General features: G+C 41.0%; 1 protein-coding gene and 2 long non-coding RNA genes across 3 annotated transcripts; 1 reads left to right on the forward strand and 2 right to left on the reverse strand.

The window, feature by feature from the left end:
* Positions 1-1310: 1310 nt before the first annotated feature.
* Positions 1311-3057, forward strand: LOC128523786 (uncharacterized). The gene is made up of 3 exons (XR_008360452.1): positions 1311-1419; positions 2631-2726; positions 2916-3057. It is a non-coding gene; the product is annotated as an uncharacterized LOC128523786 (long non-coding RNA).
* A 1867-nt stretch (positions 3058-4924) lies between these two features.
* Positions 4925-5650, reverse strand: LOC128523785 (uncharacterized). Its single transcript, XR_008360451.1, has 2 exons — positions 5404-5650; positions 4925-5310 (listed from the first exon to the last, which is right to left on the reverse strand). It is a non-coding gene; the product is annotated as an uncharacterized LOC128523785 (long non-coding RNA).
* A 2850-nt stretch (positions 5651-8500) lies between these two features.
* On the reverse strand, positions 8501-61384 carry LOC128523784 (NXPE family member 3-like). The gene is made up of 5 exons (XM_053495914.1): positions 61275-61384; positions 26635-27404; positions 24108-24178; positions 9209-9406; positions 8501-9101 (listed from the first exon to the last, which is right to left on the reverse strand). The coding sequence occupies exons 1-5, from the start codon at positions 61365-61367 to the stop codon at positions 8548-8550; spliced, it is 1686 nt and encodes a 561-aa protein (XP_053351889.1). The 5' UTR covers positions 61368-61384; the 3' UTR covers positions 8501-8547.
* Positions 61385-144179: the final 82795 nt, after the last annotated feature.

A 144179-nucleotide genomic window follows, 5' to 3' on the forward strand; every position in this document is an offset into this window, starting at 1 on the left:
CAAACTAACAGAATCACTGCTGTAAAGTAAAACAAACAAACAAATGACCCAGCACTTTACCTCTGAAAAGATTTGCGACAGAGTTTCTCCGGAGAGCAGAGTGTGTGTCTCTTGCCTTCATTTCTGTGCGCGCATGTGTTTGAATGAGGGTTTTACACACACACACACACACAACCGGGGGGTATTCCAGAAAGCTTGGTTAACTTACCATTTGGTTAATCTTAACCTCTGGGTTGATTAACCCCAAACCCGCATACCGCGAGTATGTCGGTTCCAAAACACCTGATAAGAGTAAGTTTAATCAACCCTCTACTGGTTACCCAAAGTTAATGCGCGTGCAATGTGAATTTATAAAGACATTTTCAATAGATCACCGATATCACGAGTCAAAATGGAAAATCAAAGTGAAAAAAAGAGAGCGGCGTATTTCACAGAGGTTTTAATGCACGCATATGAGGAGTTCAAGCCAATAATAATGATAAAAAGCAATACGGCTGCATCGGCTAAAGAAAGAGAGCCGGCATGGCAATAAATAAAAAACAGAGTAAATGCGTGAGTGTATTAAATTGAAACTTTAACATCGCCTCCCCTTTTATTATAATACAAAAAAAAAAAAAAAAAAATTAACATCCCTTCCGCATCCTTTTCCTGCCATTCATTTCTTTAGGTTGAACTACCAATGTATATTGACTAGGAATTTATGGTTTCTTATTTAATAAGGTGTAATCCTTCTGGAGCCAGAAGCCAAGTGAAAATGAAACACAAAAACGTTCTGCAAAAAGGTAATATTTGATTACACGATCACTGAACTATTTATTTAACATGATTTAGTATATTCTTTCTGTCATGAAGCTAATAGAAAGAAGGCTGAAGCCCGTCTAACCTTTTTACATTGGAGTAACAAACTGTCATTGTGCTTTCACAGTATATACCTGCACTGTAAAAAAGCCAACTTCTAAAAAGTTCTCTAAATAAAGTTTAAAAAGTAAACTGAACTAAGATGATTTTATTTGAAATGTTCAGAAATAATACTTTGTTCATTCAACAAATATGTTGTGTCAATGTTAAAAACTGTATAATACTAAAAATGTTTTGTTGAACTTACATTAAAATGTAAGTTGTGCGTTAAAGCGTGCGTTTCTTGTTTGGCGCATGCGCATGAGCGCATGGTAGTTTGAAACTTCAACTGCCAGTGTTACTGAAAGGGCAGCATCGCGCCAACAATTCACTTGTTGCTGCCAAGTTACAGGTAAGTGCAATCAGTTTCATGATCGAATATCTTTATTTTTATTTTTATTTTTTTTCCATTTCAAATGTGATGTCCTACCAAGCTAAATGCCTAATCTGTTTTACTAGTGTAGTGTTGATTTGAAAAAGCATGCCGGTTCAAAGCAGTCCAGCATTTCTGCCAAATCATAGGTAAGTTATGTATTAATTTTTTATTTATTTTATCATCTAACTTAATGTTATATTATTTGATGTGTAAGATTGGATGTTGGTTCCCCAAAATGACTATCTATTCGAATGTAGCTGCTTGCTAACGATTTCGCAGGGTTAGCTTTTTAACAAATTTAGAGTTTTGAATGATTGTGTTTAAAGAGAAAATTCAAACGAGCCATTTGTTTATTGAAAAAAAAATACACAAATATTGCAATAAGTTCAACGTGACATTTGCTAGTCATATGCATTTGCAAAACAAGGAATATAACGTTAACTTTAGGTCCTGTCTATTCGGATGCCTGTTGGCACCATTTAAACATTGCGCATATTCTTAACGGTTTTGATAATCAAGAACATCGTGTGACATTCAGGCAATGTGCGTCACTTGAGACGTTTGTTAATTGGTTACCTCGACTAAACAGCCAATAAATTGTATTGTGGCACTGGCTAGCCAGGCCAACTTAACTTACCTCAAGACAGCTCACTAGCTGGAAATTACATTTTAACAGTTTAATTTTTTATGGCAAATTAGTAGTCCAGAAACAAAGACACTTTTGGATAAGGAGGTACTATTTAAGATTCTTTAATATTGTAGTGTTTTACCACTGGGAAGAATGTTGTAGAAACAAGTGAGCTTACTTGCTGCTCAATGCAATGGCTGGGAGTACTTTATTAACACACGCAGTCATACAAAAGCATGAACAGCACATTCACACGATAAACACATCCAATTTAGCCTAAGCAAAAACCAGAGCACATTCAACATGTCTCACACACACCATATACAAACATGGCCGAAGCCACATACCCAAACACCCTTCCCCAACATGGTGAACACATTGCAAAGCCCCCCGCAATGCATGATGGTCGTCAGCCACTGCCCCGCCCCGCCCACGCCACAATGTAATACAATACATATATTTAAAATACTGAAGTACTTACTTGAATAGGGTAATTAAAGCAAGTTTGCATATCTTTCGTCTGTGTTGTGCGAGAATCCAACTGAACTGGTGAATTTTAGGAATAATTGTATAATAATTATAAACTATATAATTGTTTCCCACTGTGGAAGCATTGTGCATTTAATCACAAATTATCCTTTTTACTTTCAATTTGAGATCCATTTAATCCATAAGATTTATAAGGTGGTAAAGCATCTGCACCCTTTGTAAACTTTTTTTTTTTTTCAGGCCAGTGATATTGTCATTTACCGAAAAAGAGCAGCTCTTGAGGGACTGTCACTCGTTCTGCATGAAAATTCGGTTTTCTTGCTCAAGGTGTATCTGGTAGGTTGCCTTTTTCAAAACTTATTTGTAATTTGTTAGCAAGCTTAGTATTAAATTTTTTCATTTTGTTTGCACATTATAAAAATAATAATTAAAGCTGCAAGCACCACCATTGCTCAAGCCCTAATAACAATAAGTAAATATGTTTACATGTCAATTAATGCCCCTTCCTATCACTTAATCTTCTAGGACGTTGACCCTGAGGACCGCAGCACCAGATGTGTAAAGATCGGAATCTTTACTGTAGTTGAGGATGATGTTGGCACTCCTGCTTCACTGGCCACTGTGATTAACCGTGTAATCCTGAATGAGGCCATTGTTCTTCAGGATATGCCGGATCGGCCTGAAGCCTTTGCAGCCAAAAATACTGAATCTTTGATCTTTGTTTTTTTTTATCTGGTACAAGCTAACTATTTTCTTTTCTGATACACTGTTACATGCAGTAAAATAGTTCATGTTATATATGAATCATACTGTACTTTACTAAGGTTTGAGGTTTATTCAGATGCAATGTTAATGTATTCTTAAGTTGATCTGTCGAAATAATACAAAATTCATCATGCAGTGTTTGAATCTAGTATATTTTGTCATATACTCATTTTCTTTTTTTCATGTTTTCGGATGCTTTTACTTATGTTTGTTCTGGGTTTTTGGGCAAAATATAACTTTTTTTTGGATCTCATCTTTCAATTCATGTTGAAAAAAGTGGTAGTTTATAATTTACAAATTTTCCAATTATTAACATTTCTGTACTATTTTTCTATAAACATGCTTAATGCAGAAGACATGTACGGCATATCGTAGACTGTATTTTAATGTGTTCAGACAAACTATTAAAAAAGAGAGAGAAATTTGTTTTGTGGTTTATTAAATTTTAATTATAAAAAATAATCATGAACACATAATAGATCAATCTGTAGTAATTGCCTTCAGCAAACAAAAAATATTTTGTTTTGTTATTTGTTAGGTCAACAAATATATTTATGTTGTGAGAACTAAGGATTTTAACAAAATACTTTGAGTTGCTTTGTTTTCAGACCCTGTTTGTTCAGTTAACTCATAAAAGTGCTTGTGATAGGTTGCCTTATTATTTTAACTTTTTTTTTTTTACAGTGTGGGGATTTACCCATGGATGAAGGTCCTTTAACCTCAATGCACAATCTAATCAATGTAAGAATTTGTGTGCAGTTGTCCATATTTTAATTTTATTGTCTGACAGAATTTTATTTATTTAATTATTTTTAATAATAAATCCTAGTTTCCTTCCTAGTTGCCAGCAAAGGAGCTGTATAAGGTCCATCCTCAAAAACAAATAAGAAAAAGTGACATGGAGATGGACCTTAAATGGAAGAGAAAAAGCTATACATTAAAAAAGCAACACTAGAAATTGAATTACTGGAGCGTCACCTTAAAGGGGTCATACAGCACTACATGCACTATTTTAAGCTGTTTGGACTAAACTGTGTGTTAGGAGAGTGTGTACACAACCACTCTACGATGATAAAGAGCCGCCCAGTGGTTTTCTTTTCGTTTATTACAGTAACATCCCCCTTCTGAAATCAGGCCAATCGCAAAAGCCTGTCGATGTGACGCCAAACCAACAGAGGACGCTCCTACACAAGTTGATTGACACTGGTGTTTTAGCAAAGACCCGCCCCGAGTGAGAAGACGCTGTCGGCCATTGTTTTTTCGCCGCTGGAGCAAAATGTTGCCTAAGCGAGTGTTGTGTACAGTTGTTGGGTGTAATAGCGAACACAGCAGTCGTCATTCACTACCTAGGGTTAGTGACCTAGGGTACCTACCTAGGGTTAGGTATCTGAGCCACTGAGGAGGCAGTGGCTGAATTCAGGGGGGCGGTCTCAGCAGAGGTCATGAGCATTTAAATTAGCATGTACTGAAACAGGTTGCTGAGAACAGAGCTAGTTTTTACCAGGTAAAAGTAGTGTTTTTTTTACACAATCCTTTTGAATTTTTAATTAACGTATAATACAAACTTTTCATTAGGACCCTAAAGATCATATTAAAATTTAATGAAAAATATAATGTGTAGGACCTTTAAGGAGAGAACTTTTGCGCATATTAATCTGTTGCATGTTAAAAGTGTTGTGTATATAAAGCATTGTCATTAAAAAAAACACATTTTATTTCATTTTACTTTCATTGTTTTTCAGGAAATAAAGAAATGAACTGAGCAGCAGACCAGTGCAAACAATTTAATAAAAGTAATTTTGACAAATCCTGTCTTTTATCACTTTCATGTTGTGTGCAAAAATCTGTAGTGGTTCCTCTGGGCCATCTTCTTCAATACAAGGAAGGTGGCTCTCTCCTCTTATAGTGGCAATGTTGTGAAGCACAACACAAGCCACTATGATGTTGCATGCCCTCTCTGGACTGACCCGGAGCCCACGCAGACACTGAAACCTAGACTTGAGGATCCCTATGGTCATCTCCACCTTGACCCGTGTTCGGCTGTGAGCCAGGTTAAAGCATGTCTGTGGTCCAGGATCAGGTTCAGGGTAGGGGGTCATTAAATAGGGCAGACAAGGTTGTCCTCTGTTCCCCAGCAAGTAACCATTGTACTGTCCTGCAATGATCCAAGTGTACAATACTAATATATATACATATATAAAAATAATAATAAATAAATAAAAAAATCATTGAATACAGCAAAACATACCCTGCTGAAATGTCTGGCATAATGATGACTTGTGGAGAATTCTGGCATCATGCACAGATCCTGGCCATTTTGCATCATCATCAGTAATGATGTGAGTTGCCTCACATATTAAAAAAGTAATGAGTTTAATGATTTTAACAAGGCAAAAAATTAAGCACACAAAATTAGGTTGTTACCTGTACATTGCTACTATGAATAAATTTCCTATTAACATCGTCTCCCTCATTTATTGAAGGAGCTTTAATAGAAATGTTTAATAGAAATTACATTTGGAAACCCTGAAAAATAGAAAGTCATATATGGAAGGATTAAGTGTGTGTGTGTGTGTGCAGGATGAATACATGTATACAGTAGATATAAATAGTATGACCACATATTAAACATGCGTCATCGATTTTACTACAGTATGAAGGACAAACCTGCCACTCTGTGGAATTCATCTTTAATAACATGCAGAGGTTTATGGCCAGGGAACTGTACACACGTGTGTAAGAAATGTTTAAGTGTCAGACATACAGTTGCCTTTCCCATATGCTCTGCATCGCCCACTGTACAAAAATGCCGTTATAAATATAATAAATATGCGGTTTCAAGAGATGTGTTAAGAAAATTAACGATTCCATTGAACACCAATAACGCTCTTTCAAATAATCATTAGCAAAATGAAAAAACATCAATACGCGGTCTTATAACTCTCTCCCGGCGAAAAAAAACTCGTATAATTTGTGCCTCCGCGTCCACGGGATCATCATCAAAAGTGTGCGCCGTGCTGAATAACCTTCTGAAACAAACTTACCCTGGAACATAACCTGCTAGCGAGCAGGTTATCTTCAGAGAGTAAGTTGCTATGGTTACATACATACCCAGAAAGTTACCTCCGTTTTTGGAACCGAAAGTTGAGGTTATCCACTAACTTATCCTCAAACTTATCCGGGTAAGTCACTAGGGCTGCAACTAACGATTATTTTGATAATCGATTAGTTGGGCGATTATGTTTTCGATTAATCGATTAATCGGATAAAACCTAACCGCTTCTTTAATTTGATATTTCGCTTATAACTATTTAATAAAAAAATCAGGGTATTATTTATGTATAAAAATAAACTTTTAACAATGCAAAAACCACATAAAGAGTTTAATAATCTTTAATTTTGACATTTTAAACCTTAAATGAAATGTAGTATATAATATATACAGTATATACAGTGTATATATATATATATATATATATATATATATATATATATACACTCAACAAAAATATAAACGCAACACCTTTGTTTCTGCTCCAATTTTTCATGAGATGGACTTAAAAATCTAAAATTCATTCCAGATACACAATATTACCATTTCTCTCAAACATTGTTTACAAATCAGTCTAAATGTGTGATAGTGAGCACTTGTGCTTCGCTGTGATAATCCATCCCACCTCACAGGTGTGCCACATCAAGATGCTGATCTGACATCATGAGTAGTGCACAGGTGTACCTTATACTGCCCACAATAAAAGGCCACCCTGGAATGTTTGAGAGAAATGGTAATATTGTGTAACTGGAATGAATTTTAGATCTTTTAGAATTTTAGTCCATCTCATGAAAAATCGGAGCAGAAACAAAGGTGTTGCGTTTATATTTTTCTTGAGTGTATATAGTTTAAAAAATACACTGATATATTCAGTTGATAAGATATAAACAGCTAAAATAATGTAATTCTGTATAATAAAATGATGTATGCATAAGTAAAACCACTATAAAAAAAACTGTAGAAATGCAAAAATCTAATAGTCACAAATATACTGTTATTTGCATTCGCTGAAAACCACAACAATCACTAAATGTAATATTCTACTGTTATTCGCACCGTTTAAATTAAGCTAATCTAAAATAGCCGCCATTTAACTAATCACTATTGCTCATGAGGTGATTGCGCAATGTGATGCTAGCGAGTAGCACGTGAACAGATCTAGCGCGACTGTCCCGAAGTTAGCAAATAGTTTAAATTAAAACCACTTAAACTTTTAGACGATAAGAAGATACAGTTTTTACTGACCCTGCTGACGTTTCGCCATCCGTAACACCAACATGTTTTCTTTTTAAGTGTTCGTGCATGACATGCCGTGAAAGCTCGGTCTTGCATAGCGTGCAGGTTACCGTCTTCTTAGAGGCGTTTAATGTAAATCACTCCCATACCTTGGAGGACTCGAGGCGCATGCTTTTTCCTGCAGATGCTTCTGAAAGCTCCATTGCGCGAGCGGCTGTGTATCTGTGTGTATTTGTGCATCTTGTGGTCGCGCGCCTCAGTGACGTGAGCAGCCCAATTAATCGATAACGGCATTCGTTGACAACAAATTTCATTATCGATAATTATCGATTTTATTGATTAGTTCTTGCAGCCCTATATGTCACATAACCTGCTTTCTGGAATATCCCCTGGCACAGTGTCTAATTACGCTCGCGCGCACACACACACACACACAGCGATGAGGAAGAAAATAGATTTTTAACCTCTGTATTAAGAATTTCTTTTGCCTTACTCGCGCGCACACACATGTGTTATAAGAAACAGTACACGCACTGTACACACGCGCTTCTGAACACATAATAAAATATGTTTCACACACGTAGTCACAGTGTTATAGTAAACAGTTGTGATTATACCAGTAAGAGACGAGCACTAAGACCGAGCAGGGGAGATGAATAAACAAGAAGCGCATGCATTATACATGATACTCAGAGCTCGTAAACCACGACAACGCTCATTTTTTAAGTCAAAATTTTATTAAAAATCTTTGCTCGTCTTCCGGAACACTCGTAAACCGCATTACTCGTAATCCAAGGTTCCACTGTACTTGTCTCTTATTTTTTTTTATTATTGTTATGCTAACTTTAATGATTACAGTAATGTTGACTAAAGGCAAAACACCTACCTAATCTGCATTTTGTAGGTTGCAAATATTTGTACAAAATCTTAGTTTCTGCTAAATAAAATACAGTACGTGCTCATTTAACTGACTGAATGCTCCTATTTAAAGCAGGACCAATTTTTAAGCACTTGAATTTAACTTAAACTGTATAATGTTGAAATTTACTTTCCAAATAATATGTTAATTTACTGACATCTAATACAAAATATTTTTATACATTTTTATATTTTTTTAACTGGACAGATACGTGAAAGGACCATGTCCATCATATGTCTGATAATGGCACGAGGTGGGTGTAAATCATGGGGGAGATGGTGGGCAAGAGTCATCTCCCAGGCATCTAGCAGCTGCACATGGAGTCCTTTGAACATGGCACGTAACAAAGCATCCTTTTGCAGAGAGAACCAGTCACTATTATACAGGCTAATCTTTGGGTCAATCTTTTGCAGGTTGGCAGTGCGGATCACCACCAGTGTATCTGGTCTACGGTTCAGCAGCCGCACTACGGCCCTGCGGATATGCCGCAGGCGCCGTATATATATTTCATCAGAGAAAGTGCTAAAGTGAGACCACACACTTATGAGAACCACCATGTGAGGCCCACCCTTGAGCCTGTCTAGCTCATTTGCTATGTAGTGCAGTTCAGAAGAAAACACTGTGTTGAAGCGGATTGGGGGCCCATGACAACGGTAGTGCACCAGAATGTTGTTATTGCTGTCCACAGCCATGAGTGGTCCCACCTGCTGAAGGCTGTAAAGATTTAACTGTTTCAAGCCTGCAGAGAAGAGAATGTGACTATCATGGAAGTATTTGGATAAACATAAAAAACGAGAGTAATGCAAAAGAAATGGACATAAGACAAAGAAAAAAACATGCTCTTACCAGGAACCATGGCAGTGAGGTACTCAAACCATTGACGCATGGTGGAATCGCCAAACATATACACAATCTTCCCTTTAAGGCACTGTGTTATGGCTGATGCGTCATTAAACTGCCGGATGTCTACATCACTCAAAGGCATCCAGGTATTATTAAAGTAGTAGCCAGCAGCATTGTAAATACTTTTAATATTAGTTTTTCCTTTGAGGGGAAACGTAACAATATGTTTATTATAACATTACATACTGTACAGACAAATATGATGAAATATGTGATTCACAGGTTGAATCGATTTTCTGAGCAGGTCAATTAAATGATCCAAAACACTAACATGTATTTCACTCTCAGTAAAGATTTAACTGCACCCTGCTTCAGCATTGCCGTCTTATGTCCTGTTGTTATTGTAAAAGAAAAATACCTAAATTTTCCTGGAAATGTTGCATAAGAGCATAATGGGACAAACTTTTATTACAGCTACATATATTATTTTAGGAACAATTATGAACAAACACAAAAAAGATAATTACTATTAAATCCTAGCAACAAGTAGGTTAATGTTGTGGTTGACCAACCACTCTGGGCGGCCAACTGAATGTGGATAAATTAAAAGATTATCCTATAATTTAACATATTTAATCATAGTGTGTAAGTGTTTTTTTTTTTTTTACGAACTAAATTTATTCTGCACACTGGCACTTGGTTGGCTAGTTAAGGGAGCAGATCAGTTTGTTCAACCTCTTGTGCGTAAGCCGTAACTTTGATTTATTACTGATCTGAGTTTTCTTTTTTGTATTTTTTTATCTTTCGTGCACTTTTTTCTTTGGTTTTTCTCACACCCCTGAGATCATGAAGGTTGGCTCTCGTCGCAGATAAATATGCTATGGATGCTAAAGTCCTACGGCCGCTCTCTCCCATGCGGTTGTCAAACACTGGCCTTTGTTACTCCTTGCCTCAGTTTTATATCTCGCGGCATGAGCACGAGATTCATTTACTCATCCTGCAGCAGCTGTGCCCAATATAGCTGCCCCGCCCCTTCACACACTTGCAGAAGGGGGCTGCCTATGTATGGTGACTTCAAAATGAACGATGGCTAAAATATTTTGGGCGCATGCCCGTCACTCCCGTGAAGTAAAGGGCTTAGAGCGTCAAAAACAAGACAGTCAGGCACAAGAACATTTATTTTCCCTCAGGCAATCTACCTCATGAACAGTTAAATGTTCTCCTAATTGTGAATAAAAATATGTGCAATATTAAGATAAGTAATAGGTGCAATACTGTGCAATAGCACTGATATTTATTTGACCTATTTGTTAAAAACACAAATCCTACTCCATATGTTGTTAACTTTTTTTAATATTTTTTTTTAATGTTGTTTGTGTCGTCTCCGGAAGCTTCTGCCGCTAAAACAAATTCCTTGCATGTGCAAACATACTTGTCAATAAAGATCTTACTGATTCTAAATAGGCAGTATTTGGTCCGAACGCCTATGTGAAGTGAGCACTGACTGGTGAATCAGAAGTGTTCAGTCCACTCGCCTTTGTGAGGAGACAGTATAGAGTGCTCCCCTTTGAAGTCCCTAGGGCTGGATATCGGCCCATTCATATGCTAGTCACGTGTGCATTTTGGTAAAGGTTGGCCGTCTTAGTGCAGCAGGTAGGATTCTCATGGGCAGAGATTCCTACGGGCTTTTCAATACAGCTGCCCAGATAGCAGATAGCCCAAGGTTAGCAAAATTACGGTAACCATTTGGCTCCGATGACGGGCCAAAGTAGGGCAAATGGCAGTGCATACGTTGGGACCATTTTGTCTGTGGGCCCACTGTTGGCCTATTGGTGGGCCAAAGATTGGTTTAGTAGATAATGGCAAGGTTATAAATTGGAAATTAGCTTTAGCTTTGTGCAGTAGGCTCTCTCAATGATGCCATCACATGAGGAGCTCATATAAAGTCAAGTAGGTTTTTATTGTCAATTTGACCATGTACGGTTCAGTATGCTGTGAAACAAAACAACATTCCTCCAGGACCAATATGTGCTACATACAGTACAACATCAATTAACAACATAAATTAACAGAACTAAATAGCTAACTAAGAAACCTTATTAGCTGGCTAGCTAAGACAAGACACATTGACATGACAACATAAACTAACAACATAAATGAACAAAAAACTAACTAGCTAACTTAGAGACCTAAATAGCTGACTAGCTGGAACAAGACAGATTGACATTTTAAGCTAACAGAGAACTATCTACTTTTTTTTTTTTTTTTTTTACAAAAAAGACAACAAAGTGCACATGCAAATGTGCAAATAAGAGTGACAAAAGTGACAATGCAACATGACATTTTAATATTTTGTTGTAATGAGGAAATGGGTTGAGGTAGTGGGAGAAGAAACAGTAACCAGTCCTTGTAAGCAAAGATAAAAATAGTTCAATTTAGCAACTGATGAGTATTGTGCAAAGGAGCATTTACAGGTTTGTGTGTACAATAGTTTGTGTTTGCGTGTGTGTTGAATTATTAGTCCAGTCTCAATGATTTGAGGTAGTTGAGGTAATATCTATATAATAATGTGTGTGTGTGTGTGTTTAGTCCAGGCCCTTTTTGTGGCCCGTCGGCGCCCGTTCCGCGCGCTGATTGGTCGAGCCGGGAACCGGAGTCGCGCGCTGATTGGTCCAGCCGCCTTGGAAAAAGCCCTAAACCGTTTCCCATTCATTTTCAATGGTAGTGCTAAACCACTACGGATGCAATTATACTTTCGGCCGCCGGTGGCGCTGTGTGGCCCGCCGGCGTCGTTCCGCGCGCTGATTGGTCGAGCCGAAAACCTGAGTGAGACAGACGGACGGCGCGACACAAAGACCCCGCTGATCGGTAAGTTTGTTTTCTTATTATTATTAATTTTAACTTGAACAAGACACTAACAGATGAACAGACCTTTTCTTAGCTCTTCCTATACATTTCTCGCCGCCATCGCTGTAATCTTTTAGTTTTTGCAGAGTTTATCGTGTGAGTTAACCTTCATCATTCACTGACCGCTCGTGGTCACGTCTAAACACATTGAACACATCATTCATTAATTTAGTTAAAGGTCATTTAGATGAAGTAGCAACGAGACAAAAACGCTACAGTTAATAAAAAAAAACCCCGCTAAATTTCATTCTGATACATCTAACTCTAATGTGTTTATTCCATAAGAAATGTTATTGTTGTAAACTATAATATATTTATCCACTTTGGGTGAATTTCATGGTACATACTTCAGTTCAGCAGGTACCTAATATGGTATTTTTGTTCATACAGTACCACAGTCGATATGTTTGTACACAATGCTGGTGTGGTAAAGCACAGCCAGTATCATATTAAATACCCACTGAACTTCAGTAGTACCATGGTCTTCACAGAATTATCCTTTGGATGGAAACCATTACTGTTTGTACTGTTTGTGCACAGTGAGTTAAACTGTTTTGTGAAAAATGTATAGTTTTTGTGATAGCTCCTATGTATCTGAGGGATTTTCATGCCAGTGTCAGGCCTTTGCCAGCATTACGGATAATGTGTGTTTGTTTAATTTGTGTAGAAGGAAACCTAGACAATTAGAATTAGATAGTACACACAGTAAAAGTACCAGTGCTGATATTTAATCTTTATAATCCTTGTTCTCCACTGAGCATTTATCGCCATATATTATGAAAACTATGCTTGTCTGTGATGCTTAATTAAACAAAATATTTTTTCTTTGTAACAGGTAAAATGCACAAACAAGTTTGAATCCATGTATTTTAAATTAATAACTGATCAGTATGCCTATTATGAAATGTGCATGCCTATGTAGTCTTTATTTCATTTTAATTTTTCCATGTTTCTTTCAGCTCCTGCTTCTGCTCCTGCTTCTGCTACGCCGCCAACGACATCGACTGCCAGAAAAGGTACAGGCATCGGGAAATGAAAGAGCTGTCTAACCAAAAGTCCTCCTGCGCTGGGACCACAAGTCGTTTTCCCAAACTAAATCTTCAATTAAATCTTTCCTTCTCATCCCAAACAGCCGACTTGTACACACGGGCTACACTGGAATGGCAGGAAAGTAGATTACTGAAAGGTATTTTCTTTGTACAAGGATCTGTAGAATTATGGAGAAGGAAGGATCTGGGCATGGAGAAGGAGATGAAATGGAGAGAATTTCAGGACTATACATTCAATGAGATGAAAAGACAAAGATGGGAAAAGACAGAAATGATAATGTGGGAAAGGGGGAGACTGACAGTGGTTTCTCAAGTGTGTATTTTTTTCTTCTTCTTGTTCTTAATCGTTTTTGTTATTGTTGCCAAGAGTGTTTAAAATACAGTATGATAATTTCTGCATGCTTTATTAAGAAAAGTAAATAATGTATAGTGAGAAGTAAAATAAATTAATTGCAATTTCAATTAAAAGTGTTTCGGCTGAATAAGTGAAGTCAGTCTTTTTATTTAACAGCCACAAACCAAGTTTTGGATATAACCATGCCATTACATTATCAAGTTATGCTTCAGTACTAAATGCATGTTTACAATTGAGATTTTTTTTTCTTAAGCTATGAAACACACTAGCACTCACCTCACTATAATTTAATGATAATCATAAGCAAAAAGTGTAAAACAAAGAATTCACATTTATTACATTTTCACCCAGAGCGGGATTCGAACCAGGGTCTGGGCGATTTTATGCTATTAGTTGAGCAACGCCACACCACGTGCTTCAATTTCATTGGCTGTCACCGAGTGCCAGCTATTCACGACTTGCCCAGCCGTACTTAATGCTTAACTAATAGACTGAAATAATATAAACACAACAACAAATTACAAGAATGAAATATGGCCCTTACACTCATTATCCGCTTTAGGGTCTTGTTGTCCGAGATGGCACAATTTACAAACCAGACAGTGATGCAACTGCTCAGGATGCTCTCAATAGTTCCTCTATAGAAGGTGGTAAGGATCAAAGGTGGAAGGTGGGCCTTCCTCAGCCTTCTCAGGAAGAAAAGACGCTGTTTGGCTTTCTTGTGCAGAGAGCTGGTGCTGAGGGATCAGATGAGGTTTTTCTCAGGATGTTTGTCAACGATTTCCACAGAGAAGCCGTTGATGCTTAGCGGGAAATGGTCGCTCCCTGTCCTCCTAAAGTCAACAACCATCTCCTTTGTCTTATCGACATTTAGAGACAAGTTGTTGTCTTTACACTGGTCAGTTAGCCTCTGCACTTCCTCTCTGTACGTTGACTAGTCATTCTTGCTGATGAGACCCACCACGGTTGTGTCTTCAGCAAAATTGATGATGTGATTCGAACTGTTTGTCACTGCACAGTCATAAATCAGCAGTGTGAACAGCAGGGGACTGAGCACACAGGCCTGGGCAGCCCAAGTACTCAGTGTGGTGGTTCTGGAGGTGCAGTTCCTGATCCATACTGACTGAGACCTTCCGGTCAGAAAGTCCAGGATTCAGTTACAGAGAGAGGTGTTCAGGCCCAACAGGCTAGATAGTGTTGAATGCTGAGCTGAAATAGATGTACAGCATTTAAACGTAGGTGTCCTTATTGTCCAAGTGTGTGAGGGCCAGATGGAGTGTGGTAAAGGCTGATAAAAGGTTGATATGCAAACTGCAGTGGGTTCAGTGTGGGGGCCAGCAGGGTCTTTATGTGTCTCATGACAAACTGCTCAAAGCACTTCATGATGATGGGTGTGAGTGCAACAGGATGGTAGTCATTGAGACAGGACACAGAAGAGTTCTTCGGCACGGGGACAATTGTGGTGGACTTGAAGCAGGTGGAAACAACGGCGCTGCTCAGAGAGATGTTAAAGATGTCGGTGAGAGCATCTGCGAGCCACATCAGATGCGATGGGACACATCACCTGGTTGTTCGGAGAAGAGATGGTCTTTCTCGCCGCCATGATGTTCTGCATATCAAACCGAGCATAGAAGCTGGTCAGTGATGACGTGTACTCCTCCAAGTTGGTAAAGTCGCTAAGTCGTAAGTTGCAGCCTCTCTAAACATGTTCCAGTCAGTGTTCTCAAAACAGTCCTGAAGAACAGAGATGGCTCTTGCTGACCAGGTTTTTTCCCTGCTTTAGAACCAGTTTTGAATGCCTGATGAGTGGTCTGTATGCTGGAATTAGCATAACAGAGATGTGGTCTGAGTAGCTGAGATGGGGGCAGGGCCTGCTCGATATGCGCCAGGGATGTTTGTGTAAACAATATCCTGCGTGTTTTCCGTTTTCCCCTCTCATTGCAAAGTCCACACATACTGATGAAATTTACGGAGCACTGACTTGAGAATTTTATGGTAGAAATGTTCAGCGACAATGAACAGTCCATTGGGGGGGGTGGGGGGGGGGTAGAGAGCGGACGCGTGCGTGTGAGTATCCCGACAACTTAAACAATAGTAATTGTTACTGATAACAGACCATGCAAGCAGTAGTGAACGGCGATACAGGTTTGGCGTTAAAAATGCCTAACTATAAAACGAAAACAGCTGATCAAGACCTAAAGAGAACTTCGATAAGTAGCAAGCTAGCTAAAATGGGGACGGCTGCTTCAGTGGCTAATGAGGAATTCTCTTTAAATATGCTGACTACGGAGCTGGAAAAACAACGCGAACATCTTAAAGAAGATATGAGTGTGCTAATCAAGGCTTCCCTTGCACCAATACAGCTTTCCATAGAATCGTTTCAGGAGACTGTGGATGCGTTTGGTAAACGTCACGCAACCGTGGAAACAACGGAAGCACTGTTAGACCGTCTGGACGACCTCGAAAATCGTTCACGTTGGGCGAACCTCCGGATCATAAATGTTCCCGAAATTGGAACGGACATGGTCAAGTTTACTTCGGATCTGCTGAAAGACGTCATGGGGGTTCAGGTGTTTGAGAAACCGCCAGAGCTGGAAAGAGCGCATCGTGCATTGGCGACTAAACCCAGGGAAGGTCAACCTCCAAGACCCATTATCGTTTGTTTTCATCCATACCAGGAGAAGGAACGAGCTCTGCGCTGGGCCAGGCAACACGAACTGCAGTATCGAGGGAAAACTCTCAGATTCTACCCTGACCTAAGTGCAGCACTCTCCAAGAAGCGCGCTACCTTCAAGAACTCACGATGGGGAGACCTTCACCTTCGAGTTAGCACCCGAAGCCGAAGCCTTCTTTGAACGTCGGATCAACGTGACCGCTGCTGGAGGAAGTAATTCCCGGTAAACTCAAATTGTTTCTGAACGACAAATTTAAAGGTGTACACACATCCATTACAAGATCTGTTCTAATTTTGTATTTTCTTTTTTCTTCTACCGCGACGGTTTACATTTTTGTTTGAGAGGGTGCTGTCAAAATACCAGCGGATGGACTAGTCGTCATGACGACTTACGTCCTTGGAAAGGTACTGTAATAAAGCACTGGAAGATGAACCATAATTAACCCTCCAGATTTCAGTTTTATTATTCTTATTGGTATTATTCTATTCTGTTTTGCTGAATGCCTGTCTGAATGCAGTATGGGTTAGAGTGCAACAGGGTTAGTGGAGTCCTGCAGCTTACCTCATTTGGGGAGGTAAACATAGGAAAGGGTGTTGTAATGTTAATGGCGTGGTTTACTGTCTCAGTGACTATTTTTTTTTTTAGTGACTTTTTTTTTACTTTTATTTTTATTACTTTTATTTTTTCTGGATACTCAATTTGTTTTTGGGCTGTTTTCATTGCCAGAGATATTGAGAAACTTAGCTGGATACCAGGTTTATCTATGCCACAGGTGCAGTGTATATCCTTCTATGCTGTACTATGTCTGATGTATCAAGCAGAGGAATGACAGGAAAGTCATTTGTTAGGTTTACATCATGGAATGTTAAAGGTCTTAATGGTCCTATAAAAAGGTCCAAATTTTTCTCTCATCTTAAACGTCTTAATTCCGATATAATCTTCCTTCAAGAGACACATTTACTTAATTCAGACCATCTTAGATTGAAGAAACCATGGGTTGGGCACATTTACCATTCTAAATTTAATGCAAAGGCAAGAGGAACGGCAATATTAATACATAAAAAAATTCAGTTTTCTGCTTCTAATGTTATTGCTGATCCTCAGGGTTGCTATATTATGGTGACAGGTAGGCTGTTTCAAACCCAGGTCTTGCTGGTGAACATTTATGGCCCCAATTGGGATGATAAATTTTTTATAAGAAAACTAATTGCGTCTTTACCCAGCTTTAATTCATATTATCTGATTTTAGGCGGTGACTTAAACTGTGTAATGAACCCAAATTTGGATCGCTCAAATCCAAAACCACAAGTTCCTTCTAAAATGGCATGCGATATTTCAGCATTTTTGAGCCAGACAGGCTGCGTAGACCCCTGGCGATTCTTTAACCCTCACAGTAAGGCCTTTTCTTATTTTTCTCATGTACATCACTGTTATTCTAGAATTGATTATTTTTTATAGACAAAAGTCTCCTTCCCTCAGTAAAGGAAGTGGAATATTCTGCTATCGTAGAGTCTGATCATGCTCCCTTATTACTAGATCTCTCCGTTCCATCTAATTTTACAAGTTATACATGGCAATTAAATTCATCGCTGTTATCTGATGAATCATTTTGCAAACATGTCTTCCTCAATTGACAATTTTTTAGAATTTAATTCAACGAAGCATGTCTCCCCTTCTCTCCTTTGGGAGACTCTAAAAGTGGTACTTAGAGGAGACATTATATCATATACTGCTTTTATTAATGGAAAGAGGGAAAGGAAAAGGCATCATTTAATTGATGCAATATCCAAAATCGATAGTCAATACTCTACCTCCCCTACACCAGAACTCTATAAGGAAAGGATTGATCTTCAGACTCAGTATAATTTAATTTCATCAAATCAAGCAGAACGGCTTATTTTTCGGTCACGAGGTTTTTTTTTATGAACATGGTGATAAGGCTAGCCGATTCTTAGCCCATCAGCTTAAGTCCAGGTCATCAGCACAACATATCTCCGAAATTGAGAGTGATGCAGGGAACTTAACAATTGATCCCCTCACAATTAATAATATTTTTATGAACTTTTATTCTAACCTTTATATTTCAGAAACATCTAAGGATCGATCTAAACTGGTAGAGTTCTTTGACAAAATAAATGTTCCCACTATCTCTTTGGATCATAAAAAAGACTTGAATCATCCTCTTCAGTTGCAAGAAATATCTGAGGCCATATCAGCTCTGCAGAGTGGCAAGACTCCGAGGCCCGATGGCTTCCCGATTGAATTCTATAAGAAGTTTTTAATTAAATTATCCCCACTCCTTCTTAGTATGTTTGAACATTCTTTATCTCAAGGAACTTTGCCAAAGTCCCTTAGTGAAGCACTGATTACTCTTTTACTGAAGCCCCAAAAAGATCCAACAAAATGCAGCTCATATCGACCAATTTCTCTGTTCAACGCAGATATCAAAATTTTAGCTAAATTATTGGCAATTCGATTGGAGTCTCCTTTAGTTAATATCATCTCAGTTAACCAGACTGGTTTTATAAAAGGTCGGCACATATTTTCTAACATCCGTCGCCTTTTAAATGTTCTTTACACTCCCTCATCCCAAAACACCCCTGAAATTGTAGCATCATTAGATGCCGAAAAGGCATTTGATCGGGTGGAGTGGGATTACCTTTTTTTTTGCTATGGATAGGTTTGGCTTCGGCCCCGAATTTCTAAAGTGGGTTCGTCTGCTTTATACTTCTCCAGTTGCTTCAGTAGTTACGAATAAATGGAGATCAAAAAATTTTCCTTTGTCAAGGGGCACTCGGCAAGGGTGCCCTTTAAGTCCCCTTTTGTTTACAATTGCAATTGAGCCATTATCGCTAGCATTAAAATCTATATCCTCTTTCCATGGCATAGTTAGGTGGGATGTTGAACATAAGCTCTCATTATATGCTGATGACCTGCTTCTTTACATTTCAGATCCTTTATCATGCATCGATGACATTATCAAAGTTTTGCACAATTTTGGGACCTTTTCTGGCTATAAGCTGAATATCTTCAAAAGTGAATGTATGCCTGTTAACTCACTCGCCAGACATATGCCTGACTCCATGCTTCCCTTCTGCATGGCAAGATCTAAGTTTAAATATCTAGGCATTAATATCACTTAGAATTTTAAAGGACTATATGAAAATAACTTCACTTCTCTATTAACTAAACTCAAATCTGATCTTCAAAAGTGGAGGCCTCTCCACTTATCTTTGGTTGGTAGAGTGAACTGTGTTAAGATGACAGTTCTTCCAAGATTCTTATATTTATTTCAGTGCCTCCCTATCTTTCTATCTAAAGCTTTTTTCAATACATTGGATAAACATATTTCCAATTTTATCTGGGATGGGAAAATCCCAAGAATTAGTAAAGAGTTTCTTCAGAAAAATAGAATTGACGGAGGTTTAGCTCTTCCTTACTTCTTATACTATTATTGGGCAGCCAATGTCCAAAAGATAATTTACTGGATGCACTCATCAGGGGGCATTGATTGGCTTGAAACAGAATCTAAATCTTGCGCAGCTACCTCTTTACAAGCTCTTGTAACATGTAGCTTAGGGATGCACCGATATGAAAATTCTGGGCCGAAAACGAAACCGAAATTTTTGGATGCACTTGGCCGAAAAACCGATACAGAAACCGAAAATGGCTTCATTAAAAAACATGTTTAAAATATTTTCTTTTTGTTTGTATTAAAAAAACTACAAATTAATGAATTAAAAAATTAATAAATGTTGCATATTGCAACTTTGCTGTCCTCATCTGAAACTTTGAAGTGCTTCCAAACCGCCGACATACTCCGTGTTTGATGCGTAATGACAGCGCGAACGAGACAGGAGGATGGGAGAGGCGTGGCGACAATTTCGGCTTTTATTTTCGGCGCTTTCTTACGTTTCGGCCGAAACCGATAATGCTATTTCGGCCGAAAATTTTCGGTGGCCGAAATTTCGGTGCATCCCTAATGTAGCTTACCTATTAAAATAGTTAAATATACATCAAATCCAATTGTTCATTTCACTTTTAAAATATGGACTCAACTACGTCAGCATTTGAAGTTAAGACAAGCACTTTTGTTTCAGAGTCCAATATGCAATAATCATGCTTTCCTCCCAGCAAAACTAGACTCTGCTCTTGGACAGTGGCAAGATAAGGAAATTTCTCGGTTTAGTGATCTTTATATTGATGGTATTTTTGCAAGTTTTAATGATTTGCGTTCCAAATTTACTCTTAATTCAGTTGACCTTTTCCGTTATTTTCAGATACGTAATTTCGTTATTGCCCAAAGCTCATCTTTTCCAAACATTCCTTCAAAGTCTCTTGTGGACTCTCTGTTAGAGGTACCCTCCCATCTACAAGGTCTTGTTTCAAGAATATATACAATTCTAATGTCTTTAAAAAATGCAAGAACAGACAAGATCAGAAGTAGGTGGGTGAGCGAGCTCAGTATGCAATTCTCAGAGGAATTTTGGAGGAATGCCCTCTATAGAGTGAACGGTAGTACTACTTGTGCCCGACTGAGTTTAATACAGTTTAAGGTATTGCACCGTATGCACTTAAGCAGAACACGGATTGCCTCCTTTAATCCTGCTTTTGACAAGACCTGTATTAGGTGTCACACAGGTGAAGTAGACTTGACTCACATGTTTTGGGCATGCCCCACACTTACTGCTTACTGGTCAACTATATTTGATACACTTTCCAAAGTGTGTGAAGCACCACTAAAGCCATGTGCAGAATTTGCAATATTTGGTGTTCCAGGTGATAAATCAAATTTGACTAAAAGACAACTAAATATCATTGCCTTTGCATCCTTATTGGCTCGCAGACAAATTTTATTACATTGGAAATCTACAAATCCACCTAAAGTATCACAATGGCTTCGGGATCTGATGTTATACCTACATCTAGAAAAGATTAAATATTCAATCAGAGGTTCCCATAAATTCTCTTATGTCTGGCAACCCTTATTATCATATTTTACTGCCATAAAGGTACTTCCTTGACATTGTAATATTCCTGATTATGGTATCCAGTTAAAGTTATCTATTCATGTGTCTATTCATTTATTTATTTTATTTTAACTTTTTCCATTTGTAATTATTTATATATATATATATTTTTTTTTAATTATTATTATTTTTTTTTTTAATATATTTATTTATTTATTTATTTATTTATTTTTAATTATTATAATATATATATATATATATATATATATATATATATATATATATATATTTATTTTTTTCCCCATTGTTATTTAACTATTGTATATCCATCTTTGTTATATTTTAATCAATGTCATCATTAATATTAGGCAGTATGTTCGGGGTTGGTTGGGGAGGGTTTAAAAATGTAAAAATACAGTCTCTGTACAAATAATAGCATTTGTCTTTGAAATAAAAAAAAAATGTTGGTGAATTCCTGCGGTAAATAAAAAGGTCTACATCTAACAGTCACAAACTCCACCAGCGATGAGCAGCAACTAGAAACTAGCACTTTTTTTTTGCACCATTTCGTGTTGATGTAAACACACAAGCCACCACCCTAAGTCATACTGCACAGAGCTGCATTTCTGTCATCGTAAAACGAGGCTAGCCCATACAGCTGAATGGCCGCGTCCGGTACTCTGTCGCGAATCATGTCTCTGTAAAAACAAAGACACAGCAGTAGCAGTCTCTAAACTCACGCTGTGTAGTCTGCTGTAGTTGTATGTAATCCAGTTTATTTTCTAGCGAGCAGACGTTGGATAAAATGATGGACGGAAGGGATGTCCCCTCCTCTGGCCACTGGCATCAGGCAACGCCAAGGGCTCAAGGCCTGGTTCCCGTAGCTACCTGCGGTTGTATAGCTTTTCACGCAGCTCATTGTGGATGTCATTATCCGGGTTATTTATTTTAGAAGATGTCCTTTCGTCCACATGCAAACGCAGTTTTGGTCATTAAAAACAAGGCATTTTGGAAAAGTGGTGTTGTGTGGACAAGGGAAACGGAGATGTTGGCTTGTTGTAACGTCACCTTGTGTGCCGATGATATAATTCTCTGTGTGCTAGTCCCCTTGATTTGACATCAGCTTTGCTCATGAGGATATTTTGTGCCATAATGGACATTAAAACAAGTTGCCATTTTACGTTGCCTATTGGACTTTTTACATGCGTGTACATAACCGCACAGTTACTTACACATTATGTTAACAAACAGGTGCCTAAATGCACTACGAAGCTCACTGCTGCTATATACAATATTCTGATGACACAGACTTCGCAGACAGCGAGTATGGTTTTGGACGAGTCCCATTGGACTTCTAATAAGCGCAACCGGTAATGACATTTTGTCTAGGCTTCTGATTAGCCCCCAGTTGATTAGGGATGCTCCTAATAGCACTTAACAGTGCATTTTGTGTTTTCATGTGTACAAAGATTTTTAAAATGTAGGTCGTATCCCCTTTTTGAAAAATACTCGGCTACGTGTGGACATGGCCTAAGATATAAAAGTGTTGAGAATTTGTGGTGGTAACATGAAAAGCACACAGTTAGTAGTTTTGCTGTAATGTGGTAAGAAAGATATTTAGCTATGCTGTTCCTAATGAATACAACACCCAGGGAAAACAGCAGCATACAGAGCAATAGCAAGGTTAGAACCATAGGGCTAATATACAGTACATATTATTTTACTTAAGGGCACTGCATTTTTGTATATTTAGCTGTCGAATATATGTACTAAGGTAGTTGGCATGTGAAACATGTATGTTAACAATTTTGCTAGTTTATTTACTGTTTGAAATGCTATGTTGATTTTGTTTTATCTGGAGAAAAATGTGTGCTGTAATACTGAAAATGTTTTAGAATTGAATTGAGCCAAATGTGAAAAATGTTTGTTTTTTCTCCTTATTTCAAAGAACATATTTTAAAGTACATTTTATTGTACAGTGCTCAAATTATTGATGTTTTACACAGACTGGAGTCACAGTTCTCCAAGGGTGCTGTAATGTTGTTGATGAAGATGATGATAAAGAACAGCTGAGCTACAGTGACCAAGCTGATGGGGAAAGTTCCAAGGTGAATGATTATGAGAAAGATGCAGAGCCACCTGATATAAAAAAACAGTCTAAGGCAATGGGTGCTTTGTTTGTACAGTTTGCATTTATTTTCATCCACCTTGGTATGAGGAAAAAGTGTTTGTACTAGGTGTTTATTTTATAGTTTCTCATCATAATGGTTACATACATTTTCTTAGTTTGTAATAATTTTTATCACAAATAGAATTAATAATTACATTTATGTTGATATAATTGCATTTTCTTATTATTTTCAATAATGAAAAAAAGTCTAATTTAATTTCCAATTTCCAACTTTACCATTATCTACTGAACCATCATTGTGCCAACATTGGGCAAACCTCATTATCTACTAAACCATTGTTGTGCCAACATTGGCCCACCTTGCCATTATCTACTGAACCAATGTTGTGGCAAACTATCTTTGGCCCTGCCAGTGAGCCATTGTTGGGCCAATGGACAAAATGGCATTGAGCCAACCACTGATGCCAACATTGGCTCATTGTATACACTGCAGCTGGCCCAGTGTTCCTTGTTCATCAGTGTGCTCTTTTGGAGGGGGGGCATGCCCAGCCATATATTGGTTGCTGTTGTTGTTCCATTAAAAAAAATGCATTAACATTTTAGAAAAGTTTTATGAGTAAAATGAATAAAGAAGCTAATGCATTTGGATTACACAAGGTTACATGTTTTTATAAGGCTTTAACACACTTGATACCTGTTTACTAGGCTGAAGCCCCTATTTTTAGTTTAGTCACAAATAACCTTTTTTCAAAAGTTCATTACAATCTGTTGTCAAATCATTCCTGAAGGAACTTCACATTTAAAGTGAAACTTACCATTTTCTGGAAGTAACACATTGACACAGGCCATCACTGATGCGGGAATAGGAATTTTGATATTTACTTTGCTGAAAAATGAAAATAATAATGTGTTTTTAATTAGTTGTATTAACACTCTTTTATAAACACTTAATATTTTTATTAATGTTGCGGCAGTAGTAAATAACTCCTCCCATGGTCCAAAGACATGCAGATTAGGTTTTGAGTTCCCAAATTGCCCATAGTGTGTAAATGAGTGTGTATGTGTGTATGCTCTTCGATGGATTGGCACTCTGTCCAGGGTGTACCCTGCCTCATGCCCTAAGTCTCCTGGGATAGGCTCCAGGGTCACCCGCGACCCAGAATACAGGATAAAGTGGTATAGATAATAAGTGAGTAAGTGGTAAAAAAGTCATAAATTAATTTATAACTGTGACATCACTGCCTGAATGATAATGTGATTCAGATTCATGAATTCCCAGAATTCAGGATTCATAGTCCCAACACAACTCTACAGAAGATCTTCCTCTACAGAACTTTTCTGAAATTCTGGTTTGACAGGCCTTTTTGTAATTAGCCACATCCTATTCGAGCACACTGTCCACACTGATATTTGTAAAGATAAACATTAAGACTTTTGCACTGGCTTTACCAAACTGAGCTTGTTCTTCTAATTGTGGTTATCCTGATAGGTTTGAGTCTTGCTGTCTTTAGATCTTTAGATGTTACCTGATATTTGCCATTTAGGTTTACATGCCTTTTCTCTTTGTTTTCGATTGTTTGACTTCACTTTACTTCTTTATGTTTGCCTCCTGCTTCAAAGTTAAAAATTCTATTATTCTATATTCTATAGTTCTATTAATACAGTTAAACCTTGGATTATGAGCATAATTCTATGCATGCATGTATATCAAAACACTTGTATATCAAAGCAATCCCCCCTATAATAAACGTAATCTCCAATGATTTGTTCCCCATCCCAAAATATTCATATAAAAATAATTAATACAAAACCAAAATAAAAAGAATTAACCTGTGCTTTACCTTTAAAAAGAATCCCAACAGAGCAGTGTTTTGTGTTTGTTTTGTGTTCTGATTAGACAGAATTTACCTTTACCTGTGTGATTGTGTGTGTGGTTTGGGGGGATGGGGGGCAGGGGTAATACAGGCTACAGCTCTGGGAAAGAAACTGTTTCTAAGTCTGTTAGTGTGTGTCCTGGTTGTTTTGTATCTTTTGCCTAATGGAAATGGCACAAACAGTCCATGTCCTGGATGGGTTGGATCCTTGATAATGTTGCTAGCTCTCTTGTGTAGCTAACATAAACTGTGTCGAGGTTGGGGAGCTTGGTTTCCACAATCCTCTGAGCCAGGCCTCTCAGGTTCTCTGCAGTGTAGCTGGTGTACCACACTGTGATGCAGTAACAGAAAATGCTCTTTATCATGCTACTGTAAAAGTTCATCAAAAGCAGAGAAGGTAGGATGGCCCTTTAAAGCTTTTTTTTTAAAAGCCTCTACTGAACTTCACTAGGTGGGAAGTGCTGATGGTGCATAAAAAGTCCTTTGTTATGTGAAGAAATTTAACATTGTTTGCCCTCTCAACCTCCTCACCATTTATGTAAAACAGAAACAATTCACTATTCACTCAACCAGATGCTGAACTTCCTCTCTTTAATAAGTCTTATTACTTTCTGAAATCAGTCCCACTATTGTCGTGTCATCAGCAAACTTCACTATGGTGTTAGAGGAGTGGGTTTGTAGTCATGTGTGAATAGGGTGAAAAGTAAAAATAAAGCTGAAGTAGAACGAGAGGAGGGAGGTGGCTACTGTGTAGGACAACTTTGTCTCTCCCTCCTCCCTCCCTGCTCTCGTCTTACACAGTACCCCCTCCCCATCCAAATAAATTAGTCCCCTCCCTCCTCTTTTATTTTGGAGGAGGGAGAGGGCTACTGTGTAGAACAACTTTTACACACACATGAACGCATGCATTCATGCGCGCAAACACACAATCTTTAACAAGGAACCTCTCGAATGACACTTGCATGTGTGCGCACACACTAAAGGATTCACTGCCCTTTGACAGTGAGAGTCTCTGGATCTTTAACAAGAAACTGCGCTAATGACATTTGCTTTTGCTTTACGCGCACAGATTTTAACTGTGAGTTAACTATGAGTGATGCACATACACCTAGACTGAGCATGGAAGATGATTACCCATAATCTCAAGCAAAGAGAGCAAGAGAGAACCCTTGGCTCAGTTGCATTTACGTGATGCTCAGCAGACAAAGTGCAGATGTATATCAAGCCTTTGCTCGTTTATTGAGTTAAAATTTATTAAAAATTTTTGCTCATCTTGCAAAACGCTTGCAGACGAAGTTACTCACACTCCAAAAGTTTCACTGTGTCTGTGTCACTGTGAAATATTAGTTCCAAACTAATATTTTTGTAATTTAAGTAATTTAAAAAAAATTCTCAAATAACAGAAAAAACTAAACAAACAAAGAAATCCATGGAAATGTGTACAAATAGACCCCAACTACCACCTCACCTTTGGAAAAACTGTGCTTCATATTTAGTCACGAGGTTCTTTACATAGCCCCCTTTAAAATGATTTATTCGTGTGTCGCATCCCAATTGTTTTGGTTTGTAGCAGTACCAGGGCTCTTCAGTTACAGGATCAGTATAGTTGCAGAGTGGTTGCTCGTTCAGGGGAAGGCACAGATTGCACATAGTGGTCTCGGAAATAGCACCAGAATGGAACAGGCTTTTAAAAAACACTCTGTCTGGGCGCTCCTTCTGCAACCTCTTAAGCACCACCACTGCCTCACTCGGGTGCACCATGGTGATTTCCACCCATGCTACTCCAGCCCACAACAATGGGAATATTACAGTATAGTTCCCATCTTGATGGTCATGCACCTTGCCTGCAACTCCAGCACCCAGCTCTGGTGAATGCAGCCGAGCTATCAAAAAATCTTCCCCATGCTTCTTAGGCATGCCCAAGAAGTTCTGCACATGGACATGAACCACAAGCTGACCACCCATATGCTGCTCTGTTGGCCCCTGAATCACAAAGTAGCTCATGGCAGGGTTGGTGCTGAACTCCACAGGCAAGTCTTGCACCAGGGGACCTGGCCATGCAATGGAATTGAGCAGATTTCTCTCTTCTTTGGCCTCTTCTGCTGTGGGCTTCTGGCCAAACTGTGCACAATATGTGTTGCTTAAAGTCAAGGGCTGCGAGTTTTCAGGTTCCTTAAAGGCTAATTGGATGCTGCTCTGTATTTTGTAGAAGGCTGACATTAGTTGATCATTAAAATCCTGCAACCAATAAAAAGAGTACATTTGAATTAAATACAAAAAGAGATAAAGATGCACATATTTGGGAAAGTCTTAGGAAAAAAAAGCAATTGCAATAGTCACTAATTCTTATTATTTTTTAGTGATGTATCTGGTTTAAAACATTATTGTACTTTCAACTGCATGTTTGGGCCCACTCCGCAATTTAGTTAATCTAAAGTTGTTCAGTCCTAGTCAGGTGATACCCTAAATGTAAATTTTGAGATGCAGTGCCTTGCGAATGTATTCATATCCTTTGAACTTTCCACATTTTGTCACGTTACACCCACAAAAACAAATATATTTTATTGAGGTTTTACGTGACAGACCAAGGTGCAACATAATGGTGGAAGAAAAATTAAGAATTGCCAATTGCCTTCAGAACTTACCTAATTAGAGTCCAGCTGTGTGTAATTTAATATCAGTATAAATACAGCTATTCTGTGAACACCCCAGAGGTTTGTTAGTAAACATTAGTAAACAAACATCATCATGAAACCCAAGGATCACATCTCAAGCTTTGAACCTCATGGAGCAGGGTTCAATCTATCATTTTAAAATAGAAAGAGTATTGCACAACTGCAAACCTACCAAGACATGGCTGTACATCTAAACTGACAGGCCGTGCAAGGAAATCATAAATCATAGAAGCAGCCAAAAGGCCCATGGTAACTTTGGAGCAGCTACAAAGTTCCACAGCTCAGGTGGGAGAATTTGTCCATAGTTTATCTATTAGTTGTGCACTCCACAAATCCGGCCTTTATGGAAGAGTGACAAGAAGAAGGTCCCCAAATAGCACTGCTTTGTTGGCCCAATGTCAGCAAAATTTTGCTAACCTTTTGTCAGTGCTCTGACAGTGTGCAAAAGTTGGGCAAACGGCAGTTCATACTTTGGGCCCATGTTGGCATCAGTGGTCGGCACAGCAGCATATTGTCCTTTGTATCTTTGGCCCTTTGTTGGCCTATTGGTGGGGCCAAAGATAGGTTGACCCAACATTGGTTCAGTAGATAATGGCAAGATTGGAAATTGGAAATTGGAAATAAAATTATATTGCTTAAGCTTTGTGCAACTATAAGTGCAAAGAACTACATTTGTGCAAAGAACTATATCTCTAACTCAGTGGATACCACCACTGATCGGACGTTGGTCCAACAATGTCGCCTGTGTTGCTCCTATTCTCCTTGGTAGGTGGCTACACTTCTCTGCATTCGCTCTACTGGCTGACCAATGCTGTGAGGTGTGGGTACGCATGCCAGGAAGTATCACCACTTTCACGTGTGAACAATTATTTTTTTTGAGGATTGCAAGCTATTTGTGAGTATAATTCTGTTTCCTAAATATTGACTATAAAACTATGATTATTTAGTGATCCACGATGAGTTCAAGTTCGAGTTCAAGTAGGCTTTATTGTCATTACAACCATATACAGTTAGTACACAGTGAAACGAAACAACGTTCCTCCAGGACCAAGGTGCTACATGCAACATAAATTTACAACATAAATTAACATAGACACTAAACTAGCTAACCAAGAGGCCTAGTTAGCTGGCTAGCAGAGACAGGACAGAGAGACCTAACATAAATTACAACATAAATTAACAAAAACTAACTAGCTAAGTATTACATTTTTACAGACAACATAAAGTGCACATGCAAATGTGCAAACAAAAACAACAACAAAGTGACAGTGCGCAACCACGACATAACAGAACATAAAATATGGTGGTGAGGTAGTGGGTAAACAAACATTTTTTAAAAATAGCAGCAAGAATTGAGAAATTAGTGCAAAAATTAGTCCAGTAATGATCATTGTGCAAAAGATAAACAGTGAAGCATTTACAGGTTGGTGTGTACGATAATTTGGTGGTGTAGGTCTGTGTCTGCACTTGTGTCAGTCCAGTCCCAATATTTTGAGGTAGTTGAGTTAAGCTGTGTGATAATGTTTGTGTGTGTGTATTTGTGCGTGTGTGTGTGTTTGTGTTTATCAGTCCAGTCCCTTTTTGTTGAGGAGACGGATGGCTTGTGGAAAAAAACTGTTGCACAGTCTGGATGTGTGTGCCCGAATGCTTCGGTACCTTTTTCCAGATGGCAGGAGTGTGAAGTGTGTGTGAGAGGGGTGTGTCCGATCAGCCACAATGCTGGTGGCTTTGCGGATGCAGCGTGTGGTGTAGATGTCTTCAATAGAGGGGAGAGAGACCCCGATGATCTTTTCCGCTGTCCTTACTATTCGCTGTAGGGTTTTGCGGTCCGATATGGCACAATTCCCAAACCAGACAGTGATGCAGCCGCTCTTCCTCTATAGAAGGTGGTGAGGATCGGTGGTGGAAGCTGGGCCTTCCTCAGTCTTCTCAGAAAGAAGAGACGCTGTTGGGCTTTCTTGTGTAGGGAGCTGGTGTTGAGGGACCAGCTGAGGTACTTCTCTAGGTGGACACCCAGAAATTTGGTGCTTTCGACGATTCCCACAGAGGAGCCGTTGATGCTCAGCGGAGAATGGTCGCCTTGTGTCCTCCTAAAGTCAACAACCATCTCCTTTGTCTTGTCAACATTTGGAGACAGGTTGTTGTCTTTACACCAGTCCGTTAGCCTCTGCACTTCCTCTCTGTACGCTGACTCGTCGTTCTTGCTAATGAGACCCACCACGGTCGTGTCATCAGCGAACTTAATTATGTGGTTCGAACTGTGTGTTGCTACACAGTCGTGAGTCAGCAGTGTGAAAAGCAGGGGACTGAGCACACAGCCTTGTGGGGCCCCAGTGCTCAGTGTGGTGGTGCTGGAGGTGCAGTTCCCGATCCGTACTGACTGAGGCCTACCGGTCAGAAAGTCCAGGATCCAGTTGCAGAGGGAGGTGTTCAGGCCCAACAGATTCAGCTTCCTAATCAGTTGTTGGGGGATGACAGTGTTGAATGCTGAGCTGAAATCTATGTACAGCATTCGAACATATGTGTCCTTCTTGTCCAAGTGTGTGAGGGCAAGATGTAGTGTAGTGGAGATGGCGTCGTCCGTTGAGCGGTTAGGACGGTACGCAAATTGCAGTGGTTCCAGTAAGGAGGGCAGCATCTTGATGTGTCTCATGACGAGCCGCTCAAAGCACTTCATGATGGTGGGTGTGAATGCAACGGGACGGTAGTCATTGAGACAGGACACAGTAGACTTCTTGGGCACGGGGACGATGGTGGTGGCCTTGAAGCATGTGGGAACAACGGCGCTGCTCAGAGAGATGTTGAAGATGTCGGTGAGAACATCTGCCAGCTGTTTAGCACATTCTCTGAGCACTCTGCCTGGGATGTTGTCTGGTCCAGCAGCTTTACGTGGATTGACTCTGCGAAGAGTTTTCCTCACCTCAGCTGTAGTGAGACACAGCACCTGGTCGTTCGGAGGAGGGGTGGTCTTTCTCGCCACCACGCTGTTCTGCCTGTCAAACCAAGCATAGAAGTTGTTCAGCGCACTGTGTGATGGCTCGTAAGCCCTGCCACATGCGCCGTGTGTCGCCGCTGTCCCTGAAGTCACTGTGGATTCTCTGAGCGTGTGCGCGCTTTGCCTCTCTGATGGCCCGAGAAAGTTTGGCCCTTGCTGTTCTGAGGGCCACCTTGTCTCCCGCTTTGAAGGCAGAGTCTCTGGTCCTCAGAAGTGCACGCACTTCCGCAGTAATCCACGGTTTCTGGTTGGGTCGTGAGATGATGCTCTTGGAGACAGTGACGTCATCAGTGCACTTGTTGATGTAGCTGGTCACTGATGACGTGTACTCCTCCAAGTCAGTGAAGTCGCTGTAAGTTGCAGCCTCCCTAAACATGGTACAGTCAGTCCTCTCAAAACAGTCCTGAAGAGCAGAGATGGCTCCTGCTGGCCAGGTTTTCACCTGCTTCAGAACCGGTTTTGAGCGCCTGACGAGTGGTCTGTATGCTGGAATTAGCATAACAGAGATGTGGTCTGAGTAGCCGAGGTGGGGGCGGGGCTCTGCCCGATAGGCGCCGGGAATGTTTGTGTAAACAAGATCCAGCGTGTTTTTCCCTCTCGTTGCAAAGTCCACATACTGATGGAATCTCGGAAGCACTGACTTGAGATTTGCATGGTTAAAATCTCCAGCAACAATAAACAGTCCATCCGAGTGTGTATTTTGCAGTTCACTGATCTTTGTATACAGTTCCCAAAGCGCTTCCTTAGCATTAGCGCTAGGTGGAATGTACACTCCGATAATGAAAACAGTGGCGAATTCCCGTGGTAAATAAAAAGGTCTGCATCTAACAATCACAAACTTCACTAGCAATGAGCAATAACTAGAAACTAGCTCAGAGTTCTTGCACCATTTCGTGTTGATGTAAACACATAAGCCGCCACCGCTAATCTTACTGCAGAGAGCTGCATTTCTGTCGGCGCGAAACGAGGCTAGCCCGTCTAGCTGAATAGCAGCATCCAGTACTCTGTCGCTGAGCCATGTCTCCGTGAAAACAAAGAACAGCAGTCTCTAACCTCGCGCTGTGTAGCCTGCTGGAGTCGGATGTAGTCCAGTTTATTGTCCAGGGAGCAGACGTTAGATAAGATGATGGACGGGAAAGCAGGCTGGCTAGGGTTTGTTTTTAGCCTAGCACAGATTCCCGCCCGCTTGCCGCACTTCCGCTTCCTCGCGCACCGCTTCCGATGACCCTTCCTCCGGCCTCCGGCATCAGGCAACGCCGAGGCTTCGAGGCCTGGTTCACGTAGCAAGCCGAAAAGTGTCCGGCTGTTGTATGTACTGACACCAGTTGCGAAGATATCTATACACATAGAAATATAAACGCACTACACACAAAACTTAAACAACGTAGCACCATTTTGGCTCCGGAGCGGCCGCTGCGTGCTACTGCCACGCCGCCATCTAAAACTTGACTAAATAATTTGTAAGAAAATGCAATGCATTGAGAGAACGAAACAGAAGAACAACAACTTGCCTATTACTGCAAAATTTTGTATGCTGCCAAAAGTTTTTTAAAGTGCTACTATTATGCTTTTTCAAATATTTTCTTTCATGCAGTGTGTCATGTAGCTGTATGTGAACATAAACTATCTGAACTATCAGTGACGCTGACAGTGCATGATAAATAAAGTTTTTGTCTATTAAAAAAAAGAGTTGGCTCACATTCGCCTAAACGAGTCGTTAGCAAATCTTATTTTTCTCTGTTACGGATCCACGTCACTCAGTAACATTTTTGCATAATGTCCGCCCACGTTCTACATCACGAACAACTTGCCCGCCACCTTACAATTAACGTTGCCACACTCTTGTTAATGTGACCGATTATTCTTGCTGGGTTCGCAAAAAACAATAAAAAACGAGAGCACACTAAATCCTTTTTAACTGTTTATTATCCACCATTCACCAAAATTAAACTCTAACACTCGGGAAGTGTAAGGGCACGGAGCATGCGCAGTGCGCATGCCCCATGCCTCGAGAGGAATTGCATGAGTAGTAATGGTGGACCAGCGCTGGCGTTATTTGTTTGGACGATCATTTTTTTTGGGGGGGGGTTCCAATTTTCTCCCGAATATTAGTCATAGCTAATTCCTCCCCGTCACTAGGGGGCTCCCACATTAAGGCTGCTACTACCACTCAGTCGGGAGGCGAAGACTATCCCGTGTTTCCTCTGAACCGTGTGACGTCAGCCGACTGCATCTTTTCGAACTGCTTGCTCACGCACCACCAGTAATACACTCGGAGGTCACGCGAGGTAACACACGCGCGAGGTCACAGACGCCCCTGATTGGCTGTAGAGCCGTAATTAATGTGGGAGCGCAAGTACCCCTCATCCCTACCCCCTGAGAGAGCTCGGCCAATCAGCTCTCTTTGTGCCTCCGGCTGTGAGAGGAAAACAGCATCACCCGGGGTTCGAACCAGCGCTCCCCGAATGATAGGGCGAGCGCTTTACCACTGCGCCACTCGGAGGCAGAACGATTATTTTCTTTCGAAGATTATCTTTGACTGGACATATTCCCCGGACTTCTCACCCTACGTACACCCTATCGGCCTCCCGGACTTCATTAATCCCGGTGAGACAGAACCATACTTGGTATACTCAGATAACACATGGACTTCGGACATTTTTCACTCACTTGTGTTCACATACACAAACCTTTTATTATATATAGTTTGTAAATATTGTTTATATCTTTGTTTGGTTGTGGTGCACCTTTTTCATTTACTTTATTTATTTCTGTATAATACATGTTTGCTTTATCTACTTGTTGGTGTTTGTCTTTTTTTGCTTTTTTTGTTATGTACACACTTACAATAAACACGGACTTCTGACATTTTCCACTCACTTGCGTTCACGCACACATACCGTTTATTATATGTAGTTTGTGAATATTGTATATATCTTTGGTTGTGGTGCACGATTTTTCGTTTACTTTATTTAGTTTTGTATAACACACATTTGCTTTATCTACTTGTTTGTGTTTGTCCTTTTTTCTCACCGGCCTTTTAATGCAACACCGACACAAAGATAAAAGGCCTTTCGATTTTTGTACAGGTAGCCACAGTAAATATAAAATTAGCTGGTCGTTACACGGTAAAACCAACGCCATCTTTTCCATGTATGGACGGGGCTCCAGTTATGGTCATGGGCGTTTTTCGACACCCGCTGTAGCGGTAGACCAATCATAAAGGACTGTGCCATCTGACCAATCACAGCCGTGAGGGCTCACATGAGTTGTTTATGAATCATTTAGAAATAAAATTTTTATGTTTTATACAATAATAAATGATAAATTTATTGTGCTTTGTGATCAACCATCAACTCCAACAGGTTACTAGATGGATCCCTAAATTATCACTAGGGAAGAATCTAAAACCCCACAGAAGCCAGGTGTTGCTGATTTAGTCTTGCAGTCAAGCTAAACAAATAAGGTAATTTTTTGTGCCTTTTTGCTCCTAACTACAGGTGGGTTCATATTCTTTCAAATGAGATGTAAATACCCCCAAGTAAGACATAAGTGTCTTAAGAATCTCTGGTGGTAACATGAAAACATGAATGCAGTTAGTAGTTTTGCTGTACTGTGGTGAAAAAGATGCTTAGCAATGCAGTATTATGCTAGGGTAATCGACCTGTTGCCAGTGAATACAGCAGCATTTAGAGACACAGTGTAGGGTAGAAGAACAGAAACTTAGGAGTAGCTCTGCATTTACTTCTAATTTAATTTTTACTGTGTTTCATAATATTCTGTGTGCGTCAGACTATTAATAAACACATTCTATGGTAGTTTATGTTAAAGGTTGTAAAACTCTTGAACGCTCGTAAATGCAGAGCTACTCCCAAGTTTCTGTTCCCTTATCTTTTATAAACATTTCAGAACATTCCACTCCTGCACCCACCTTTTTTTTGGTTCTTTGTGTGTGTGCATCAGTGGAGGCTGCTCTAAGACTACAATGAAAATAAATGCTCATGGCGTATTTATATTGGTTTTAATAAAAGTGCGCTAGAAAGCGTTCAACTTCATGACTAGCTCGTTCAGAATCAGGTATTTATTGTAGATTGTTTAACGCTATTTTCGTCATCGCACAGCGCGTTAAACCCTCCTGAAGCCCAGCTTCACTGGAGCTCTATGGGCACACAGTGGAGCTTTTTTTTTACTGCAGAAAAGCTGGACTGTAATTGGATGAATGCACCAAATTCCTTAGTTCCAGGGAAGCTCAGCTTTTCTGGGAGTGAATGGAACAGTGGGCGAGCCAGGACGCTGGGCTGCTGTATGATGATTGGAGGAGCTGTTTAAAGGGTGGAACCCCTTTTTTGATTGACAGCATGTCTTAAGTATACATCAGTGCTACAGAGATTTGATTTGCAGGTAAAGTGGTACGATGAACTGCTGCACTCTGTATTGTTTGCTGGTGATATAAAACATTTTTGTTTGTACAAATCATTCTTTAAATGAAAAAAAAAACATTATAGCGTTCTTAACTTTGCTCCTTGTTTCAGCATTGTAAAGTTAGTTGGTTCATATAATTAAAGTAGCTTGTGAAAGGGGAAACTAGCCAGCTAGCAAGCTGTGCATAATGGCAGACGCAGCTAATATTGTTGACCTGCTTCTGTTTCAAAAGCTAGCACCCGCCACTGTGTGCATCTCACACATCTCACTGAGCACTGACTTGTGTGTTTCATTGAGGGGTTCCCTGGTACCAGGCAGGACCAGGCTGAGCACTGGAACACAAAAGGGGAACGCAAAAGGGGCTGAGCACGGGAACACAAAAACAGGCTGAGCACTGGAACACAAAAGGGGAACACAAAAGGGGGGTTACCATTTTGGGGCTTTGTCCGGGATACCTCTAATCAGGTGAGTGCTTCTTTTTTATTTTTCTCTATAAGGATAAAGCAAGCATGCTTCCTGGTTTTATTCTGCCTGTTTAGCACGCGCCCGCTTCTGAAAAGTTCCTTAAACTAAGGCATAGTGTGGAAGCTGTATTCTGTTGCCCGCTCTTTGTTGTTGTCTTGTTAAGCTCTTTGTTGGTGTTTTTTTGACTATGAATATGACTGTCTTTGGGGGATTTCTAATGAGGCTATGAAACTTTTAAAAGATGAGCTAACTACTTATTTCCTTCCATGTCAACAAGCTAGTCAGGATCTGTCACAGGTAACTAATTGTAGACAAGAAAAGAGTGGGACTATGTCCAAGTTTCTTTAGAGGTTTCGAGAGACCTAGACTCACTTGGGTGGTATGCCCCCAACAGGTGGCATGTTTATTTGTGGAGAGTAAAAGATACAGAGGTGGAAAAAAGGGTAGAGGAGGGCGAGGAGGCTGTGGAAGAGGCAGAGGAGGTCTGCAGGGTCAGAGTGCACCCCGTAGATCTGGTAATTGTAATTACTGTCATAAAGAACATCATTGGGCTCGTGAATGTCGCATGAAGGTCTGAGACAAGGGACGTGGTGAACAAAATATGTTCAATTAATTAAATCATGGTCGGTGCCATGATGCTAATAAGGTGTTTTCTCCTGATCCTTCTCAGCAGCCACCACAGCGAGTGCAACAACAACAACAGCGACAGCAATATAGACTCAATCCCTTCTTAGGGATGCAGGTAGGAGAATATGATGCCCAGGGATACCCGCAGAGTTCCAGCCCCGCAATGTTACTTTGTACTTTCGGGTCACTTGAGGCTAATGAGTTGCCCTTTATAGAATTGTGTATAGATGGTCCCTTATTCTGTTTTTTGGTGGATATGGGAGCTACAATGTCATGACTATGAGAGGCCGCTCTCGAATAAAAGTATCAGCTCTGTGGGAATTGAGGGGGTTGCTCAACAAAATTATTTTACTCCTCAGGTAACTGTAACATGTCCTTTAGATAACAGGCCCGTAGCCAGGGGGGGTTCGGGTGGTTCGAACAAACCACCCCCCACTGCCAAAGGTCCAGATTTTTTTGTTATTATTATTATTATTATTATTATTATTATTTATTTATATTTTTTTTTAGACAGATTAAAATTGTTGGGCATTATTTAAAATAACACTTTATTACAAAACAATTTACAAAAAAAAAAAAAAAAACGCGACACGTGACAAGTCTGCGCAGCAACTGACGTTTTTTAAATCTGTGAGGCGGCATCTAGCGGTATAATATGGGTCGAAAAGAGCAGGAGAGACGGAAGAGAAAGCAGGCAGCAGCGTCATTATCGCAGAATATTGAACATATGTTCAAAAAGACTGCCAAACAGAGTAAGTCTGTTACTACCTCAAGATCAAATTGCTAACGCTAGTTAAATGGTAGCTAATCGTCAACCCCACATCACACACAAAATAGTTCTCTTGTGCCTTTTTTTGAGCAGTCTGAATGGCTATGACAAGTCTGTAACATCTTAAATAAACATTAACAGACAGTAGCCAGGCCAGGTCATTTAATAAATAATATACAAGTGTGTTTCAGATAATGATAATTAAACAGTTCATTGCACTACACACTACATCACTGACCAATGGCTATGTATTACAGATGAGTTACAACAACTCAGTGAGAGACAAAGTGATATGCAACAACTCAGGGAAGATCAAAGTGATATACAACAGCTCAGGGAAGGTCAAAGTGGTGTGCAACAGCTCAGGGAAGGTCAAAGTGGTGTGCAACAGCTCAGGGAAGGTCGAAGTGATGTGCAACAGCTCAGGGAAGGTCAAGAAGAGATCTTCAGTGATCTAGGATTTTTTATTCAGGCCACAAAATCAGTAGAAGAAATCTTAAAAGGTGTGCGTAAGATGTCTGATGGCCAGAAATACCATTTACTCAGAAACCACAACAAGCCTTCTAAAAACTTTATTTTTCCGACACAATTTCTTGCTGGATGTAATAGGGCATTCAATCATGGGTGGTTGGAGGAATATGGCTGGTGGTTGGTGTACAGTTCCAAGCTTGATGGTGCCTTCTGTGTGTGCTGTGCCCTGTTTGTCAATGCCAAAGAGAGAAAGCAGATGGGAGTTTTAGTCAATGCTCCATTTACAAAATGGCACAAGAAAAGCATGGTAATAGGCAGCCATTCAACAAAAGCATATCACTTAGCTGCAGTTGAAAATGCTGAGTTATTTCTGCAGTCAGTTGAAAAACCTCAGACCCAAATCTCGATTCTTATGGACAGTAAGAAGGAAGCCAATATCAAAGAAAACAGGCACATACTCAAGTCTGTAGCAGAGAGTGTACTATACTGTGGTCGCCAGTGCATTGCACTAAGAGGTACATCTGATAAGCATCATTCTACTGGCAATCCTGGAAACTTCTTGGCCCTGATGAAACTACTTGCAAACCATGATGAGACACTGAAGCAGCATATGGAACGTCCAAAACTCAGAAATGCCACCTACCTCTCACCCCAAACCCAAAATCAGATGATTGATGTGATAGGAAGGAGAATGATTCAGGCCCAGATTGTGGACGGGATAAAAAAAGCACAGATCTATACAGTCATGGCTGATGAGTTGACATCCCATAATGTAGAGCTGATGCCATTGTGTGTAAGGTTCGTGGATAATGATTTAAATATCAGGGAGGAATTGCTGGATATTTGCTCTCTGCCACGAATCACAGGCAGCCACATTGCAACCGCAATTAAGAATGTGCTGAGTCAACTTAACATTGAGATTGGTGATTGCAGAGGCCAGGGGTACGATGGTGCCAGCAACATGAGCAGCGAAAATGTCGGTGTCCAGGCTCTGATCAAGAAGGATGCACCTAAGGCAGTGTACATGCACTATAATGGGCATATCCTGAACCTTGTCATTGCACGCTCCTGTGCTCTTCCAGTTGTGCGCAACATGATTGACAAGATGAAGTCTACCATCATATTCTTCACCTACAGCCCAAAGAGAGAACACCTACTCGTGGAAATTTTAAATAAAGATGCACACTCTACCGGACAGAGAAACCCTTAATTGACATATGTCGCACAAGATGGGCAGAGAGACATGACGCTTACAGTCACTTTTATAGTGCCTTTATCTTTATTGTTAAGGCTCTAGAAGTCATCGCAGTCGGTCTCCATGCAAATGATTACAGCCAAGATGTAACCACTGGATGGCAGAGCAAGGACAAAACAGAGACCTTTAGTCTCTTGTCCGGGCTCCAAAACTTCGGTTTCATCCTGACCTTCCTCACTGTCTATCAAGTTTTGTCCCACCTTACAGGCATCACAGTGAAGCTTCAGAGATCCTCAGTTGACATCGTCGAGGCATTTGGCATGGTAGATGAGGTCAAGAATATCTACAAGGAGCTACGTGCGAAAATTAAGGATGACTTCAACCAGATCTATGAGCAAGCAATCAGGATGGCTGCTCAGGTCGATGTGCAACCTACCAGTAAACCACGGGCTGCTGGAAGGCAAAAACACAGAGAAAATGTACCTGCTGAAACGGTGAAGGACTACTATCGTCGCAACATGGCGATACCTTTCCTAGACCATGTCATCTTGGAATTTGAATCCAGATTTAATCCACTATCTGTAACTGCATCAAGGCTTCTGGGTCTAATTCCGTCTATACAGTGCAACTCAGATGTGACAGTGGACATCTCTGAAGCGGTCCAACTTTACAAAGATGACTTACCTTTACCAGGGCTGATTGACCAAGAACTAAAACGCTGGAAACTGAAGTGGCAAAACAAGTTATCAGAACAAAGACCAATTTCGTGTGCTGAGACAATCAAAGAATGTGATGTGCTGAGCTATCCAAATGTCTTCAAGCTTCTCAAAATAGCTTGTACTTTGCCAGTTACCTCGTGTGAATGTGAACGTTCAGCCAGCGCTCTCTGGAGACTAAACACATTCATGCGTAGCAGCATGGGAGAGGACCGCTTGGCAGCCCTGGCCCTCATTCATACACACTACAACATGGCAGTGAACCTAGATGAAGCTGTGAACATATTCTCTAAGTTGTATCCAAGAAGACTTGAGCTGACCAGTGTTCTTATTCCATAAGTTCCAAAATGAGAGAGCATGTTGATGAGAAAAGTTGAATTTGTAGTTTAATAATATTTCAGTAAAAATTCCTTAAATGAATTCTGTTGTTAGTGTGGTTTTTAAACTTTTGAACTCTTTTGTGTGTGTGTGTGTGTGTGTGTGGGTGGGGTGGGGGGGTGGTGTGTGGGGGTTGTTTTTGGAGTGAAAAAAGTCGCACATGATCTTGATAAGCAATTTGACAACATTGAAGTAAATATTTTTGGTGCATCAAAAGCATGCACATTATGATATCAGCAGACAAGCTAATCCAGCACATGTCACTAAAATGCGGTATGTAAACATCAAAATGAAATACAAAATGAGTAAATACTCAAATACCAAATGCTGAAAAAAAAAGGTCCACTTTTTTTAAAAAAAAGAACCCCCCCTTGCACTAGGCTGGCTACGGGCCTGGATAAGGGAATTTTGTCTGTATGCCTGATTGTCCTTTTAACCTGCTAGAATTTAATGAGCAGAATACACACGTCCTTGACTTTTTCTGGCATGAAACTCACTGTTGAAGTGCCTGGTTCAGTTCCTTTCTCCAATCTCACAAGTATGCTTGTAAATAATTGTTTCCTTCCTTCACAGTACAGCTCTCTTTCTGCTGCCCTTGAATGTGTTTCCAAGCAGTCTGTGTGTGGATGAGGTGGGGTTAGTACACTGTGTTCCTTATAAAGCTAAATTAAAACACTCGCGACCTGTGTACATCAAACAATATCCACTTTCTGAGGCTAAGGCCTCGGGAATAGATAAATTTTTTTGCTCACTGCTCAAGCAGGGTGTTGTTAAACCATTTGTAAGTTCTTATAACACACCTGTTAATCCAGTACCAAACCTAATGGTACATGGAGATTTACACAAGATCTGAGAAAAATAAATGACATAATTATCCCTGTTGTCCCTCGTCCTTGAGTGCCTCCGACAGCCCAGGTGCAGGATCCTAACAGCCCCTAGGTGTTGACTGTTCTTGGATGAATGAGTGTGTGTGTATCGAGCCGGGAAGGCCGCTGGCGCTGGAAACATGCCGCGAGCGTGGAGCTGGGTCGTAGTCGAGGAAAGAGCGTGTTGGGTCGTGAGCCGTGAAATCCGTCAGCGTGGCAAACAAATCAGAATCGGAAGGCGAGGAGAAGAGAAACGAGAATCAGGAAAAAAACTTGGCAACGTAGAGGCTATCAAAATAAATGCGAGAGAATTGGTTCGAGTTACACAATAATCTGGCAAAGACATGGTGCGCTGCGCTTTCTTATAAGCTCAGGGAAATCAGCGCTGAATGAGAAACCGGTGTGCAGGCGGGGTGGACCGGGGGCGTGGGAAGTGACATGACAGTGTGGGAAAACAAGGGTGCGTGAGGAAGAGCATGACAGCGTGGTAACGGAAATGTCAAATGACAGGTGCGGTCTTGAATCAGCACGAAACGCTAAATGCGTGACAATATTTCATTCCGGAAGTGGACTCATATTCCAAAACACTCATGAATTAAAGAAAATTTTCCCATAAGAAATAATGGAAACTCAAATTATTAGTTCCAGCGCCCAAAAAAAGTATTACATAAAAATAATTAAACAAAATATAAAGTAAAAATAAAACAAATTAACCATCATTTTACCTTTAAAAAAAAAGTAAAAGTTAAATCCTGAAGCTAAGTGTTTCCGTTCATGTGCACAGGCACTGTGTGTGTGTGAAACTAAAGTAAGAAAAAAGGAGAAATCAGCCCCCCTGGTCTCCCCCTTCTTATCTTACACAGTAAACCTTTCTTCTCTCTTATTTGAGTTTCACACACACACACACACACACATATATATTAACGGAAAGACTGTTTTATTGGAAAAATTAGCAAGGAACATAGCTGATGACACTCATGTGAGCGCATACTAACTAGATCACTGCTCTAAAGTAAAACAAACAAACAAAGCACAGAGCAGTGTTTCTGTGTAAAGCAGAGTGTGTGTAAAGCTGAGAGGAGGAGGAAGTGGTGGGGGGGGTGTAAAGGCGAGAGTGTGTGTGTGTGTGTGTGTGTGTGTGTAAAGGGGCATGGTGTCAAATTACACATGCACACACACATAACGACAGGCTAAGAGGGAGAAAATAGATCTTTAATCTCTCTAATAAGACTTTCTTTTGCTTTACACGCGTGCATATTATTGTTATAATAAACAGTACAGGCGCGCTGTACACACCCGCTTACAACCACAAAAATAAAATGTTTTACGCACACACACGTGGTCACAGTGTAAACAATACAGGCGCGCATGGATGTTGATTATACCAGTGACGCGCACTAAGGCCAAGCAGGGGAGACCCACAATTCTACAGCGCAAGAGAGAGAAAAACCATTGGCTAAGTTGTGATCAGGTGACGCTGATCACATGCGTGCTACATGATACTCTGTACTTACTCGTTTTTTGGGTCAAAATTTTATAAAAAAATCTTTGCTCGTCTTGCGGAACACTTACAAACCGCGTTACTCGCAAATTTAAAAATAACTGTTAACTGTTGGGCTGAAGGTAGGTTCTTGATATTCGAACATCGGAGGTTGGAAACTGAAACTAAACAAGGAACGGTTAATTTGAATCTGGATGAAGGAGAATAGGGGCGGTGGTGAATCGGCGGCAAATCGTGGAGTGACCAGAAGACGTAGCTTAGCGGTTAGCCCTTTGTAGCGGAAACAAGCGAGTAGGCAGGATAACCACGCAAATTAGTTTAAGGACTCTTACAAAAGGGGAGCAAGGGAAAAACTCAAATTTAACCCGCGTCCTATAAACAGTCAAATCAGAAAGTAAAACCCAAGAAAGTGAGTACTCACGAATTGGTAGACAAACAGCCTGAACCGACATGGGCGATGACTGAGCGATGTTTCATGATTTGTTTATCTCTTTTATACTTCCTGGTTCGCGACCGCATTACTTCCAGGTCCTAGTGCCGGTCGCGAATTGAGTGTGTATGACAGTGAGCAAGAATAACACAACCAAGACCAATTCAAACAAACGTGTATTATACAAAAAAAAAAAAAAAAAAGGTGCACCAGCCAAGAAAACCAACAAAGAAAACAATATTTACAAAATATATACATTCGAAAACGGAGTGTGTGTAAATGTGTAGAATATACAAAGTCCCTGTTATTGTATGAGTGTGCCATATGAATCGGTCTCACCGGTAATGATGGGATACAACCGGGAGGCCGATGTCAGAGCAAGAGTGCTCTGGCGAAGCAGTTCAGTCGGACTTAAAGTGCTCCTATTGTGCCATTTTGAAGGTTGTTATTATTGCTTTATGAGTCTCTTAAAACAGGTTTACTTGTATGCCACGTCAAAAATAACATTAGTTTTACCCCATTTCTAAATAATTTTGCAAAACGACTCATGTGAAGCAGTTTGAAGAATCAGTCTGTCTAAACCCCTCCTTTCCATGAACCCTCACTGCTGTGATTGGTCAGATGGCGTGGTCCTTTATGATTGGTCTTTCGCTACAGGGTGTGTCAGAAAACGAAACCCCCAATACCATAACTAAATGACAGCTCTGGAGACCTGTGAATACATAGAAAATATGGCCTCGATTCTGACAATGAAATGGTTGAAGTGGCACATCGACAAAAAAATGTTTAGCAAGCACAACTGGAGCAGGACGTTTCTCAGTGGTAAGTGTTATATGTTAACAAGAGTGTGGTAACGTTAATTGTAAGATGGCAGGCAAGTTATTCGTGACATAGAACATGGGCGGACATTATGCAAATATGTTACATATTGACGTGGATCTGTAACAGAAAGATTTGAATAGCTAACGACTCGTTTAGGCGAATGTGAGTCGACTTTTTTTTATAGACAAAAACTTAATTTATCGTGCACTGTCGGCGTCACAATTTTGCAGATAGTTTATGTTTACATACAGCTACATGACATGCTGCATGAAAGATCATATTTGAAAACGCATAATAGGGGCACTTTAATCCAGATGGAAAGGACAATCCGCAAGAAACAGCCTTCGTCAGTTTTGTTTCGTACTTAATGCCAACAATATAACCAGCGCACTGTATCTCCATACTCTCTCTCCCCGATTGCTTTCCAGGGCCGGCTTTTATATTTGGGTCAGGTGCGTCAGCATCTTTCGCAGTCTCGCAAGAGTTCAATCGGGAAGCAATACACCCAAATTACATACAGGCAAATAAAACCTTCTCGGGCACAATTAATAACGTGCTGCAGTTTCATTGTCTTTGCGCCGGCTTACTTTCACCTATATAAAATTGCCTTTTATGTGGCAGTGCTACACACTGATGTCAAAAGGGATTTGCGACTTCCGGTATGTTCTTTTTTGTGGGAAGTGGCTCTTTGAGTGTTTAAGGTTGTCAATCGCTGTACAAGGTGTTTATTTTGTTGTTTATCATCATAATGGTTACATATATTTTTCTAATTTTTAATCATTTTATCACAAACCAAATTAATAAATAAATTTTTGGAGAAATGTATTTTCTTATTATTGTCAATGATGAAAAGAGTCTAATTTCATTTCCAATTTCCAACTTTGCCATTATCTACAGGACCAACATTGTGCCAACATTGTATCACCCTTGCCATTATCTACTGAACCAACATTGGGCCAACCTGTCTTTGGCTCACCAATGAGCCAAAATTGGGCCAATGGACAAAATAACATTGGGCCAACTACTGATGCCAACATTGGCAGTTTGCTTAGGGCCATTGTTAAAAGAAAACCATAAGTCATTCAATTTGTAGTTCACATGGTTGGTGCAAAGTGCAAATGAGACTTCTTTGTGGCTTTCTTTTAACAAGAAAGCCTGTCAGTTTAGGTGGACTGCCATGTCTTGGTAGGTTTGCAGTTCTGTCAAGTAGGCTTTTATTGTCATTTGAACCATATACAGTTCAGTACACAGTGAATCGAATTAACATTCCTCCAGGACCAAGGTGCTACATACAACATAAATTAACGTAACTAACAAGTGTAATAGAAAAATCACATTTTAATTACGTATTCATTTGTAATTGTTCTACGTAGACTACAAAAGCTTTAAACCCATCTGCCGAAACTTAAAAGCACAAGGCAGAAAATAGATCAGAAACAAACTGATTGCAGTTCCCATTGAAATAATGATAAGGCACAGACATCTGGTCTGGGTCAGATATAGTGTCATGAGTTTAAATGTAGAAACTTCATGCACAGTGTTGATTATATTAGCAAAGATGTTTGTGTATAAAATGGATTTCCACCACACTAGCTAACTAAGAAATCTAATTAGCAGACTGACTAACACAAGACTGATTGCTTTTTTTTTTATTAAAAGAAAACTATCCAAGTCCTTTACAAAAGAGACAACATAATGTGCATGTGCAAACAAGAACGACAAAGTGACAACGTGACAAAATGATGCATTTCATGGTGATGAGGCAATGAGTTAGCCCTCTGGGGTCCGAGATGATTTTGGGGCCCTTGATTTGTTTGGACATGCTCTGATATTTGTGCTTTTTTTTTAGCTACTTATAATATATTATTGACCAACCTGTATTTTTCTTGTAATCAGCACAAACTCTTCTACAATAATATGTGACTCATTCAGAACATTTGTTCACAAGACTTTTTGAGAACTAGGCTGGTGGACTAGTGTTTTTGCTTCAAAATGATGTAAAAATGATCTTGTTTACTTGCTCACAGAAAACAATATAGTGATTAACATTTTTTAGGTCACTTTTTAAGTGTAAAGGCCTGCATAGTAAGCTGCATAATAAGCCAGCAGACAGGTATGTGAATGAGAGGAGAGTTAAAAATATATGTTAAAATACATGTTAAAGTATAAACTGTAAGAACAGTGCAAAAAAACACTGATGATGCCAATAAGAACTTAAATTACACTTTCAGTTTTGATCGTACAGACAAGATCTATATATACTCAGCAAAAAAAGAAACGTCCCTTTTTCAGGACTGTGTATTTCAACAATAATGTTGTAAAAATCCAAATAACTTTAAAGATCTTCATTGTAAAAGGTTTAAACAATGTTTGTCATGCATGTTCAATTAACCATAATCAATTAATTAACATGCACCTGTGGAATGGTCGTTAAGACCTTAACAGCTTACAGAAAGTAGGCATTTAAGGTCACAGTTCTAAAAACGCAGGACACTAAAGAGACTTGTCTACCGACTGTGAAAAACACCCAAAGAAAGATGCCCAGGGTCCCTGCTCATCTGCGTGAACGTGCATTAGGTATGCTGCAGGGAGGCATGAGGACTGCTGATGTGAGTAGGGCAATAAATTGCCATGTCCGCACTGTAAGATGCCTAAGACAGCGCTACAGGGAAACAGAAAGGACAGCTGATCATCCTTGCAGTGACATACTACGTGTAACAACACCTGCACAGGATCGGTACATCCGAATATCACACCTGTGTGACAGGTACAGGATGGCCACAACAACTGCCCGAGACACAACAGGAACACACAATCCCTCCATCAGTGCTCAGACTGTCCGCAATAGGCAGTCCATAAGGAGGAGATGCACTGCAGTACTTCAAGCAGCTGGTGGCCACACCAGATACTGACTGGCACTTTTGATTTTGAGCCTCCCTTTATTCAGCCTCCCTTCACTAAAACATTTTTAGTTTATGTCTTATGGTGTTGACTTAGTGTTCATACAAATATTTACACATTAAGTTTACTGAAAGTAAAAACAGTTGAAAGTCAGAGGATGTTTCTTTTTTTGCTAAGTATATTAATCAAATCTGTAAAGTGTCTACTTTTATTTGTATGCACACATATTATTAACTTGTGCATTAATAAAATAAAGAAAACAAACCGGGTGCGCTGTCTGTCGCTTTGGTCTTCGTGAACTGCAGGGAGAAACATGTTGTACAAATAAAAGTAGACACTTTACATATTTGATTAATATATAGATCTTCTCTGTACGATCAAAACTGAAAGTGTAATTTAAGTTCTTATTGGCGTCATCAAGGGAAGATGCCTCAAAATGCATATATGCGTGTGCGGACCCTAGAGGGTTAAAGTAATGGGAGGAGAAACATAATCATTTCTTGTAAGTAGCAGCGAAGTTAGAAACTAGTTTTGTGCAAATAAATAATAAATATTGTATAAAAGAGCATTTACAGGTTGGTGTGAAGAACTGTTAGGTGGTTGTTGATTAGTGTTTGCTTGTGTTTATCAGTTCAGTCTCAGTGTTTTGAGGTAGTTCAGTTTATCTAAGTAATTGTGTGTGTGAGGTTTGTGTGTGTGTGTGTGTGTGTGTGTGTCAGTCCCTTTTTGTTGAGGAGACGGATGGCTTATGAAAAGAAGCTGTTGCTCAGTCTGCATGTGAGTGTCTGAATGCTTGGGTACCTTTTTTCCAGATGGTAGGGGGGAAAAGATTGAGTGTTTGGGATGTGTCCGATTAGCCACAGGGCTGGCTTTGCGGATGCAGCGTGTGGTGTAGATGTCTTCGATAAAGTGAACAGAGACCCTGATGTGCTCACTATCCGCTGTGGGGTCTTGCTGTCCGAGATGGCACAAGGATGCTCTCAATAGTCCCTCTATAGAAGGTGTTAAGGGGTGGGAGGTGGAAGCTGGGCCTTCCTCAGCCTTCTCAGGAAGAAAAGACATTCTTCGCTTTCTTGTCAAAGAAGCTAGTCTTAAGAGAGGTTCTCCTTCAGGTTCCAGGTGAGGTTCTTCTTCAGGAAATTGGGTGTGTTGACGATCTTCACAAAGGAGCAATTAATGTTCAGCAGAGATTGGTCACTCTGTGTCCACCTGAAGTCAACAACCATCTCTCTTGTTTTAGCAATGTTCAGAGACAGGTTGTTGTCTTTACAACAGTCAGCTTCTGGACTTCCTCTCTGTATGCTGACTTGTCTGTCTTGCTGTTGAGACTCACCCACGTTTGGTTGTTGACGTAACCACATCTGGGTGGGTCTCAACAGAGAGACTACCGGCCTACCTAAATTACTCCAAGCAGGTTGTCTTCAAACGTGTGTCCTCCAGTCCTGAGTCTGCCAGCTGTTTGTTGGCCTGCTTTAGCTCTCTCTAGCTCAATTGTCTGTGCATGTGCTGGATTTTTCAACAAAATTACCAATTGCCAGCTCCTCAAAATTACTCCAAGAGCACAATGTTGACTTATCTAGGACCTCATAAAAGAACTCAGAACAACATCTAAAGAACTGCAGGCCTCAATTGCTTAAGTTAAGTTCGCTGTTCATGATTTAACAAGAAGAATGAGACTGGGCAAAATGGCATCTATGGGAGAGTTCCAAGGCGAAAGCCACGTCTGACTAAAAGGAACACAAATCATTCTGTAAAATGATAAGGCGCAAGTAGAACTTTTTATATGGTGTCCGTCTCGTTAAATCTGGTATACAACTAGCCATAGCACAGCATTTTATATATAAAAAAAACATTATACTAAAGTCAAATATGGTGGTACTGTAGCGTAATAGTTTGGGGCTGCGATCTACAAGAAAATCCTGAAAGAGAATGTTCAGCAGTTAGGTGGGCACACTTGAGTAAGGCAGCAAAACAATGATTCAAAACTCACCAGCAATTTCACGCTTGAATGGCTCAAAAATAAATAAATGAAGTTTTGGAGTGGCCTAGTCAACATCCGGACTTCAGATTATGATGCTATAGCATGAAAACCCTCTAAAGTGGCTAAAGTAAAAAAAATTCTAAGGATTAGCCCAAAATTCCTCCATAATGATGTGAAAATCTCCCCAGCAATTATGCTTAATTGCAGTTTTACCGCTAAGTGTGGCACAACCAGTTATTAGGCTTAAGAGGCAAATACTTTTTCACGTAGACTAAGCAGGTATGGAGTTTTTTCCCTAAAAAATTTTAATTATCATCAATGTAAACAAATGCCTGCACCAATAGGTATAAATTAGAAAAGGTCAACTGAATATTTTTATTGGGAATACTTAATATTTTCAGTGCTGAAATAACAGCGCTGGAGTGGTATACTGTAAGTGAATTTTAATGTGCTAAAGTCATTTTTGAAAAATCTGAAGCTTTATCTGATCTAGTATTTACTATCTGATTACTGAACAGAGAGTGTGTTTGGCTGTCAATAAAAAAAATACAACTTAACCATAACCCTATACCAAAAACTACATTTTGTATTTTCATGGGTTATATGTATAATATTAAAATTATCTGATCTAGTACTTGGTGATCTGTGATGATTTGTAACAAACAGGATTAAAAAATCAGGAAAAGGAAGAGTACTATAATACTTTTTCACAGTTCTGTACTGCATAATTTAATTTAAATGACCATATGTTCACTAAGTCACTGAATCATTCAGAAATCATCAATCATTCTCTTTAAAGCACATTAAACATAGAAAGGAACGTAAAAGTAAGTAATGCAATGTGATACATCTTAAAGTAAATCAATAATTTGGAAAATAAATTATTACCTGCATATACAATATAAGATAATTTTTTCTTCTTTTCTATTTACTAATTGTTTTCTGTTTAGGAAACCATGCACAGATTTATTAAATACAGTGGGGCAAAAAAGTATTTAGTCAGCCACCAATTGTGCAAGTTCTCCCATTTAAAAAGATGAGAAAGGCCTGGAATTTTCATCATAAGTATACCTCAACTATGAGAGACAAAATAAATAAATAAAATAAATCCAGAAAATAACATTGTAGGTAGCAATTAATTAAACAATTAATTGGTAAATTCCTAGGAAAAATAAGTATTTGGTCACCTACAAACAAGCGAGTTTTCTGTAACTTCTTCTTTAAGAGGCTCCTCTGTCCTCCACTCGTATTAATGGCATCTGTTATCAGTATAAAAGACACCTGTTCACAACCTCAAACAGTCACACTCCAAACTTCACTAAGGCCAAGACCAAAAAGCTGTCAAAGAACACCAGAAACAAAATTGTAGACCTGCACCAGGCTGGGAAGGCTGAATCTGCAATAGGTAAGCAGCTTGGTGTAAAGAAATCAACTGTGGGAGCAATTACAGTGGAACCTCGGATTGCGAGTAATGCGGTTTGCGAGTGTTCTGCAAGACGAGCAAAGATTTAAAAAAAAATTTACTTGAAAAATGAGCAAGTCTTGGTTTACAAGTACCGAGTATCATGTATCACGCATGCGCTTCTTGTTTTGACGCCGAGTGTCACATGATCACAACTGAGCCAATGTTTTTTCTCTCTTTTGCGCTGCCGAATTGTCGGTAATTGTCTCCCCTGCTGGGTCTTAGTGCTTGTCTATTACTGGTATAATTAACATCCTTGCACGCGTGTACTGTTTACTGTAACACTGTGATCACGTGTGTGTGTGTGTCTAAAACATATTTTATTTTGTGTTTGTATGCGTATGTGTACAGCGCGCTTGTACTGTTTCTTATAACACACGTGTGTGCGTGCATATAAAGCAAAAGCATTAGAGGGTAAAGATCCATTTTTTCTCTCCCTCTCTGTATCAGTGTTGCATCCATGTGTATGCGCGCGCGTAATTTGACACAGTGCTCCTTCACACACATTAACACACACACACTCTTTCGCCTTTACATCCTCCCTTCCACCCCCTTCTCCTCTCGGCTTCCCATACACATATAGACGCACATTCTTTGCCCTACACAGAAACTCTGCTCTGTCGCGATTTTTTTTAAAGGTAAAGTGTGCAGGTCCATTTTTTTTTTAACTTTACAGCAGTTTTTCTGTTAGTATGCACTCACACATAAACATAAACACTGATCTGTCAGGATTTATTTTTACTTTTTTTAAAAGGTAAAGTGCAGGTTTTATTATTACTTTATATTTTGTATCAATTATTTTTACGTATTTATTTTTGGGGGCTGTGGAATGAATTATTTGAGGTTTATTATTTCTTATGGGAAACTTTAATTTGGTTTCCGAGTGTTTTGGAATATGAGCCTGCTTCTGGAACAAATTATGCTCGTAATCCAAGGTTCCACTGTATTAGAAAATAGAAGACATACAAGACAACAGATCTGGGGCTCCACGCAAGATCTTACCCTGTGAGGTCGAAAAGATCACAAAAACTGTGAGCAAAAATCCCAAAACCACACGAGGGGACCTAGTGAATGACCTGCAGAGAGCTGGGACCAAAGTAAGGAAGGCTACCATCAGTAACACACTGCGCCGCCAGGGCCTCAAATCTTGCAGTGTCAGAAGTGTTCCTCTGCTTAAGCCAGTAAATGTCCAGGCCTATCTTACGTTTGCTAGAGAGCATTTGAATGATCCAGAAGAGGATTGGAAGAATTTCATATGGTCAGATGAAACCAAAATAGAACTTTGTGCTTGGAGGAGAAAGAATGCTTAGTTGCATCCAAAAAACACCATACCTACTGTGAAGCATGGGGGTGGAAACATCATGCTTTGGGGCTGTTTTTCTGCAAAGGGACCACGACGACTGATCCGTGTAAATGGAAGAATTAATAGGGCCATACATCGTGAGATTTTGAGTGAAAATCTCCTTCCATCAGCAAGGGCATTAAAGATAAAATGTGGCTGGATCTTTCAGCATTACAATGAGTGGCCTAGCCAGACTCCAGATTTCAACCCCATAAAAAATCTTCGAAAGGAGTTGAAAGTCCGTGTTGCCCAGCAACAGCCCCAAAATATCATTGCTCTTGAGGAGATCTGCATGGAAGAATGGGCCGAAATACCAGCAACAGTGTGTAAAAAAACTTGAAAAGACTTACAAAAAATGTTTGACCTCCCTCATTGCCAACAAAGGGTATATAATAAAGTATTGAGATAAAATTTTGTTACTGACCAGATACTTTTTTTCCACCATAATTTGCAAATAAAATCTCTCTTAATCCTACAATGTGATTTTTTGATTTTTTTTTTCTTCGTATTTTGTCTCTCATAGTTATGATAAAATGATACATATGATGAACATATGATAAAAATTACAGGCCGCTCTTATCTTTTTAAGTGAGAGAACTTGCACAATTGGTGGCTGACTAAATACTTTTTCCCCCACTGTATATATAAATAAGGATAATTAAAACTTCTATGAACGTTGTTAGGGTCTTTCTGTTTAATATTTAGTGTGTGTATAGAATTTGTGAAGTGTTACATTTGGAAAAAAAAGTGAATTATGTTTAATGAAGCCTTTATTGCTTACTGCATTCTTTTTTACCCCACAGTAGACTGGTAAGGCGATTTGTTATTGCATCCAGTTTTATACCAAACTGTTGCTTTTAAATTATTTTTTGGTTTCAAATGATTAATTGTGTCCGAGCTAAGTTTTAGGCTAAGAGAAGAAGAGTTATTTTTTGTTGTGTCCGCTGCACCTTGATACACTTACCAGTCCGGGCCTGATCGACCGGGAGAGAAAAACGCACACACGCAGGCATGATGTCTGAAGATCTCTGTTTATTCTCAGCAAAAAAATCATCTCGGGTTACTTTGCTGTAACCCTGTTTCCTGAAAAGGCAGGAACAAGATGCTGCATGAAAACGCTATGGGAACATCTGTTCATGTTGCTGGTTGTGAAGCATGTGTGTATCAAACACGCCAAATTTTGGCTTATATAACCTCGGTCAGGTGACGTCATCTGATGAGACGCACCTGCAGATTATAAATAGAAGTAAACTGGAAACATTTTTTAGATTGATTTTGTCTGAAGGGACATCCGGTTACTCAGGCAGTGCGGCATTGGAGCAGCATCTCATTCCTGCCTTTCAGGGAACAGGATTACAGCAAAGTAACCCGAAATGTTCCCATTTAAAGGCTATACTCAATGCTGCGTAAAAACGCTATGGGAATGAGAATACCAACGCCGCCGCACTGCAAGTGTCTGGATCCCAAGGTTGTGTAGCGTGTGCGCACAAGGCCGAGGAGATCTCAGAACTATCTCTGGGAGGCTGACTCAAGGACCCGTGAGCCTGGAGTAGCATGAACGTCCAGACTATAAAATCTAACAAATGTGTGCGGAGAGGACCAACCCGCCGAGTCACACACTTGCTGCAGGGGAATACCTCTTGCCAGTGCAAAAGATGAGGTGATCCCCCTGGTTGAATGAGCCCTAATTCCTAGAGGCGAAGTAAGCCCACGCGCATCATAGGAGAGAGCAATAGCATGTCTCACCCAGTGTGACAAGGTCTGTGTAGTGGCGGCCGCCCCCTGGTTGCGGCCCCCGCATAGCATATAAAAAGCTGCTCTGACTTATGATGCGGTGGACGTAAATCTGAAGAGCACGTACTGGACACAGTAAGTGAAGTCTCTCCTGCTCCGGAGCTGTAAAAGGCGGAGGACAGAAAGCTTCAAGAACAGGGTGCATGGTTGAGAATGGAACTTTCGGAAGATAGTTCAGGTGAGGATGCAAAATGGCCTTGACTAGCCCAGGGGCAAAGTCTAGGCAGGATGGGGAGACTGACAAAGTGTGCAGATCTCCAATCCTCTTTAGAGAGGTAATGGCCATTAGAAAAAACATCTCAATGGTCAGAAACCTGACAGGCGCAGACTCTAGTGGTTCATAAGGGGTTTCAATTAGACCTTCAAACATGATAGATAATTCTCACGAAGGAACAGTGGCTCTAGTGGGTGGCCTCAACTGTTTAGCTCCACGAATAAAACGGGCAACTAAAGGGTCCTTCCCCACAATAACCCCATCAATCAGAACGTGGCAGGCTGAAATAGCAGCTACGTATGTCCTGAGAGTACTAAGGCACAAGCCCGAGGACAACTTTACCTGCAGAAACTCCAGCACTGAAACAATTCAGCAGTGGACTGGGTCTACATGCTTCGTCATGCACCAACTTTCAAATACATTCCATTTGAGGGCATAAGCTCTTCTTGTAGAGGGAGCCCTAGCACTTAGAATAGTTTCAATTACACTGGCTGGAAGACCAGCTTGACTTAGTTGGTCCCGTTCAGGGGCCAAAGGTGAAGGTTCCAAAGCTCTGGCCAGGGATGAAATATTGTCCCCTGCGCCTGAGACAGAAAATCCCTCCTCACTAGAATCACCCATAGTGAGCCGTCAAGGAGAGATAATAGATCCGAGAACCACACTATGGTTGGCCAACAGGATGCTATCAATAAGAGGCGCAAACGCTGTTGACGGACCCTCCCAGGACTCTGGGGAGCAGAGCTATCAGAGAAAACACATAAAGGCGTAATTTGGGCCACGTATGGGCCGTCACCTCCATACCCAGGGGAGCTGAAAGAGTCAGAGAGTAGTAGAGGGGACATTGTGCTGTCTCTTGGAAGGCAAAGAGGTCCACCTCTGCTGTAAAGAATCTTTCCCAGATTTGACCGACTACTTTAGGATGGAGCCTCCATTCCCCATGTGTCACAGCTTGTCTGGACAGTAAGTCTGCTCCCACACTCATGTGCCCCGGAATGTAAATCGCCCTGAGGGACAGGAACTTGTACTGTGCCCAAAGTAGAACCTGGTGCGCTAGCTTGTTCAAGCGGTGTGAGCGCAGTCCGCCTTGGCGATTTATGTACGAGACTACCAATAGTAGAACATGGTAACTGCTCAACTGCTGGAGGAAGTGCTGTAGGGCCAAAAATAGAGCCATTATTTCGAGGCAATTGATGTGCCATGCGAGAAGATGGCCTCTTCAGCTCCCTTGGGCTGGACGGCCACCCACCGCACCCCAGCCGGTAAGGGAAGCGTCTGTCATTAGCATCTTGCGATGACAAGATGGACCCAGAGTGGGACCCAAAGTCAGGAACCGGGGTCTGAACCACATAGAAAGGATAAGAAGTCCATTGCGTGTAACCCTTATTTGTCTTTGGGGATTGGCCTTTGCATGAAATCCTCTGGCTCTTAGCCACAACTAAAATGCTCTCATGTGCAGAAGGCTTAAAGGTACAGTGGTTACTCACGCGGAATGTCTATGACTACCACGCACTCTGTCGCGGCAAACGGCAACAGCCAAAATAAATCAGTCACAATTCAAAGTAATTTGTGAAATGAGCGCCAGGTGGCGCAAAGGGACATTTTGCAAACGGCTGCAATTAATTTTGTTTAGACAGACTCTATGTTTCTATCTGTCTATTGTTTTTGTTATTATTAAAGAAAACAACACAAATAACAGCTTAACGGCTTATAAAAAAATTTTTTTTAAATGGTAAAAATGTCAATTTTGAAATCCACAGATGCTTAGTGGTCCAAGCACGACGTAATAATCTTTGTATGATAAAATGACTCGTCGCATGAATCTACACGAAGGGCTTCAGTTTCAAATAATCATTCAATAACATGATAATAATCAAAAGTAAAATAATATTGTTTTTTTTGCTGTTTATATTCACCATTTAATAATTATTTAATTATCAATAATTAAAGCTGCTTACATCGCGTGCGCTTTCACTTAAAAAATGCAGTGTTTAATCAAGTATATGTCGCCTCTCTTTATGGAACGATATGAGCTCCTGTCGGCTCATATCGGGAGCATTTTGATCAAAGGGGAGATTAGAAGGGGAAAAGTAAAAGTGTCTACAAACAACATAGCACAATGCATGTGTGTGAATGGCCGAAATGTGGGTGTGAATTAATCTTTTGGTGAAAGTAAAATGTTCGCGTGAACCGGATATGAAAGATTTCTAAGAGATTTCTCTTTCCCAGTAATATAACAAACATACATTTATACGTTTTAAAAGGCAGAACTAGACTAATGATTATGAATGCATCGGGGAAAACAGCAAGGAAACTGACTGGCCATTTTAATAATTGGTTGATAAGTTGATGTCTTTTCGTTTCAGCTGTAAGTGGATGCGATGTAGTAATCCACGTTTCATACGAATTACATAAACTGATTTTTTTCACAACTGAAGTTCACAGAAACCGATACAGAATAGCGCTGTATCCCTGTTTGCTTTCATTATTTTACATCATAACGTTTTGTCGTCATTGTGCGTGTACTTAAATAATAGCTTATATAAGTTTATTATATAGTTTTTGCCCATTAATCTGACAACACCTGTGACTCACCCACGTTTTCTGATACACACAGCCAGAGTTTTTTTTTTTTTTCAGCCAGAGTTTTCATATGCGAGTGTTACATATGATAAAATATAAAGGCTCACTGTGTTAACATTTACTTTGCTTAAATTCTATGGAACTAAGAAACCCCTATATTTAAGTTTTAAATTTGTACTGTAATTTAAGTACTGTGATGATAAATTCGTTTAATGTTTTACTTGTATTTTATAAGGTTTTTGCCGGCGGTGATACAGCGCAATGGGAGTGCTGGGATGTGAAAATGTTATTTGTTCAAATGTTTTTATTATTTATTAAAGAACATTATGATGATCATAACAGCCTACTGCATTTAATTCTTGTAATAACGCAAAAACACATCGACATCTGCTGGTGCAGTAGCACGGCCTGACAATGTATGAATTTTTATGGTAATTTATTTTCGTTTATTTTAGTTAATAAATTTACTACAAATTTAAAGAACACAAAATATAAGATAACGAAAAACATACATGCGTAGCTTTTTTTAATTACACATGATAAAATCTAAAGGCTCACTGTGTTAACGTTTACTTTGCTTAAACTCGATCCTAATAAGATGTAATTTAATTTAAATTTTACATTTGTACTGTAATTTTAATACTGTGATTATGAATTCGTTTAATTACAACATTTCACTTGATTTTATCCGCTACTATGTGCAGCTCTAAGCCTGGCTCATTTATCCTTGAGAGAATGAACTGATGCCCGGGGCGTCAGTCTATAGTTATATAGCACCACTCAGCGGTAAAAGCCAGCAAACGGACAAACCCAAATGTCGCCACCGTGAGGCGTGGCGGTAAAACCAGAATACCGCATAAGTAACATCTGTATTACCGTGGATGCAGCTGCCATGAGGCCTACACATTTTTAAAAGTGATGTACAGGGCATTGAGAATGGATTCGATATAAGCGGGGGACAGCTGTGCCCGCATAATAATTGAGTCCCATGTGACACCCAAGTATTTTGTCCTCTGAGCTGGAAAGAGAACGCTATTCGTAGCGTTGAGTCTCAATCCTAAAGAATGCAGATGAGCTAGGACGACATCCCGATGTCGAAGCGCTAGCTCCTGAGAGTAGGTCAGAACCAGCCAGTAGTCTATGTAATTAAAAATATGGATGCCCTGGAGTCACAAGGGAGCCAGGACTGCATCCATACACTTTGTATATGTGCGGGGTGATAGAGCTAGATTAAATGGAAGGACCCAATACTGGTAAGCTTTGCCCACGAAGGCGGCAAAGCTCAGGAACTTCCTGTGTTGTGGCAAAAAAATCCTCTGGTTGGATTTGTGAGACAGTGATTTTGACAGTCAACATTTTGAATCTGTACTTCTTGAGATAGCGGTTCAGCCTGCAAAAATCTAGGATTGGATGCAGCCCCACATTTTTAATAACGACTGTAGTAACATGTAATAACATGTTCTATGGCCCCTTTCTCCAGCAACGCCTGCAGTTCGAGCATCAGCAGATGCGCCCTTTCCGGTATCACGGAAGTGGAGACCACGCCATTGAAACACGGAGGGCGATGTGCAAACTGAATCCTGTAGCCTTTTTTTACAGTCTTTAATACCCAGGGAGATATGCCTGGCACTTCTTAGCACTTCAGCTGTACGGGGAGGTGGTGTTAGCGGTTCGGCATCCTGGAATACAGCAGGATATGACCAAAGGACTAACGTGCTGTTGGAGACCGCCACACCAATGGTGGCGGAAACTGAACACTGACCCCCTGGGGGTGCCAGGGAGGGCACCTTCTTTTTGAAAAGAATGTTACGCGCCCCTCCCCTGGGGCGGGGGTGCATAAGCTTCAGGACTTCTTCGAAAAGAAGAAGACAGTGCAGGAGTCCGATCTCTTTGAGGCGGCTTGTGAAGGGCAGCAAGCCATACCCCAGTCCTTATGAGGGGGTACCCGGCTGCTGAAGCTTTCCTTCTGCGCCTCCCATCTGATGAGAATCAGATCTGGTCGAGACTAGGTGGCCGACAGTCCCGACTCTTGAGCAAAGCGTGGGAGAAATTTCCTAAAGGCTCGTTCATATAGCCTGGCTTCCCGAAACCTAGTGGCTACAGAATTAACAGTGTCGCTGAACAGGCCGGAACCTGAGACAAGGGGCATCAAGGAGGAATGTTCGATCCTTGTCCTTGATGGCTGTCTGCTTTGTCGTGCGAAGAGATAAGTCAGTAGCTCGGGGTAATTCTGTGAATGATCTATCATTCACGGTGCAGCTCCTGCTCAAATTTTTTAGCAGATCAGCCTGGTACGCCTGCAATACCGCCATGGTGTGCAATGAAGCGCCAGCCTGACCTGCTGCTTGAAAAGCCTTTCCTACAGGGTAAGAAGGTAGAAGAAAGTAAAAGGTTTCTTCTAGGGTAAAAGAAAGCCTACTTGACATGGAGGAAAGTGTTGGCTTCTTTAGTAAAGATGATGTCCCAGGAAAGAAATAGCCTGCAAGCGTCTCTTTTATCTGGGGCATCATAATATAACACAGTGCTTTCGCATCAATAATATTCGCATAAAATGAAGTCAATGGTACAAAATTACGAGATGAGTAAGGTTTGCTCCAAGAACGCGTTAATTCGTTGTGGAGGTCGTCAAAATAGGAGAGAGAGCGGCGTTGTGGCTCCATCTCCTGGCCACCCAACAGGAATCTGTCATCTAATTTAGAATGTTTGGGAAAGGCTTGCTCCTGCAGCCAATCAATTTGCAGCCGCTCAACTGCACGTGTTATCACTTCAAGCAGCTCCTCATACTCTCTATCCTCCTTAGAGGATCGTTCTGAGGTAGCTACTTCTATTTCCACAGAGGCAAGAGAACGAGTCTCTTCTACACAAGATGAAGAATCCGTCTCATGCACCTCGGCCAGATCGGCTTGTGAACCCCAGGAATGCGGCGCGGCTCGTGGTTCTCTAAAGAACACGAGGCACTGGCGAAGCACTTTTATGAGAAGAAGATCACAGTGTTCGCAGTCTCCTTGAAGACCAAGGAGAGCGTGCTTTTCGCCCAAACACTCAAAGCAAAAAGTTCACCCTCCGAAAGGGAATTTTCGCAAGGGGGGACACATCTCGTCTTAGACTCTGCCATTTTATCTGTGAGTTAACACTTTTCTTGCTATTAACTTGCTTGTACACACATGCGGCATAATGCGGTTCTGAAGACAAAGAGATGAGGAATGTTTTCAGGTTTACTCCTACTTATAACCTACAGGTGCGTTTCATCAGATGACCAAAGTTATATAAGCCAAAATTTGGTGTGTTTGATACACACATGCTTCAAAACCGGCAACACGAAAAGATGTTCCCATAACTTTTTCACGCAGCATCAAGTGTAGCCTTTGAAAGGGAACACATTTAAACGGTGCTACGTCCCGAACATCAAAAGAATCAGTTAAGAATTATTAACATGTCAGTCATAGAGGGACCTGGAGACAGACAGATGAGAGGAGATGCATTTGCATTCTCCTGGTTAAACAAAAGGGTTCTAAAAGACAAGAGCCATTTGGATATATCCTCGTCTGGATACAAGATATAGAAGGTGTTACCACATAAGGTATGAGAAAGCACAGTAAGGGGTCTGTTCTCAGAGCACAGGAATCTTTTTATTAGATTACATTGTCTGACAATATTATAAAACCTTACACAAACACAATAACGGATCATCTTACCAGTCTGGTGTGTACTAAAATGATTGTCAATTAACTTGTTTCCTCTAGCCGCCCTTATACACTGTAAAACTGATTTCAGCATTTAGGGCCAGAAAAAAAATTATATTGTTTTGCTCTACACATTATTTAAGTATCATTTTATGAATTTATTATTTATCCTCTAAATGTACCGAATAATTTAAAGTCAAAACTCTAATATCCAAATAAAGTTTCAAGTCATTTCTGTTAAAGTCAATGTAAAATTATAGGTCTTCCTTAACTTTGTTGAGTCTAAAGTCATCAGCTTGGTGATTCGAATTTGACTTAAGTCCAAGTCCTGTGAACGAGTCCACAGCTCTGCAATTTACCTTGCTGTATACAGTGGAATCTTGGAGTATAAGCATAATTAGTTCCGACTTGTATTCCAAAACACTCGTAAACCAAATTTATTTTTTCTGACCATAAGAAATAATGAAAACTCTAATTATTTGTTCCACAGCCCAAAAAAATAAATACATAAAAATTATTAATACGAAATATAAAGTAAAAAAATAAAACAAATTAACCTGCAGTTTACCTTTAAAAAAGTGAAAAATAAATCCAGACAGATAAGTGTTTCCATGTGTGTGAAGCTACAGTAAGAGGAGACATTTACCTTCAGCCCCTCCCATCTCCCCATTCTTATCTTACACAGTTAAGCTTTCTCCTCTCTTATTTAAATTTCACACAAACACACACACACATACACAGACATTAACGGAAGGAAAGAAAGTCTGAAAAAATAGCAAAGAATATCACTAATGACACTTGTGTAAGCGCATACTAACAGAATCACTGCTGTAAAGAAAAACAAACAAATGAACCTGCACTTTACCTTTGAAAAAAGTTGCGACAGAGCATTGTTTCTGTGTAGAGCAGTGTGTGTGCTTTGTGTCATGTGTGTGTGAGAAGCACCCCCTCTCGGCTTCACCCACCCACACACACACACACACACCAAAGGCAAGGGAGACAGTGTTTGAACCGGCATGGTGTAAAATTACGTGCGCACACATAACGACAGACTTTAAAAATGGATTTTTAACCTTCTAATGAGACTTTCTTTTGCTTTACACATACACACACGTGTGTTGTAAGAAACAGTACATGCGCGCTGTACACACACGTATACAGACACCATGTAAAATGTTTTACACACGCACGTGATTACAGTGTTATGGTAAACAGTACACACATGCATGGACGTTAATTATATTCCAGCAGACCCAGCAGGGGAGTCGATTACACACAACTCTGCAGCGCAAAAGAGAGAAAAATTGTTGCCTCAGTTTTGATTACATGACGCTCGCTGTCAAAACAAGAAGCGCATGCGTGATACATGATACTCCTTACTCGTAAACCAAAACTCACTCGTCTTGCGGAACACTCGCAAACCGCATTACTCGCAATACAAGGTTTCACTGTACATCCATTTCAACTCTGAAAATTACAACATAGTTCATAAGAATACTGATGTTCAAAATACTAGGAAAAATTATTATGTGATGCATTTAAATTACATTTAGAATCTTTTCTTTTGGACATCCATTCAAGCAAATAAATTTTGGAATAAAGCACATCACAAGATACATTTACATTTAGGCATTTGGCAGACGCTCTTATTCAGAGTGACTTACAAAAGGTGCTTTAAAGTTTACATCATTGGATACATACTTACACTGGGTTAACTAGGTTAATAACTAAGTGCCATTAGTCCAACACAACTGGAAAGAGGTATTTTTTTTATGTGTGTGTGTGTTAGGGTTGTGGAAATATTTGGAGCTGTACTCACCTCCAGAAAAGTGATGTTGGTAATAAGAAGTATAAATCCTGACAGTGCCAATAAAGTAAAAATCAGCTGCAATTTGGGGACGTGTCTGTCCATTATTGGATGCCACTATTACAACAATGCCGTGATAATTAGCCACCAGGAAATCTCACTCAAAAGTCAATTTGAAACACCTGACAGAGAAAATAAAACACACAAAAACATTACTAAGGTGTAGACATGGTTTCTTGTCTTAATTTGACAAACACAATACTTTTTATTTGCATTTGATTGCTCCTATTATTACCATTATTATTACTATTCAAAATTAACATTTTGAGGAAATGCTTACAGTACCAGTCAAATGTTTGGGCACACCTACTCATTCAAGGGTTTTCTTACATTGTAGTTACTAAAGTGATCAAAATTATTAAATAAATCATATTAAATGATATGGTAAACATATTTTACATTCTTCAAAATAGTCACCTTTTATCTTAAAGACAGCATTGCAAACTATTGACAATATAAGTGCTCAATATACAGTATCTCACAAAAGTGAGTACACCCCTCACATTTTTGTAAATATTTTATTATATCTTTTCAAGGGACAATGCTAAGGATAGGAAACTCTGATAGAATGTAAAGTAATCAGTGTACAGCTTGTATAATGGTGTAAAGTTGATGTCCCCTCAAAATAACTCAATTAACATGAAAAATAACTCCTCTGGTTGGATTTAAGAAACAATAATTTTGGCTGTTAACATTTTGATATTCAGCCCTCAAGATGTAAAATTAGATGCAACCCGCCGTCTCTCTTGAAAACCAAGAAATACTGACTGTAATAGCCTGATTTTCTGTCTGGCAGGGGGAACATGTTCTATTACCCATTTTTGGCAGCAATGTCTGTAATCTCTACAGTGCTTTGTACCTAAAGAGACAGGTCTGGCCTCCTTGAGGCAAACTGCGAAGCGTGGCGAGTCCCGCCACAATCTCTACGAGGGAGTGCTCGGCTCGCCACACTCCTCTTTTGCTCTTCAGACCTGGCGAGAACCGGACCTGGTCAGGACTGGGTGGCTGACAGTCTCGCCCCCTGAGAACGGTGGGGAGAAACCTTACAAAGGCCTGCTTGTAGAGCTTCACCTCCTGAAACCTAGTGGCGGCGCTGTTTACGGCTTCGACAAAAAAGGCCAGAAGGCGAGACGTGATCCCTGTCCTTGATGTCCATGAGGTTAGGCCACAGCTGTCTCTCTGTGGAAACCATCGTAGCCATATAACGGCCGATAGCACGGGCCGTCTGCTTGGTGGCACAGAGAAATAAATCTGTGGTTTAGCTCCCCAAACGCCGCAAAATCGATAGACCCTCCAGTGCTCAGATCTCTCGGTAGGTCAGCCTGGTATGCCTGCAAAGCCATTGTGTGCATGGCAGCACCACTCTGACCTGCTGCCTGAAAAAGCTTTTCCCATCAACGAAAATGTTACACGGCTTGGTGGGGAGTGTGGACTTTTTCAGGGAGGATGAGCTCCCAAGAGAGAGATAGCAAGCGTCTCTTCAATCTGGGGCATCATCATAAAAAAACGCACTTTTCGCATTGTCATTCGAACAATCAATGTCAATAGCACAAAAACACGAGATGAATACAGCTCATTCCATGAATGAGTTAACTCATCATGGAGGTCGCCAAGAAGGGGACCCAGCCACCCAACAGAAACCTGTCCTCTAACTTTAAGTGTTTGGGGGCTTTTCATTAATTTTTTACAGGGAATCGAGGTGTAAGCGTTCGATTACGCGTTACCACCTCTAAAAACTACTGATATGCTCGCTCATAACTGGAGGAGCGCAATGAAGTAATAGTTTCTATTTCGGCGGAAGCGAGAGGGAAAGTTTCTTCCGCCCCTTCACAAGAAGTGCCGGAACGTGCTTGAGAAGTGGACGGTAAAGGCTCTGGATATAGCCAGATATTAGGCAGTGCGTCGCTGACGTTGGGTCATGTGATGTGGGAGTGTAATTTTCCCTCCTGATCTTCTAATCTTCCCCTCCCTTTCCATTGCCTGATTCGTAGATTGAGAGATCCGTCAATTAATTCGTAGTTATACACCAGCCTATCACATGCCAGGCTGATCGTCTGCACAGCGGCAGCCGGCAGGCCAGAACGACCGTCAGGCCACCGGGAAATGTCCCGGTGCTCCCGATGGCCTGGTTAAATGGCCTGTCCGCCCCTGTGTATGGCTGTGATCATCATTCGTATATCACCGTGTGTGTTAATCGACGTGTGTGTCTAATAATATGTAACATTCTATCCTCTGATTGTGCCTATATACTATAAGTGGAGGTAATTTTTTTACCCCCAGGGATGCCCTCCACAATTGGTTTGTTATTATTGAAACCAAGGGCGAGCTCTTCTGCTGGGGTATAGGGAGAGGGTGCCAGTTTATTTTGTAACACATTTATTTTTCAGGGGTTCGTCATGAATTTGCAAATAAATATTTATATAATAATAATAATAATTAATATTTTTTCTAATAAAAAATTGGACAGAACTAATTTTATTATAAAATAAACAATATAAAAGTATACATTTATTTAAAAATATATATTTCTATTTTTCTATATACACAACATGTATATTTTCATATTGCTTATTTTATTTTATTGTCTCATGTAATTTGTAAACCATTAACCTATGACTTTATGTGACTTCCAATATATTTGTAGTGATTATGTTGGGGGGGTCGATCCATGGCAGGGGGCATTTCAGCGCATAACATGTGTTACAAAAAAATTTAGCTTGTTCTTTTGCCATTTCGTCAACCAATCGAAGGAGTTGTGATCTTTTAAACCAACGCACAAACGCGCAATAATCCTAGATAACTCAATTCGGCTATACTAATCATCAACAACCAAATTAGCCACATTAGAACCAAAAATAGCCACATCGTAATTACGAATAACACCATTGTAAGCCTCTTAGATGTGGCAAATCTTTTATGAAGTGGTTCAATACTCTTGTCATCAATACAAGATCTTGGACAAAAAAAATAATGTTACTCTGGACATAAATAATTATAATAATGATGTTGCATGAAGTTGTTGGTTATTTTAACAGTGGCATGGTGAATTCATGCTGTAATCTAAACTTAAAACTGTCCAATGAAATATAAGTGTGCCATAGGCGCAGAGGTGAAGACTTAAGTAATTTTAATGATATAAAGAAAACACAAACAAATATCCTTAAAACAAGAACTAACCAAACAGGAGTCAATGAAACTAAACCAAAACTATGAACCAAACCAAACAGCCTTTCACAATAGCAAGTTAAAAAAAACAGATACACTTAACTGAACAGATCAGGGGTCTGTTCTTCGTACGTTGCTTGACACATCCGAGATAAACTGACACATCTAAGATGAGATCATCGTGCTAATTACGATCTGGCTAAGTTGGTTCTTCGAGCACACCTGTTGTTGATGATTGAGTTGTCTAGGATTATTAAGCGTTCGTGTGTTGGTTTAAAAGGCGATATGCATCGACAGTAGAAACACTGATCACAAGCCCTTTGATTGGTTGATGAAATGGAAAAGAGCGGCTCAATTTTTTGTGTTTTTTAGTGTTATGCGCTGAAATGCCCCCCTGCCATGGATTGCCCCCCCCCCCCCCACACACACACACATAATCGCTATCAAATACAGTATTATATTAGAACATAAATTCATAGGTTAATGCTTTACAAATTACAAATTACATGAGAAAATAAAATAAGCAACATGAAAATAAATGTTTATGAAAACATAGAAATATATATATATTTTCAAATACACCATGTATACTTTTATATTGTGCACTAGGCTCGTGCGTAGGCTTCATCATAATAGTAATATTATATTTTATATTAATAAACCTATACATTTATTTTCTAATATAATATTTGATAGCGATTATATATTTTGGTATATATGCAAGATCTTTTTCTTTTCCCACCTGAGTCAGTCCGCCTCAGTCGTGCTCTTTAACCAATCAGATGTGACCTCGCCATTTCAACCAATCATAACCCGACAGGAGCGCAGCCTAAATCCTGTTTACATGAAATAAACCTGCTACCGAGCAGGTTCAAGCTTACGGATATGTTGCTATGACAGCAAATGTGAGAAGCGCATCGAAGAACAAAAAAAATCCAAGATCAGGACAAATCCACAACAATCAAATCCAGCTAACTGAGTTAGCGACGTACTAAGAACGGACCCCAGGGTAACAAAACAGAAAATCCAGGCTTCTTAAAGCCAAACTAATTATTCAGTCACCTCAGTTCAGGTGAGTCACCCCATCACCTGACCGAGGTGCATTCTGGGACATGAAACCCAACAACCAAAAAACACAAAAAGAACTCAAGCTCAAGACGCCCTCTAGGGATTAACCCTGACAATATCACATGTTTAAATAATCAAAAGAGCTCTTCAAGAAGCTTATCCAATTGCTGGTCTTTGTTTTCAGGAAAAGGCTCAAAAGCTGACACTACTAAGTAAAAATAGGGGAAAAGTTAAACCCAATTAAATGATAGTTTTCTGATTAGGGCATCATCAAAGAGGTTACAAGTGAATACTGACGATGAATACATCCTGCGCAGAACTCCACTGCAATTACGCAAATGTGCACTCTGCTGCACAAAGCAAACCATAAAGGAAACATGATAAAAACATAATTATTATTATTTTAAATGTGGCAGTTGTTTTGCAATTTTAATTTGTTCTATGACAGCCAAGCTGGAGCTAAGAGCGCAGGATATGTGGTTACACGTTGTCACATCTGTACCACCACGGCCCGGGGAAATAAGACCAGGGTCTCCGGACTACTGAGCCGGAGCTTTGGTTCCCCCTAGTGTGGTACTGTAGTATGTCTCCCCATCACTAATGATGTGCACCTGTGTCTCTCCCCTGTGTGTCTCTATTTAAGCCAGTCGAACCCGTAGAGGTTTGTCCGTTCACTGTTGTTACCACGTTTGTTTGTTTCATTTCTCCTAAAACCCGTTGTGTGTGCATGTCTCCTCCTTAGGACTGAACAGAGTCTGCAGGGTTGGGGTAAGGCCTGTCAAAACAGGCATTTCTGATCAAGGTCAAGGCTGAGACGCCAGCCACGTTCGCAATGCACCGCATGTGACTTCTGTTATGCTTTTGGAACTAATCTCCTGTGCCTGTGTGTGTGTGTGTGTGTCCGCCTGCTGACCCAGCCTGAGGAGGCTGACGAGTAGCAAGTTTTGTTTGGTTTTATGAGTTTCGTTTGTTTGATGCGTTCTTTTTATATTTTTTCAATGTGACTTGGATTCCAAAAAGAAAAAAAGGAAAGAAATAAAAACTGAAATAATACTTTCACAAAATACCTGCATTTGCGTCCTTTTGAACACCCTGGAAACATGACACACGTTGCTCCTAACTGCAGATCAGAAGGTTTATTTTAAATCTACCCTTTATATTTTATGTAAAAATAGGGTGTAAAAAACAATAAAATAATGGCCTTCCGAGTGAGGCATCATCAAAGTGATTGCAAGTTTAAACACTGACATGATGTCACGCTCTCAGCTTTCTCGCGCTGATCAAAGACCACTTCGGCTTCTTGACATTTCCGTTCCCACACTGTCATGCTCTTTACCACACGGGCTTGTTTTCCTCTCCTGTCATGATTTGTTTGCATGCTTTCGATTCATCTTCATCTTCATGTCTCGCTATTTACACTACGCTTACGGGTTTGACGGCTTTCGACCCAACGCTCGCGCTCTCTCAACTACGGCTCTTCTCCACGCTGTCATACCGATGTCACACTGACAAATCTCACTGACTCTGACTCTGTGCGCTCTCTTCCTTGATTATGACTCAGCTCCACAATCTTAGCACGGTTCCAACGCTGACTGATTCACAGCTCCGAGCTCCTGCTTTAACAGCCACGCTTCTACTGAGCTGGATCAAAGCCTCTCATGCCCTGCTTCTGCACCTGTTTCTGGATCTATCTCCTAAACCCGCCTCTGACAGAATAATCTGGCCACTATGGATCCAGCAGGATTGGACAGGATGAGACAGGCGCTGGAGGATCAAGGCGCTCTCCTTGGAAAGCACCAAGAGGAACTCGTCGCCACCAGGCAGACACTTGCTGCCCTGTTGCAGCGCCTCCAGGCACCAACAGCTCGGAGCACAACCCGAGAGCTGCCGCGAGAGCCATGCCTACCAGCCCTTTCCACCTACGGAGGAGAACCAGGAACATGTAGATCCTTCTCATTCCAATGTTTTCTGATTTTTGAGCTTTAAGCCTCCACCTTCTCGAAAAGATCGCGGTTGGCCTACTCGATCACGCTCCTCATCGGTAGGCACGATATTGGAGCACGGCCCTCTGGGATGCTCATGATCTATGATGCGACAGTTTCAAAGACTTTTCTGGTGAGATAAAAGAGGGTCTTTGACCAAACTTACGTCAGCAGGGAGGCCAGGACCAAACTACTACGCCTTCACCAAGGATCACGCTCCGCATATGACTACGCTAACGAGTTTCGGACCTTAGCCGCCTTGAGTGGGTGGAATGACGGAGCCCTAGTGGATGTTTTCTTGGAAGGGCTATCGGAGGTGCTCAAGGATGAGCTAATCTCTTGGGAGCCTCCCCCCTGACCTCCACGAACTCATGGATATCACGAGGAGGTTGACTCATGTCTTCGTTCTAGAAGCTCATAGGGGGCTCATCGGGGAGCCTATTGTCCGGTATTCATCCTCAGTCCAACAGACAAACCGAGCATATAAACCAAGCACTAGAGGTTTCCCTCTGCTGCATGACTACTCGGGACTCGACCACCTGGAGCAAATTCCTCCCTTAGGTCGAACACGCCCACAACTCCCTACCCTCTGCCTTGATTGGACTGTCCCCATTGCTTAGGCTACCAACCTCCACTTCTTTCAGCTGAATAATTAGAGGCGGAAGTCCCATCAGCCCAACGATTTGTCTGCCGCAGTAAACAGACGTGGCTACAAGTGAGACGAACCCTGTTCTGAGCCATTGCCTCATACAAGAGATAGGTGCACTGCCATCGCTCCAAAAACCCCAGGTATCACGTAGGGGACATGCTCGCCACCAGGGACATGCCCCTAAAGACACTTTCATGCAAGCTCTCTCCACGTTTCATAGGCCTCTTTACAGTAACCAAGATAATCAACCTGTGCGCTGTCCGACTTTTACTCCCTCGTCCATGCAACGCATTCAACCCACCTTCCACGTGTCCCAGCTATGATGCATTGTAAATTGTCCTCTAATCCTCTTGTCCTCTACTCTCCTCTTTGAATTATTTTAAGCTGCTTTGTAACATTTATTCATTTGCATGTCTTGCAAAATGTTTTAAACAGGAAATTAAATCCTGTATATAAATTGGAACTAGCTGCACATGATGTAGCACAAAGGCCATATAGTCCAAGCATTTTTGACAGTGTGAAAAAAACGTGCATGATTCATATAGCCTCCTGTTGTGGCATAATACTTTGTCATACGGGCTAAAGACCCTAAAAAATGTCACAATGAAAAAGTACAATGTGACTTAATAAAACTTCAAAATAGTTGAATAATATGAAATAGATACTATTACATATCAGAAATGCTACAATAAATTTTTTACTGTGAATTGATTTTGAAATTATGTCATATAATGGTGCATTCGTCATACATTTTAACAGATTTTTTTATAATAATCTGTTAATTATGGTTTTTAATTTTGCATTTGTTTATTACAAATTTTGATTAATCTGTTAACTTACCTTGGACCAACAAGCAGGTGAATTTGTTGATCAGCCACCCTGATCCTCAGCAGATAGTGTATAATAAAGACATAAAACAGTGAAATAAATTATTCTAAGCAGAATATCAAAGAACAGGCAAGGGCAAAATCTGCAATCAGCAAAAGAGACAAAACAATCAGAATAACACCAAGCAAAAACTCAGTTTGGTAAAGCCACCATGTAAAGCCATATGCAAAAGTCTGAATGTTTGTCTTCACAAATAACAATGTGGACAATGTGTTTAAATAGGGTGTGGCGGTTAGGTAGTAGGAGCTTGTGAAGAGTTGTGTTGGGAGTTGTAGTTTGCAGTTTGAACTGTATTAAACATTATAAAATGAGATTATAAAAATGATAAAAATCCAACCTATAATCAAACAAACTCAAAACATAAAATTAGGAAGTGTTTTAAGAGAGCATTAATATTAATGCATTTATCAAAAAACATATAGAATTTTCTTAGCAGAGTAAATATCAAAATTCCTATGCATCAGCCATGGACCATGTCAGTCTATTACTTGCAGAAAATAGTATTTTTTTTTTTAATGTCAAGTTCTTTCAGGAATTATTTGATAACACATTGTACTTTAAAAATAAAGTTATTTGTTACTACACTATAAATATGGGCTGCAGCTTTGTGAATAGTTATTATATTTATTAAAACCTTAAACCTAGTTTAATAAAAATGCTTTAGTTCCTTTATTTATATTACTCTTAAAATTTCATATTCAATAATCAATATTTGCCTTAATGCAACAACAGCAAAAAAAAAAAAAAAAAACCCTGGGAACTTTATCAACACTGAATATTAAAGTCTCTAAATTGTGTCCTACAAATAGTTGAGTTACACCTAAACAATAAGGATCTGACGTCCAAATTTGCATATTCAATAATTTATGTACTGGTTGGACTTTGTGATAAAACTGTTTGCATTACCTGCAGTTATTACCCTAACCCTTAGGAGTCTGAAGGTGTTTTGGAGCCATGAAGAGGTTTTGACATATCCTGACATTTGTGTATTTTTTCGTTACTTATAAACATATAAATGTCTAAAGTCTGATAAAATTGTATTCAGCACAAACTGGGCTACAATAATATATGAGCAGCATGTATGTACAAGTTTGTATGTACTGGAGAAAAAAATTAATATGCATGATTATTGAAAAAAGCCACTGAAATAGGACCACAAAACACATTCATGACATTTGTGTACAATAATTTTGTGACCTGGATCTTGTAGTGTAGAGGTTTCACAAAAAACAAAACATTTATTAAAATTTTCTAAGACACTTTTTGTTTACAAAGGCCATATGCAAGGAGGTATAAATAATCATGAATAATGCTGTAATGCACACCAGAAAAGACAAAGACCAGCATAATAAGCTGTATAATTACCCCTTTCAGTCAGGTATGGGACAGAGGAAAGTGCTACAAGAAAATACAGTAGTTACATATTAGTATATGTAAGAAATAAATAAATAATAAAAAATTTATAAATAAATAATAACATATTTCTTTGTTTCTGGTTTATTTGGAAACACTTAAGATTCGCTTGCAAAAATTTCAGATTTTACGTTCTGGTCGATAGATCTTCAGCCAGGCACAGTCCCGCCCCGCAGCCACGTCCACACCCCGCCCCGCAGCTACGTCCAGAGACCAAGCCATCTCTTCCGTCCACCTTTACACACACACAATCAATAACACAGACTTTGGACATTCATACATACGCACTCAAGCACTAGCATACATTAATTTCATTGTTTATTTTTGTATATATTTTGTATATATTGGTTTTGGTGCACCTTGTTTGTTTGTTTGTTGGTTTGTTTTCACTTAATACACTTTGGTTTGGTTTTGTAATTGTTATTGTGTCGCGTCGTTCCTTGTTCTGCTACGTTTGCGCAACACCGGAAGTGATATTTACTAACCCTTATTTAGATTCACGACCTCGGAGCATTGTAACTAGCTATAATATTAAAGCCGAACGTGCTTGGTGGCCTGTATGTACTGTGTTTTCGGGTATTTTCTGGTGTTGTGTGACTTTTCAGAGCAAAATGCATGCTAACATGGTTAACGCTAATGCTAGTGGGGCCGGGAAAGCCGACTTTGCAGTTACTAGCAATGTACTGAATGATGTAGTTGTTGCAGAAGATGCATTTGTGAATTGCCGTAACCCTACAGCTGAAATAACTTCATTGATTAGTTCTTTGTATATATCGGATAGACATGATGATGATGATGATGATGATGATGATATTGTTGCTCATGTGTTTGATATTTATGTTGTACACACACTGCAAACTGAACTAAATCAATGTAAGGTGGATGTAGTGGCTCTTTTGGATAAAGTGAGCACGTTAGAGCAGGATTTTAGAGAATCAATTAACCGCAGTATTAACAGAGAAACCAGTTTTCAGCAGGCAGTGGACACTAGCCTAACAGAGCTGGACGCTACTGCCAGGAAGCTCCAGGGAAAATGGAGAGAGCTGTTACTGACTGTTTTCTGCGGAGTGACGTTACTTGGAAAAATCTGATAAAGAAGCTGTGTCTCACTAGTATGCCCACCATCCACAGGTTACAGACCTACACCCCTGCATAACACCAATCTCCTGCTGTACATTCTCCTGGTACTCCAATCACTGCATCTACGGAAAAGGTACAGCATAGAAGCAGTCATGTAACATACGATGTTCCTCATTGTGTTCCAGCACACTCATCTGCTCAGCTTACCTCCACAGTTTCACCCTCTTCTTTTTCCTTTTATGCTCGACCACTCATCCGCTTGGAGTTTCTAGCCTTTGGCAACGCTTCTGAGACAGCAGATGTACTCAACTTCCTCAAGCTGTGCGAAAACTATCTGGAGATGAGGCCACTGCCCAGCACAGAGCTGGTAGGAACCCTTAGCACAGTTCTACGAGGACCTGCTCTGAGCTGGTGAAAGGCAGAGAAAGGCAAGGTAAATATCTGGAAGTCTTTTAAACAGACATTCATGGCTGAATTCTTACCTGATGACTATATGACAAAAGTAGAAGACAAGGTCTCTGGTACAGCAGTCTGGACAATGCCTCAGGGACTTCGCCTATGATTACCAGGCCCTATGTCTAATGTGGAAGCCTGACATCTCCAAGGAAGAACTAGTGGGTCGTATTCTGAATACCATCAACGCTAGAGTGGCAGGATGTCTCAGAGGCAAAAAGTGAACTCTGTTGAACAGCTGGTGAAGATAGGTTCCATGGTGACTGTAAGGGCACCAAAGATTACTGGCAGAAGGTTGGGTCTCAGCACAGTAAGGAGAAGAGCACTAAGAAAACTTCGAAACACGTAGCGGGACTCTCCATTGCACAACACCTTGCAGCTCCATCTCTTCTCCTGGTTCCAGTTACAGTGCAGACATTCCTTCTCCCCAGAAGTTTGTCATGGCTGATGGAAAAAATACATCAAGCTCAAACAAAAAGAACGCTTCATTACACCTGGCACGGTGCCGAATGTAAGCTGAAAACCTACGTCATGAGCGACTCTCACCTGGCTTTTCCTCTGATACGGGCTGAAGACAAACGAAGGTGTCACCTACCACCCTTTCATAGCTCCCCAAGAAAACTCTTTTCCATCTATGGCAGCTCAGAGTCAGGCACCGCTTACACTTCCTTGCTACCACCAACCTGTATTACGCCTTACCCATAACACACAAATGGAACCACTGAAAGCATGGCGACATGGGACACAGATAATGAAGAGAAGCTGCTGTAATTAATATCTGCATGGCCACACACCACCTCCAACATCCTGGAAAAGACAGCATTAGTGTCATGCACACTCGGAACGCGACCAGCACTAGGACCCGGAAGTTAAGCGGTCGCAAACCAGGAAGTATAAAAGAGGTAAACAAACCATAGCACCTCGCTCAGTCATTGAGTCGCCGATGCCACGTCGGAATTCTTCAAACCGTGAGTACTCACCTTCTTGGTTTAAAATCCTGATCGAGTGTGTATTTATAGGACGCGGGTTAGATTGTGTCTTTCCCTTGCTCCCCATTCGTGAGAGTCCTTAGATCAAATAGCGTGATTATCCTGCCCACTCGTGTTCGTCCGCGTTTGGGTTTACCATTCACGCAACAAAGGGCTAACCGCTAAAGCTACGTCTTCTGGTCACTCCAGGTTAGTTCTTGACAATTAGAAAGCCACAAAATCACCTCATCAGATGACACATCATTTCGATCAAGAGCTTATGGAGTTTCGCCTTTTAAAAAAAAAATTATTGAAGATCAAGTCGACCAGATGCTGAAGGACCACATAATCGTACCTTCTTGTTCACTATGGTCTTCTCCAGTTGTACTAGTACCAAAATCCGATGGGACTTACCGTTTTTATTACACAAAACTTACCGTTTTTGTGTGGTTTTTACTGAGCAGTAAAAACAAACCAGATGCATATCCGATGCCCTTGATTCACGACATCTAATAATCCCCTCCTATTTCCGCTCATTGGATCTGTAATCCGGTTACTGGCAGGTGGAGATGGAGAAAGAGAGCCGTGAAAAGACCGCCTTCATCACCACCAAAGGACTCTTTCAGTTCCAGTTCATGTCCTATGGTCTTAGAAACGCAGCGGCCACTTTCCATAGACTGATGGAGAAGGTTTTGGCAGACCTGCGAGGGAAATGTTGTTTCGTGTATATTGACAATATAATTATTTACTCTCAGTCAATGAAGCAGCATATTGAACATCTGAATGCAGTGACTCACCCAAGCCAACCTCTCCCTCAATATGAAGAAGTGCCATTTCTTTAAAAGACAGCTCAAGTTCCTGGGTCACATCATCTCTGAAGAAGGCGTGCAGATGGACCCGGAAAAGACGGTGGCAGTGGCAGAATATCCTTCCCCACAAGACATAAAATCTCTACATAGTTTCCTGGGTCACGCCAAATGGACCTACAAATTCATTCCGCATTTTGCTGATATATCCGCTCCACTAAATAATTTGAAAAGAAAAGGAGTAAAATGGACAGAAAAGTGCCAGAACAGCATGGATGCCATAAAGCAAGTGCTTCAGAACCCTGTAGTAGTACAACCAGACCTGTACTAGTACAACCAGACCTAAACCCACTATTCCATCTGCACACCAACACCAGCGAAGTGGGCCTAGGAGCTATCCTCACTCAGAAATCAGCCGAAGGAAAATGAGCAGTAGCCTTAGCCTTATGAATGTTGAGAGGAGCGGAGCTGAATTACTCCACCTCAGAAAAGGAGTGTTTAGCTGTTGTATGGGCAGTAGAAAAAATGGAAGCACTACCTAGAGGGCAGGGCTTTCGAGGTCTTTACTGACAATGCCGCCCCGTCATGGGCCTTCAACTGTCCGAAAACCAGCTCTCGCCTCACCCAGTGGACACTAAGACTACAGCAGTTGATCTTCACTGTTCATCACAGAAAGGGCTGTTTAAACCTAGGTCCAGATGCCTTATCCCGAGCGCCCCCACCATTAAAAGTCTAGCCATCGTGACCACTAAATGTTCCTCCGACTTACCCAGAGACCTATGTGAGATAACGCAAGCCCAACTAAAGGACCCTACAATCATTAAGCTGCTCTCTAAAGACCATCCAAGAAGCGCACAAGATCATAGGATCTCCTTCGAACATCATCAAGGGCTTTATATAGCATTGTACCAGTGAGACACAGAGAGAAATGTCAGCTGTTAGTGCCCCAGTCATTAACCAAAAGCTTTTTTCACTATTTTCACGACAATCCCTTAGGTGGAAACCTGGGGCAAATAAAAACATTGCTGCGGCTGCTGGATGTGGCGTGGTGGCCGACTGTGTGGAAAGACTTCTGGCAGTATGTAAAGACCTGCACTGTTTAAAGATACAAAGCCGAAAACACCAAACCTAGTGAGCTGTTGCAGAGTACTGAGGTCCCAGAGCCTGGACACACAGTGGGACTGGACGTCATGGGTCTTTTTAACCTGAGTAAAAGGCAAAATGCTTTCCTGCAGTGGTGGTGAATTATTACACAAAATGGGGGGAGATGTTTCCCCTCTGGGATGTAAAGATGCCAAAACTGGTGAAAATTCTATGAGAGGAAATATTCACTAGGTGGGGTGTCCCCAAATACCTAGGTTCCGACCGAGGACCCCAGTTCACGTCTCATCTGTTGGCCCAACTCTGCCAAACCTGGGGGAGCTGACTACAAGTTATCACCCACAAACTTACCTGACGGAATGAGTTAACCGGACTGTAAAAACTATTATAGCATCATACGTTGGGGACTATCAACAAAACTGGGACCAGTGGTTACCAAAACTCCGCTTCACCATCAACACTGCCCAACAGGAGACAACCGGAAAAACAACAGCAGAGCTCACGCTTGGCCGACGACACGTGACAGCCGAAACACCGAGCTTAGGTATGCACAAAAGGGGTGACCACGCGAGGTGCGGCTAAGCCCCACAACCACATCTGATTGGACCAATCACCCGTGGGACGGACTCACCCCAAAGGGACAAAAACCCTAAGGAAGTCTACGACAGGGATGAAAGTTAACAACAACTACAACCTCCAACATCAGACAACCGGAAAAACGGTGTGTGTGTGTGTGTGTGTGTGTGTAAGTAGTGTAGTTTTATGTATCGTAGATTAGTCAAATAAATTCTCGTTTCTTTATGAAGAACTGTTGTCTTGGTCATGTATTTTAAAGTCTAAACATTTGCCCAGATCTTGGGGTTGTAACAATGGAAGTGGTAGTGAATGGTTTAAGCTGGGAGGTGGATCCGGGGCGCTTTCAGGCAGCTGGAGCCGGTAGGTGACAGGATTTATCCGGAGAGTGATGCGGTACGGGCCGATTAATCTAGTTGAGAGTTTTCGTGACTCAGTGTGGAGGTGGAGGTTTCTGGTGAAAAGCCATACCTTATCACTTACATTGTACAGTCGTCCCGGTAGGTGTTGATGGCCATGCTGGGTGGTGTAGCGGGCGTTAGCTTGCTGGATAGCCCAGTTTTCTTGATTCCACAGCCGCCGACACCTGCGGACCAACTGTTGGACTGACGATACATCAACCTCCGAGTTCTTGGAAAACAAACATCGAAGGTTGGAAACCGTGGCATACCCCAAATGGACTTAGATTTGTGGCAGGCGAAACATGGAGATTGTGGGAAAAATCTGCCCAGGAGCACTGGCGAACAGCGAAGAAGTATCTCAGATAGCGCTTCAGTTGTTGGTTGGTCCGCTTCGTCTGACCGTTAGTCTGAGGGTGGTGTCTGGATTACAGACTGCAGGTGGAATTGATCAGACGGCAGAAGGCCTTCCAGAATGGAGGTGTGTTTTTGGTTGATGGGAGTCCGGCGAGGCCCACCAGGTGCATGGCCTTGGAAAACCGATCGACATGATTAAGATGGTGTTTTTTCCCTGGGAGACAGGCAGGCCCGTGATGAAGTATACCATATCGGGTTTATTTTCCAGTGCAGGTGAGTGAACATTGTAGACTTCCCTAGGGTTTTTGTCCCTTTGGGGTCAGTCCGTCCCACGGGTGATTGGTCCAATCGGATGTGGTTCCGGGGCTTAGCCACGCCTCACATGGTCCCCCCTTTTGTGCATACATTAGCCCAGTGTTTCAGCTGTCACATGGGACCCATCCAGTTGGAGTTTTTAATGCCTTTTATAAAGTAATTTTGCATGAGCTTGGTTCATGCTACCAATTTGTCATGTTCACCAACATTCTTTGAATAAAGCCAGCTTTAGTGTACGTGCATGTTATTCACAAGTTCTGACGCGTATCTTTCTTGTTACACAGTGTTGCTCATGACTCCAGAGGCCTGTTGATTTTTTTGTCTCTTGTATTATTTTCAACATCAAAGTACAACGGTTGTTACAGTTTCCTGCATTAATCCACTGTAGTCACGAAAAGTTGTTTGCTGTGTTCTGTAGCTTTGGTAGACTACAGTTACAACAACTTATTTTACTGTATCCTTTAGCTTACAGTATTACGGTCAAAAGCTTGTGTTCTCCACACCTTTCTGTATCCTTCCGTGTCTTAACAACAACTGAACAACTAACGTGCGTGATAGACGTGCAGCTTTACAACTGTGGGATGATGTCACAGAACAACTTATGAAATGATGTCACAATACAACTTACGAGTATAAGACTAAATGCTTAAACTTATAAACTTAATGGACCTAATGTATAATGCTAAACTAACAGACTTAATGCTTAACTAACAGACTTAATGCTTAATGCTTAACCAGTAAATTTGGATGAAAAAAACACAACAACAAATCACAAGAATAAAATATGGCCCTTACATTTAGATTGACATCAAGTCAAGTCTTTACATCCCTGGGGGAAACATCTCCTCCCATTTTGTGTAATAATCGACCACCACCAGCAGGAAAGCATTTTGCCTTTTACTCAGGGGAAAAAGACCCATGACGTCCAGTCCCACTGTGTGTCCAGGCTCTGGGACCTCAGTATTTTTAAACAGTCCGCTAGGTTTGGTGTTTTCAGCTTTGTATCTTTAACAAACTTGTTGGAAATGGTGGGTTTAGGTCTGGTTGTACTAGTACAGGTGGGTTCTGAAGGGCTTGCTTTATGGCATCCATGCTGTTCTAACACTTTTCTATCCACTCCTATTTTACTCCTTTTTTTTTTTTTACAAATTATTTAGTGGAGCGGATATATCAGCAAATAATTATATTGTACAACATGAAACAACATTTTCCTTGCAGGTCTGCCAAAACCTTCTCCATCAGTATTTGGAAAGTGGCCGCTGCGTTTTTGAGACTATAGGGCATGGACCGGAACTGAAAGAGGCCTTTGGTGGTAATGAAGGCGGTCTTTTCACGGCTCTCTTTCTCCATCTTCACCTGCCAGTAACCGGATTGCAGTCCATGGACTGCGGAACCAGGAGGCGCCTTCCAGGGATTCCATGATTGAGGGCATCGGATATGCATCTGGTTTAGTTTTACTTTTCAGTTTTCTAAAGTCCACACAAAAACGGTAAGTCCCATCGGGTTTTGGTACTAGTACAACTGTAGAAGACCATGGTGAACAAGAAGGTTCGATTATGTGGTCCTTCAGCATCTGGTCGACTTGATCTTCAATGGTTTTTTTTTTTAAAGGCAAAACTCGATAGGCTCTTGATCGAAATGATGTGTCATCTGATAAGGTGATTTTGTAATGCTGTCTTTCCCAGGATGTTGGAGGTGGTGTGTAGCCATGCAGACATTAATTTTAGCAGCTCCTCTTTATTATCTGTGTCCCATGTCATCATGATGTGCTGATGCAGTAATTAGAGTACCAGGAGAATGTAGAGCAGGAGATTGGTGTGATGCAGGGGTGTAGGCCTGTACCTGTGAATGGTGGGCGTACGTGATGTTATTTTTCCGGATAACATCACACCGCAGAAAACAGGCAGTAACAGCTCTCTTTAGTTTCCCTAGAGCCTTTTGGCAGTAGCATCCAGCTCTGTTAAGCTAGCGTCCACTGCCTGCTGAAAACTAGTTTCTCTATTAATACTGCTGTTAATTGATTTTCTAAAATCCTGCTCTAACGTGCTCACTTTATCTAAAAGAGCCACTAAATCCACCTTACACTGATTTAGTTCAGTTTGCAGTGTGTGTACAACATAAATATCCGATATAAACAAAGAACTAATCAATGAAGTTATTGCAGCTGTAGAGTTCTGGCAATTTTGCAAATGGATCTCCTGCAACATCTACATCATCCAGTACATTGCTAGTAACTGCAAAGTCCTGGCCCCACTAGCATTAGCGTTAACCGTTAACCATGTTAGTGTGCATTTTGCTCTGAAAAGTCACACAACACCAGAAAATACCCGAAAACACAGATTCCCCGTTTGTACAGGCCACCAATATATAACGTTCGGCTTAGATATTATAGGTAGTTACAGTGCTCCGGGGTCGTGAATCTAAATAAGGGTTAGTAAGTATCACTTCCAGTGTTGCACAAGCGTAGCAGAACAAGGAACGACGTGACACAATAACAATTACAAAACCAAACCAAAGTGCATTGAGTGAAAACAAACCAACAAACAAGCAAACAAGGTGCACCAAAACCAATATATACAAAATATATACAAATATAAACAATAAAATTAATGTATGCTAGTGTGTGAGTGCGTATGTATGAATGTCCAAAGTACATGTTATTTTTTATTGTGTGTGTGTAATGGTGGACGGGAAAGATGGCTTGGTCTCACCAGTATAGGATGTTTAGTCTGGGAGCAAGAGAAACGGAATGAGAGGTATATTGTAGGTGTCCAGAAAGATTAATTCAGCAATGGAATTGTAATCCTTCGGATGCGGTAAACAATCTCTCTCTTACAAACAACAGCGGTGTGTACATCATCTCTTTACCCCAAAGCTTTTGCCGGTTCCGCTTTTAAGCCGGCTCACATAATTTGACACGTCATCGGGTCCTCTCGCTCAGTGGCAGGTGAGGAGGAGGGCCTGATGGTTCCCTGGCGGAGAGCGTTAGATACATACTTCTCCATCATCTGCGTCTCCGTAGATGACAGTGAGTAGAGATGGCCACGGGGCGGGGCCGTGCCCGACTGAAGATCTATTGAAGATCTATATAAATTATTATTATTATTTTTTTTTACATATATTAATATGTAAGTATTTTCTTGTAGCACTTTCCTCTGTCCCATACCTGACTAAAAGGGGTAATTATACAGCTTATTATGCTGGAGACTTTTTTTTTTTCAATAATCATGCATAACTGTTTTTCCCCAGTATACAAACTTGTACATACATGCTGCTCATATATTATTGTAGCCCAGTTTGTGCTAAATACAATCTTATCAGACATTTATATGTTTATAAGTAACTGAAAAATACACAAATGTCAGGACATGTCAAAACCTTTTCATGGCTCCAAAACACCTGCAGACTCCTAAGGGGTAAGGTAATAACTGCATGTAATCCAAACAGTTTTATCACAAAGTCCAATCAGTACATAAATTATTAGATATGCAAATTTCGATGTCAGATCCTTATTGTTCAGGTGTAACTCAACTATTTGTAGGAGACAATTTAGAGACTTTAATATTCAGTGTCGATAAAGTTCCCAGGTTTTTTTTTTTTTGCTGTTTTTGCATTAAGGAAAATATTGATTATTGAATATGGAATTTTAAGAGTAATATAAATAAAGAAACTAAATCATTTTGATTAAACTACATATATTAACATGTAACTATTTTTGTAGCACTTTTTTGTAGCACATATGGCCTTTGTAAACAAAAAGTGTCTTAGAAAATTTTAATGAATGTATTGTTTTCTGTAAAACCTTTACACTACAACATGCAGGTCACAAAATTCTTGTACACAAATGTGATGAATATGTTTTGTGGTCCTATTTCAGTGGCTTTTTTCAATAATCATGCATTTTTTTTTTCTCCAGTATACAAACTTGTACATATATGCTGCTCATATATTATTGTAGCCCAGTTTGTGCTGAATACAATCTTATCAGACTTTAGACATTTATATGTTTATAAGTAACTAAAAAATACACAAATGTCAGGATATGTCAAAACCTCTTCATGGCTCCAAAACACCTTCAGACTCTTAAGGGTTAAGGTAATAACTGCATGTTATCCAAACAGTTTTATCACAAAGTCCAATCAGTACATAAATTATTAGATATGCAAATTTGGATGTCAGATCCTTATTGTTCAGGTGTAACTCAACTATTTGTAGGAGACAATTTAGAGACTTTAATATTCAGTGTCGATAAAGTTCCCAGGTTTTTTTTTTCTTCTGTTTTTGCATTAAGGAAAATATTGATTATTAATTATTTAATTTTAAGAGTAATATAAATAAAGGAACTAAAGTATTTTGATTAAACTACATATATTTATATGTAACTATTTTTTGTAGCACTTTTCTCTGTCCCATACCTGACTGAAAGGGGTAAGTATACAGCTTATTATGCTGGTCTTTGTCTTTTCTGGTGTAAATTACAGTATTATTCATGATCATTCACACCTCCTCGCATATGGCCTTTGTAAACAAAAAGTTTCTTAGAAAATTTTAATGAATGTATTGTTTTTTGTAAAACCTCTACACTACAACATCCAGATCACAAACACCTTGTACACAAATGTCCCGAATGTGTTTTGTGGTTCTATTTCAGTGACTTTGTTTTTTCAATAATCATGCATAACTGTTTTTTTCTCCAGTATACAACCTTGTACATACAGTACACGCTGCTCATATATTATTGTAGCACAGTTTGTGCTGAATACAATCTTATTAGACTTTAGACATTTGTATGTTTATAAGTAACTGAAAAATACACAAATGTCAGAATATGTCAAAACCTCTTCATGGCTCCAAAACACCTTTCAGACTCCTAGGGGTTAGGGTAATAACTGCATGTAATCCAAACAGTTTTATCACAAAGTCCAATCAGTACATAAATTATTGGATATGCAAATTTGGACGTCAGATCCTTATTGTGCAGGTGTAACTCAACTATTTGTAGGACACAATTTAGAGATTTTAATATTCCGTGTCAATAAAGTTCCCAGGTTTGTTTTTTTTTTTTTGCTGTTTTTGCATTAAGGAAAATATTGATTATTAAATATGGAATTTTAAGAGTAATATAAATAAAGGAACTAAAGCATTTTGATTAAACCTCATATATTAATATGTAACTATTTTTTGTAGCACTTTCTTCTGTCACATACCTGACTGAAAGGGGTTAAGTATACAGCTTATTATGCTGGTCTTTGTCTTTTCTGGTGTGAATTACAGTATTATTCATGATCATTCACACCTCCTCGCATATGGCCTTTGTAAACAAAAAATATCGTCCAATCAGTACATAAATTATTGGATATGCAAATTTGGACGTCAGATCCTTATTGTTCAGGTGTAACTTAACTATTTGTAGGACACAATTTAGAGACTTTGATATTCAGTGTCGATAAAGTTCTCAGTTCTTTTTGCTGTTGTTGCATTAAGGAAAATATTGATTATTGAATATCGAATTTTAAAAGTAATATAAATAAAGAAACTAAAGCTTTTTAAATAAACTAGGTTAAAAGTTTTTACAAGGCTTTAATAAATATAATAACTATTTACAAAGCTGCAGCCCATATTTATATATTTATATTTAAACTCGAATTTAATTTGATTAGTCGAATGATGTGTCATCTAATAAGGTGATTTTGTGTCTTTCTAATGCTGTCTTTTTCAGGATGTTGGAGGTGGTGTGTGGCCATGCAGATAATAATTTTTAGCAGCTTCTCTTCATTATCTGTGTCCCATGTCGTCATGCTTTCAGTGGTTCTGTTTGTGCGCTGTGGAAGATCTGGTGTTATGGGTAAGGCGTAATATAGGTTTGTGGTAGCGAGGGAGTGTAAGCGGTGTCTGACTCAGAGCTGTCGTAGATGGAAAAGAGTTTTCTTGGGGAGCTATGAAAGGGTGGAAGGTGACACCATAGTTTGTCTTCAGCCCGTATCTTCCCCCGAGCGATCTCCAAAATGGCTCCCTTGGCTCTTCAGAAGTCCAGCCCTGCGATTATGGGAGAAAATTTTTATTTAATTTCATTTGATTTTACTTACTTTTGGGGGGTAGAAGGTACCATATCTGTATATAATCGGGGATGTGCGTGCGAAGCTGAGACATAGGCTTCTCTGTGTGCGCGTGCATAGGAAACCAGGGCTTTACAATGGGGCACCTTCATTGTGAGCTAAAGGAGCCCCTAATGGGAAACAGATGTTGGAGGGACACTTAGTTTGTGTTGTTTGCTGGGGATCACCCATGGTGGTAAGGACGCCTGATAAGGGCCTCTCCAACTCAAGTACTGTAAAATGGGCTTTGTTTCCAGAAGGAAATGCATGCATCAGCTTACTAACTGTTGTACTGATAGTAAATTGATAAAATAAGCATTGCATTTGTCTGTTTTGTTGTCAAGAGGGCATTGATTGATGGGAGCAATAACAGACGGTATGAGGAAGCGCATTTGAGTGTCTATTTGTGTTGTCAAGTGGGCTTTGATAGATGACAATACAAAATAAAGGTAGATAGTCTCGATATTAATTTGTACTCATTGTACTCAATGTGCTTTTTGGCAAGCTAAAGGGCAAATAGTGAAATATTGTATATTAAAGAGTGATTATCACTGTTGAGCCTCGTTAAGGAAGGTGGATATCTCTGTGATTATACAATATTGTATGTAAATGCAAGTAAATTTAGTCGCTAAATAAGTGCATATAAAGTACGAATATCTAAGTTGTGGTGGCGTCAACTATAAAGCATAATGGCAACCTCTCCGGTGGAGAGTAGTGCTGAAGCATTCGTTGTATGGGGATCTCATGACTAAGATCTCTAATAAATAGCAAAAGAGGACTAAAGATATGATTACAAAATGGCCAAAGGAGGGGACATTTGATGTGGCATTGTGAGGAGATGATAAAAACGGCAGCAAGAGAGAAAAAGCGTGTCCAGAAAAGTTTAAAAGACAGCAGGAATGAGAGGTCCTAGCTTTGTTTGAGAAAGAATGAGTAGAGTTGGTAAGAAATAAAAAGCAAGTGAGAAAAAAAAGTCAGACAGTGAGGCACAGAAAAACAGAAGGGAAACGTTAGTTACACCTCCCCCATATGTGCAGGCAGAAGGTCAATTCCCAAAGTTTAAGGGAATGTTGAATGTTGAAGAAATGCAAATGGAAGGTCATGTAGATTTAGATGGAGACGACAGAGAGCCAGTAGTTAGGAAGGAGAGGAGAAGGAGTAGAAAGAAAGCACACCATTTGATTGTTTTAAGAAAGTAGGCGCAGATTTACAGAGAGTGAAAAAGCTATGTGGGGAAAAGGATAAGATAAAAGAACAGGAAAGGGTGCAGGTAAGTGGAGAGAGGATAGACAGAAGCACCAAAACACCAGGACAAGTAAGGAATCAGATAGATACAACATTAAGGACTGGGCATAGACCTTTGTGCAGTGGAGAGGATGGGGTAAAAAGAATTTGTTATTTAATATGGGCAGTTGGAAACAAGGAAGGAACACTGGAAGACTTAGGAACCTAGCTCCACAATTCCCAATTTACCTTTAATTTTAGTTAAAGGTGCACTGGGACAGTATGTACCACGGGCAGCTCAAAATCTAGAGGGACTTGTCAACCGCCTCCCTAACATTCACGAGGGTGCAGGGAAATGGATTAAGGTCGTAGAAAAGGAGACCTCAGGCAAGCTTTTATCAGTGATTAGTATGAAAACTCTGTTGGTAAAGATTTTGGGGGGAGGAAAAAACGTGCTTCAGAGGGGAGAATCAATCACCAACAGGGGAGAATCAATCACCTATTTTGACAACTAACAAAAACCCATGTTACGCATTGAGGTAGATGGGAAAAATACACCTATGTTAGTTGATACAGGAGCAGTTTATACATGCTTAAATTTAAGTCATGCCTCACATTGCCTCATGTGTGGGAAAAATTTGCCAAGACAGTAGGATTCTTGGGACAAAAGCAGTTAGTTTCTACGACCGCGCCAGTCTGTCTAGAAACTAACAATAAAAGTATGACCAACTCTGTATTAGTCTCAAGTCATACACGAGTTAATTTACTAGGCAGAAAGGCAGTAGGTAAATTAGGACTGCAAATATGGTGTGCAGAAGGTGTGTATGTTAATCACAGATTCCTGAAGCACAAATACCCTGTTCAGACTTTCACTGTACAATGATGTATGACCCAACTAAAGATACTGACTTAGGACAGCCATGGCAGGAAGAAACAAAAGAGCACAAAGTTGAATTAGTTACACAGTATATCATCATAGGCTGGCAAGGAGCAGCTATCAGTGTAGATGAGTGTGATTTTGTAAAGCGGTGGTTCAATGTCACTGATTCTGTTTCTCAGGTAACATTATATGTACTGTAGGATAAAACTGCAGCTCAAAGGACTTAGGACCAATAATAAGAAAACTAAAAAAAAGTCCAGTGGGAGTCAACCATAAACCCATTGATTTTTCATTCTGCAGAAAAAAAACTGTATTTAAATCTTGTGTGGTAATAACTTGATTGGTACCCATCAGGAAGTTGTAGTTAGCCGCAAGTCACAAACACAATTGGCATCAGCATCTGAGGTAGTTGGGACAGTCGAAGATGAATTGTATAGGAAAATGGAGAGTCAGGTCCCACCTGAATTTGTCATGAACCAACCGGAATGATCAGAAGACTTAGCACTTAGCGGTTAGCCCTTTGTAGCGTGGATGGTAAACCCAAACATGGAAGCACGCGAGTAGGCAGGATAGCCACGCGATTTAGTCTAAGGACTCTCATGAAAGGGGAGCAAGGGAAAAACACAAATTTAACCCGCGTCCTATAAACACACACTCGAATCAGAAAGTAGACCCAAGAAAAGTGAGTACTCACAAAATGGCAGACAGGTGATCTGAACCAGCATCGGGCGAACTCAATGACTGAGTGATGTGAAGCGCCATCTTGTCTCCTTTTATGCTTCCTGTTTTAGCGACCGTTCTACTTCCGGGTCCTAGTGCCGGTCGCAAAACGGGTGTGTGAGACAGTACCCCCCTGTCCAGGACCGACTCCCAATGGTCCTGGGGTGGAGGATACCCGACGACGGTAGTCCCTGATAAGTTCCGGGTTGAGAATAAACCGGGCCGGAATCCAAGATCGCTCCTCGTGACCGTAGCCTTCCCAGTCGACCAGGTATTGGGTGCCTCGGCCCCTAGGGCACGAATCGAGGATCCGACGTACGGTGTAAGCAGGACCATCGTCAATGATTCGGGGAGGAGGAGCAGGGGGGAGGGTGGAACCATAGGAGAAGTGGTGAAGGGTTTCAGCTGTGACGTGCGGAGTGTGATGCGGTATGGGTCGATGAATCTGGGTGACAGTTTCTTTGATTCTGTGTGGAGATGCAAATTTTTTGACAGCCATACCTTGTCACCTACATTATACATTCGTCCCGGTGGGTGTCGGCGGCGATGTTGCGTAGCGTAGCGGTGGTTGGCCCTTCGGATAGCTTGATTGGCTTGTCTCCACAGCCGCCAACGGACTACGTGCTCTAGAATCAGCTCGGCTGTCTCTTTAGCTGACGGGAGTCCAGAGAGAGCCACCAGGTGGACAGCTTTGGAGAACCGATCCACGATGGTCATAATGGTCGTCTTCTCTTCTGAAGCCGGCAGGCCCGTGATGAAGTCGACGGCAATGTGCATCCAGGGTCGGCGAGGAACCGGGAGTGGCTGGAGCTCTCCAGGCGTCGGCTGGTTGGTGGTCTTGGCCCTGGCGCACACTGGGCACGCCTGAACGAACTCTTCGATGTCCTGGGTCATGGAGGGCCACCAGAAGGCGCGTTGGACGAACTGGAGGGTGCGTCTGGTGCCGGGGTGTCCAGAGATGGGTGATGAGTGGCCCCACTCCATGACGTCGCTCCTGACCGCCTGAGGCACGTAGAGTCGTCCAGGCGGCACACCTGCCAGTTCGGTCTCCGCTGCCTGTGCCTGGCGGACTCTGGTCTCTAGATCCCAGTGGAGAGGTGCGATGATATTTGAAGAGGGGAGGACAGGCGCGGGTTCCGCCCGGGTGGCTGCCCCCTCATATTGTCTGGAGAGGGGGTCGGCCTTGGTGTTCTTGGACCCCGGGCGGTAGGACAGATGGAAGTTATAATGTTCAAAAAACAGGGCCCACCGCGCCTGCCTCGGGTTGAGCTGCTTGATGTTCTGGATGGTGATCAGATTCTGGTGGTCGGTCCAGATGATGAAAGGCTCGCTGGCGCCCTGGAGCCAGTGTCGCCATTCCTCCAATGCCCACTTTATGGACAACAGCTCGCGGTCCCCTACTCCGTATTGCTGTTGAGTGGGATAAAATTTTTGGGAGAAGAAGTCACAAGGGTGTAACTTCTGATCTGGACCTCGCTGGGAGAGAACAGCTCCGGTGCCCACATCCGAAGCGTCCACCTCCACAACGAATTGTTTGTTGATGTCTGGATGGAGAAGGATTGGAGCGGTCGTGAAACGTCGACATAATTCGTGGAAGGCGGAGATGGCGGTGGAGTTGAGGTGGAAGTGATGAGATGGTGGACGGGTCAGGGCAGTTAGGGGTGCTGCAACTGTACTGTAGTCCCTGATGAAGCGACGATAGAAATTCGCAAACCTGAGGAATCGTTGAAGCTGCTTGAGGGTCTTGGGTAGGGGCCAATGACGCACAGCTTCTAGTTTCTGCGGGTCCATGGCCACACCCTGGGGCGAGATGACAAAGCCCAGGAACGTGGTGGAGCGCTCGTGAAAAGCGCACTTTTCCAACTTACAATACAGTTGATGGGCGAGCAATCTCTTAAGGACCGCCCTGACGTGTTGGGTATGTTCTTCAACTGTTCGTGAGTATATGAGGATGTCGTCCAGGTAGACGAATGCCCACCACCCCAACATGTCTCGGAGGACATCATTTATGAAACTTTGAAAGGCGGCGGGGGCATTACAGAGTCCGAAAGGGATAACAAGACTTTCATAATGTCCAGTGGGAGTGATGAAGGCCGTCTTCCACTCATCGCCCTCTCTGATACGCACCAAGTTGTAGGCGCTCCGAAGGTCCAACTTCGTGAAAATGGTGGCACCAGAGAGGGCGTCCAGGGCAGAGTTGGTAAGAGGCAGAGGGTGTCGGTTTTTGATGGTAATGTTGTTTAGCCCCCAATAATCGACACATGGACGAAGTTCACCCCCTTTCTTCTTTACAAAGAAGAACCCCGCGGCGGCGGGCGAGGAGGAGGGCCTGATGGTACCTTGGCGAAGGGCGTTTGACACGTATTCCTCCATCGCCCATGTCTCGGTGGGTGTAAGAGAGTATAAATGGCCGCGGGGGGGAGTCGAGCCCGGCTGAAGGTCGATCGCCAGGGCGTAAAGGCAATGAGGTGGAAGATGGGTGGCGCGTCTCTTGCAGAACACTTCAGCCAGGTCTCGATATGCTGGAGGGATGGCGTTGGTGTCGACGTCGGATTCTAGAGCACGTCAGAATCCGGTTCTGAGTCCAGGATATGAGAGGGTCATGTTGTAACAGCCACGGATGTCCAAGGATGATGGGTGGTATTGAAACGGATGTTAGATGAAATTGAATCTGTTCATGATGTTGCTGGATGATCAGGGTAATGGGTTCTGTCTGGGTGGTGATAGGGCTAGATGATAGAGGCCGGCCATCTACGGAAGTGATGCGAACAGGCTAGGATAACGCCTCAGTCTTTACCCCCAGTTCTTTGGCATAAGAAGAGTCAATGAAGTTACCTGCGGCACCGGAATCGATGAACGCGGTGCTCCTGACTCGTTTGTGGCCAAACTGGAGGCTTACTTGGACCGTGAGACGGGAGATATTGGTCGTGGTGGCGAAGAGTTGGAGGCGACCCGGTGAGCTCTTCCCCTCGCTCACCGGGTCTGGGCGTTTCCCGGCCGGAGAGGACAGGTGGCTCTGTGGTGGGCTCCTGACCCGCAGTAGGCACAGAGTCCCTCCCTGAATCGCCGTTCCCGTTCTGCAGCGGTCAAGGAGGCGCGTCCTAACTGCATGGGTTCCCCGGCTCCGGTGTCAACCACGGCAGGAGGTGGAGAACCGACAGGTCCATGAGTGGTGGAGGTGACGGTGGTTGGAGTTCGTGGAGTGGAAAACGCAAAAGCGGGTGTTGGCGGCAGGGTTCTTGGGGCTGGCTTCGGGCGAGATAGGAGGCGTTGGTCAACTCGGAGGGCGAGCTGAATCAAACCCTCCAGGGTGGCAGGAAGCTCCCGCCCGGCTAGCTCGTCTTTTATCCTAGAAGCCAATCCCTCGTAATAGGTGGTCCGGAGCGCGGCGTCTCCCCAGGTGGTTTGTACGGCGAGAGTGCGGAAATCAGCCGTGTAGCGGCTCACGGACGAACTTCCCTGCCTCAGGTGGTACAGCTTGGTGTCGGTCTCCACCTCGCCCGCAGGGTGTTCGAATGTTAACTTCAGCTGACGGGTGAACTCATTGTAGGAATGGGCGGTATCCGAGTCAGCACGAAGAACTGCCGTGGCCCACTCAGCTGCCTGCCCCGACAGCAACGAGACAAGGAGAGCAATGCGCAATCGATTGGTGGAGTATTTGGTGGCATTGAATTTAAACACCAGATTGAGAGCAGTTAGAAAAACACTGCAGTGCCATCCCACTTATCCGGTAGAGCAAGAAAGACATCAGAAGTAGGAGGGGGAAGGGGGGGGGCGGAGCTGCGGCCGCTGCGACGGGCGGACGGTTAGCCGCGCTAGCAACAGCCTCGCAAAGGGCCGCGTTCTCCTGCCGGAGCTCCGCCATCTCACGGCGCAAGGCCGCGACGTCTTGGACGCTCCGGCGAAGAGTAGCGAGCTCTCCGTTTAGCTTGTTGATTAGCTCGGCGTGCCGATCAACCACGTCGCAAAGGTGCGCATAATCCGCTGGGTTTACCGCGGAAGACTCAGTCATTCTGTCACGAACTAACCGGAATGATCAGAAGACTTAGCACTTAGCGGTTAGCCCTTTGTAGCGTGGATGGTAAACCCAAACGCGGAAGCACGCGAGTAGGCAGGATAGCCACATGATTTAGTCTAAGGACTCTCACGAAAGGGGAGCAAGGGAAAAACACAAATTTAACCCGCGTCCTATAAACACACACTCGAATCAGAAAGTAGACCCAAGAAAATGAGTACTCACAAAATGGCAGACAGGTGATCTGAACCAGCATCGGGCGAACTCAATGACTGAGTGATGTGAAGCGCCATCTTGTCTCCTTTTATGCTTCCTGTTTTAGCGACCGTTCTACTTCCGGGTGTTAGTGCCGGTCGCAAAACGGGTGTGTGTGACAGAATTATGGGTTCGGCAGGACACAGCTGTAGGCCTATTTAAATCAGCCAGGCCAATTCAAGTAAAACTTAAAGCAGATGTAAAACTGCCCAGAATAAGGCAATATCCTTTGCGACATGAGGCAGAAGCTGGCATAATGAACACTATTAAAGGCCTTGTTAAAGCATCTGTACTAGAAGAGACAACCAGTTGTTGTAATTCTCCTATTTTCCCGGTGATCAAGCCAGGTACAAATAAATGGCGTCTTGTGCATGATTTGGATGCAGTTTAATAGTATAACAGGTAAATTATCCAGCATGTTCCAAATCCACACGCACTGCTAACTAATGTCCCTCCCAAAGCCATATATTTCACTGTAATTGATCTTTGTTCAGCCTTCTTCAGTGTTCCAGTGGCAGAAGAGAGTAGATATTTGTTTGCATTTACATGTGCTAATAAACAAAATATGTACCAAAAATGCCATGGAGGTTCAACCACTCACTGCTTATATTCAATCGGATTTGGAAGCTGATTTAGAAGGTTTAAGGATAGAAAATAGCCTTCGTCAGCATATGGGGGTTTGTTTAATATGTTTATCATCATTAGAAACATGCCATAATGATTCCATTGAGGTACACTGTAAGCTAGCTCAGAGAGGTCATAAAGTTCCAAAGCTAAACTACAATACTTAAAAAATTAAGTTGAATGGGTAAGGTGACTAATTTCACATGAGACGATAGCCGTAGTGCCTACCTAATTAGAAGGCATAAATAAGGCACCATTGTCACAACCAGATAAATAGTAATGACCTTTCTAGGGGTAACTGGTTTCATGCTGACTGGAGTGAAAAGTATGCAGTCAAAACAGCTCCACTAAGGGAAATGATGAGAAAAGAAGAACTGCAAGATCTAAGTGCCCCATTAAAATGGAACACAGATGAACTGTTAGCATTTGAATCCATCAAAAAGAAATGCTATCTGCACCTACTTTAGGTACACCTGATTATATCAAGCCATTCTATCTGTATGCGGTTAACCAAGCTGATGGATCTGCGTCAGCTATATTGATGCAGGAAACTTGCAGTGATAGGAAAAACCAGCCTCTTGCTTACTACAGCACTAAGCTAGATAATATAACTTAAGGTTACCCACGATGCTACCAACAGGGTCTTTCAGCTGTACCTTATGCATATGGAAAAGCATCTACGTTGACTACAGGTTACTTATAGGTTGTATAAATTGATAAAACAAGGGAAAATTGTTCTTACTTAAGCTCGCCTCCTAGCATATTCTTCACTGCTCACATATCCCGACATTACTATACCATAAAGCCATGTGACACAGTTAACCCAGCTAAATTAATCCCTTATGCCTATGAAGGAGTGTCTCATGATTGTGTGGCGAATTTATTGGCATTTACTAGGTTACGGCCTGATCGAGTCTAACCCGATATCTGATGCAGAAATCACTTACTTTGTTGATGGGTCTAGTTTAGAGACCATGTAGGAACACTAGGTATCCAATAACAATGAAGAATGGAGAAGACTGTAAACCATCTTATCTCAGAATTGTTTGTAACCGTGTTCTACCCAATTAGCTGAGCTGAACAGTGCTAACAGCCACCTGCCAATTATCAAAAGGGCTAGTGGCAAATATTTTTACAAATTCAGCCTATTTGCGTAGTGCATTTCATCTGTTTGGAGCAGTATGGAAGCAAAGAGGGTTTAAAAGGAGTGACGGAACTTCCATTCAACATGCAAACAAGTAAACTAATGTCTGCTATGATGCTACCAAGACAATTGGCTGTCATTAAATGTCAGGCCCATAGAAAGGGAAATGACTACGTCACTAAGGGGGTAACAACCTAGCAGACTTAGAAGCAAAGCGAGCATCAAAGTGTCAACTGGCAGTGCAGGTGCCAATAGTCCTTATAGAACCGCGGCCTCAGTTAAAGGATATTATTTGTATTCAACATCAAGCAGGTCCTTACGAGCACTTGATGTGGCTCCAGAGGGGAGCTCAAAAGGATGCACAGGTTATTTGCCGTTCACATGAACATCTGATCATAGCACCCACAGCACTGGTAAACATTTTGATTTCAGATGCTCATAGATTTGACTATTGTGCAAGAGGAGAGGTTGTAAGAAAAATCAAGCAACCTGGGTATTGGTCTTCATATCTGCATGCTATGGTGGATGACATCCTAGCTTCATTTGAAATATGTGCTAAGCATAATGTCAGGAAGGAAACAGCAACACCTATTGGTCATATACCCGTACCAGAATGACCATTTAAGCACTTAGTGGTAAGCTACAGTATGTGGACATAATAAAGTAGGGTACGAGGCAAAAGGTTTGTAATAACTGACAGATTTAGTAGATGGGTAAAATCAATACCATCTGCAGATGAACAGGCAGAAACAGTTATCAAATCACAAGGGAAGTGATACCTAGATTTGAAATTCCATCAGAGATCAGTTCCGATAGTGGATCAGTATTCATTCAGAAAATGTAAGGCAGGTATTACAATGGTTTGGAACATAGCAAAGATTTGGGTATGTCCCAGGAGAAGGTAGAAAGTACTGTAAGCGCTACCTTCGCGGCACTGCGCAAAACGTGCGCTGATGTGAGCCGCTTAATTTCAGCCATAAAATACCAAGGTATTTTTGCTGTGTAGTTCTGTGTGTCCATAAGAATTGTATTTCAATGAAAGTTTCAGAAATCATGTTTTATTTTTGTTTATCTGAAAAGAAGCCCTGTTTGTGTGGGGAATTTACATTTACGCATTTGGCAGACACAAATCTAATAGGCATTACAAAAAATATTTGTATTTATATTACTAAATAGGCATTACACATCTGAGCAGTTAAGGGCCCAACAGTGGCAATTTGGTGGTGGGGTTTGTACCTGGGATCATCTGAACCGTAGTCCAATGCCTTAACCACTGAGCCATACCCTATTGAGTGTGTATTGGTGTGAACCTGAAGCCAGTTGTGATTTGGTCTTACAGATTCATGAAAAGGCCTAGATTATTCAGTGAAACAGAGGCTCTGCTGAAAAAAGTTAGACACATCAGTCACTTTACCCCAAATAAAAGGTCTTTCTGAGTGTTATTTAATTGTTTTGCTATGGACACCCAACACTTTCATGAACTCAGTGTGTTCAAAACAATCTGCCAGGTGTGACATAATTTTAAAGGTTGCACACGAATCTGACATACCCTTACAGAAAATAAAATATACTTCTCTATATATACAGTATCAACTGTCAATATATAGAATCATTAAGTGTTCTGATTTAAATGTTTACAATATACGAAATAATATATTGTATTAACATATTACAATATATTGAAAAATACATAAGGAATTGCCACTTTTCAAATATAGCAAAATATATTTAAATATATATGTTAATATAGAAAATTTTACTTCATCAAATATATCATTTAATTAAATATATCTATTTTTTTATAATATGCTTATGCAATATGCTTATGGCTCATTTGCTTATGCATGAAACTTAAAAAACATAAGAAATATTAAAGTTCTAATGAACATATCAAAAATCCACACCATTAAAACTAGCAGGTCAACAATATTTAAAATATTATAGTTTACTAATACCACTAATTTGTAAAAATAAGCCCATGCGTAAAAATAAATACATTAATTAAATAAACTAAAATGTGCAAACTACAATATACAGTTTTTATTGTGCAATTAAATAAACACGATATATATATATATATATATATATATATATATATATATATATATATATATAAAATATATCACACATTTAGACTGATTATATGTAGATGTGATATATATAATATATCACACATTTAGACTGATTTGTGAACAATGTTTGAGAGAAATGGTAATATTGTGTATCTGGAATGAATTTTAGATCTTTAAGTCCACCTCATAAAAAATCGGAGCAGAAACAAAGGTGTTGTGTTTATATTTTTGTTGAGTGTATATATACTCAGCAAAAAAAGAAACGTCCCTTTTTCAGAACTGTGTATTTCAACAATAATGTTATAAAAATCCAAATAACTTTACAGATCTTCAATGTAAACGGTTTAAACAATGTTTTCAATGCATGATTAATTAACCATAATAAATTAATTAACATGCACCTGTGGAATGGTCGTTCAGACCTTAACAGCTTACAGAAAGTAGGCATTTAAGGTTACAGTTCTAAAAATGCAGGACACTAAAGAGACTTGTCTACCGACTGTGAAAAACACCCAAAGAAAGATGCCCAGGGTGCCTGCTCATCTGCGTGAACGTGCATTAGGCAAGCTGCAGGGAGGCATGAGGACTGCTAATGTGGCTAGGGCAATTAATTGCCCTGTTCACACTGTGAGACGCCTAAGACAGCGCTACAGGGAGAGAGGAAGGACAGCTGATCATCCTCACACAGGATCGGTACATCCGAATATCACACCTGCGTGACAGGTACAGGATGGCCACAACAACTGCCCGAGGAACACACAATCCCTCCATCAGTGCTCAGACTGTCCGCAATAGGCAGTCCATGAGAAAGAGATGCACTGCAGTACTTAAAGCAGCTGGTGGCCACACCAGATACTGACTGGTACTTTTGATTTTGAGCCTCACTTCATTCATACATTGTGAAACATTTTTAGTTTATGTCTTATGGTGTTAACTTTTTTAGTGTTTGATTATACAAATATTTACACATTAAGTTTACTGAAAGTAAAAAGAGCTGAAAGTCAGAGGACATTTCTTTTTTTGCTGAGTATATATATAGTGAAGAGAAATGATAGAGAGATTATGGTTGACCTTTTTAAATGCAGATTGACCTGTATATCAACCTATATTTGAAGTGCGTGTGGACAAACACAAACTCTTTGTGCATGCACACACAAACTCTCCGTGCGAAAACATCTTTGGTTACTTTGCTGTAAACCTGTTCCCTAAAAAGGCAGGAACGAGATGGTGCGTGAAAACGCTATGGGAAAATTTTTTCTTGTTGCCGGTTGTGAAGCATGTGTGTATTAAACACGCCAAATTTTGGCTTATATAACCTCTGTCAGGTGATGTCATCTGATGAGATGCACCTGCAGGTTATAAAGGGGAGTAAACCGGAAATATTCCTCAGATCAATTTTTTCTGAAGGGACGACCGGTCACGCAGGCAATGCGGCATCTCGTTCCCGCCTTTTCAGGGAACAGGGTTACAGCAAAGTAACCCGAGACGTTCCCTTTCAAAGGCTACACTCGATGCTGCGTAAAACGCTATGGGAAGGAGAATACCAATGCCACCGCACTGCAAGTGTCTGGACCCCAAGGTTGTGTAGCGTGTGCACACAAAGGCCGAGGAGGTCTCAAAACTTTCATTGGGAGGCTGACTTGAGAACCAGTGAGCCCGATGTAGCATGAACATCCAGACTATAAAATCTAACAAATGTGTGTGAAGGGGACCAACCTGCAGAGCAGGGGAATACCTTTTGCCAGTGCAATATATGAGGCGAACCCCCTGGTTAAATGAGCCCTAATTCCTAGAGGCGAAGCGAGCCCACGCGCCTCATAGGAGAAGGCAATAGCATCTCTCACCCAGTGTGACAAGGTCTGTGTAGTGGCGGCTGCCCCCTGGTTGCAACCCCCATAGCATATAAAAAGCTGCTCTGGATTACGCCACTGGCTAGTGCAGTGGACATAAATCTGGAGAGCACGTCCTGACCACAGTGAGTGAATACTCTCCTGCTCCGGAGCTATAAAAGGCGGAGGACAGAAAGCTTGCAGAACAACAGGGTGCATGGTTGAGAATGGAACTTTCGGAAGATAGTTCGGGTGAGGATGCAAAATGGCCTTGACTAGCCCAGGGGCAAAGTCTAGACAGGATGGGGAGACTGACAAGGTGTGCAGATCTCTAATTCTCTTCAGAGAGGTAATGGCCATCAGAAAAACCATCTTAAGGGTCATGTAAGGGCCATATTTCATTCTTGTGATTTGTTGTTATGTTTATCTTATTTCAGTTTATTAGTTAAGCATTAAGCATTAAGTATCATACACATAATTTGTATTGTGACATCATTTCATGTGTTGTTCTGTGACATCATCCCACAGTTATGCAGTTCCATGTCTATCACGCACGTTAGTTGTAGTTGTTGTTAAGACACGGAAGGATACAGAAAGGTGTGAAGCACACAAGCCTTTGACCGTGATAACGTGAGACAGTAAGCTAAAAGGAATACAGTAAAATAAGTTGTTGTAACTGTAATCTATCGAAGCTACAGAACACAGCAAGCGACTCGTCGTGACTACAGTGGATTTATGCAAGAAACTGTAACAACCGTTGTTTTTGATGTTGAAAATAAACAAGAGACAAAGAAATCAACGAAACGTCTGATGTCGTTAGTGACACTGTGTAACTAAAGACACGCGTCAGAACTTGTGAATAACATGCACCTACATTAAAGTCAAAGGCTTGGCTCCGCCGCAGAAATGAAGATAAGTGATTTAAGATTGTGAAGAGCGCGCGTGCGACTTCAAAAACGCGCATCAACCGAAACCGAAAGCGAGAAGAGGACTTGCCTGCCTTAAACTTCACCATGTCACACGGCGAGGACAACGCCGCTATCGCCGAATCTGAGCAGGTGATGGTGCTCGACGAACTGAAGAGCGCCAGAGAAGGCAAGTGGAGTCAGTTGACTGTATTATACAATGAACTAGAGGCGCTTATGGACAATGCTTGTAATTTGCATGACGTTAAAGCCAAGCGCCGCCAATACAAAGCGCTGCTAAATGACTTTATTGAAAGTAATGTAACAGTGCGATCGTGCGCAAAGGATGAAGAGCGTGAAACCGATCAGCACCACTGGTATCACCCTAGATTAACGCGCTGCACAGAATTCATGATAAGAGTGGAGTCGTGGATCGCGGACACTAGTAATCGCTTTAAGCTGTCTCAAACAGTTGACGATGGAGTTTCGCCAAACGACAGTGTGTCAATGGCGGAGCGTAAGACGCCCGCCCCCCAAAGGCAAGGAAGCGTAACGTCAGCGGCATCCAAGAGGTCCTTAACGTCAGCAGCATCCGAAGCTCGACTAAAAAAGGCAGAAGCCAACAGAGCAGCTTTGCTGGCTAAAGCAGCAACTTTGAGAGATCGGCAGGCGCTGGAGCTGGAGGAAGCACAATTAAAGGCTGAGGAAGAGCAATTGAAAGCAAGACTAAAGGTTGAGGAAGCACAACTAAAGGCTAAACAAGCACAATTAAAGGCACAAAAGGAAAGGCTGGAAATGGAAACGGCGCTTGCAATGGCCGATGCTGAACTAAATTCTTACCAGAACCGCAAAAAACAACATCCTGCCAGACGGAGCGTGGTCGTCGAAACGAGTGGTGCACGCCCCTCGGAACCAGAGCAAAACGACCACTGCAACCACAGTTCGGCAACGGAATACCTCGAGCTGCCATCACGCCTCCGAGCAACCCACTTAAGCATCCCAGTGAGTGCCAAACCCATAATGTCAAGCACCCTAATGGAACGGCCCACCCAAGGTAACGAACACTCACTTTACAACACTGACATAGTGGAGCCTCAGGGTAGGATGCCACTTCAGGCAGATCTTACAGAAATGTTTGCAAAGAGTCAGAGGCAACATTCCTTACCCTCGCGCAACGTTCCTCTATGGTGACCCTCTTGAGTTCACGTCCTTCGTAAGAGCCTTTAAACACGCCATCGAAACCAACACTGATAGCAATCATGATAGGCTGTTCTTTCTCGAGCAGTATACTGAAGGACAGCCTAAGAACCTAGTGAGAAGCTGCCTGCTCATGCCAGAACATCGTGGCTATGCAGAGGCTATGAAACTGTTACATGACAATTTCGGAAATAGACAAATAATCGCTACAACGCTGATGCAAAAGGCACTCAACTGGCCGGAAATAAAGTCAGAGGACGGAAAGTCGCTAAAAACTTTCTCCCTGTTCCTAGTAGAATGTTACAATACCATGTCAAGCATTAACTACATGGATGAGCTAGACAATGCTACCAACTTGAGAGGTGTTGCCTCAAAACTGCCCTACAAATTGCGTGAAAAATGGAGAAGCCACGTATACGAGTACGAAGAGCGCAATGAAGAAACAGCTAAGTTCGTGCAGCTGATGAAATTCGTAGAACGGGAAGCAAAGGCAATGTCTAACCCACTTTTTGGAGACCTGAACGTTTCGACTAGTGGTACAACGACTAGTGGTAAAAAGCACAGCAACAAATCCCCTTCAGGATTCAAGCAAAAAATGGAAGAAAAGAGAGGTAGCAGCTTTGCGACCGGCGTAAAACAGGTTGGTAAAAATCATAGAGACTCAATCACAGTAAAGAGTAGTGGTGCATTAGTTATTAGTGCCTTCACTAAACCTTGTGCATCCTGTGAGCAAGATCATACCCTAGACGAATGCCACAAGTTTAACAATGAGACATATAAGGTCAAATTAGACTTTCTAAAAAAGAATGGATTTTGCTTTGGCTGTTTAGTAAAAGGACATTTAAGCAAAGACTGCACGAAGAAAATTACATGTCAGTTGTGCTCAAAGAAACATCCTCGCATGCTACACATTGCAGCAAAGGACACAGCTCAAGCGATCGTAAAGGCTGACGAAACCGAACCAGTTCAAACATTGCCTGTTGCAGCGAGTCACGAAACGAGTGCGTGTATCGGGGCTGGAGATGACTGTATTCTCTCCATAGTACCTGTTAAAATAAAGTCCAAAAAGGGCAACAAGACAGTAAAAGTATACGCCTTTATGGACCCAGGTAGCTCTGCTACATTTTGTACAGAGTCACTAGCAAGGCGATTAAACGTACAAGGTAAAAAAATTGACATCATGTTAAGCACCCTGAACGCGAAGAAACAAGTAAAAAGCTATGTGCTTACTGATCTAGAGGTTAGCAGTCTGGAAGAAAACACCTTTGTTGAACTCCCCAAAGTGTTCACACAAAAGAGTATCCCAGTCTCAGTGGAAAATATTCCACAACAGCACGACATTGATAAGTGGCCATACCTCAGCGAAGTAAAACTGCCTTACATTAATGCTGGAGTTGAAATTCTCATAGGTAACAAAGAGCACAGGCTCCTAGAACCATGGCGAGTAATTAACAGCAGGCACAATGGGCCATATGCAGTAAAGACTGCTCTTGGATGGACCATAAATGGACCTCTTCGAGAGTCGGTCGAGGAAGGCACATGTGACAATGAGCAAGTGAGCGTTGCAGTCAACAGAGTCTCCATCGAAAGTGTGGAACAAATGCTGATACAACAGTACAACCATGATTTTCCTGAACGGAACTGTGATGACAAAGCTGAGTTGTCACAAGAGGACTATCAGTTTTTAGACTCTGTAACTAACTCCCTGCAATTTACCGATAATCACTTCTACATCGGTCTCCCATTTAAGAAAGCAGCTATTCAAATGCCCAATAACCGAAGCGCAGCCATGCAGCGCGCACTGAACCTCAAACGGAAGTTTAAGCATAACCGCTCCTTTCACAAAGAGTATTTAAACTTCATGAATGACATGTTTGAGAAGGGTCATGCAGTCAAGGTCCCCACACCCCACCTAAGTCGACAAGACGGGCAGGTGTGGTACATACCTCACCATGGTGTGTACCATCCTCAAAAGAAAAAGCTAAGGGTAGTCTTTGACTGTGCTGCTAGCTATCAGGGAATATCATTAAATAGCGAGCTTCTGCAGGGACCCGACCTGACAAACTCACTCATTGGGGTGCTCGCACGCTTTAGACAAGAAGAAGTTGCCATGATGGCAGATGTGGAAGCCATGTACTATCAGGTCAGAGTTCCGGAAAAGGACACAGACTTGTTGCGTTTCCTGTGGTGGCCGAACGGAGACGTGAGTCAGGACTTGGTCGAGTATAAAATGGTTGTTCATTTGTTTGGTGCAAAATCATCTCCAAGTGTAGCTAACTTCGCCCTTAGGAAAACAGCAGAAGAAAACCGCAGCAATGCATCTGCCGAGGCAGTCAACACAGTACTTAAAAACTTTTATGTAGACGACTGCTTGAAGTCTGTCTCTAGTCATAGTCAAGCAGTTGCGCTATATAGTAATCTCACCAAACTGTGCGCAAGTGGAGGGTTTCACCTCACCAAGTGGGCAAGTAATAGTCGTACATTGCTAGCTTCCATCCCTGAGGGTGAGAGAATTAAAGACATGAGGGACTTAGATCTGAGTAAAGACGTACTCCCTGTTGAGAGGGCTCTAGGGGTGCTGTGGTGTATTAATTCAGACACGCTCAAGTTCAAGATTAGTTTAAAAGAGCGGCCTGTGACTAGAAGAGGAATCTTGTCAGTCACTAGTTCAATTTATGACCCCTTAGGCTTCCTTGCACCAGTCATACTGCCAGCTAAGATCTTAATGCAGCAGTTATGTAAAGAGAGACTCGCTTGGGACGATGACATTCCCGAACAATTTATAAAAAGATGGAGGGCCTGGCTACACGAGTTGCATCAATTGTCTGAGTTTAGTGTGGCAAGATGCGTAAAACCAGTTGACTTTGGAGTCACAAATACAGCACAACTTCACCACTTCTCAGATGCAAGTGAAATGGGATATGGAGTTGTCTCATATATTAGGTTAGTAAATGCTGATGGACTTACACACTGTGCATTCATGATGGGGAATTCTCGCGTAGCGCCCTTGAAACAAACTACTATCCCCCGAATGGAATTGACAGCGGCAGTGGTCGCCGTAAACAACGACAAAATGCTGAAAGGTCAACTGGAAATAGAACTGCTGGACTCTGTGTTTTGGACCGACAGCACAACTGTTTTGAGATACATTGTTAATGAAAAACTTCGCTTCAAAACCTTTGTCGCTAACAGAATCTCCATCATACGAGAGTCAACCAAGCCACAGCAGTGGAGGTACGTCAACACTTTAAAAAACCCAGCCGACGCTGCTTCCAGAGGAGTTTCCTGTAAAAAATTCATGAAAACCAACAATTGGATCCATGGTCCGCCCTTTCTTAAAACACCAGAGAGTAAATGGCCTGAAAACATTCACGATCTGTCGACGAAAGAGGATGACATTGAGATTAAACACTCAGCCTCAGCGAATCTCGTAAAAACTACAGAGAGCACAGATGCCGTGAGTAAACTGATTAACTATCACTCCGACTGGTATAAGTTAAAAAGATCCGTTGCCTGGATTCTTTGCGTTAAAGACATGCTTAAACAGAGAACGAAAAGGATTAAGGGACAGGCAAACAACTCAATAATAGAAAACCATAAGTCTCTATCAATTAAGGACTTAACAAGGGCAGAAAACGAAGTCATTAAGTTCGTTCAAAACCAAAAATTCAAAGACGAAATTTCCATGTTACAAAAGGGTAATGCTTCCGTAAAAAGAAACAGTTGTCTCTCCAAACTAGATCCAGTACTGCAGGATGGAGTGCTAAGAGTAGGAGGACGTCTTGGTAGGTCTGCAATGCCTGAGCATGCAAAACACCCTGTCATTATACCCAAAGACTCACACATTACAACTTTAATCTTAAGAAACACTCACGAACAGGTCGGACATTGTGGAAGGAATTATATGCTTTCAAAATTGCGGCAGAAATACTGGATTCCGACAGCAAATTCCCTTGTGAGAAAGTTTCTGTCCAGTTGTGTGACATGCAGAAAGATCAGAGCGAAGAATAGTAAACAAAAAATGTCAGAACTACCACGCGATAGAATAACACCAGATCACCCACCGTTCACTAACGTAGGGGTAGACTATTTTGGACCCTTCGAGGTCAAACGGGGTAGAAGTAATGTTAAAAGATATGGCGTATTGTTTACTTGTCTGACAACAAGAGCCGTGCACATTGAAGTCGCGCAGTCATTAGATACAGACTCCTGCTTAAATGCTATTCGACGCTTCATGTGCAGAAGAGGCCAGGTGTCAGTTATGAGAAGTGATAATGGAACAAACTTCACAGGCGCTGAGACTGAATTGCGTAAAGCTACCCAACAGTGGAATCAGTCAAAAATTGAAGGCGTCCTCATGCAAAAGGGGATACAATGGATATTTAATCCTCCTGCTGGGTCTCACTTCGGTGGAATATGGGAAAGGCAGATAAGGTCAGTTAAAAAAATCTTGAGGTCTGTATTAAAAGAACAAACACTAAGCGATGAGAGCTTGCACACATTCTTGTGTGAGGTGGAAGCTATAATAAATGACCGTCCCCTTACCACCGCTACAGACGATCCCACAGACCTGGAGCCCCTGACACCTAACCACCTGCTGCTGATGAAAAAACAGCCAAACTTGCCTCCTGGACTTTTCAAAAAAGAGGACATTTACGCACGTCGCAAGTGGAAGCAAATTCAGTACCTTGCCGACCTATTCTGGAAGCGATGGGTGCGTGAATACTTGCCCTTGCTTCAGGAGCGCCAAAAATGGTCTCAGGTGAGAAAAAACCTCTCGATTGGAGACGTAGTTCTAATAATTGATGAGTCTTCTCCAAGAAATTCATGGGTCGTCGGACGAATCACGAAAGTGTTCCCTGATAAAAAAGGACTTGTGAGACGTGTACTGGTCAAAACTAAAACCAGTACCCTGGAAAGACCCATCGATAAGCTGTGCCTGATATGTGAAATGGACTGTTAATTACCTTATAAAGTAGTCATGTTCCTTTCATTTTGGTACGCAGCGATATGAATACCTTAAGTTAAACCGTTAACAAATGTCTAAAGTGTTAAGAAAGTTAATTCAAATTTTAATCCAATAGTAAATGTTGTGGCCCAATTGTAAAAAAAAAAAACAACAAAACAAAAAATGTGTGTAATTGTCAGTCTTCCTGCCTGTCAATTAGGGGCTGGAAATGTAAGGGCCATATTTCATTCTTGTGATTTGTTGTTATGTTTATCTTATTTCAGTTTATTAGTTAAGCATTAAGCATTAAGTATCATACACATAATTTGTATTGTGACATCATTTCATGTGTTGTTCTGTGACATCATCCCACAGTTATGCAGTTCCATGTCTATCACGCACGTTAGTTGTAGTTGTTGTTAAGACACGGAAGGATACAGAAAGGTGTGAAGCACACAAGCCTTTGACCGTGATAACGTGAGACAGTAAGCTAAAAGGAATACAGTAAAATAAGTTGTTGTAACTGTAATCTATCGAAGCTACAGAACACAGCAAGCGACTCGTCGTGACTACAGTGGATTTATGCAAGAAACTGTAACAACCGTTGTTTTTGATGTTGAAAATAAACAAGAGACAAAGAAATCAACGAAACGTCTGATGTCGTCAGTGACACTGTGTAACTAAAGACACGCGTCAGAACTTGTGAATAACATGCACCTACAGGTCAGAAACCTGGCAGGCGCTGACTTAAATGGTTCGAAAGGGGTGTCAATTAGACCCTCGAGCATGATAGATAAATCCCACAGTGGCTCTAGTGGGTGGCCTCAACCGTTTAGCTCCACGAATGAAAAGGGCAACTAAAGAGTGCTTTTCCACAGCAACCCCATCAATCAGAACGTGGCAGGCTGAAATAGAGGCTACGTACGTCCTGAGAGTACTAGGGCACAAGCCAGAGGACAACTTTTCCTGCAGAAACTCCAGCACTGAAACAATTCGGCAGTGGACTGGGTCTACATGTTTTGTCATGCACCAACTTTCAAATACATTCCATTTGTGGGCATAAGCTCTTCTAGTGGAGGGAGCCCTAGCATATAGGATAGTCTTAATTACGCTGGCTGGAGGACCAGCTTGACTTAGTTGGTCCCGTTCAGGGGCCAAAAGTAAAGGTTTCAAAGTTCGGGCCTGGGATGAAATATTGTCCCCTGCGCCTGAGACAGAAGATCCCTCCTCACTGGAACCACCCATGGTGAGCCGTCAAGGAGAGATATTAGATCTGAGAACCACACTCTGGTCGGCCAACAGGTCGCTATCAATAAGAGGCGCAAACGCTGTTGACGGACCCTCGCCAGGACTCTCGGGAGCAGGTGTAATTTGGGCCACGTATGGGCCATCGCGTCCAGACCTAGGGGAGTTGCAAGAGTCAGAGAGTAGTAGAGGGGACATTGTGCTGTCTTTTGGGAGGCAAAGAGGTCCACATCTGCTATAAAGAATATTTCCCAGATCTGACTGACTACCTCGGGGTGGAGTCTCCATTCTCCGTGTGTCACAGCTTGTCTGGACAGTAAGTCTGTTTCCACATTCATGTGCCCCGAAATGTAAATCGCCCTGAAGGACAGGAACTTGTCCTGTGCCCAAAGCAGAACCTGGTGTGCTAGCTAGTTTAAGCGGCGCGAGCGCAGTCTGCCCTGGCGATTTATGTACGAGACTACTGATGTGTTGTCCACCCGCACTAGAACATGGTAGCCTCTCAACTGCTGGAGGAAATGGTGTAGGGCCAAAAATAGAGCCATCATTTCGAGGCAATTGATGTGCCATGCGAGAAGATGGCCTCTCCAGCTCCTTTGGGCTGGACGGCCAACCAAGACCGCACCCCAGCCGGTAAGGGAAGCGTCTGTCTTTAGCATTTTGCGATGACAAGACGGACCTAGAGTGGGACCCATAGTCAGAAACCGTGAACTACATAGAAAGGGTACAAAGTCCTTTGCGCGTAACCCTTATTTGCCTTTGGGGATTGGCCCTTGAGTGAAATCCCCTGGCTCTTAGCCACAACTGAAACACTCTCATGTGCAGAAGGCCCAAAGGTATCACTGTGGATGCAACTGCCATGAGGCCTACACATTTTTAAAAGTGATGTACAGTCACACTCTGGTCTAGCTTGATCTCCTTCAGGGCATTGAGAATGGATTCGATACGAGCGGGGAACAGATTGGCCCGCATAATGATCGAGTCCCATGTGACACCCAGGTATGTTGTCCTCTGAACCGGAAAGAGAATGCTTTTCGTAGTCTTGAGTCTCAAGACTCCTAAAAAATGGAGATAAGCTAGGACGACATCCCAATGTCGAAGCGCTAGCTCCTGAGACTGGGCCAGAATCAGCCAATCGTCTGCCCTGGAGTCGCAAGTGAGCCAGGACTGCATCCATACACTTTGTATATGTGCGGGGTGATAGAGCTAGACCAAATGGAAGAACCCAATACTGGTAAGCTTTGCCCCCGAAAGCAAACCTCAGGAACTTCCTGTGTTGTGGCAAAATTTCTATGTGAAAATATGCATCCTTCAGATCTATTGTTACAAACCAATCCACTGTTGTTTTTTTTTAGTATTTTTCATGCATCCCCTCCTGTTTTCTTCTTTCCCTCTTCTGCTGTCTTTCTTAATACTAACCTCTCTCACTGTACTGATCACCCGCCTAATTTACACACACACACACACACACACACAGCACTTTATATCTTTACACATCGGCACGGCACGACCAAATATATATTCACTCAGCGTCAATACTACCACACTGTACTCTTAGCGCACACAGACATACAGGACATATTCACACACACACACATACACGCTCGTTCATATTTCATTCATCCAAGCTTCACACACAGCAGGCAATACTAGCTACATACACACATCCATGGGTGCACTAAGGCTTGTCACATGGAATGTGAATGGAGCTGGCTCCAGAGAGAAGAGATTAAAAATATTCTACCAACTTAAAAGACTACAAGCAGACGTTGTTTTATTACAAGAGACTCATAGACCTGCCACAGCTATAGATGAACTTAAAACAGCTGAGTTCCCTAATGTGTTCGCAGCCTGCTATAACTCTAGGCAAAGGGGGGTAGCAATTTTATTACATAAAAATGTTACATTTACAGTACTCAACACAGTTATAGACCCAGAGGGTAGATATCTAATCATTAAATTATCTATATTTAATAAAAAGTTATGTATTGCCAGTATATATGGTTCAAATGTTGATGACCCCTCCTTTTTCCACACTTTTTTTTACTGCACTTTCTGAACATCTAGACTGTGCACTGATTCTTGGTGGAGACCTCAACTTTGGACTAAATAAAGAAAGGGACAGGCTCAGCACAGCTGGAACTCAGCGTAATTGGGAATCCACTAATATAGTTAAACAGTACATGAGCGACTACGGACTTTGCGATGCATGGCGATCTCTTCACCCCAACTGTAGAGAATATACTTTTTTTTCAAAAGTTCATCACAGTCACTCTCGTCTGGATTATTTTTTAGTCAGCAGCTCACTGCTGAGTGACATTTCAGACACAGAAATACACACCATAGCTGTCAGCGACCATGCCACCAGGACACTCCACCAAGTAAAAACTGGAGATTTAATACATCATTGCTTAAAGATGAAGATTTTATTAATTATTTTAAGAAAGAATGGCTTTATATCTAGACTATAATGACCAGCCTGGAACTTCAGCATCTGTTCTCTGGGAAGCAGGCAAAGCTGTGATGAGAGTTAGAATAATCTCATTCTCATCACATAAAAAGAAAAGAGAAAATAAATATATTCAGGAATTAGAAGAAACAATCAAATCTCTAGAAGAAGCTTATGTATCCTCTCAGGAGAAGGCAATATTGAAGAAAATATGTAAAGCAAAACTAAAATTAAATGAAATTATTGATAAAAATACTCAGTTCTTAGCATAAAGACTCCGCTGGCAAAACTTTGAATATGGTAACAAATCTGGTAAATTCCTAGCTAACCAGTTAAAAATAAATAAAGAAAAAACAACTATATATGCTGTTAAAAACTCAACTGGGGACACAGTATATGACCCTGAAAGAATAAACAATACTTTCAGGGACTTTTATGAATCTCTTTATTCACCACAGATGAACCCGTCTAAAGAAGAAGTTGACCAGTTTCTTGATCATATAACTCTTCCGAAATTATCGGACAACCAAGCGATGGCATTGGATTCTCCACTGACATCAGATGAACTCCAGGAAGCCTTGAACAGTCTGCCCAATAAAAAGGCTCCAGGTCCAGACGGCTTCCCAGCGGAATTCTATAAAGAATTCTGGACAATTCTGGCACCAACATTCAACAGAATGTTGCAGGAATCTAAGGAAAATGGTAGACTCCCGCCAAATATGAATTCTGCTAACATTAGTGTCTTACTAAAACCAGGTAAAGACCCGGTACTGCCTAACAGCTACCGTCCAATATCCCTTATTAATGTTGACATTAAAATAATCTGCAAAGCGCTCTCAAAAAGAATAGAGAAGGTAACCCCTCTCATAATTCATCCAGACCAAACTGGTTTCATAAAAGGAAGGCACTCCTTAACAAATACGCGCAGATTACTTAACCTGATAGACTATTCATGTAATAAAAACCTTCAAATTACAATATTGTCTCTAGATGCAGAAAAGGCTTTTGATAGGGTTAATTGGAATTTTTTATTTGCAACTTTACACAAATTTGGTTTTGGAAACTCCTTCATAAACTGGTTAAAAATATTATATAATTCTCCAACAGCATGTGTCAGGACAAATGACCAAACATCCTTCAGCTTCCATCTTAAGAGGGGCACCAGGCAGGGATGCCCTCTCTCCCCTTCACTTTTTGCAATTTTTATTGAACCACTAGCAGCAGCTATTAGACAGACTATAGCGATTGAAGGCATTAAATGCAAGAATATAGAACATAAAGTTAGTCTTTACGCAGATGATGTGTTACTTTTTCTCCAGCATTCACAAACCACTCTCTCTGAGGTAATTACATTAATAAACTCTTTCTCAAGAATCTCAGATTATTCAATAAACTGGTTAAAATCTACTGTTCTTCCGATTAACTGCTCCTTTCAGTCCTTCTCCTCCACTCCAGTACAATCTGGAAATATTAAGTATTTAGGTATTAATGTCTCACCTAGGCTGGCAGATTTAACAAAATTAAACCACATCCCACTTTTAAAGACGATAGAAGATGATCTAACCAGATGGAAGTCTCTACCCATATCACTCATGGGAAGGGTAGCTTCAATAAAAATGATGGTTTTGCCAAGAATTAATTACCTATTTGCAATGATCCCAAGCAAACCATCAACTGACTGGTTTAGATCTCTAGACTCCTCCATCTCTAAATTCCTTTGGAAAGGTAAACCCCCGCGTATTAGCTTAAAAACACTACAAAAGACCAAGGACAAAGGAGGACTAGATCTGCCGAACTTTCACCACTATTTCTTAGCCAACAGGCTTCAACACATATCAGGGTGGTTAAAACACACCCTCTTAGATGAGCCTTGGCTAGATGTAGAACAGGCACTATGCAATAATATAGAGATTTCAGATCTACCATTCATTAGCTCAAACATCAAACGACATGTTTGCTTCAAAAGCATCAGTAACAGCTCCTCTCTGACAGCATGGTGGGAGTTTCTTAAAATGACTGAGTCTTCACTAATCCCATGCAAACGCTCTCCCATATGGAACAACCCTGAAATAGTACAAAACAATAATATGATAAACTTCAGGGACTGGGGTGGTAAAGGTATTAAATACTTGGAACATATATTCGAAGGGACAGATTTTATTCCTTTTGATATATTGGTCAATCAATATGGGATTAACAAGAACAGATTTTTAGAATATTAACAAGTTAAATCTATAATAAAAAAGAAATTTAATTCCGATCGTATCAAATTACAAATACCACCAAGAGTGGCAGAATTCCTTAACCTCAGGACCCCCAAATTATTATCTAAAATATACAGGACACTATCCAAAATAGATGAATCAGTATCGATTCCTATTGCAAAATGGGAGGCAGATTTATCAGTCAGCTGGGACCACAATTTCTGGTCTCAGATATGTTTAAAACCTTTTGAACTGATTAGAAATCCCAGTTTACAATTAATACAATACAAAATTCTGCATAGAGTGCACTACACAGGTCATCGGATGTTCCGGATGGGTCTTACAGCTTCTAACAACTGCTCACACTGCCAAAACAACACACCTGGCAATTACATACATGCTCTATGGTTCTGTCCACCTGTTCAGAAATTCTGGTATGAGATTTGTGAAGACTTATCAAAGTGTCTTAAATGTTCCATTCTAGCCTAGGTCTTTCTGTCCCCACGGCAGAGGGAAGTGGGTATATGGGGAGTGTGAGTGTGTATACTGTCTATTTTTGTGTGTCTACATGTGTGAGTGTGTGAATATTTGTTTGTGTGTATGAGGGTGGGAATGTATGTTTGTGTATGTGTGTGCCTGGCTGTCTACGTTTAGGTGTCAGGTCAGGTCCTAGACTCCACCTCTCTCAACATCCAAGGCCCCCCCTGCTCTGCCACCACACACAGCTGTGGGGTGCCCCCAGCCGCTGGTGGGTTGTTGGTTTCTCGCTCCGGGGCGGGGCGCTCGGGTGAGCGCTGGCTCACTCGCGGCGGTCGCTGGGCGGGATCTGGCTCTCCTGGCTTGGCTGGGTACCGGCTGGTGGATAGGGGGGGGCCTGGGATCTCTGGACCCAGGGACCGGACTGCCTCGGAGTGGACGACCACCGGCGGAGCCTGCGGTCCTGTCACCACGGCCCCTTGGGGCGTCTGCACTGGGGCTGCTAGATGACCCCCCTCTGGGCTCTCCGCTGCCCCTTTCGGGGTGGGGGGGCTGTCCCTGCGGTGGTTCTCCTGGGACTCCTGTGCTCTGGGGGGCCTCTGGATGTCTGGGACTCGTGTCTCCGCCGTATCTGCTCCATGCCTCGCGGGACGGGACTGTGGTCCCCCACACACACTATTAAACATTTACATGGAGGAGCCCTATGAACACAAGCACGCTCACACACACAGGTGTACACACAAACATTCACACTGGTGTACAAACAGGTGCTCACACACACACTGTCTTTGCTGTTGCTTTAAAACAAAATGTTTATTTCAAAATATTTTATTATGTGCGCGGCTCAACAGGTTTTGGGATTTGTGGTTTGCCGCGAGTCGTGCAGGTGTTGGTTGTGGCTGCGGTTTCTCTGCTGTTGTGTCTTCTGTTGTTTTTTCTCTTTTTCTTCGGCAGGCGCGGAAGCGAATTCTGACTGTATTCTCTCCCCCCTCCCACCCCCACTCCTTTTTTTTTCTCTTTTCCCCTTTTTTTTTTCCCTTAAATGTTTGTTTGTTTATTTATTTTTATTCTTTTTTATTATTATTATTATTATTATTATTATTATTTATTTTATTATTATTTTTTTTTTGTTGATTTTTTTTTAATTTTTTTTTTTTACTCTCTCTTCTCTTTTTTTGGTCCCCCGGTCTTGTCTGTCATAATATGGAAAACAAACAAAATAAATAAATAAATAAATAAATAAATAAAAAAATGCCTGTGAATGATGATAGAACAGCTACACATGCACTCTGCTATGTGTTATCTGTGATACTGACAGGCCGGGAAAAAAAAAACAATCCACTGGTTGGATTTGTGAGACAATGATTTTGACAGTCAACATTTTGGTAGCTACTTCCATTTTCACAGAAGCAAGAGAATGAGTCTCTTCTACACACTCACAAGAAGCACCGCTCGCGCTTGTGAAGTGGAAGAAGGGACTTCCCGATCAGATTAAGGGCGAGAGAAAGGAGGGGAGTATCTGTCTCGCACACCTCCGCTTGTGAACCCCAGGAATGCAGCGCGGCTCGTGGTTCTACAAAGAAAGTGAGGTGTGCGCGAAGCACTTTCATGGGGAGAAGATCATAGTGTTCACAGTCTCCTTGAAGCCCAAGGAGAGCATGCTTTTCGCCCAAACTCTCAAAGCAAAAAGTGTAGAGATCACCCTCCGAAAGGAAATATAGAGGCTCAAATATACATGTATTTGTTATTTCTGGCCGAGAATGTCTGCATTTTTATCGATAAATCGCGCGTGATTAGCAGCCTTTTGATCAAGTACGAGCTGTGGGTTTCCCCACGGCAAAGAACAGCTTTATTTATTTTATTCATAAATTTACAATCACATTCTAGCTCTTATTCCCAGCAGTGGTCACATAATGGATGAAATAATTATTGAATGCTGGACACAAGCACCAAAAAACATGATGAAAAGCCCGAAGCACTTTGCGTTCATAATATAATATTTACTTAATATGACAAAATTATATATAAACTCAGCAAAAAAAGAAACGTTCTCTGACTTTCAACTGTTTTTACTTTCAGTAAACTTAATGTGTAATATTTGAACACTAAAAGAGTCAACACCACAAGACATACTGTAAACTAAAAATGTTTCACAATGTGTCCCTGAATGAAGGGAGGCTCACCAGCTGGTGGCCACCAGCTGCTTGAAGTACTGCAGTGCATCTCCTCCTCATGGACTGCCTATTGCGGACAGTCTGAGTACTGATGGAGGGATTGTGTGTTCCTGGTGTAACTCGGGCAGTTGTTGTGGCCATCCTGTACCTGTCACGCAGGTGTGATATTCGGATGTACCGATCCTGTGCAGGTGTTGTTACACGTGGTCTTCCACTGCAAGGATGATCAGCTGTCATTCCTGTCTCCCTGTAGCGCTGTCTTAGGCGTCTCACAGTGCGGACATGGCAATTTATTGCCCTAGCCACATCAGCAGTCCTCATGCCTCCCTGCAGCATGCCTAATGCACGTTCACGCAGATTTGCAGGGACCCTGGGCATCTTTCTTTGAGATCTTGCTTTGAGATCTTGCTGTTAAGATCTTAACGACCATTCCACAGGTGCATGTTAATTAATTGATTATGGTTAATTGAACATGCATGGAAAACCTTATTTAAACCCTTTACAATGAAGATTTGTAAAGTTATTTGGATTTTTACAACAGTATTGTTGAAATACACAGTCCTGAAAAGGGAAGTTTCTTTTTTTGCTTAGTATATATAGTTCACTCATGTCTTCTGACATGGCGACACATTTTTAGATTTTAAATAAGATGTATTGGCATATTCACGAATAAGGACATTCGCATAGTTAACATTATTAGATTATAGGCTACTATCAGGTACCTAAATTAATTTAAGAAAATTTAAACCGAGGCATTGCCATGTCTTTTATTAATTTGTCCCTGGTAAAACATTACAAAACTATATAAAAAACCTACTATGAATTTCAAAGCACGAATTTGGGCAGCTCATTTTATCCATATGAAAATAATATGAAGCACATACATTGTACATGAGGCGCACGTGTGGACACACACAAACTCTCCATGCACGCACACACACATACACACACACACACAATCTCTCCGTGCAGATTCACCATGCAGGGAACAACTGAAGAACAGGTCTTAACATAATACACCTGGGCATTAATAAAAAATTATATTTAGGCCTAAAAAAAGATGCTTTAAAATTCATTTATCGGCGTGTATAAACCAGCGGCACGCACTTTCACATAACAAAAGGCAGCGTTTTGATCAAAAGGATGATAAACACGTGCGATTTATTAGTAAAAATGCCTCCATCCCCAGAAATACAAGAAACATAAATATATAGGCTACTCGCTAGATAAATGCTGGCTTTTCCAACACGCCAGCACACTCTGATGTGAGCCGATTTGTTGAAGTCATAATAAGAGTATATATACAGATCTGGCCTTTAAAAATGCACGTTTTCGGAAAAGGGATCCCACGACTTGCCGCGGCTGTGCGCGGCAAGCTGTGAAAATGCCCTTAATTACCTGTAGGGGGCAGTCGTGTTTTAGTCTAAAGTATTGTGTGTCTACTGAAGCCGAAAATGTGTTGTGTCTCTTAGGCACCCATTGACAGCAAGTGACAGAGCTCATAAACGTGTCAAGCTCAAACTGATATGTATTTATTTTTCATTTTTTTCTCTCCTTTAATGATGATACTTCTTTGACTGCGCTTTTTCCATTCAAAATTATTATCATTAGTAGTAGTACTGCTCCGAATTTATTATTGTTATTATTCTTATTATTATTGTAACGCACCCGTGTGTTCAAAAAGACTACAAAGTAGTATATGTTAGCTCAAAACATTACTGAGGCTCAGTGTTGGGTGATTCGCCTTTTCACGAGACAATAAAAGGCAGGCCTTTCGCCTACCATGCGAAAGGCCTGGGTTCGATTCCCGGCCAGTGCCTAAAATGATGTTTGCGCAATGAAATTTAAGCATTTTGCGGCTTTGCACGTGGTGGTATTTTGTGGTGTGGCATTGCTTAAATAATAGTATAAAATCGTCCAGACTCTGGTTCGAATCCCGCTCTGGGTGAAAATTTAATAAATGTGAATTCTTTGTTTAAACTTTTTAATTATGATTATCATTAAATTAAAGTGACGCGAGTGCTAATGTGTTTCATAGCTTAAGAAAAAAAATCTCAATTGCAAACATGCATTTAGTACTGAAGCATAACTTGACAATGTAATGGCATGGGTATATCCAAAACTTGGTTTGTGGCTGTTAAATAATAAGACTGACTTCACTTATTCAGCCTACAGCCTTCACATATTTTGTGGCACATTTATTTTTTTGGGCTTTGTCATGAATATGCAAATAAACATTTATATATAATAAAAATAAATATTGTTTATGATGAAAAATTAGAGGAAACTAATTGAATTATAAAATAAACAATATAAAAGTATACATGTCCTATATGAAAAAAAAAATTAAATTTTTTCATATACAACAAATTTATTTTTATATTGATTATTTTATTGTCTCATGTAATTTGTAATTTGTAAACCGCTAACCTATGAATTTATGTTCTAATACAATATTTGACAGCGATTATGGTGGGATGGGGCAATCTATGGCGGGGGGGCATTTCAGCGCATATCAGTCCCTAGACCTTTTGTTCCGGTGTTTATGGGTGAGCACGATGATTTAATAATTTAATTAAACACGAATATATAAGTGGCATTTTAATTCAAATCCAACATTTTAATGGTTAGTGATGGGTGCATGAGCGTCAACTCGCACGTTCTGTGATATTCCATTGTCCATTATAAGGCTGTAGTTTTTAGAGCCCTTTACTTTAGCATTCGTTAGTTAGTAAGTAAGTAAGCAGATAAAAGATAAATTAACAAATAGCTTTAAATGGTACTTTAATGGTAGTAAAAGTACTCAAGCATAAGTTTATATATATAATGAAAATATAATGAAAATAATATGTATGAATACAATATAATGTATATATTCGGGTTTAATTAAATTCTTAACATTTAATGGTTAGTGATTGTTGCAGACATTCACACTATTTTTGGGGGAAGAGCTTGGCTTGTACAGGCAGCGCCCTGCTGTAACCAGCAGATCAAAGGAGCAGTTATCGGCTATGACACGTAGCCTTCTGAGTTTGGAGGCCAGAGTTGGTTGGTTGGAAGCACGTTTGGAGGAGAAGATAACGTCACAAATAAAAATTAAAATTTAGGCCTAAAAAGATGCTTTAAAATTCATCTAAAAATTCATTCATCGGCGTGTAAACCGACAGTCTTAACAAAAAGCAGCGTTTTGATCAAAAGAATGATAAATCCATGTGAAACATGCAGACATGAAGACTATACTCGACAAGAATATAGAGAATAAGAATCATGTTTATAATAAGATAATTAATTAAATAATAAAATTGTATCAAATAAGAACTTTATCTAATAGCCAGACCGACCAAATTTCTCATTCACTGCTGAAGTAGTAACATATGCTTATACTGTAGATACGTAGGTTACATTTTAAAATATGAAGAAAAAAAACAGTATTAGACATAAATATATGATATGGTAGTATATATGCAATAAAAAAGCTATTGAGCACATGAGTGCTCAAATGTAAAGCAAACGCAATAATTAATTTATTGTGTATATTTAACTTCATTTAGCCGTTTAAGTTATATGAAAAATAACGTGCCTGCCAGCCCACTATTATTTTCTGTTCAAATTTAAAGATACCTGCGTATGTAAACAAAGAATACAAAAGGGTATAATCTTTAATAAAGTTAGCCTAATACAATATTGTTTCCAATGCTGAAGCAAACATGCTTTTGTTTTAGTTTATTCTTTGATGGATCCAAGATGGCGGCGCGGCAGTAGCACGCAGCGGCCGCTCCAGAGCCAAAATGGTGCTTGCTCTGTTTACTACCTCAACACCATATTTTATGTTCTGATATGTCGTTGTTGTCGCACTGTCACTTTGTTGCTGCTCGTTTGCACATTTGCACGTGCACTTTATGTTGTCTGTTGTCTGTAAAACCTGTAGATAGTCTTCCTTAGTTAGTTAGTTTTTGTAAATTCATGTTGTAATTTATGTTAGGACTATCTGTCTTGTCTCTGCTAGCCAGCTAACTACTGTAGGCCTCTTAGTTAGCTAGTTTAGCTTCTCTGTTAATTTATGTTGTAAGTTTATGTTGCATGTAGCACCTTGGTCCTGGAGGAACGTTGTTTCGTTTCACTATGTACTAACTATATGGTTGCGTATCCACACAGTTACTGTAATCCCCCATCTTACCTTTACAACAGGTGTGAAGTCATCAAACCGGTTTCGCTGCTGGGGGAATTCGCAGGGTTTTAAAACAAATTAACAAGACCGAGCAGACGTCTCTGCCTAAAATGTATTTCGCCAGCAAAATGTAAACATTAATAGAAAAATAAACATAAGTAGATATAAAATGTTTAATGGTAACAATTGAATCAAACTTCATAGTTGGAGTTAATACTTTGAGTGTAATCTATAAATTTAGCGTAGTAAAAGTATCCTATCATGAGTTAATATATACCTTTATCAAATAAAATTTCATATTATACACACATACACATCGCACAGCTCTTTCTCGCGCTGTCCTTAGCGGGGGGATCAAAGGGCGAAATTCCAGTGCCCTTGTTTAAAGTCCCTGGGGCGCGTCACATCGCATATTCAGGGAGCCTACGGAATGCGCGAGTAGAAAAAGTAGATTTGGGCGCACACCCATCACAGGCGCACGCCGTGCCAGATCATCATAATGTAAATAATGACTCCCGTTGCACTGTACCACCGCTGGCAAAACCTTATGAAATACAAGTTAAACATTAAAAGAATCTCGTTCCCGCCTTTCCAGGGAACAGGGTTACAGCAAAGTAACCCAAGATATTCCCTTTCAAAGGCTACACTCGATGCTGCGTGAAAACGCTATGGGAACGAGAATACCAACGCCGCCGCACTGCAAGTGTCTGGACCCCCGGGTTGTGTAGCGTGTGCGCACAAGGACGCACACTTGCTGCAGGGGAACACCTCTCGCCAGAGCGATAGATGAGGCAATCCCCCTGGTCGAATGAACCCTAATTCCTAGAGGCGAAGTGAGCCCACGCGCCTCATAGAAGAGGGCAATAGCATCCCTCACCCAGTATGACAGAGTCTGTGTAGTGGCGGTCACCCCCCGGTTGCGGCCCCCATAGCATATAAAGAGCTGCTCTGTTTTACGCCACTGGCTGGTGCGGTGGACGTAAATCTGAAGAGCACGTACTGGACACAGTAAGTGAAGTCTCTTGTGCTCCGGAGCTGTAAAAGCCGGAGGACAGAAGGCCTCAAAAACAACAGGGTGCATGGTTGAGAATGGAACTTTCGGAAGATAGTTCTGGTGAGGATGCACAACAGCCCTGACTAGCCCAGGGGCAAAGTCTAGGCAGGATGGGGAGACTGACAAGCCATGCAGATCTCCAACCCTCTTGAGAGAGGTAATGGCCATCAGAAAAAACATCTTAAGGGTCAGAAACCTGACAGGCGCTGACTCTAAAGGTTCGAAAGGGGTGTCAATTAGACCCTCGAGCATGATGGATAAATCCCACAGTGGCTCTAGTGGGTGGCCTCAACCGTTTAGCTCCACGAATGAAAAGGGCAACTAAAGAGTGCTTTTCCACAGCAACCCCATCAATCAGAACGTGATCAGGCTACGTACGTCCTGAGAGTACTAGGGCACAAGCCCGAGGACAACTTTTCCTGCAGGAACTCCAGTACTGAAGCAATTCGGCAGTGAACTGGGTTCACCTGCTTCGTCATGCAACAACTTCCAAATACATTCCATTTGAGGGTGTAGGCTTTCCTAGTGGAGGGAGCCCTAGCATTTAAAATAGTGTCAATAACGCTGGCTGAAAGGCCAGCTTGACTTAGTTGGTCCCGTTCAGGGGCCAAACGTAAAGGTTCCAAAGCTCGGGCCGGGGATGAAATATTGTCCCCTGCACCTGAGACAGAAGATCCCTCCTCACTGGAATCACCCATGGCGAGCCGTCGAGGAGAGATATTAGGTCCGAGAACCACACTCTGGTCGGCCAACAGGGACGGACCCTCGCCAGGACTCCCAGGAGCAGAGCTATCGGAGGAAACGCGTAAAGCCGTAATTTGGGCCACGTATGGGCCATGGCGTCCAGACCCAGTGGAGCTGGATGAGTCAGAGAGTAGTAGAGGGGACATTGTGCTGTCTCTTGGGAGGCAAAGAGGTCCACCTCTGCTGTAAAGAATTTTTCCCAGATCTGACTGACTACTTCGGGATGGAGCTTCCATTCCCCGTGTGTCACAGCTTCTCTGGACAATAAGTCTGCTCCCACATTCATGTGCCCTGGAATGTAAATCGCCCTGAGGGACAGGAACTTGATGTGCCATGCGAGAAGATGGCCTCTCCAGCACCCTTGGGCTGGACGGCCATCCAAGACCGTACCCCAGCCGGTGAGGGAAGCGTCTGTCGTTAGGATCTTGCGACGACAAGACGGGCCTAAAGTGGGACCCAAAGTCAGGAACCGGGGTCTGAACCACGTAGAAATGCCTGATTTCCTTCAGGGCATTGAGAATGGATTCGATACAAGCGGGAGACATTTGTGCCCGCATAACGATAGAATCTCAAATAACACCCAAGTATGTGGTCCTCTGAGCTAGAAAAAGAATGCTTTTCGCGGCATTGAGTCTCAATCCTAATGAATGAAGATGAGCTAGGACGACATCCCGATGTCGAAGCGCTAGCTCCTGAGACTGGGCCAGAATGAGCCAGTCGTCTATGTAATTTAAAATACGGATGCCCTGGAGTCGCAAGGGAGCCAGGACTGCATCCATGCACTTTGTGTATGTGCGGGGTGATAGAGCTAGACCAAATGAAAGGACCCAATATTGGTAGGCTTTTCCCCCGAAAGAGAACCTCAGGAACTTCCTGTGTTGTGGCAAAATTTCTATGTGAAAATATGCATTCTTTATATCTATTGTCACAAACCAATCCCTTGGTTGAATTTGTGAAACAATGCTTTTGACAGTCAACATCTTGAATCTGTACTTTTTGAGATAGCGGTTCAGTCCGCGAAGATCTAGGACTGGACGCAGCCCCCCGTCTTTCTTGGGAGTCAGGAAATACCGACTGTAGTAGCCTGACTCTATGTCTGGAAAGAAAACCTGTTCTATGGCCCCTTTTTCCAGCAATGCCTGCAGTTCGAGAGTCAACAAATGCGCCCTTTCCGGTATCACGGAGGTGGTAATCACGCCGTTGAAACGCGGAGGGCGATGTGCAAATTGAATCCTGTAGCCTTTTTCTACAGTCTTTAACACCCAGGGAGATATGCTTGGCAGTAGCTTCCACGCTGCCAGCTTCTCCAAAAGGGGCACTAGTTTTAGCACTTCGGCTCCATGGGGGGGTGTTAGTGGTTCGGCATCCTGGATTACAGCAGGATAAGACCGAAGGACTAACGTACTGTTGGAGGCCGGTGTTGTCCGAAACACCAAAGGCGGCGGAAACTGAGCACCGACCCCCTGGGGGTGCCAGGGAGGGCGTCTTCCTATGTGAAAGGGTGTTACGCGCCCCTCCCCGGGGGGGTCCTCCCCCACGGTCCTGGGCGCATAAGCTTCAGAACGACTTCTTTGAAAAGAAGACAGTGCGGCGATCTGACCTCTTTGAGGCGGGCTGTGAGGGGCGGCGAGCCTCTTTACGAGGGGGTGCCCGGCTGCTGACGCTTTCTTTCTGCGCCTCCCGTCTGGCGAGAATCAGATCTGATCGAGACTGGGTGGCTGGCAGTCTCAATTCTCGAGCATGGCATGGGAGAAATTGCCCAAAAGCCTGTTCATAAAGCCTAGCTTCCTGAAACCTGGTGGCGATGGAATTTACAGCTTCGCCGAACAGGCCGGAAGGTGAGACGGGGGCATCAAGGAGGAATGTTCGATCCTTATCCTTGATGCCCGTCAAATTCAATCATAGGTGCCTTTCTGCGGACACCAGGGCGGCCATGGAACGGCCGATAGCACGGGCTGTCTGTTTTGTCGCACAAAGGGACAAGTCAGTCGCCCGGCGTAATTCTGTGAAGACTAACTCATTCACAGTGCTGCTCGTGCTCAAATCCTTTAGCAGGTTGGCCTGATACGCCTGCAAGACCGCCATGGTGTGCAAAGAAGCGCCGGCTTGACCTGCTGCTTGAAACGCCTTCCCTACCAGGGTAGAAGAAGTTCCACACGGCTTGGAGGGAAGGGTTGGCCTCTATAATGAGGATGATGTCCCCTGAGAGAGATAGCCCACGAGCGTCTCTTCTATCTGAGGCATCACCATGTAACCACGTGCTTTTGCATCAACAATATTCGCATAAAACGAAGTTGATGAAGGCTTGCTCCATGAACGAGTTAATTCGTTGTGGAGGTCGTCAAAAAAGGGGAGAGAGCGACGTTGTGGCTCCATCTCCTGGCCACCCGACAGAAATCTGTCATCTAATTTTGAGCGTTTGGGGAAGGCTTGCTCCTGTGGCCAATCAATGTGCAGCCGCTCGACTGCACGCGTTATGACTTCAAGCAGCTCCTCATACTCTCTATCTTCCTTAGAGGAGCGTTCTGAGGTAGCTACTTCCATTTCCACAGAAGCAAGAGAGCAAGCCTCTTCTACACACTCACGAGAAGCACCGGAGTGCGCTTGTGAAGTGGAAGGAGAGACTTCGCGATCAAAAGAGAGGGCGAGAGAAAGGAGGGGTGACTCCGTCTCTCGCGCCTCGGCCAAATCGGCTTGTGATCCCCAGGAATGCAGCGCGGCTCATGGCTCTCTAAAGAACGCGAGGCGCGCGCGAAGCACCTTCATGGGAAGAAGATCACAGTGTTCACAGCCTCCCTCAAGCCCTTGGAGAGCGTGACTTTCCCCCAAACACTCAAAGCAAAAAGTGTGGAGATCGCCCTCCGCGAGAAAATTCTTACACGGAGGGACACATCTAGTTTTAAACTCTGCCATTATATCGGTGATTTAACACTCTTCTTTGCTTTTTTAATTTTTATTTGCTTTTGTTTGTGACACACGCTCACAATGCGGTCATGAAGACAAAAGATCTGAGGAATGTTTCCGGTTTACTCCTATTTATAACCTGCAGGTGCGTCTCATCAGACGACGTCACCTGACCAAGGTTATATAAGCCAAAATTTGGCGTGTTTAATACACACATGCTTTACAACCAGCAACACGAAAAGATGTTCCCATAGCGTTTTCACGCAGCATCGAGTGTAGCCTTTGAAAGGGAACAGCTGATTCACACTTGGGGAGAGTGAATAATTTGCATTTGAAAGTTTTCTGGCATTGTAAAGCGCAGTGACACTAAAAGAACAACAATTTTGAATTAATAGGAATAGGAGGCACTAAAGAGGAGGATTTTTATTTAGACTTAAAAAAAAATTTAACCTGCGTCTATTTCTAGGCGTGACAGGCTGAAAAAACTATTGTCCTCAAAAATGTAACAGATGAGGATTTAGATTAATGTGCAAAACCTATATAATAAAACTATATAAGACTACATAGCCTTTATAAAACTCAACTTTTATTTAAGCGCACTCACAATAACGAAAAAATGTTGTGACTTTGTTAATGTTTAAAAACAAATAAGGTGTGATGTTCTGTATTGTTTTTGGTGAACTTGAGCGCGTCAGAAAATGAACGCGAACGTTTTTTTAAATGGTCAGAGTCAGTCTGCTTGCTGTTTACCCAACGCGTTCTTAATCATTAGTCTACTTCTGCCGGTGCGCTCTGAAAAACTTTGTGTGCGGCTGAGTGCTGATTAAAACTATGGAGTAAATTAAAGAGGAAAATCACAATGCCGAATCAAAGTCCTGTGCCCAAACCTCATTTAAATTAAATTAACTAATATTATAAGTAAAAAAAACAATAGCCCATGTTTAATAACCGTTTATAAATTCTTTCCGACATGAGTTGGCCCACTGGTATGCGCAGAACGCCGGGAAATTTCCTGAAGCTACGAAATCGCTGGGGCATTTTTTCTAAATAGATGCTATCTTTAATAACTGATGGAGGTTTAGAGCTGTATACACACGCATTTTTGAAAGGTTTAAAACGAATTAATAAGTCCAAACAGACCTACATGAAAGGTGAGAAGTGAGTAACTGAGCGCGCTGTCGCATTGTATATACTGTACAACACGCTTTTATCAACCTTTCGATAAAAACGCTGCCTTTTGTAAAGTGAAAGTACTTTACAAAAGACGAACAGCTTTATTTTAGTCATAAATTCCCAAGCCACCTATTTTTTCCAGCCGCGGTTAAATAATAGATGAAATAATTATTCGATGCTGGACACAAACAGCAAAAAAAAAACATGATTATTATAAAAAGCCAGAAGAACTTTGTGTTCATAAAATTATATTTACTTAATATGATAATGTACTGTATATATTGTGCATTCATGTCTTGTGATAATGGCTACACATTTTTACGTTTTAAATAAGATATATTGGCATATTCATGAATCAGGACATTTGCATAGTTAACACTATCAGATAGCCTACTATCAGGAAATTAAACTGCCACGTCTTTTATTGTTTTGTCCCTGTTAAGATATTACAAAAACTATATAAGAAACTTATTATGAATTTTAAAGCACAATTTTGGGCATTTCATTTCATCATTATCAAAATAATATGAAGAACATATACACACATTCATCATGAAAGATCTGTTGTAAAACTAAATAAAATTCATGTTTGCTTCAGCATCGAAAAAACAATATTGTTTTGGGCTAACTAATTATAATAGTCTAATGTCTCTCTACCACTAGACATTGCGACTGAAACTTTCCTCTCCTCTCTCTTCTCATTCATAGATTTCCTTTGTCCGCTGTCATCTAAACCAAGAAAGACGTCTTGTTCTGCTCCCTGGCTATCTGATGTACTACGCAACAACAGGAGAGAATTAAGAACTGCAGAGAGAAGATGGAAGAAATTGCAGCTTAATGCAGATCTCGTCTCTTTCCAGACTCTTTTCTCCAAATTCTTATGTAATGTGACTTCTGCCAAAACTACCTTCTACAGAGAAAAGCTGGAAGCCTCTGCACAGGATCCTGGCAAACTTCACAACATCTTCTCCTTACTACTCAACCCGCCGACTCCTCCTGCCCCTTCCTCTCTGACAGCTGATGATTTTGCCACATTCTACGATGGAAAAATTGCAGCAATCCGCCAGTCATTCGACCCCAACCAAACTCCTACAGCAGAACCTCAGGACCTTTCTTTCCCTCCCTTCAGAATTCTCCAACCTGTCATCTGATGAGATTCAGCAGATCTCGTCATCTAACCCCACCACCTGTTCATTAGACCCAATCCCTTCCACAATGCACAATCCAGGCCATCACACGAGACCTCCTTCCCTTCACCACAACAATCATCAACCATTCCATATCATCTGGTCCTGTTCCTGCTGCTTTTAAGAAGGCAAGGGTTATTCCCATCCGCAAGAAACCCTCCCTGGACCCATCAAAAGTTAACAGTTATCGCCCAGTATCACTTCTCTCTTTTATTTCCAAAATTCTTGAAAGAACTGTTTATAACCAAATGTCTCTCTCTCACAGAACAACCTTAATGACCCCAACCAATCTGGATACAAAGTGGAACATTCCACAGAGACTACCCTTTTGTCAGTCACTGAGAAGCTCCATGCTGCTAGATCTGCTAAATTGTCACCTGTCTTCATCCTCCTGGACCTGTCAGCTGCATTTGACATGGTGAACCACAAGATTCTATTATCTATTCTTACAAGCTTTGGAATTTGTGAAACGGCATGGCAATGGTTTGCTTCTTACCTAGAAGATAGGTCATATAAGGTAACATGGAGGGGATCTACATCTGCCCCACGTAGACTCTATACTGGTGTCCCGCAGGGCTCAGTACTTGGTCCTCTTCTGTTTTCCCTCTATTTCCACCCGAATCTCAGCATGTCTGGCAGACATCTCATCCTCGATGGCAGCTCATCAGCTGAAGCTCAATCTGAGTAAAACCGAGCTGTTGTCATCCCTTGTGACTCATCCTCAGGTCAATACCTTGTTACATCCCTGGACAACGACCAAATCACTCCTTCAGCCACCGACCGCAATCTTGGGGTAACTGTGGACAATCATCTGTCATTTTCCTTACAGATCGCTAACCTTATTTGCTATTGTAGATTTCTTCTTTACAATATCAGAAGAATCCGCCCATTTCTTTCTTCACAGGCTTCTCAGGTGCTTGTTTAGACCCTTGTTATTTCAAGACTGGACTACTACAACTCACTCCTGGCAGGCCTGCCTCTGTCCATGATTCGTCCTCTGCAACTGATCCAGAATGCAGCAGCACGTCTCGTTTTCCTACACCAACCCACTTCTCCGCTCCCTGCACTGGCTTCCTGTAGCTGCCCACATCAAATTCAAAACACTAATGCTTGCCTACAAAGCTAAAAATAGCCCAGCACCAACTTACCTCTCTGCTCTAATCACACCACACACTGCACCACGTTCCCTCTGATCCTCCAGCACTGCTCACCTTATCCCACCATCTCTCAGGGATCGTGGGCGGCATTCATTCAGACTCTTATCTGTTCAGGCACCTAGGTGGTGGAACGAACTTCCTCTAGATGTCCATACAGCAGAGACTCTGACTATCTTTAAACGACGACTCAAGACATATTTGTTTTTGCAGTACTTTGACTAAGACACACTAAATCTCCGAGCCCTCAGATGGCACTGTATTAAAAACTGTCATTCATCAATAAATTATATAACTGCATGGGTTTAGGGCTACTTCAGGAAGTCACTCTCAAGCACTACAGTACGTAGTTACATTAGGAAATGCCAGCTAAAACTGTACTGTGACAAAAGGAAGCCTTACATAAATAGTGTCCAGAAGCGCCGTTGACTTCTCTGGGCTCGGAGGCATCTGGGATGGTCTATTGTGCAGTGGAAACGTGTATTGTGGTCAGAAGAATCGTTTTTTCACATCTTTTTTGGAAGAATTGGATGCCGTGTGCAGCGGACCATCCAGACTGTTACCAGGTACAAGTCCAAAAGCCAGGGTCTGTGATGGTATGGGGTTGTGTCAGTGCCTTCAGCAAAGGTAAGTTGCACTTCTGCGATAGAACTATCAATGCTGAGAAGTATATCTCAGTTTTGGAGGAACAAATGCTGCCTTCAAGACGACGTCTTTTCCAGGGATGCCCATGCTTATTTCAGCAAGACAATGCCAAACCACATACTGCGCGCATCACAAAGGCTTGGCTGTGTAAGAAGAGGGTGCGGATGCTTGACTAGCCTGCCTGCAGCCCTGATTTGTCTCCTATAGAGAATGTTTGGCGCATTTTGAAACGAAAAGTGCGTCAACGAAGACCCCGTACTGTTGCACACCTAAAACGTTGTTTGCAGGGAGAATGGGACAAACTAACACCTGCAACACTTAGTCTCTTAATTTCTTCAATGCCTACACATCTTTTAAGTGTTGTAAAAAGACAGGGGAACTGTACAAAGTGGTAGATGCTGTACTGTCCCAATTTTTAAAAAAAATGTGTTGCAAGCCTGAATGGCAAGAATAATTATTTATTTACAAATCAAATGATGTTGACAGAAAAAAATTATAACTAGCTTCTTTCTTTTTTTATTCACATTTTTACCCTGTCCCAATTTTTTCTGATTTAGGATTGTACATTTGCTCTATATTAAAAAAGACTGACTTGGCAAACATAATTGCCACACCTCTCTTCTTCCCTTTAGAAAATAAGGCACTATAAACCTGGTCCACCCACTCTCTCCTAAGTTTTAAATGCTCCCCATCCGATAGGTGTGTCTCTTGAAGTGCGACAGAACATTGCATTTTTTTAAGCTAATTCAATATTTTCTTTCTTTTAATTGGGCGGCTCAGTCCTTTCACATTATAACTAACACAAATTACATCCTCCATTTAACTTGTTATACTATTATATGCGCTTGTATCCGATATGTTCCAGTAATATGAAAAAAAATAAACTTTGGTTGTCAAAGGACGGTAGTTAATTCGGACAAAAACAGGAACTATGTCAGTGTTGCCAACTTAGCGACTTTGTCGCTATATTTAGCGACTTTTTAAATCCCTCTAGCGACAATTTTTTAAAAAAGCGACTAGCGACAAATCTGGCGACTTTTTCTTGTGTTACTGGAGACTTTTGGAGACTCTGATGTGTCTGTACTGACTCTTCTCAACTTGCCACAGCAGCTGCCGCCGCCGGCCCCTCCCCCGTCCCAAAGCACTCACAGACCCCCACCCCCAGCTGCAGTTACTGCAGGAGATGCTCATTCCTACAAGTCTTGACTGCCCATGCGCAAATCCGCCGTTAAGTGATCCCGCCTTGACAACTTTTTTTTTTTTTTTTTTTTAAGCGCCTAGTGACAAATCTAGCAACTTTTGGACAAACCTTAGCAAGTTTCCAAATGTCGCCAATACTGTCCTGTAAGCACGAGGTCTTGTTTTCCTGGTACAGTTACTCATCTCCCTGTGTCTGCTCTGATCGGTGTTGCAACGGACCTATCACTTACCTGCTTCTCTTTTGCTTGAAATAAAACTATTTAATTTGACCATTTTCTTTTTTTTCTTATTTATTTATTTTTTCTTCCGATGCACTTATATTACTCACTGTTACAAAGCTTAAGTTCATAATTATATTGGACACATGAGGAAGGATTAGGGAAAACACGCAAAATGCAAATACGACGTAATTACGTCATCAATATGCAAATATACGCATGACGTCATCTAGCGACATTTGGCGACTTTTCGAGCAGACTTTAGCTATTTTCCGTTAAAAATAGTTGGCAACACTGAACTATGTACACAAACCCACACATCCATTCAGCCCGGTTTCTCTCCCATAGGCCAAATCCTGTTGTAAAAGGGGCAGAGAGTTGTGGCGTTGACTCTCTGGGGTATTAAAAGTGCACTAAGTGCTTGCAGCCTTCCTGTTTTGAAACACGACTGCCTCTATAAGTGATTTTCACTCTGCAATGTGTCAGTAAAACATCTGTCTGTATTAAATAAAGTCAGTTATTATCCCGACGATAATGGTAGAAAAACCTCTATAAACATATGTATCTTAACACACACACACACACACAAGAAAAAAATTCTTCTACATTTTAACCAGAGTTTACTCACGTTCTGAAGCTAAAATGTCCTTTTAATACTGCACATACATGTACTGTCTACATATTTTGAACAGTTCAGTCCTTCTGCAGAAAAGCTTTGAGATCCTCATCCGTCAGTGATGCCGTGTCCAGTCTGCATCCACCTTTCCCTTGCACTGATCATCTTGTTGCCTTCAGTATTTTTTTCGCTTGTCTGTCTTGTTCATTCACTCGAACTTTAATTACCAGCTTCCATAGTGGTTTAGCAGCATCCATTAATGTAGGGAAGGTTTTCACTCCCGCCTCCAGATGGATTCTGATCTGCGCTGGATAGACACACTGTGCACGCACATTCTTCGTCTTGAGCTGTCTCGCACCTGTGCTCTTTTCCTCTGTAACTCTGGCAAATAATTATTGTCAAAGTAGATCCGCTTTGCATTGTATAGTACCTCTTTCTGTGACCAGGCTTGTCTCTCCAATTCTGCTTTCCAAAACGTTTATTTTGCATTTCAGATTCTCAACTGAAGTCTCTAATTTTGTCAATGATGTTTTTCGTTTGTTTATGCCCATCTTAATTCTCTCTTCTTAGCGATTTCAGTTCACCCATCACTTTAGAAAGTTCAGGCGGTCACAGGCTAGCTTTAGCTTGTCTAGCAAGGCTGGGTGATTGTTTTTTGTCCTCTCTTTCTCGGGTATTTTCATTTTTAGATGTATTCTTATATCTCGTTGAAGTACTCTATCTAAAAACTTTATTTATATTTGAACTGATTGTGTAAGTCGAAATTTATTGCAAAAAAAAGACGGAGCTTAACTCTCAGGCGTGTGCCATCCCTATTGCGCCACCGGAGATCCCCGTTTATTTTTTTTAAAACAGTAAGTAGTCTACCGCCATGCTCACTGCCACAGCAAAACAACAGCAGCCAAAAGAAATCAGTCGCATTTTGTTAAATGACCGTCAGGTGGCGCAAAGAGACATTTTGCAAAACAGCTACCATTGCCAAGGTTTTTAATTATAAATAGAGCTTAAGTCATAAAAAGGTCATACCAATACATTATGTTGTTACAGTGATAGTAATTTCCACATCCAAGTACTTTATACAACAAATATGAGGAATCAGGACCAAAGCTATTGGCATTTACTGTACAATAAAAAGAGTAATAAAAAAAAAAAAAACATTAATTAAATGTTGTTTAGGCAGACAATCAAGTCAACTAGCTGACAATTTTATTTGTACAAAGAATTAACTGTTATATAGCCTCTTTCTGTTTGTATCTGTTTATTGTTATTATTTAAATTTATGTTTAAAGACATCAAAGCAAAGCAGACCAAACGCAAAATCAAAAAGAATACCCGAGAAAAACAACATACAGTGAAACCTCGGATTGCAAGTAACCCAGTTTGCAAGCATTTCACAGGATGAGCAAATTTTTAAAATTAAGTTTGACTTGAAAAATGAGCCAGTCTTGGTTTACGTTTATCATGTGGCCTGCATGCGCTTCTTGTTTTGACACCAAGTGTCATATGATCACACCTTAGCCAATGTTTTTTCTCTCGCGCGTGGTGCTGGATTGTGGGTAATTGTCTCCCCTGCTCGGTCTGCTCGTCTTTTAATTTATACAATTAGAAAATGAAACTAAAACACTGGCCAATTTAGTGTTGGAGTTTTTCATGGCTAAATTTAACCAGGCTGGTGGCCAATCTTCATTAATTGCACATTTCACCAGTAAAAGCAAAGTGTAAAGGTTTAATTAGCTAAATAATAGGACAGTTTTGCTTAAAATATTGCAGTGCACACAACATTATAGTTGACATCAAAAAAGAACAAATTGTTGGTGTGCATCTTGCTGGCGCATCTGTGACCAAGACAGCAAGTCTTTGTGATGTATCAAAAGCCACTGTATTCAGGGTAATGTCAAAAGGATGAACCACATTCAACAGGAGTAACTGTGGACGCAAGAGGAAGCTGTCTAAAAGGGATGTTCGGGTGCTAACCCTGATTGTATCCAAAAAACATAAAACCACAGCTGCCCAGCTCACTGCAGAATTAAATGTGCACCTCAACTCTCCTGTTTCCACCAAAACTGGTCGTCGGGAGCCCCACAATGTACATGGCCAAGCTGCTATAGCCAAACCTTGCCAAACATCGGTTTCAATGGTGTCAGCAGTGAAAATCTCAGCTGTGGACAATGTAAAACACCTATTGTTTTCTGAAGAGTCCACATTCACTGTCTTTCCCACATCCGAGAGAATTACGGTGTAGAGAAGCTCCAGAGAAGCTGCAATAATAAATATTGCACCCAGACTGTTGCATGCCTTGAGTATAGCATGAGGATGGATCAGTGATGGTTTGGGCTACAATATCATGGCATTCCCTAAGCCCAATACAAGATGGACGTCACTGCCAAGGACTACTAACCATTCTGGAGGAATGTGCACTCAACGGTTCAAACATTGTATCTGTAAGGTTTTATAATGTAGTAAGACAATGTAATCTAATAAGAAGATTCCTGTGCTCTGAGAACAGACCCCTCACTGTGCTTCCTCATGCCTTCTGTGGTAACACCTTCAATATCCTGTATCCAGACGAGAATACATCCAAATGGCTCCTGTCTGCTAGAATCCTTTTGTTTAATCAGGAGAATGCAAATGCATCTCCTCTCACCTGTCTGTCTCCGGGTCCCTCTATGACTGACATGTTAATGACTGGTTCTTTTGATGTTCGGGACGTAGCACCGTTTAAATGTGCTCTCTTTGCTGAGAATAAACAGAGATCTTCAGACATCATGCCTGCGTGTGTGTGTGTTTGTCTCTCCCGGTCGATCGGGCCCGGACTGGTAAGTGTATCAAGGTGCGGCGGACACAACAAGCTAAAACTCTTCTTCTCTTAGCTTAAAACTTAGCTCGGACACACACTTCATCTTCATTTAAAACCTAACAATTTGGGGGCTCAGTCCGGTCTTCCCTCTCAGAGGAAAAAGTAAGTGTTTATTTTGCTCTTTTTGATTTTTTTCCTCGGTCAGGGGAGATTTTGTTCTTGTGAGATTTGGTTAAAATAAAGTTTAAGTCACGTTATGTTTTTTAAATAAGTTTTGTTCACCGTAATTAATTTTACTCGTCTTGTATAAAATATTTCGTAATCCGGAGCAAGTTTTATATCGCTTTTGTTACGTCATGTTTAAAGGAACATCCTCGGTGTTTTGAAATAAAAACCTTCCTTGTGTTGTCAGTACCGCCGTGTTGTCAGAACCGTTGTTTATTTTTAACTAAATTCGTTCCGCGTTTCGAGTCGTGCTTTAAACCATTTGATAATTAATTTGGTAAAAACAATTAAATTGGATACGGTATTTGCAAATGTTTTGACAAGCATGCGAAATAATCTGTTATTTACGAGAACTCTGTACTTAGTAAAATAGAAACGTTACAACGCTTCTGTCGCTAACTTACTACATCATCAAGCCGCGTCGACGGTTGCTATGGGTTACTAGACGCGGGCGCTGACCCGCTGTCTGCGTGGTTTAACTGTAGTCCCGGTAACGTGGTCAGAATAGCGAAACGGGCAAATTTACATTCAGATGTTCTGTTGTTTTTCATGCTGTTTCTTATTACAATATTCATGATAACTGTTGGCTTGCTTGTAGTTAGCTTTGGTATCATTCCATGTTGATTCTTTTTCCATTGGGCACCGAATGCAACATTTGGCTCTTGTAGTATTATTTAATTGTAGTTAAGTGTTGTCACTTATTTGGGATGTTACAAACTGAAATCTGAGGTGCCTGAATTTAACAAATATTGAGGAAAGTTATGGTGTGAAGATGAGAGTCCAAGCAGAGAACAGTAACAGGAATTATCTGTGCCAGAAAGGTATAAGCAAGTATGAAAAGAAAAGTTTACAGAATTGTTGTGAAACCAGCGGTCTTGTATGGTTTGTAGACATCGCTGCTGATGAAAAGAAAGGAAACGGGGCTGTAGGGGCGGACCTAAAAATGGTGCAATTTGCTTTGATAGTGACAAGAATGGACAGGATTTGGCATGTGTATATTGGAGGAACAGTGCAAGTAGGGCAATTTGGAGACAAAGTTAGAGAGGCCAGATTAAGATGCTGTGGACATGTGCATAGAAGGGATAATGACTTTATACAGAAGTGACTGTTAGAGATGGAGTACAGGCAAAAAGAAGATTTTAAACAGTTTTGTGTACATTTCAACATTTTAATTTGTTTTTAGGTTCAATAGATTCTGATCCTAAAAAAAAAAAATGAAAATAATAAATACATTAATAATAATAATGATAATAATAATAATAATAATAAATGAATAATAATAATAGATAACTGTTTTTGTTCACCTGCTATACCTGAAATTTAAAAGTTGCGTTTATTAGTTTGTGTTTCCTTTATAGGAAAGTCGAATTAATTAAATTCCCTTCGGTAATTTAAGGGGGCATATGTGGCGAATGTATTCATAGCGTTCAAAGCTATTTGTAATTTTTGGAAGAATTTCTGTAATTTAGTGAAGCATTTGTGATGTGCATTAGTGTATAAGCTGGCCCTGGCGTAGCGGCGCGTGGGTAACAAATAAAATTAATTAATTGGTTAAAATATCCATATTCCTTAGAGTGCGGACTTTGGAACAGGGAGCGGCATGCAGTTGCAGTTATACACTTACGATGTGCATAATTTAGCTTTTTTTGGGTATTGCTCTCCTTGTCGTAGTTATGTGCGAGATCGGCCAGGCGCAACCGAGGCTCGTTTCACTGAGCGGGTGTTCTCAGGAACAAGGCAGAATGGTTAGGGACTGCCGAATGCCTCGTTAAATCACGGTAGTTGCATTCTAAATTGCAATATTAGTTTTGGATAAATATGTAAATCCCCACCTTGGTTAGAGGACATGGACTTAGTGTAAGGCTAAAATCCATTTCCTGAGCATTTCTCAGGAACAAGGTACGGTGTGTAAGTTACAGTATTTTAGAATTTTAATATATATATATTCTGGAATAAGTCAATAAAACTAGCTTAAAGTGTCCGTAATTAAACTGATCATCTTGAGGTGTCCGCCTAACTTTGATACACTACAATTTACCAACAATCAAAGTATGCTTATGAAATTATTACATGTGTGCACACAATATAATGACTGCAGTAACAAAAATAAGTAAGTAAATAGATTAATTCATGATTGAGAAATAACCAACTATTGGCACAAGTTGGAAACCAAATTATGCAGCGTTGAGCTCCGCTGCTGGAAATTAAGCACAAGACTCGGCTTGGGAGCTCATGACAGAGCGGCATGCACTCCTGACACAGACAAAGAACTGACTGACTGACTTCAACTAATATTCAAACTAACACACCTAACATGACAAACATTAGTACAGATTGTATATGACAAAGATTCATGTCTTCCATGTTGTACTCCTGTTCACACATAACTATATTGCTTTTACAGACAAAACAGCAGCAGGAAGATTTAATCCTAATTTCCTCAACAGAACAAAAGTACACTGGAAGGAATCAGGCCGCATATCAAATCGTGACAAGGTGTCATGCCATTAAACAACCTTCTCTTTTATTTTAGATACAGAAATTCCATTGGATCAGCTGATGGTTGACTTTACTGTGTCCAATGAAATTTATGAATGTTGTTTTATCTAACCAAAGGCTTTCTTATAGCAACATCAGACAAGGAGGAATTCGGGAACAATTCATCAGAGATATCACTAAATCATCCATATGTAACTCTAATCTGAGATTTTACTAATTCATATGCTGATACGTGTCTTCTGTAGTGAAGGCTTTAAAGGCACGGGCCCATAATGAAGTGCTAGTAACCTCTCTTATGGGCTCCAACTGACTCTCTACTATACGTAAAGTATTTGGGTCGAAGAAGAGATCGACTTGGAAGATGACTTGGATGTTTTGGACACTGATTTTCCTCACCTTACCTCATACACATACAGTACACACTACTGTAATAGTCTGAAAACACACATGGCAGAATTGTACACACATTATAGACTGTATGAAGTTATAATTGGCACCTTGACATGTTATATCTGATGTATGAAGTTATGATTGGCACCTTCACATGTTATATCTGATGTACAGATAGATTAGTCAGACTTGAAGTCTTTTACTCTCTCCTAGTCAATTGTGGAGAGAGATGTTTGGCTTCATGGTCTGGGGAACTGGTTTTGAATGGAGTCTATTGATAAAAGACCAGAAGGGCTGTAGATGGACTGCTGAATTCTTAAACGGAGGTTTGAAGTTCAGGGCTCTGTCTCTAGAGGTAAATATTACACTTACAAAGAGGAAGTTCATTACCAGTTCCTGTAGCTTAATAGAACCACAGGGGTCATGAAGACACCACAAAAGGGGGCATATCTTCTCATTCTTTACACAGGCACAGGGTTTTGATTAGTAAAATTTTTTTAATTTGATTTTGTAAATCTCTTCTATGCCATAAACTGTAGTAAATTCTGTTAGAATTTAAGGGGGCACTGTAAGGTTTTATAATGTAGTACTGTAAGACAATGTAATCTAGTAAGAAGATTCCTGTGCTCTGAGAACAGACCCCTCACTGTGCTTCCTCATGCCTTCTGTGGTAACACCTTCTATATCATGTATCCAGACGAGAATACATCCAAATGGCTCCTGTCTGCTAGAATCCTTTTGTTTAATCAGGAGAATGCAAATGCATCTCCTCTCACCTGTCTGTCTCCGGGTCCCTCTATGACTGACATGTTAATGACTGGTTCTTTTAATGTTCGGGACGTAGAACCGTTTAAATGTGCTCTCTTTGCTGAGAATAAACAGAGATCTTCAGACATCATGCCTGCGTGTGTGTGTGTTTGTCTCTCCCGGTCGATCGGGCCCGGACCGGTAAGTGTATCAAGGTGCGGCGGACACAACAAGCTAAAACTCTTCTTCTCTTAGCTTAAAACTTAGCTCGGACACACACTTCATCTTCATTTAAAACCTAACAGTATCCTAAAGGTGGTGCTGTGTATCAGGATGATAATGCACCAATACACACAGCAAGACTGGTGACCGAGTGGTTTAATGTACTGAACATCTCTTATGACTTGCACAGTCACCAGATCTAAATATTATTGAGCCACTTTGGAGTGTTTTGGAGGAGCGAGTCAGGAAACTTTTTCCTCCACCAGCATCACGTAGTGACCTGGCCCCTATTTTGCTAGAAGAATGGCTTAAAATCCCTCTGGCCACTGTGCAGGACTTGTATCAGTCATTCCCAAGACAAACTGATGCTGTATTGGCCGCAAAAGAAGGCCCTACACCATACTAATTAATTATTGTGGTCTAAAAGCAGGCAGTTTCACATGGCAGTTGCTTCAATGCATTTAGGGGTGTGGTCCTGGTCAAGACAATTTTCTGAACTCCAAACTGACTGTCAGAATGGGAAAGAAAAGTGATTTAAGCAATTTTAAGCGTGGCATGGTTGTTGGTACCAGTCTGAGTATTTCACAATCTGCTCAGTTACTGGGATTTTTACGCACAACCATTTCCAGGGTTTACAAAGAATGGTGTGAAAAGGGAAAAACATCCAGTATGCGTCAGTCCTGTGAGCGAAAATGCCTTGTTGATGCTAGAGGTCAGAGGAGAATGGGCCAACTAAGTTTAAGCTGATAGAAGAGCAACTTTGACTGAAATAGCTACTCATTACAACCGAGGTATGCAGCAAAGCATTTGTGAAGCCACAACACGCACAACCTTGAGGTGGATGGGCTACAACAGCAGAAGACCCCACTGGGTACCACTCATCTCCACTACAAATAGGAAAAAAAGGCTACAATTTGCACAAGCTCACCAAAATTGGACAGTTGAAGACTGGAAAAATGTTGCCTGGTCTGATGAGTCCTGATTTCTGTTGAGACATTCAAATGGTAGAGTCAGAATTTGGCGTAAACAGAATAAGAATGTGGATCCATCATGCCTTATTACCACTGTGCAGGCTGGTGGTGGTGTAATGGTGTGGGGGATGTTTTCTTGGCACACTTTATGCCCCTTAGTGCCAATTGGGCATTGTTTAACCCTCTGAGGTCCGCGCACGCATATATGCGTTTTAAGGCGTTTTCCCCTGATGACTCCACTAAGAACTTAAATTACACTTTCAGTTTTAATCGTACAGACAAGATCTATATATTAATAAAATCTGTAAAGTGTCTACTTTTTTTGTATGCACACATGTTAAAAATAAAACTTTGAGCATTAATAAAATAAAGAAAAAAAAACAGGGTGCGCTGTCTGTCGCGTTGGTCTGTGTGAACTGCAGGGAGAAACACGTCATTAAAATGAACTGAAACTCAGCAAATACTCCACAGAGAGACACAAAACACATTTCTATAGAAAGCTTGAACTGTCTACTTTTACATTTACCAATTCAACTCGAAAACAAATAATCTGTTTTTATGTAATCCGTATGAAAGTAAGGAGTGGTACAGATTCTCCTGTATCGGCTCATTACAGCTAATGTGATCCCGCCTCCCAGGCCTGGACTGGGACAAAAAATCGGCCCGGGCATTTTGACTAGAGACCGGCCCACTAGGTATTATTGGCAAAGCCATAAAGCCTTTGAATGAAAACAAACGCTGTTCTGAAAGCGATGTACACCGTCCTGTTAGTATATATGTATCAATCTAATAAACTTAAACCTACACCATCCTCCCTATTCTGGTATTCTAAACAGTATTTAGCAGAAAACAAAAGACTGCTTGGTCGAGTTAACCTCCTGAACTATCTACAACACATGGTGGAAACCTGAAACTAAGACAGAGAAGACTAGAGGTGAGACATGATCATTAATGAGTATTAAAATTAATAAATTACAGATTTAGTGATATTTTCATAAACTATTTATTTACCACATCAACAAACAGCATGGCAGCACAAAATATTTTTTTAAACATGGCAACCTTTAAAAAGTGAAAGGAGACAGAGAAAGAAAGTTGAGAAAGAATAACATTTTTGATGCCATTTTACACACAGTACATGGCACAAGAACTGACAACACAACAAAACACAGAGATCACGATCGCTGGAGTGTCAGTCAGAGACCTGGGCTGCCACAACCAGCTAAATCGTAACACAAATGCACAGAAATCAATTATTTTTCTACAATAATTAAATAGATTCAACATATTTCTTCGACATAATTTCAGACTGCACAGATGGTAAGCTTACTGGGCTTACAGAGACTTCATATTTTTAGACTTAATATTTACTATAAATGATAATGGATTTCTATACATTTAACATAAAATGACCACTTTGGTTGTAAGATTCAGATAATTATTTAAAAGCTAGACATTTAAAATGAGAATAAGAAAGAAAAGTATTTCTTTGTGCCCCCCTTTCCTTGTTAATGCCCTACCTGGCCCCCTGGCAAAACTTTGCTAGACCCGCCCCTGCACAGTTACCAGCTGTCAGCTATGTAGAAAAGGATCCTGGTGTTATTTGTCTCTCAGAAACACTTCATAACTTCCCTTCAACTCATTCATATCACCTAAAAGAAAAACCTGTTTCTCCATCATAAACTCTGATGATTCAATAAGGACATCTCCTGGTTTCACCTTTATGTTTCTCTCTCACATATCCAAACCGATCATGACTAGCAGCTTTTATGGCTGTGGCTCCAGCAAACAGCTGATAAACCGATCAGCTGATCACCAGGAGAAGGAGGGGGAGAGAATGAGAGAAGCCGAGGCAGCTGCGCAGCGTAAAGACACAGGATAACTCCAGCTTTGTGTTTTTTTTTTTTTGTTTGTTGTTTTTTTGTTTTTTCATTCTAGCTAAAATACAGGACAAATCGCGTTCCTTTTCACCTCAATACGTTTTCTGAATACGGGACGATTACGTTTTTTACGTTTGGCAACCCATACTAACTAACCTTATCAATAATTCACTCTTAGTAACATCATAGCACCAGCATAGAAACTCTGTCATTATGCTAACTAGCACACAGTAGGAGTTATTGTAACTGACTGTAAAAAGTTAGCAAGCACAACGAAAATAAGCTACACCTCCTTTTTTTATACGTTTTTTTTTTTTTTTTTAATGGTTTTACTTGGTTTTACTTAGGCTACCTCAAATTCAGTTCTGCCACTTGGACCGGCGGCCGCTTCGGGTCTCTCCTCCTCCTGCCTCCCCTTTCCCTCTTCAACCTGCGGCCGCTGGCCTTCATCACTTGCTAATTTTACTGAAGTGGAAGCTCCACTAAAGCCACCAAACAACTGTGATATTTTAGCACATTTGGCAGCATCTGCCTGAAGGGCTAGTTTCTTTTTGGCCCTAATTTTTTTCGGCTCCTCCTGCTCCTTTGCGTTTTTTGTTCTACATTTAGAACAAATGAACATGCTAACATGTTTAGCAATGATATGTGATTGCTGAGCCGTTGCAAGGGGGCGGGTGCATCTGACCTCCTCGGCTGTAATTGGTCCAGCCCAGAGTCGATCATGACTAATTGGCCAATCCGCCACCTTTATTGGTTTATAACGTTAAAAAAAAAAAAAAAAAACATCGGCAGCCGGCCCACAAAAGACGAAAATCACCATCGGCCCACCGGGCTATGCCCTATGGCCAGTCCAGCCATGCCGCACAGGGAGGCTGGATCACATCAGCTGTAATAAAACAAAAAAACATAAAAACAGATTATTTATTTTCGAATTGAATTGGTAAATGTAAAAGAAGACAATTCAAGCTTTCTATAGATATGTATTTTGTGCCTCTCTGTGGAGTATTTGCTGAGTTTCAGTTCATTTTAATGACGTGTTTCTCCCTGCAGTTCACACAGACCAAAGCGACAGACAGCACACCCTGTTTATTTTCTTTATTTTATTATTGCACAAAGTTTTATGTTTAACATGTGTGCATACAAATAAAAGTAGACACTTTACAGATTCGTTTAATATATAGATCTTGTCTGTACGATTAAAACTGAAAGTGTAATTTAAGTTCTTATTGGCGTCATCGGTGTTTTTTTTGCACTGTTCTTACACTTTTATATTTTAACATGTAATTTATGTGTAGTTTGTGATAACAGCTATATTTTCTGTTAGAGTGACTGCAGTAATGCAGCTAAAAAGTCAACTTTAATTGTTTAGGCCTAATAAACTGTTTAACTGAACTCACAAGTAAACCTTAGGTTTTTTTTTGTGTCAAATACATTCTTAAATAACCTAAACACTGAAAATATATACCTTATTTTGTCCTCAGATACTTTCTTGTAACTCTCCTCTCTCAGTCACATACCTGTCTGATGGCTCATTATGCAGATCAGTATGCAGGCCTTTTTGTTCTCAGGTGTGAATCACTGCATTAGTAATGATAGTTCACGCCTTCTCGCATAGAGCCTTTACACTCAAAAAGTGACTTAAATATTTTCTTTATTTTATTATTGCACAAAGTTTTATGTTTAACATGTGTGCATACAAATAAAAGTAGACACTTTACAGATTCGTTTAATATATAGATCTTGTCTGTACGATTAAAACTGAAAGTGTAATTTAAGTTCTTATTGGCGTCATCGGTGTTTTTTTTGCACTGTTCTTACACTTTTATATTTTAACATGTAATTTATGTGTAGTTTGTGATAACAGCTATATTTTCTGTTAGAGTGACTGCAGTAATGCAGCTAAAAAGTCAACTTTAATTGTTTAGGCCTAATAAACTGTTTAACTGAACTCACAAGTAAACCTTAGGTTTTTTTTTGTGTCAAATACATTCTTAAATAACCTAAACACTGAAAATATATACCTTATTTTGTCCTCAGATACTTTCTTGTAACTCTCCTCTCTCAGTCACATACCTGTCTGATGGCTCATTATGCAGATCAGTATGCAGGCCTTTTTGTTCTCAGGTGTGAATCACTGCATTAGTAATGATAGTTCACGCCTTCTCGCATAGAGCCTTTACACTCAAAAAGTGACTTAAAAAATGTTAATCACTATATTGTTTTCTGTGAGCAAGTAAAAAAGATCATTTTCACATCATTTTGAAGCAAAAACACTAGTCCACCAGCCCAGTTCTCAAAAAGTATTGTGAACAAATGTTCTGTATGAGTTTCATGGCCTTATTTAAGCTACTTTTATGTTCACAAAACTTACTAACCACGCATAATATTTTTTTTCCTAAAAAATGCAAACACAAACATTCATTTTGGTTACGTATTGTTGTAGAACAGTTTGTGCTGATTACAAGAAAAATACAGGTTGGTCAATGATATATTATAAGTAGCTGAAAAAAGCACAAATATCAGAGCACGTCCAAACATCTCGAGGGCTCCAAAATCACCCCGGACCTCAGAGGGTTAAATGCCACAGGCTACCTGAGCATTGTTTCTGACCATGTCTATCTCTTTATGACCACCATGTACCCATCCTCTGATGGCTACTTCCAGCAGGATAATGCACTATGTCACAAAGTTCGAATCATTTCAAATTGGTTTCTTGAACATGACAAAGAGTTCACTGTACTAAAATGGCCCCCACAGTCACCAGATCTCAACCCAATAGAGCATTTTGGGGATGTGGTGGAACGGGAGCTCCGTGCCCTGGATGTGCATCCCACAAATCTCCATCACCTGCAGGATGCTATCCTATCAATATGGGCCAACATTTATAAAGAATGCTTTCAGCACCTTGTTAAATCAATGCCACGTAGAATTAAGGCAGTTCTGAAAGAGAAAGGGGGTCAAACACCATATTAGTATGGTGTTCCTAATAATCCTTTAGGTGAGTGTATTACCATAATAGTTATTAGATAACTACAATAACTATAATAGATTAATAGTTGAATGTGGAATGACCAAGTAGCAAGTGGGAAAAAATGTGTCAAATGTCAGTAATGATAAAAAAAAAAAAGATTGTACAGTGGAACCTCGGATTGCGAGTACCACGGTTTGCGAGCGTTCCCCAATATGAGCAAAGATTTTTTATAAAATTTTGACTTGGAAAATAAACAAGTCTTGGTTTACGAATACCAAAGTATCATGTATCACGTATGCGCTTCTTGTTTTGGCGTGATCACAACTGAGTCAACAGGTTTTCTTTCTTGCAAAGCGGAATCGTGGGTAATTGTCTCCCCTGCTTGGTCTTAGTGCGCATCTCTCACTGGTATAATCAACATCCGTGCGCACGTGTACTGTTTACTAAAACAAAGTGATCACGTGTGTGTGCGTAAAAAAACATCTTTTACGTTGTGTTTGTATGCGTGTGTGTACAGCGCATGTGTACTGTTTATTATAACACACATATGTGCGCGTGTAAAGCAAAAAAAGGGTCGTTGGAGAGGTTAAAAATCCATTTTCTGTCTCCCTCTCTGTGTCAGCCTGCACTTTGTTATTGGACACCATGTCCCTTCACACACACACCTCCTCTCGCCTTTATGCACACACCCCTCCTTTCTCCTCCTCTCACTTTCTCACACACACACACACTCTCTCTCTCTCTTTCTCTCTTCGAAGGTAAAGTGCAGGTTAATTTGTTTTATATTTACTTCACAGCAGTGATTCCGTTAGTATGCGATCATGCGAATGTCATTAATGACGTTCCTTGTCTTTCCATTAATGTGTGTGAAAAACTCAAATAAAAGAGAAAGAAGGTTTACCGTGTAAGACGAGACGAGGGAAAGGGGGGTTCAATTCCTGCACTCCTCTAACTTTAGCTTTACACACACACACACACAGCGTCCGCGCGCATAAACGGAAAGACTTATCTGATTTATTCTTATTTTTGAGGGTAGGTTTTTATGTATTTATTTATTTTTGGCTGTGGAACAAATAATTTGTTATAATAATTACGAGTGTTTTAAAATACGAGCCCGCTTCTGGAACGAATTATCCTCGTAATCCAAGCGTCCACTGTATTTGCAAAAAAATACAGTGGAACCTCGGATTACGAGTAACGCGGTTTGCGAGTGTTCTACAAGACGAGCAAAGATTTTTTAATACATTTTGACTTGAAAAACCAGCATCGTCTTGGTTTTTGTATCACGCATGCGCTTCTGGTTTTGACGCAGAGCTTCACGTGATCACAACTGAGCTTTCTCTTGCGCTGCGAAATTGGTAATCGTCTCCCCTGCTGGGTCTTAGTGCTCGTCTCTTACTGGTATAATCAACATCCATGCATGCGTGCACTGTTTACTATAACACTGTGATCCCGTGTGTTCGTAAAACATATTTTATTTTGTGTTTGTAAGTGCGTGTGCACAGCACGCATGTACTATTTCTTATAACACGTGTGTAAAGCAAAAGAAATTCTTCCTTGTTTACAGAGGTTAAAGATACATTTTCTCTGTTTCAGCCTGTGTGAGCTTATGTGTGTGCCCGCGTAATTTGACACTGTGCCAGTTCACACACACTCTCTGGTCTTTAGTGTGTGTGTGTGTGTGTGTGTTTCCTATAGAAATTGTCCCTGTTCCCCCATCTCAGATTTTTGCCTTGATGCACTCTGCCTCACTGAAACCTGGCTTAAACGAAATTAATATATTGGTCTGAATGAGTCTACTCCGTCAGGATATTTCTATAAGCACAAGCCCCGTCTAACTGGTCGCTGTGGTGGTATCGCCACTATCCACAATGATGTGCTCATTGTTACTAAGAAAACAAGGCCCAGGTTTAACTCATTTGAAGTGCTCATCATTTAATGTTGCACTAAATGAAATGCATAATAAACCTTTGCATTATTATTATACAAATATTTTACAATGGCCACCGTGTACAGACCCCTGGGGCTATATGTCAGTTTTCTAAAGACATACTAAAGACAGATTCACAAGTAATCTGCCAGATCTGTCCCAATTTTTTATTAGACCCATAAATGCAGACGATCCAGATGAAATGACTAGCAGCATGGGCATTATTTTTACCATTAGACACTGTTGCTCCCATCAATACAAAAAAAATCAGAGATAGAACACTTGCACCATGGTACAACAGTCATACTCGCACCCTAAAAAAAGCAACCCGTAACCTCGAGCAAAAATGGAGAAAAACTAAATTGGAAGTTTTTCGAATTGCATATAAAAACAGTATGCGCAGCTATAGACAGGCTCTAAAAACTGCTAGGACCGAGTATCTTAGCCAACTGATAGCAAGAAACCAAAACAATCTCAGGTTCTTATTTAGTACAGTGGCTCTCCTAACTAAACCTAAGATGCCTGCAGAGAGTATCCTATCACAGTTTAGAAGTGAGACTTTATGGACTTCCTTAATGAAAAAAAATCTATAATATCAGGAAGAAAATAACGAGGTTCAACCTCTAATAGTTTCTCATAACCCAGATCAGCCTAAAGCTTCATATTTAGATTTTCAGTGCTTTACAGGTATAGGACAGGAAGAGCTATATAAACGTATCACCTCGGCTAAATCAACAACGTGCCTTTTGGACCCAATCCCAACCAGATTTTTAAAAGACGTGATGCATACGGTTGGAGAGCCACTTCTAAACATTATTAATTCCTCATTATATTTAGGTCACCTTTCAAGTTGGCATTATATCTAGGTGTACCTTTCAAGTTGGCTGTTATTAAGCCACTTCTTAAACCTAACCTAATTTGGACGTGAATGAAATAACAAAATACAGACTGATTTATTACTATTTTTTTTACTATACTATTTTGTAGATCTAAATAGAGAACCGTCTGGTGTAATGCCAGTGAAATATGGGGTCCCAAAAGGGTCAGTTTTAGGACCACTTCTGTTCCCTATATACATGCTTCTCTTGGGTAAGATCATTAGAAGACATGGGATTAGTTTCCATTGTTATGCTGATGATACCCAATTATGTATCTCAACAAAACCAGATGAAATAGTTGTCTAGACTAACTGAGTGTGCCCAGGACATAAAAGATTGGATGACCAATAACTTTCTTTTAATAAATTCAGATTAGACAGATATTACTTATTGGCCCAAAAACCAGTACACAACAGCTTTCACAATTCAGCCTACGTTTAGAAGGATGTACTGTTACTACTAGCTCGACAGTAAAAGACCTAGGTGTAATAATAGACAGTAACTTGTCCTTTGAAAATCATATTTCCAATATCACAAAAACAACATTTTCCCATCTTAGAAATATTGCCAAACTTAGGAGCATCTTATCCGTATCTGATGCAGAAAAGCTAGTTCATGCATTCATGACCTCCAGACTGGACTCTTGTAATGCATTACCAGGTGGTTGTCCTGCATCCTTAATAAACAAGCTTCAGTCTGTCCAAAATGCAGCAGCCAGGGTTCTCACTTGATCCAGAAAATAAGATCATATAACCCCAATATTATCATCCCTGCATTGGCTACCTGTTCAGTTTAGAATTAATTACAAAATAGTAAATTTTTTGTACAATTTACAATTAATTACATGCAAAACTTTAAAGGTCCTACACATCATATTTTTCATTAAATGTTAATATGATCTTTAGGGTCCTAATGAAAAGTTTGTATTATACGTTAATTAAAAATTAAAAATTATTGTGTAAAAAAAACACTAATTTTACCTGGTAAAAACTAGCTCTGTTCTCAGCAACCTGTTTCAGTACATGCTAATTTAAATGCTCATGACCTCTGCTGAGCCCACCCCAGTTCTGTGGGTTAGTGTGTATAGCCACGGAAGTGTAGTCCAGTGTGGGCAATGCTTTGGACTGCATTACCCACAAAGCACTGCCCACAACGCTGGATTATAGAGCCCGAGCCTGTTTTCTTCAGTCGTTTTTGGTTTGATTTAAGTACGGAACCTACGCGGAAGTTTGTAATATCCCTTGACAACGCAGAAATTAAAAGAATGGACATGCATCGACTCGATTTGTCTCTCATCACTGCATGGGCATGAATTAACGGGCTGTTGCGCTGCCGCGAGCAACAACAACAAAAAACGGAGAAGCTTACCGAGAGAGATACGGACGCGATGTGTTTACTGATGTGTTTACATGACTTCTTAATCTTCGACAGACATCGTTATAAACCATCTAACGTAACAAAGGTAAGCATAATTTAGTTTCCGACTACGTACACAGTTTGCAACTAGACAATCACCTTAATGCATTGTTTATTATAAACGGGCGATTAGGGATTATATAGAGACGGCTGTACATAGAGAAGAAGCCATAACCATGTTCTATAAGAGTATAAGTTAACTTACACTCCGCATTTATCGTGATTATTAGAAAAGGCGATCTGCAAAGAGTCATAGTAAAAAAAATCACACTCACTGAGCCTGGTGAAGATGAAGCAGGAACACGAAGTGTTAGTACAGATCCATTTTTTAGGAGCAGCTTCCTACTAAAACCTGCTTTATATTGACCCGCGTTTATAAAGCAGTCTGGTGAAAAATGATTATCGCAAACATGAACGCATTTAGGTAAATCGGCAGGGACGTTAGCTTCAAAAACTAAATTCAGCCACTGCGTCCTCAGTGGCTCAGATACCTAACCCTAGGTAGGTACCCTAGGTCACTAACCCTAGGTAGTGAATGACAACTGCTGTGTTCGCTATTACACCCAACAACTGTACACAACACTCGCTTAGGCGCCATTTTGCTCCAGCGGCGAAAAACAATGGCCGACAGCTTCTTCTCACTCGAGGCGGGTCTTTGCTAAAACACCAGTGTCAATCAACTTGTGTAGGAACGACCTCTTGTGGTGTGGCGTCACACGGCAAGGCATTTGAGATTGGCCTGATTTCAGAAGGGGCGTGTTATTGTAATAAATGAAAAGAAAACCACTGGGCGGCTTTTTATCATCGTAGAGTGGTTGTGTACGCATTTTCCTAACACACAGTTCAGTCCAAACAGCTTAAAAAAGTGCATGTAGGCCTGTATGACCCCTTTAAACGGTTTAGCTCTCACATACCTAACCAGTCTTCTGATATGCTACAATCCACCATGTTCCTTAAGATCACAAAACTCTGGACTTCTGGTAATTCCCAGAATTTCAAAATCTACAAAAGGGGGTAGGTTTTTCATATTTAGCGCCAAAGCTTTGGAATAGCCTTCCAGACAGTGTTTGGGACTCAGACACAGTTTTCTAGTTTAAAAGTAGACTTAAGACACATCTATTTAATTTGGCATATGCGTAACTCATCCCATAACTTTATACTCCAGTACATCTATCTATGCTAATTCTCTCCTTCT

Source organism: Clarias gariepinus, chromosome 5, assembly GCF_024256425.1.
Source record: "Clarias gariepinus isolate MV-2021 ecotype Netherlands chromosome 5, CGAR_prim_01v2, whole genome shotgun sequence".
Taxonomy (NCBI): Eukaryota; Metazoa; Chordata; class Actinopteri; order Siluriformes; family Clariidae; genus Clarias; species Clarias gariepinus.

Bases quoted from the DNA above. Each gene is read 5' to 3' on its own strand.
- LOC128523784 (XM_053495914.1), bottom strand. From the start codon at position 61,367: ATGGACAGACACGTCCCCAAATTGCAGCTGATTTTTACTTTATTGGCA. The intron at 27,405-61,274 runs GTGAGTACAGCT...TATTGGTTGCAG, and splicing joins CCAACATCACTTTTCTGGAG to GATTTTAATGATCAACTAAT. The intron at 9,407-24,107 runs GTAAGTTTCACT...TTCCCCTCAAAG, and splicing joins TGTGTTACTTCCAGAAAATG to GAAAAACTAATATTAAAAGT.